The 144,179-nt window shown below is 40.7% G+C and overlaps 5 protein-coding genes across 6 annotated transcripts in view; 1 reads left to right on the plus strand and 4 right to left on the minus strand.

Annotated features, from left to right (window-relative positions):
* Positions 1-1,936: 1,936 nt before the first annotated feature.
* On the plus strand, positions 1,937-22,394 carry bmp8a (bone morphogenetic protein 8a; the record flags this gene model as incomplete). The annotated part of the gene is made up of 7 exons (XM_079259265.1): positions 1,937-2,384; positions 7,935-8,127; positions 8,656-8,804; positions 8,887-9,066; positions 9,145-9,224; positions 9,434-9,544; positions 22,222-22,394. The coding sequence occupies 7 exons, from the start codon at positions 1,937-1,939 to the stop codon at positions 22,369-22,371; spliced, it is 1,311 nt and encodes a 436-aa protein (XP_079115391.1). The 3' UTR covers positions 22,372-22,394.
* A 2,055-nt stretch (positions 22,395-24,449) lies between these two features.
* On the minus strand, positions 24,450-30,665 carry LOC306769787 (zinc finger protein 706). Of its 2 annotated transcripts, XR_013771712.1 has the most exons (5): positions 30,620-30,665; positions 28,579-28,729; positions 26,780-26,902; positions 25,176-25,243; positions 24,450-24,853 (listed from the first exon to the last, which is right to left on the minus strand). XR_013771712.1 is itself a non-coding variant. In XM_079258502.1 (4 exons), the coding sequence occupies exons 2-3, from the start codon at positions 28,711-28,713 to the stop codon at positions 26,807-26,809; spliced, it is 231 nt and encodes a 76-aa protein (XP_079114628.1). In that variant the 5' UTR covers positions 28,714-28,729; positions 30,620-30,665; the 3' UTR covers positions 24,451-25,243; positions 26,780-26,806. The 2 variants fall into 2 exon arrangements, 1 of the variants encoding a protein (XP_079114628.1); XM_079258502.1 differs by having other exon boundaries at positions 24,451-25,243.
* A 6,995-nt stretch (positions 30,666-37,660) lies between these two features.
* LOC306769785 (glycogen synthase kinase-3 beta-like) lies at positions 37,661-61,518 on the minus strand (the record flags this gene model as incomplete). Its single annotated transcript, XM_079258499.1, has 11 exons — positions 61,335-61,518; positions 51,298-51,383; positions 47,169-47,270; positions 46,965-47,048; positions 44,780-44,890; positions 44,532-44,662; positions 44,186-44,390; positions 41,902-41,997; positions 39,901-40,087; positions 39,636-39,713; positions 37,661-37,722 (listed from the first exon to the last, which is right to left on the minus strand). Exons 1-11 carry the CDS (start codon positions 61,507-61,509, stop codon positions 37,661-37,663), a joined length of 1,317 nt encoding a protein of 438 aa, XP_079114625.1. The 5' UTR covers positions 61,510-61,518.
* A 1,155-nt stretch (positions 61,519-62,673) lies between these two features.
* Positions 62,674-116,425, minus strand: cica (capicua transcriptional repressor a). Its single transcript, XM_079258496.1, has 22 exons — positions 116,289-116,425; positions 108,754-112,272; positions 108,401-108,665; positions 98,472-98,603; positions 94,449-94,602; positions 85,886-85,985; positions 85,626-85,808; positions 84,718-84,844; positions 84,368-84,534; positions 83,220-83,352; positions 82,855-82,937; positions 81,991-82,777; positions 80,975-81,117; positions 76,550-76,710; positions 76,147-76,390; positions 74,501-74,774; positions 74,024-74,199; positions 71,568-71,710; positions 67,075-67,226; positions 66,846-66,980; positions 66,643-66,768; positions 62,674-65,762 (listed from the first exon to the last, which is right to left on the minus strand). Exons 2-22 carry the CDS (start codon positions 112,075-112,077, stop codon positions 65,506-65,508), a joined length of 7,266 nt encoding a protein of 2,421 aa, XP_079114622.1. The 5' UTR covers positions 112,078-112,272; positions 116,289-116,425; the 3' UTR covers positions 62,674-65,505.
* Positions 116,426-140,499: 24,074 nt separating this feature from the next.
* Positions 140,500-144,179, minus strand: part of erf (Ets2 repressor factor) — a 59,268-nt gene continuing 55,588 nt past the window's right edge. The window contains exon 5 of the mRNA XM_079258498.1: positions 140,500-144,179. This exon is cut by the window's right edge and continues 7 nt beyond it. Coding sequence (XP_079114624.1) covers positions 143,593-144,179 — 587 coding nt within the window. The 3' untranslated portion in view covers positions 140,500-143,592.

The following is a 144,179-nucleotide window of genomic DNA, read 5'->3' on the forward strand; positions in this document are numbered from 1 at the left end:
CCTCACTAAACTAAATCAGTCAATGTGCAGAACTTCATAGGCTGTTGGAGCTGATTAATGTGAGCCGGATGTGTCAGAAAAGGGATCCATCGAAACCCTGCAGGACTTCGGCCGTCGAGGATGGACTTTGGACTCCCCTGGATCACACTGCTGCACACAGTAGATCTCTGCTAAAAACATAGCACTTTGGAGCATTTAGCCATTTTCAGACCCTCTAGCGACTCTATTTTAAAGATGCTTCTGTTTAGTGAAGAGTGTTGTTGAGTCATGTGGAAGCTCGTATTGTTGACTCTTCTCAGCTCGGTCCTCCTGCAGCATCCAGCTTCAGCGTAGCAGCTGATCGTCTCTGCTGCAGGATCCCGTCCTGCTTTACAGCCACATATTAATGAGTGTCAACGAAAACATTTTCAAAGTCCTGCAACATGGAGACATATGGAAGCGCATTGCATTCACTTGGGGAAAAAAGGGCTTTTGTTTGTGAATTAATGACATAAATTTACCCAACGACATAAACACTGTTGTCATTTTTAAGCCCGTTAGCATTAGCATTAGCATTATTAGCAGACTTGATCCAGAGAAGGTCCAACATGTTCCATTTTAGTTTAATTCACTTTTACTCTGTTTTGGGATCGAGACATTAGGAAATACTTTAATAAGTTATATTGATGGGATCGTTATTAGTTTGTCCACTTTACGAAGACGTAAAACCCATCTGATATTCTGGACGTGGCCACGTTGCTTGTAGATCAGTGAGATACAGTATTTTCCCTGGATATGATCTGATTCATATGAAATGTACGTACGGTAACTCAGACAAAGCTTCTTTTTTTTCTTCAAGTCAACGCAATGTGCTTCCGTCTAGATGTGAGTGGTTAGTTAGAGAATTAAAATGACACTTAAACTTTACATCTCTTCAGTTTCGGCCTGAGATATTTTCAGTTTTTTCTACTGTTTTGAACAGAAACTAAATTAAATGCCTTTTTTTTAGATATTAATAGAGTCTGAGTTTATTTGATTCAGTCATCCATCAAATCTATTTAAATAAAAAAAAGTTGCTTTTGTTTGGATAAATAATATGTGATTAAAATGTGATTAATCCAAATCTCATAATAAGATACTTTTTCTGTTTACTGGTGGCGGGATCGGGCTTCCATAAACCCTCTGGTTTGGACTGTCATTCATCAGGCCTGCAGCCTCACTCTGCCACAGACGTTTCAGGGACATCCCGGTTTTCTGTAAATAAGAAAACTTTTTGGTAAATTTGCTCTCAAAGCGAACATCAGGCTGCCAGACTCAACACCGACTCGCCATGAAAGGAAGCAGTCATGAGCAGATGAAGAGATAGATGGGTGGAGAAGAAGAGAGATGAGGACTCTCTAAAGAGACCGCTGGGATGGAAGCAGAGGGGGGGTGGAGGCTGGGAGGGGAACTGGGTGGAGAAACTGGCCATGATTCTTCCACAGGATCCAGTCGGAGCGCTGCAGTCGACAGAGTAGGAACCTCTTCAGGATCAGCAGTCAGGAAGTTTTACGTCTGGAGACATGCGGGAGGAGCCAGCCTTCTTCTGACGACGAGTAAAAAGCTTCCAGTCCTTCCCAGGAGACGTTTGACCGACTCGCTGCCCCAGTTCCTGCAGCACCTGCTCACCACTGAGACCAGTCCTCCCAGTTTGGGACTGCAGAGCGAGGAGCCAGCCTTCCAGAGGGGCATTGTTTGTCTGTTTCCAAAACACCGCTCAGAGAACTTGTAATTATGCTCTCATCGTCTGCGTGACTGAGTGGAGGAAGAGGTGGAGGACGGAAGCTTCTCCTGAAGTTTAGAGAAGGTGGAGGAGGGAGGGAGACGTAAACAGAGGGAGTAAACACGTCCTGTCCAGAGGCAGAGCTCTTCTAAGCACATCTGTGTTTGTTTGTGACTGAACTGCAGCAGAGAAGCGATGGCGACGGCTTCAGACGTCTCCTCCACGCAGGTCTGCCAGAGGAGGACCGGATCCACCGCCATCCTGCTCCTGCTCCTGCTGTCGCTGTGGAGCCAGCAGGCCGAGGCCGCGGTCCAGTCCAGCTTCCAGCGGCTCAGCGGCCGAGAGAAGAAGGAGATGCAGAAGGAGATCCTGAGCATCCTGGGCCTGCCGGTGCGGCCCCGACCCCACCCGCCGCTGCGCCCGCCCTCCTCCGCGCCGCTCTTCATGCTGGACTTGTACCACGCCATGTCGGCCGACGGCGGGGACGACGGGAACGAAATCATCATGAACGGAGCCGGGATGGGGAGGTTTGGAGGGCCTGCGCAGGTCCACCACGTGGCCTTGCCCATCCTCAGCACGCACACGCCGCCGCTGGGGACGGTGGTCAGCGAGGCCGACACCGTGATGAGCTTCGTCAACCTGGGTGAGTTCAGGCAGACTTCAGGTTGAAGTTTTCCCTCGGCCAGATGTGGCGAGGAGATAAAAACCTGCAGAATGAACTTGAACACATCATCAGATTTTACTTTCCAGCTGTTCCACAAACGCCTCGCTGAGTCCCGGCTTACCCCTTAAAACTGCACCACATCACAGTTTTATTCCCAACATCTTCTCAGCCTGTAATTCTGTGGGTACATGTGACCCTTTAGGTGGTCTACAGAGGTTTTCCAGGCTTTTCCAGGCTTTTCCAGGCCAGGAGGTTTACAGTCTAGCTGCAAAATGTAGCGTTTATTCAGAGACTCAGCTTGGTAAAACCTCAACGATCCACTGTAACACCATTATTTATCACTTCATCATGACTGTCGGAGCTCACAGCCCACTCAGGGACTGCGAGAAGTCCTGAACAGACCCCCCCGCCCCCCATCTGACTGTCCTGTCAAAACTTTTTACAGTTTAACCTGCTAACTGAGACCTGGACAGTCTGAGATACAGCTTTCTGCTCCTTCAGAGAGCCGTCTCATCGTGTCCTAGTTTGTTTCCTGACAGTCTGCTGCGTTTGGGAGGTGTGAATGCATCGATGCCTGTCACAGAACAGAGCTCTCGTCTGCCTGAAAACGTACATATTAGTTCGCTTCAAGTGATCCACATTAAGAAGCCAACTGCGGTAGAAACGCCCACCGCCCTGGATTTGCGATGAGATGAATTGTTGCGGGTGTCTTCTTCATGTAGCGCCACTTCAGGTGAGGAGGGAGACAATCAGGTGGTTTGTTTAAGCTCCACACAGAAGACGGACACACAGAGGAGGACATTTGTCTCATTTTTAAGACATCGGTCACTTAACGCAGAAAACGGAGCGATACCACCAGAAATCACAGGGGGCAGCGTTGAGTTGTTTACTGACATGCAGCCTGCGAATGTAAGACACCAGAGAAGAAGAGGATGCAAAAACAGTCAAATAAAAATCCACTTGAAGAAACCTCAGAAGAAGCTGAAAACAACAAAATCTTTCTAGTTTCCTCCTTCTTCCTCTGCTGTTTTCAGATGGTTGGAAACAACGTTACCATTCGCAACTCACCGCTGCCCACTAGTGGCTGACCTGATTCAACAACTATAGCGCCGTAAAAGATGCATGAAAGTATGAGGCTGGCAACAGAGTATGTGACAGTACGTAACTGTACCGAGTCCTGCAGACTGTCGGGTGTTTAGTGCAGAAATAAAAACGTGATTTTCTGTAAATAAGCCGGTTTTGTCAGAGGAGGAACTCCCAGAGTTTTGCTCCGATACGTAAAAGCTGCAGCAGGGTCGGGTTCAAAGGTCACCGATTCCAGGGCTTTCTGATGCTGGACCTCAGCAGGGACATTTTAACATCTAAACGGGGTTTGCACCTGACAAGGTGATGGTAAATCTGAACCCAGAGGTTGCTATGGTAACGGCAGACTTTGTTCTTGCTTTTCCAACTTTTACCGACGTAATAATTCCTCACTTTGTGTCCTGATAGATGACACAGCTTTCAGCTGGATCTGTCTTATCAGAGCCGGAGTTTATGTGACGATGCTGAACAGATAAACATTGTCACATGACTTAAATACTTCCACATACTTAGACATCAAACCAGTTAGCTACCTTTCAGTCTGTAGCTTCATGCCAGCTGGTTTTAATTAGTAAATTCTGTTCTTTGCATCTCTGGGCTCTGAGGTCTCACTGATAATCTGTTTTCTGACACTTTAGATGATGGAAATGATGAAAATGCTGGTGCATGTCTCGTCTCGGACCCCGTGAGTGTTTGTGCTTCAGAGCCACACAGCAGCCAGGCCGATGCTTATCAGAGCATGGAAATTAAACATCCTCCTCTTAATGTGTTCCTTCCTCCTGCTCTTCGGGACTTTGGACGGTGATCTTCGCATCGTGGGAATCTTCTCCCTCCGCTCTGAGCTCTAATAAAGTCCCATCAAATGAAGGGTTTCTTCTTTCAAAGATCTGCTCTGTTATGAAGACGAGGTTGTACCCTCAAATTTCGCTGCAACATGCCAGAACCTCGTCAGAACCTCGTCCTCTGAAGCTCAGAGGTTTTGTAAACAGAGGTGACCCTCCATGCAGATGTGTTTTTCCTTTCAGATAACAAAGCTTTTATGTTCTAAAAGTGCTGCTGAACACATGAAACAGCGCAACAGAAACCAGTTGCATCAAGCAGGAGATGGTGTGTGTGTTCCTACATGTGTCATGGGAAGACCCAGCTGGACAGAATTAAAGGCTCCACTGACACGACGCTCCGCAGCCAGATGAAAATACTGCTGTGGAGGAGCGTCTCTAAAAATACCAGGAAGGGCTGCAATTAGTGGTGTGTGTGCTGAGCAGCTGCTGCGGTTCAGAGCACTAAGTGTCTCTAATTACTGCACAGTGTGTGTGTGTGTGTGTGTGTGTGTGTGTGCGTGCGTGTGTGCGCGTGCTAATGTGAGCACACCCAACGTACCGGGGGTATCCTGTCCTCAGTATCTGTATTTACCACATATTTAATGAGTGTGTGATGGTGTGTGTGACGCCAAATCCCAACGTTAAAACTGTTTGATGTCCTGAAGGTTCATATGGACACACACACACACACACACACACGTAGGGCTCATGTGTGTCGGTTTCATGTGTGGATTCTGCTCGTCTCTTCATGCCGTCCTTTAAGAGTTTTCTGCTTGGATTGTCTTTCTGTTAGTTGGGATGAAAATGAGCCGTTCAGCGAGGCGCCACACCTTCACGCCGTTCGCTGGACGATGAAACGGGGTGCGGGTGACCACTAACATCATTTATACCTAGACGCTTCATTGGATGGATTGGATGGGTCTCCACTTTCAAGTCTTGCTGCAGAGTCGACGTAGTTTCCCCACATAACAGTTTTCTGTGGAACAACACATATATATTACACATAAAACACTTTTCTACATAACTGGTTTATAAATAATGTTAACACAGTGAATAATCTACTAAATGCAAATGATAAATTTTAGAAATTTTTAGGACTTGTTGGAAACGTTAAAAGGAAGAACTGATTTAATCTTGGTGTTGATCTGGATCCCCCTTTTTGATCCAGCAACTTTTTAAAGACCTTGGCGCAGGTTTACGCTCTCTGAGTGTTTTTCTGTGTAACTTTTTGATACAATAATACTTTATTTTCAGACTTTGTACAACTGTATCACTATATTGATAAATTAATCAATGTAAATAAAAGAAAGTCAACCGTAGTCAAGAGAAAGCAGCAACTATTCCCATATTTTGTTCAGCATACGGTTGCAATAACCAGCGAAATACTGAAAGCAGATTGTGTGGAATTACATTTCACATGGTGAAATAATAATTCATTTGACCAGATAAAAATAGATAAATCCAGATGCATCAATAAACAAACATGTTAGTAACAAATTCATTAATACATTTATTTATATCGTAGCTACCCTATATCTTAGCTAAATAGCATTATAAACATTTTAGCATAAAAGCACGTAGTTTTAATGTTTACAGTGATCTGTATCATAATATCTCTGCCCATTATAACAGACCAAACTGTGAGGAAAAACAGGTAAAAAATTCATGAAGTTATTGTTGTGGTGGGACCTACACCTTACAAAGAAATGCATTGGAGGCGCATGGGAGACCCATCCAAGATGGCGGCGCGATGAGACGTCAGCTCGTATAGGCAGCGTGATACGATGCAGCATCTATGTATATATGATGGCTATGAGGGTGACTCCCAGGTTTTATCTGATCTGACTGATCTAAATGATAAGTTTCATTCTTTTTATGGGACATAAAATGATTCAGTGTTCCCCTTTAAAAAAAAGGTCAGTTAAACCAAAGATGGTGGATTAAACCATGATATTTGGTTAAAAATATGGGAAACCGTTGTAAATGTTTGCCCCTCATGATTGAGAAGGTCATAGAAACTCCTTGAGGAGGAACATCCAGAATCTGGTTTGTCTAAACTACATTGGCAACGTTTTATTTAGCTAAATAAAAGGTGTAAATGTGAAAGTGTCTTTGCAATATACCTGTATATTAACACTAACGTATCAACTGTAAAACCTCCTGGTGAGAGCTTCTTAGTGATATTTGAGATGTTTTTCATGTTGTGTTTCTGTCACCAGTTTAACTTGTTGTGGTATTTTGCTTTTGCTCAGCTGAACGTTGATGGAAATGATCCAGAAGTCTTGTGGTTTGTTCAGATGGAGCTCAGCAGTGCAGCCATGTTGGCTTTCTCCTGCAAGCCTTCCAAACAAGTCATGCTTGTTCTGTCTTCCTCTTCCTGTCATGAACTTTAACATGTAACACCCTAACTGAGGCCTGGACAGTCTTTATGCAGGTTTTCTGATCAGCCTAACTGGACTGAACGTGCTGGGACGTCCCCTCTATGGAAGACTGTCTTCTGCTTTCCACTCGTGAATCATCTCTCTGTGGATTGATGAACTCCAGATAGTTTTTAGAAATAACCTTATAACCCTTCTCACAGTTGCTCTGCAGATGTCTTTCCTCCTTGGAATTGTGTTAACACACTTGAAAAGCTGCAAAAAACAACTTCTGCTTGACATTTATCTAATCATTGATAAGCAGCACTTAATCCTTATGTAGTTTTATGTTGTTTGTTTTTCCTTTTTTAGGAAATAATGACAAATATGTTGCCATCTTGTTACATTTAGGTTGTGTTGATTCTGGGAGCAGTACGTACCAGATGAAAGCTCATTAAAATCCCTTTTTTGTTACACTGCTAATTATTCTTAGGGCTCTATCCAAGCTGTGCTCTGTGGAACGTAAATAAAATAACGCCGGCAGTTTGTCCCAATAGTTTGAGCTCTTTCTTTGTAAATTAAAGGAACAGTGTGTGAGATTTACTGACATCTAGTGGTAAAGATGGGCATAGCATAGCTATCAATCTTCCAGACATAAAGATGTTTTCGTTTAATGGCATCACATGCAGCGACGACGACACGACTAGTAACTTCTACAACGTGTGTACTGTCTTCTTCTATGGTTTAAGGCTTTACTTATCCTAAACGCTGCTCTAGTTACGATATAAAAACAAAGCCGAAACTGCGGTTTTAAAGCTTAACACAGAGTTGTTACTGTGGTAAAAAAAAGTTTTTTTGGGGTCATTGATCTTTGATTTTGTTCCAGGCTGCACCTAAAAGAGAGGATTCATCTTTCTCCATTCTTCTTCTTCTGTGGTCTTTGACTCATCTCCCCCGGCTCTTATTACTTCCACACCTTCGCACCGCTGCTCCTCTTCCTCACTCTAGACCTGTGATGTGAACCAGTTTTTCCCTTCTGCTTCCAGACACTCATAAAAGTAGCTGCCTTTGAAGGTTTTTGTTGGTTTTGTTGATAAAAATGAAAACAAAAAGGTTTTTTTCTGTGAACAACGTGGCTGCTTTTATGCTCTGCATGTTTTTTTCCCCTTTAGTCTCAAATGACTGACTGGACCTTGTGATGCATTCAGTGTTTGTAAAAAGTGGTCATTCTGCTGTTTTCATGCTCAGAAATGTGTGTGTGTGCGCAGTGGAGCAGGAGCATGACCTCCTGCAGCCTCGGCCGTACTGGAAGGAGTTTCGTTTCGACCTGACCCCCCTCCCTCAGGGTGAGACGGTGACAGCGGCAGAGTTTCGGATCTACAAGACGCTGACGGGGGGCCAGAAGGTAAACCGAACTCTGCACATCTCCGTCTACGAGATCCAGCGAGACAACAGACGCAGGTTTCTGATGCCTTCTCTTTATTTTTCCTGTCATGTCTCTTTTGGTTCATGATGCATCTGGTTACGTTTCAGTCTTTAATCGTGCAGCTTTTTCTTCACTCGACCTTCATTTTAACTGAAATAGCTCAACAGCCAGTGAATTAATTTTTGCCTTTTTCTATTGAAAACGTCTACAAGCGAATATTTGCCGTTTTGATGGACTCACAAACTTGCCGTCCATCTTGCTATCACTGGGTTCGACCCTGTTTCTTTTACGTCTTGCTGCTGTGTGATTGTCCGATAAGATATTCGTGTTACAGTCTTGTTTACATCTGAAGAACTAAAACCAGTTTGAAGCTCTCCCTGCTGCTGTAGAAACATGTTATTTGTTCTTGTCTGAAACAATGTGAGCAAATTTTACAAGATTTTTTAGGTGTTTCAAAGTTTTTCATATATTTATGTTATATATATATATATATATATATATATATATATATATATATATATATATATATATATACAAATTTCCAAACTTCCTTTTTCCTCCAGAGAGCTGGAACTGGTGCTGCTGGACATGCAGTCAGTGCCTGCAGAACAGGAGGGCTGGCTGGCCTTTGACGTCACTTCGGCCTCCAACCACTGGCTCCTCCACCCTCGCAGCAACCTGGGCATACGTCTCTACGTGGAGACTGAGGAAGGTGAACGCGCTGCTGAACCACTGTAATGTGAAACTCAGTGTGTTCCATGTGATGTGAAATGAGTAACATTTGTTTTTGTCAGACCGCTCTTTATCCGCCAGCTGGATCGGGTTGGTGGGTCGCAGGGGTCCTCGTTCCAAGCAGCCCTTCATGGTGACCTTCTTCAGAGAGAGTCAGGTCCCGTGTCGGCCTCCGCGAGCTGTCAGGACAAATCCCAGAAAGAAGAAGCCCAAATACGACCTCCCTGTCCCCAACTTCCACAGTTAGGTTCCACAGAAGCACCAACACATCTTGAATTCCCTTCAAATATTACATTTATGCCAACGTTCCTTGTGTTCAGATCGGAAACCTGCAAACAGTGGAGGTCAGCCGTGTAAGAAGCACGAACTCTACGTCAGCTTCAGTGATCTGGGATGGAAGGTGAGATTTCAGACTTGTTTTTATCAGCTTCTGGTGAAGTCCGATTTATTATAAAACATGGTTTGTCTCCAGATGTTTTTCCCTCATTATGACACGTTCCAATAAAGCTCAGATGAATTTTCAGCAAACAGAGGATTTATTTTGCGGATTAAATAAAACATCAGACTGTAGCTAAGTGTTGTGGCCTGAAACTGTGTGGTGTTACGCAGGACTGGGTTTTGGCTCCTGCTGGATACTCTGCTTTTTACTGTGATGGAGAATGTTTTTACCCTCTGGGTTCCTGCATGAACGCCACCAACCATGCGCTCATCCAGCAAGTGGTAAGTGCAGCTACAAACACAACTAACTCATAATGAGTCTAGTTTACTTTCACATGTCTAACTTAGATACAGGCTTAAATACTAGGATGTAACTCTCAGTAACTTTACAATCAGCTCTGTTGATGAATATGTACTAAATATATTACATAATCATGAACGGTGTAGCTGCACCAGGTTACCTACACATTACTGTGTGAATGTGTTTAGTGGAATCGCTGTAAGTCGTCTTAGTTCAGATCTCAGATCGTGTGTTGATATTATTAAACTTATGAAGAAAATTGGATCAATTTTAGTCGTAATACGACTTGGTTGTTTAGCTTATATTGCTGGTTTGTTGTGATGGACATCAAGTTCTCAGTGTAGTACTGGAGCAGGAGAAATACTTCCTTCATCTCCCTGGGAGATTTTAAAAACTCATATTATCACATTTTTAGCAAGTTAGCTGATTGTTGTTAGTTGTTCTGTCATCTGATAGAAGTGTGATCTGTGTGTGCATGCATATCTAAGTGTGTGGTCTCAGAGAGCTGCTATTATATGCCATCATGTAAATCAGATATTGACATATCAGTCCATATCAGTTATTAAAAAAAATTAAGAAGATATGGCATGTACTGTACTATGACTTTTCATGACACATATTAACCCTCATGTCATGCCATACCTTTACGCATACAATACTGATATTTTCTGACACATACTACACTATGTAGTGACATATACTCTACTATGACATTTTTTGACATACTATACTATTGTAAAAAAATTTCATGATATAATATGTGTCACGACATAGTATTATATGTGCAAAAAAATGTGATAGTATAGTATGTGTCACCACATATGTGTCAAAAATGTCACAGTAGAGTATGTGTTACTATATAGTTTAGTATGTGTCATGGCAGTATAGTATGTGTCATGCTATAGTATAGTAATTGCCAAAAATTTTTTATAGTTTTATATGTGTCACGACATAGTATAGTGTGTGCCAGAAAAAGATGTCATGGTATAGTATGTCTCGGCATAGTATAGTATGTTCCAAAGAAATGTCATAGTATAGTATGTGTCACGACATAGTATAGTATGTTCCAAAAAAATGCCATAGTATAGTATGTGTCGCGACATAGTATAGTATGTGTCGCGACATAGTATAGTATGTGTTATGCTATAGTATAGTAATTGCCAAAAAATTTCACAGTTTTATATGTGTCACGACATAGTATAGTATGTTCCAAAGAAATGTCATAGTATAGTATGTGTCGCGACATAGCATAGTATGTTCCAAAGAAATGTCATAGTATAGTATGTGTCGCGACATAGCATAGTATGTGCCAAAAAATGCCATAGTATAGTATGTGTCGCGACATAGTATAGTATGTGTCACGACATAGTATAGTATGTGTTATGCTATAGTATAGTAATTGCCAAAAAATTTCACAGTTTTATATGTGTCACGACATAGTATAGTATGTTCCAAAGAAATGTCATAGTATAGTATGTGTCGCGACATAGCATAGTATGTGCCAAAAAATGCCATAGTATAGTATGTGTCGCGACATAGTATAGTATGTGTCGCGACATAGTATAGTATGTGTTATGCTATAGTATAGTAATTGCCAAAAAATTTCACAGTTTTATATGTGTCACGACATAGTATAGTATGTTCCAAAGAAATGTCATCGAATAGTATGTGTCGCGACATAGTATAGTATGTGCCAAAAAATACCATAGTATAGTATGTGTCGCGACATAGTATAGTATGTGTTATGCTATAGTATAGTAATTGCCAAAAAATTTCAGTTTTATATGTGTCATGACATAGTATAGTATGTTCCAAAAAAATGTCATAGTATAGTATGTGTCGCGACATAGCATAGTATGTGCCAAAAAATGCCATAGTATAGTATGTGTCGCGACATAGTATAGTATGTGTCGCGACATAGTATAGTATGTGTTATGCTATAGTATAGTAATTGCCAAAAAATTTCAGTTTTATGTGTCACGACATAGTATAGTATGTTCCAAAGAAATGTCATAGTATAGTATGTGTCACGACATAGTATAGGATGTTCCAAAAAAATGTCATCGTATAGTATGTGTCGCGACATAGCATAGTATGTGCCAAAAAATGCCATAGTATAGTATGTGTCGCGACATAGTATAGTATGTGTCGCGACATAGTATAGTATGTGTTATGCTATAGTATAGTAATTGCCAAAAAATTTCAGTTTTATATGTGTCACGACATAGTATAGTATGTTCCAAAGAAATGTCATAGTATAGTATGTGTCGCGACATAGCATAGTATGTGCCAAAAAATGCCATAGTATAGTATGTGTCGCGACATAGCATAGTATGTGCCAAAAAATGCCATAGTATAGTATGTGTCGCGACATAGTATAGTATGTGTCGCGACATAGTATAGTATGTGTTATGCTATAGTATAGTAATTGCCAAAAAATTTCAGTTTTATGTGTCACGACATAGTATAGTATGTTCCAAAGAAATGTCATCGAATAGTATGTGTCGCGACATAGTATAGTATGTTCCAAAAAAATGTCATCGTATAGTATTAATCGCGACATAGCATAGTATGTGCCAAAAAATGCCATAGTATAGTATGTGTCGCGACATAGTATAGTATGTGTCGAGACATAGTATAGTATGTGTTATGCTATAGTATAGTAATTGCCAATTTTTTTTAATAGTTTTATGTGTCACGACATAGTATAGTATGTTCCAAAGAAATGTCATAGTATAGTATGTGTCACGACATAGCATAGTATGTGCCAAAAAATGCCATAGTATAGTATGTGTTATGCTATAGTATAGTAATTGCCAAAATTTTTTTATAGTTTTATATGTGTCACGACATAGTATAGTATGTTCCAAAGAAATGTCATAGTATAGTATGTGTCGCGACATAGCATAGTATGTGCCAAAAAATGCCATAGTATAGTATGTGTCGCGACATAGTATAGTATGTGCCAAAAAATGCCATAGTATAGTATGTGTCGCGACATAGTATAGTATGTGTCGCGACATAGTATAGTATGTGTTATGCTATAGTATAGTAATTGCCAAAAAATTTCAGTTTTATATGTGTCACGACATAGTATAGTATGTTCCAAAGAAATGTCATAGTATAGTATGTGTCGCGACATAGCATAGTATGTGCCAAAAAAATGCCATAGTATAGTATGTGTCGCGACATAGTATAGTATGTGTCGCGACATAGTATAGTATGTGTTATGCTATAGTATAGTAATTGCCAAAAAATTTCACAGTTTTATATGTCACGACATAGTATAGTATGTTCCAAAGAAATGTCATCGAATAGTATGTGTCGCGACATAGTATAGTATGTGCCAAAAAATACCATAGTATAGTATGTGTCGCGACATAGTATAGTATGTGTTATGCTATAGTATAGTAATTGCCAAAAAATTTCAGTTTTATATGTGTCATGACATAGTATAGTATGTTCCAAAAAAATGTCATAGTATAGTATGTGTCGCGACATAGCATAGTATGTGCCAAAAAATGCCATAGTATAGTATGTGTCGCGACATAGTATAGTATGTGTCGCGACATAGTATAGTATGTGTTATGCTATAGTATAGTAATTGCCAAATTTTTTTAAATAGTTTTATATGTGTCATGACATAGTATAGTATGTGTTATGCTATAGTATAGTAATTGCCAAAATTTTTTATAGTTTTATATGTGTCACGACATAGTATAGTATGTTCCAAAGAAATGTCATAGTATAGTATGTGTCACGACATAGTATAGTATGTGTTATGCTATAGTATAGTAATTGCCAAAAAATGTCAGTTTTATATGTGTCACGACATAGTATAGTATGTTCCAAAGAAATGTCATAGTATAGTATGTGTCACGACATAGTATAGTATGTTCCAAAAAAATGCCATAGTATAGTATGTGTCGCGACATAGTATAGTATGTGTCGCGACATAGTATAGTATGTGTTATGCTATAGTATAGTAATTGCCAAAAAATTTCACAGTTTTATATGTGTCACGACATAGTATAGTATGTTCCAAAGAAATGTCATAGTATAGTATGTGTCGCGACATAGCATAGTATGTGCCAAAAAATGCCATAGTATAGTATGTGTCGCGACATAGTATAGTATGTGTCACGACATAGTATAGTATGTGTTATGCTATAGTATAGTAATTGCCAAAAAATTTCACAGTTTTATATGTGTCACGACATAGTATAGTATGTTCCAAAGAAATGTCATAGTATAGTATGTGTCGCGACATAGCATAGTATGTGCCAAAAAATGCCATAGTATAGTATGTGTCGCGACATAGTATAGTATGTGTCGCGACATAGTATAGTATGTGTTATGCTATAGTATAGTAATTGCCAAATTTTTTTTAATAGTTTTATATGTGTCATGACATAGTATAGTATGTGTTATGCTATAGTATAGTAATTGCCAAAATTTTTTATAGTTTTATATGTGTCACGACATAGTATAGTATGTTCCAAAGAAATGTCATAGTATAGTATGTGTCACGACATAGTATAGTATGTGTTATGCTATAGTATAGTAATTGCCAAAAAATTTCAGTTTTATATGTGTCACGACATAGTATAGTATGTTCCAAAGAAATGTCATAGTATAGTATGTGTCGCGACATAGCATAGTATGTGCCAAAAAATGCCATAGTATAGTATGTGTCGCGACATAGTATAGTATGTGTCGCGACATAGTATAGTATGTGTTATGCTATAGTATAGTAATTGCCAAAAAATTTCACAGTTTTATGTGTCACGACATAGTATAGTATGTTCCAAAGAAATGTCATAGTATAGTATGTGTCACGACATAGTATAGGATGTTCCAAAAAAATGTCATCGTATAGTATGTGTCGCGACATAGCATAGTATGTGCCAAAAAATGCCATAGTATAGTATGTGTCGCGACATAGTATAGTATGTGTCGCGACATAGTATAGTATGTGTTATGCTATAGTATAGTAATTGCCAAAAAATTTCAGTTTTATATGTGTCACGACATAGTATAGTATGTTCCAAAGAAATGTCATAGTATAGTATGTGTCGCGACATAGCATAGTATGTGCCAAAAAATGCCATAGTATAGTATGTGTCGCGACATAGTATAGTATGTGTCGCGACATAGTATAGTATGTGTTATGCTATAGTATAGTAATTGCCAAAAAATTTCAGTTTTATGTGTCACGACATAGTATAGTATGTTCCAAAGAAATGTCATCGAATAGTATGTGTCGCGACATAGTATAGTATGTGCCAAAAAATGCCATAGTATAGTATGTGTCGCGACATAGTATAGTATGTGTCGCGACATAGTATAGTATGTGTTATGCTATAGTATAGTAATTGCCAAAAAATTTCAGTTTTATATGTGTCACGACATAGTATAGTATGTTCCAAAGAAATGTCATAGTATAGTATGTGTCGCGACATAGCATAGTATGTGCCAAAAAAAGCCATAGTATAGTATTTGTCGCGACATAGTATAGTATGTGTCGCGACATAGTATAGTATGTGTTATGCTATAGTATAGTAATTGCCAAAAAATTTCAGTTTTATGTGTCACGACATAGTATAGTATGTTCCAAAGAAATGTCATCGAATAGTATGTGTCGCGACATAGTATAGTATGTGCCAAAAAATGCCATAGTATAGTATGTGTCGCGACATAGTATAGTATGTGTTATGCTATAGTATAGTAATTGCCAAAAAATTTCAGTTTTATGTGTCACGACATAGTATAGTATGTTCCAAAGAAATGTCATCGAATAGTATGTGTCGCGACATAGTATAGTATGTGCCAAAAAATGCCATAGTATAGTATGTGTCGCGACATAGTATAGTATGTGTTATGCTATAGTATAGTAATTGCCAAAAAATTTCACAGTTTTATATGTGTCATGACATAGTATAGTATGTTCCAAAGAAATGTCATAGTATAGTATGTGTCACGACATAGTATAGTATGTTCCAAAAAAATGTCATCGTATAGTATTAATCGCGACATAGCATAGTATGTGCCAAAAAATGCCATAGTATAGTATGTGTCGCGACATAGTATAGTATGTGTCGAGACATAGTATAGTATGTGTTATGCTATAGTATAGTAATTGCCAATTTTTTTAAATAGTTTTATGTGTCACGACATAGTATAGTATGTTCCAAAGAAATGTCATAGTATAGTATGTGTCACGACATAGCATAGTATGTGCCAAAAAATGCCATAGTATAGTATGTGTTATGCTATAGTATAGTAATTGCCAAATTTTTTTTTATAGTTTTATATGTGTCACGACATAGTATAGTATGTTCCAAAGAAATGTCATAGTATAGTATGTGTCGCGACATAGCATAGTATGTGCCAAAAAATGCCATAGTATAGTATGTGTCGCGACATAGTATAGTATGTGCCAAAAAATGCCATAGTATAGTATGTGTCGCGACATAGTATAGTATGTGTCGCGACATAGTATAGTATGTGTTATGCTATAGTATAGTAATTGCCAAAAAATTTCAGTTTTATATGTCACGACATAGTATAGTATGTTCCAAAGAAATGCCATAGTATAGTATGTGTCGCGACATAGTATAGTATGTGTCGCGACATAGTATAGTATGTGTTATGCTATAGTATAGTAATTGCCAAAAAATTTCACAGTTTTATATGTGTCACGACATAGTATAGTATGTTCCAAAGAAATGTCATCGAATAGTATGTGTCGCGACATAGTATAGTATGTGCCAAAAAATACCATAGTATAGTATGTGTCGCGACATAGTATAGTATGTGTTATGCTATAGTATAGTAATTGCCAAAAAATTTCAGTTTTATATGTGTCATGACATAGTATAGTATGTTCCAAAAAAATGTCATAGTATAGTATGTGTCGCGACATAGCATAGTATGTGCCAAAAAATGCCATAGTATAGTATGTGTCGCGACATAGTATAGTATGTGTCGCGACATAGTATAGTATGTTATGCTATAGTATAGTAATTGCCAAATTTTTTTTTATAGTTTTATATGTGTCATGACATAGTATAGTATGTGTTATGCTATAGTATAGTAATTGCCAAAATTTTTTATAGTTTTATATGTGTCACGACATAGTATAGTATGTTCCAAAGAAATGTCATAGTATAGTATGTGTCACGACATAGTATAGTATGTGTTATGCTATAGTATAGTAATTGCCAAAAAATTTCAGTTTTATATGTGTCACGACATAGTATAGTATGTTCCAAAGAAATGTCATAGTATAGTATGTGTCGCGACATAGCATAGTATGTGCCAAAAAATGCCATAGTATAGTATGTGTCGCGACATAGTATAGTATGTGTCGCGACATAGTATAGTATGTGTTATGCTATAGTATAGTAATTGCCAAAAAATTTCACAGTTTTATGTGTCACGACATAGTATAGTATGTTCCAAAGAAATGTCATAGTATAGTATGTGTCACGACATAGTATAGGATGTTCCAAAAAAATGTCATCGTATAGTATGTGTCGCGACATAGCATAGTATGTGCCAAAAAATGCCATAGTATAGTATGTGTCGCGACATAGTATAGTATGTGTCGCGACATAGTATAGTATGTGTTATGCTATAGTATAGTAATTGCCAAAAAATTTCAGTTTTATGTGTCACGACATAGTATAGTATGTTCCAAAGAAATGTCATCGAATAGTGTGTCGCGACATAGTATAGTATGTGCCAAAAAATGCCATAGTATAGTATGTGTCGCGACATAGTATAGTATGTGTCGAGACATAGTATAGTATGTGTTATGCTATAGTATAGTAATTGCCAATTTTTTTAAATAGTTTTATGTGTCACGACATAGTATAGTATGTTCCAAAGAAATGTCATAGTATAGTATGTGTCACGACATAGCATAGTATGTGCCAAAAAATGCCATAGTATAGTATGTGTTATGCTATAGTATAGTAATTGCCACATTTTTTTTAATAGTTTTATATGTGTCACGACATAGTATAGTATGTTCCAAAGAAATGTCATAGTATAGTATGTGTCGCGACATAGCATAGTATGTGCCAAAAAATGCCATAGTATAGTATGTGTCGCGACATAGTATAGTATGTGCCAAAAAATGCCATAGTATAGTATGTGTCGCGACATAGTATAGTATGTTATGCTATAGTATAGTAATTGCCAAAAAATTTCAGTTTTATATGTGTCACGACATAGTATAGTATGTTCCAAAGAAATGTCATAGTATAGTATGTGTCACGACATAGTATAGTATGTGCCAAAAAATGCCATAGTATAGTATGTTCCAAAGAAATGTCATAGTATAGCATGTGTCACGACATAGTATAGTATGTTCCAAAAAAATGTCATCGTATAGTATTAATCGCGACATAGCATAGTATGTGCCAAAAAATGCCATAGTATAGTATGTGTCGCGACATAGTATAGTATGTGTCGAGACATAGTATAGTATGTGTTATGCTATAGTATAGTAATTGCCAATTTTTTTAAATAGTTTTATGTGTCACGACATAGTATAGTATGTTCCAAAGAAATGTCATAGTATAGTATGTGTCACGACATAGCATAGTATGTGCCAAAAAATGCCATAGTATAGTATGTGTTATGCTATAGTATAGTAATTGCCAAATTTTTTTTTATAGTTTTATATGTGTCACGACATAGTATAGTATGTTCCAAAGAAATGTCATAGTATAGTATGTGTCGCGACATAGCATAGTATGTGCCAAAAAATGCCATAGTATAGTATGTGTCGCGACATAGTATAGTATGTGCCAAAAAATGCCATAGTATAGTATGTGTCGCGACATAGTATAGTATGTGTCGCGACATAGTATAGTATGTGTTATGCTATAGTATAGTAATTGCCAAAAAATTTCAGTTTTATATGTCACGACATAGTATAGTATGTTCCAAAGAAATGCCATAGTATAGTATGTGTCGCGACATAGTATAGTATGTGTCGCGACATAGTATAGTATGTGTTATGCTATAGTATAGTAATTGCCAAAAAATTTCACAGTTTTATATGTGTCACGACATAGTATAGTATGTTCCAAAGAAATGTCATCGAATAGTATGTGTCGCGACATAGTATAGTATGTGCCAAAAAATACCATAGTATAGTATGTGTCGCGACATAGTATAGTATGTGTTATGCTATAGTATAGTAATTGCCAAAAAATTTCAGTTTTATATGTGTCATGACATAGTATAGTATGTTCCAAAAAAATGTCATAGTATAGTATGTGTCGCGACATAGCATAGTATGTGCCAAAAAATGCCATAGTATAGTATGTGTCGCGACATAGTATAGTATGTGTTATGCTATAGTATAGTAATTGCCAAAATTTTTTTTATAGTTTTATGTGTCATGACATAGTATAGTATGTGTTATGCTATAGTATAGTAATTGCCAAAATTTTTTATAGTTTTATATGTGTCACGACATAGTATAGTATGTTCCAAAGAAATGTCATAGTATAGTATGTGTCACGACATAGTATAGTATGTGTTATGCTATAGTATAGTAATTGCCAAAAAATTTCAGTTTTATATGTGTCACGACATAGTATAGTATGTTCCAAAGAAATGTCATAGTATAGTATGTGTCGCGACATAGCATAGTATGTGCCAAAAAATGCCATAGTATAGTATGTGTCGCGACATAGTATAGTATGTGTCGCGACATAGTATAGTATGTGTTATGCTATAGTATAGTAATTGCCAAAAAATTTCACAGTTTTATGTGTCACGACATAGTATAGTATGTTCCAAAGAAATGTCATAGTATAGTATGTGTCACGACATAGTATAGGATGTTCCAAAAAAATGTCATCGTATAGTATGTGTCGCGACATAGCATAGTATGTGCCAAAAAATGCCATAGTATAGTATGTGTCGCGACATAGTATAGTATGTGTCGCGACATAGTATAGTATGTGTTATGCTATAGTATAGTAATTGCCAAAAAATTTCAGTTTTATGTGTCACGACATAGTATAGTATGTTCCAAAGAAATGTCATCGAATAGTGTGTCGCGACATAGTATAGTATGTGCCAAAAAATGCCATAGTATAGTATGTGTCGCGACATAGTATAGTATGTGTCGCGACATAGTATAGTATGTGTTATGCTATAGTATAGTAATTGCCAAAAAATTTCAGTTTTATATGTGTCATGACATAGTATAGTATGTTCCAAAGAAATGTCATAGTATAGTATGTGTCACGACATAGTATAGTATGTTCCAAAAAAATGTCATCGTATAGTATTAATCGCGACATAGCATAGTATGTGTCGCGACATAGTATAGTATGTGTTATGCTATAGTATAGTAATTGCCAATTTTTTTTAATAGTTTTATGTGTCACGACATAGTATAGTATGTTCCAAAGAAATGTCATAGTATAGTATGTGTCACGACATAGCATAGTATGTGCCAAAAAATGCCATAGTATAGTATGTGTTATGCTATAGTATAGTAATTGCCAAAAATTTTTTATAGTTTTATATGTGTCACGACATAGTATAGTATGTTCCAAAGAAATGTCATAGTATAGTATGTGTCGCGACATAGCATAGTATGTGCCAAAAAATGCCATAGTATAGTATGTGTCGCGACATAGTATAGTATGTGCCAAAAAATGCCATAGTATAGTATGTGTCGCGACATAGTATAGTATGTGTTATGCTATAGTATAGTAATTGCCAAAAAATTTCAGTTTTATATGTGTCATGACATAGTATAGTATGTTCCAAAGAAATGTCATAGTATAGTATGTGTCACGACATAGTATAGTATGTTCCAAAAAAATGTCATCGTATAGTATTAATCGCGACATAGCATAGTATGTGTCGCGACATAGTATAGTATGTGTTATGCTATAGTATAGTAATTGCCAATTTTTTTTAATAGTTTTATGTGTCACGACATAGTATAGTATGTTCCAAAGAAATGTCATAGTATAGTATGTGTCACGACATAGCATAGTATGTGCCAAAAAATGCCATAGTATAGTATGTGTTATGCTATAGTATAGTAATTGCCAAAAAATTTTTATAGTTTTATATGTGTCACGACATAGTATAGTATGTTCCAAAGAAATGTCATAGTATAGTATGTGTCGCGACATAGCATAGTATGTGCCAAAAAATGCCATAGTATAGTATGTGTCGCGACATAGTATAGTATGTGCCAAAAAATGCCATAGTATAGTATGTGTCGCGACATAGTATAGTATGTGTTATGCTATAGTATAGTAATTGCCAAAAAATTTCAGTTTTATATGTGTCATGACATAGTATAGTATGTTCCAAAGAAATGTCATAGTATAGTATGTGTCACGACATAGTATAGTATGTTCCAAAAAAATGTCATCGTATAGTATTAATCGCGACATAGCATAGTGTGTCGCGACATAGTATAGTATGTGTTATGCTATAGTATAGTAATTGCCAATTTTTTTAAATAGTTTTATGTGTCACGACATAGTATAGTATGTTCCAAAGAAATGTCATAGTATAGTATGTGTCACGACATAGCATAGTATGTGCCAAAAAATGCCATAGTATAGTATGTGTTATGCTATAGTATAGTAATTGCCACATTTTTTTTTATAGTTTTATATGTGTCACGACATAGTATAGTATGTTCCAAAGAAATGTCATAGTATAGTATGTGTCGCGACATAGCATAGTATGTGCCAAAAAATGCCATAGTATAGTATGTGTCGCGACATAGTATAGTATGTGCCAAAAAATGCCATAGTACAGTATGTGTCGCGACATAGTATAGTATGTTATGCTATAGTATAGTAATTGCCAAAAAATTTCAGTTTTATATGTGTCACGACATAGTATAGTATGTTCCAAAGAAATGTCATAGTATAGTATGTGTCACGACATAGCATAGTATGTTCCAAAAAATGCCATAGTTTAGTATGTGTCACGGCATAGTATAGAATGGGCAAAAAAAAATAAAAAAAATGTCATGGCATAGTATAGTATGTTCCAAAGAAATGTCATAGTATAGTATGTGTCGCGACATAGCATAGTATGTTCCAAAAAATGCCATAGTTTAGTATGTGTCACGGCATAGTATAGAATGGGCAAAAAAAATTCTGAAGTGAAAAAGATTACAAAGTTTATTGAACACAAAAAAAAGAAGGAACAGAGAATTACAAATTGCAAATTATGACAAATTACAAATTTTGAGACCAGTTTAGCAGTCTGACAAAGCAGAAGTGTGAAGAAGCTTTAAATGAGTCCTCGACTAAACCACCGGTGAGCCAAACATTAATTATAAACACTGAATACATACATACAGATATACATACGTGGATTCACAGGAAAATATACAAATCTGTGATCACGCATACATCTCATATGTATGCATTTACATATGATGCACTTCAACATGCACTAGTACTCACCTGTTTACGACTCAAATAATTCTGCTGTCCGACTATAAACATACATTTTTTTTGTCATGTTACTCATGAAAAATGTTGCTAAACAAGTTTTCCCTTTTTAACAATCTGTTATTCTGTTAGCGGACGAGTGTAAACAGTTTCCCTTCAGTGTAAATACGGAGGTCTTTTTGTCCGGGCAGGTCCACCTCTTGAAGCCTCAAGAGGTCCCCAAGGCCTGCTGCGCCCCCACGAAGCTCAGCCCCATCTCCGTCCTGTTTTACGATGACAACAACAACGTCATTCTCAAGAAGCATCGCAACATGGTGGTGAAAACTTGCGGGTGTCTATGAGATGAGCTCCTCCCATCCTGATGTCAGCGGATGATTTAGCCTTCAGGAAATGAACTTTGCTGTAAGTTGGAGGCTTTAAGCGTCACAAATCTGGCACATCATCAGAAAAGCCGTGAGTCATATTTGGTTTTAATCACCTTGGTTAAAGTGTACAAGTAACAGGGACTGTAGCATAAACACCAGGGGGAAAACAGACCTATAACCTCATCTGCTGCTTACACTTCATACCATTAAAAACTGGTCCCAGTGGTCTCAGCTACACAGCATCTGTTTCAGCAGTGTGAACAGAGCCAACGCTCCTTTCTGGAGCACAGTATTTATATTAATCATGTTCAAACAGCGTTACTAAACTTCCTGATAAAACATAACTTTGACATCTTTGTTATATATATATAAAAGTTAAATGATACAGAGTTCACCTAGATTTCTGTCATGACTCCTTGTTCTGAAAGGAAAACACGTTTGATTTATTCAGTAAATCTAAAGGCTTAAGTTGTATTTAAAATGACTTGTTAATGATTAAAGGCAGAGTATGTAAGATTTCAAGGCGATTCTTTCCACCACCAGGTGACAAACATCAGGTCGTGAGCAAAACCACAAAACTGCTACCTCCACAAACAACCACAGATTGGCAGTAATGAGCAAAACTCACCCCTCCTCTTTGCCAGCTCCAATGAGGGCAGGAATCGCTTGTGAGCTGTAGCTCAGAGCCGCTCTGCAATAAATGGGCTTATACTCCCCCTACTGGTGGAAAAAAGTACTTTTTTTTTTTTTTACTGGTCAGAAAACATTCAAGAAGGATCTTTGTCCATATTTGATGCGTTATTTAATGACAGACTGGAACCTACATGTTTAAAAAAAAAACTATCTGATTATGATTGTAGTTATTTTTTAGTTAATATTGAAAATCTTACATACTCTACCTTTAAATCTAGTTCGTGTACATTTTATTTTCTGAAGTGTCCCACTGCTTTCTTACATTTAACCTGTAAAAAATAATTAGGAAAAACTGACAAATGATTGTGATTTTTGTACAATTATTCTTACAGTGACAATAAAGCTCTATAAAGATTATCTATTTATATTTACTCAAAATGTAAAACTTAACTGCATTACCCTCTGAACAGGAGGTAGAAAATTATAAAGAACTGCTCATATATTTACTGTAAATCAATGTGCAGGTTGTCCATGTGATGGACAGTCGCCAACGTCACCGTCTGACATCACTTAGCTGAGAATTAGTTCCAGAGAGCAGGTTCAAGCTAAAAAGCCAGATTAACAGTCTGAGCTGAAACACCTGGATTCACCATGGCAACTGGTGACTAAGTGTGTGACTTGTTTCACGCCACTGGAGCAACAGAAAGAAACCAAAAATAAAGTCAAAACGATCCACTAAACTATTCACACTGCAGCATCGGGGTTAAACCAGCTGGATGGGATAAAACTTGCATTTAATTAGGTTTATTTGTAATCGTGCTGGATGCAAGGGAAATTTTCAGTAGCTGTTCCTACATCCAGAATGAAAAGCACACTTATGCTACATGACAAAGGGTTCTGACGACCAGTCAATGCTGAAAACAGCGAGGCGGCGTTGAGTCGTTTGGCTCTAACAGCCAGCGAAAGGAACAAACCAGAGGAGAACAGGAGGAAGACTATGCTAAAGATGCAAACAGACCTTCCCATGCACGAACACATCCTCTTAACTCGTATCGGGACGTCGGATGCGACTCAACACACCATCTTTCCAAACTGTTCTGAAGAAAGTCCAAGTAGCAAAGCACAAAACTGAAGTCGGCTCACGTCCACAGAAAACTGCACAACGGTGCCATCATACATCAACGGAGTGAGGTCGCTACGACAACCCATGTCTGACAGCTGCTTCCGGTGGGAGGAGACGGGTTCCCATGGTAACGGGTTCCAGGTCAGACTCAGCCCTCCCTGGTTTTTGTACAGCTACTCCCGAGTTTTGAACTGAACCTGCTTTCTGGAACGACAAAAACAAAGTTAAACGTCTGCGGAGGTGGACAAAGTCAGCCAAGAAGAGCCATCGCATTAAATACATGGTTCAATTTATTGAAAAAGGGTAGAAAAAAAATGACAGCGAAAGCAAATTTAGTTAATTTCTTGCCAGTTAATACAGAAGCAATCATTTTGTTAGTACTAAATGATTTAACTTTCAGTCCTTGGGCTTATTCATGTTGTTTCAAACTACAAATGGAATTACTGATGAAGACAAAGAAAAGAAAAACCCGTCGTCCCGGTTCATCTGAAGTCGACTGGGATTATTGCAGACGACACGGACATGAATGCGTGGAAGAACCGGAAGAACAGAAGGTAAAGTTGCTGTGTGGTGAGGTACGGTTGTAAAGGTGTAGCTGAGCGTGGACACCTGTGGAGCAGCAGCACAGAGGAGGCAAAGCTGTGGACTGTTGAAGGGGGGTGGGATCCGTTATAAGGTCGTATCTGGACAGCTGTGCCACATCTGTGTGCATGAATGAGGAAACCTGTTGTGAATGTGTCGTCTTTTCCTCCAGACAACCTGTTAGATTTTTTTAACACAATCTCTTCCCATCGCTTCTTTCAAGCCGACAACCTCGCTGGGTTTGCTTTCTAGGAACCCGCCCGCCCCTCAAAAACTCTTGGAAAGTAAGGGACATAATAAATATTTTTTTAAAAAAGGGGTGCTGGTGTTCTTCCGCCCCGTCATTACAGTTTTCTCTTATACAAACACACACATACAGACACAGCACATACACACATCCACCCCCGCCCGCCTTCCCAACCCGTTCTCCATGAATACCGACAGGTCCCGGTGATCGGCGAAGTCCTTCAGGCGCCGTGACGCAGCATTTAATCCGTGGTCATTGTGTATCTATAAGAAACATATAGAAAGTTTTAAAGATGAATTATTTCCACTGTTGAGGTTTTGCTACGAAGCAGGATCAGAGTCTCTGAGGTGAGTTCAGGCTCAACTTTGCTGGAGTTGAAGTTAACGTTTGCAGCGATGTTGCATCCTTCCCATAGACTGTATATAAAAGGTGGGCGGAACCTCTGTGACGTCACCCGTAGGTTTCTGAAGAGCTGAATTGAAGCTCGGTGGGCGGTTCCTACCATCACCATCTTGGCAGAGGCATGTGTGTCGTCTCGCCCGGAAAATACAGATATGGGCAAAGAGGTGGAGCTGAGAGGGGGGCTGTGAGCGTCATGGTGGATGATTGACATTGAGCGAACGCCGAGCTTTCTGTAGCTAAGAGCTAACCGAGCTAACCCAGGGATAACAGGAGCTAACCAGCTAACGTAGGTAAGAGGGCTAAAGCTAAGTCACGTTAACCGGCTAAAAACTGCGGTTGTTCTACATTCTTCTTACTTGAAGCCGGATATCGGGTACCTGTCAATCAAAGGACACGCCCCGAAATATGCCGAACTTCCAGATTAAATTACTTTTAAATGGGCGAGTTAGAAAAAAATTCACTCCCCCCCACAGTTGTCATGAAGGTAAACCTGACCTGTTAAACTGAAAATGGATTCTTGTACCAGGCTGTAAACATGTTTATTTCTACTGTGAAGTTGGTCTTTTTAACATGGGAGTCTATGGGGATTTGCTCTGTTTTGCAGCCCCTAGTGGATGAACATATACGGTCTATGATCCTTCCACATGAATCTGGAAAGCTGCCGTAAACTCACGATCAACCACACCTCATTCTTGCCATGAAAAACTAGCAAAAGAAACCGCCCTCTGCAGGGAAAGCATGTGCAGATGTGAGCCGCCTCACTTTGGATTTTAACTTCTCAATCGCAGGAATTTGCAATCGTGAAAATTGAAAAAGTATTATAAGGTTGACGGGCGTTACGCACCGCAAACACCAGAGATGGAAAATCCAAACTTTTGCCACTTGACATCAACCAATCAGAGCGATCAGCACGCAGCTTCTGGAGTAAATGATGAAACTCACCGAACTCAGAACACCTTTATCTATCTGGTGAACCCAGACACAGGGCTGAGATGCCATACGACGACGTTCTCTATTTAATAAATAAAGCCACGCCATTCTCTCTACTGCACTGCCATCCATGCGTCATGAATTACGTCTGGAACTTGGAGTTTTAAGGTCAATAAGTTACATAAAGCATCTTCAATGGTTAAAGAGTAAAACCGACTGGATTTTATGTCCATGTTTCTCATGCTGGAACAAACCATCACCCTGAGCAGTACGCATCATCTCTGGTGGATGTCCTGAGTCCCAGAACTGGGCGGATTTACCAGGTTAACATCCTGCATTATGCTCCATAAACATCCGATACTTTGTTAGGTCAGAAAATAAAAATTCATAAGCAAATAAAAACAGATGTGGATGTGCTGAAACCGCTTCATAGCAAAAACTCAAAGAGGAAATCAGCGGGTTCTCACCAAGCTTCAGGTGGAGTCGGTGCTCCTTTAGGCCTGGACGTCCGCCAGCTCGGGGGGCATGGGGGACTTGGGATGTTTGCTCTCAAAGTGCTGCTTGAAGGTTTTGGGGTCGGGCATCTGAGTCTGGAAGAGTCAGCACAAAGAACCGGTTCAGTCTAACGTCTGGAACAAGACGATAGCAGTCACGACCCAAACCTCCATTAAACCGAGACGTCGCCACAGTCAGATTTACTTGCAGGTTTCTGTCTGGATAAAATGATATAATAAAGAATAATTCACCAGCAGCAACTTGTTGGTGGTGAAATATTCACAAGAATATGTTGAGAACAGCCAAGAATGCACCTGATCCAAACCGCGTAGCACCGGGAAGACGACAGCGTTTCTCCCACACCGACTCGCCTGCACTGCCGCCTCCAGAGGCAGGATACTCTGCTGTCAGGCATCTGCTCTGCATGTGAATGCAGCATGCAGAAAGGGGCGGGGCCTAATTTAACTTCATCAGTCACGTCCAGTGCGAGGTGAAGTCCAAGAGCATCCGACAAAGTTACGGCGTGTGGAGTTCGGAGAGATGGAAGGTAGCTGCTGATGAGTTGCTTTCAGGCCCTCGTCCTCTTTTCTAGGTGTCCCTGCTCCAACACTACTGCCTCAAATTAATGATTCATCATGCAGAAATGTAAAGGCTGTTTGATCCATTTAGTTTTAATCAAGTGTGTTGGAGCAAAGACGCATGGAAAACGTCCAGGACCTCGAGGGCCACAGTTACCCATCACTGCTTTAGATTTTACAAACTGAATTCCAGTAAAGATATTGATGAACAGCGTTGTTTTACAACCTGCTGCTGCAGGCTAATGAAGCTGCCGCTTGTTAGCTTACAACATCAGCTACGACTGTCGCTGGTTAGCCTACAATATCAGCTACAACTGTCACTAGTTAGCTTACAACATCAGCTATAACTGTCACTAGTTAGCTTACAACATCAGCTATAACTGTCACTAGTTAGCTTACAACATCAGCTATAACTGTCACTAGTTAGCTTACAACATCAGCTACGACTGTCGCTGGTTAGCATACAACAACAGCTACAACTGTCGCTAGTTAGCATACAACAGGATCCAGATATGGTTATAAAGATATGGTTAAAGTGAGCGAATTTGTGTTGTGTGAAAACATCAACGTATCGTGTTTAAGAGAGCAAACGGACATCACAAGAGAAATTGAATTACTGTGACAAAAACCACTTTGCTTTTTTATTATTCATGCATGTTTTTCTACTTTATTCTTATTAATATATATTGAATATTTGACTGTAGTTTCTTTTATTTCAGTCTTTTGGTTCATTTTTCTGCATTTTTGTTTTATATAAATGTAAATAAAACCAGACCTCTTAGTTTAAAACTACGGTTGTCATGATTACATGTTTACTGCCAAGAAAATAATCCCAATTTTACCACCTAATCACTATAAATTAGCATTAATTTCCCAACACTATAAATCTGTAAAATCTAGCTTTAGGTTTTAACTAGAGCTGTCGAAAGGAATGCTAAGAGATGCCTCTGTGGAATTTGCATGTTATATTTTACATTCACACAAAATCACCGGTTAATCCTGCCATAATAAAAGGAAGAAGTTTGCATCATCTCAGTGATTTCATGTCACCGTGAACAGAATAAACCAAAAACCCTCCTTGTTTATAAAGATCCTGACAGTTTTTCAGGTTGCGCTGACGCTCCAGGAAGGATCTTCTATGGAAAGTGATGATATTGAGGCATATTTGGGATTAAATCGTGGCTCGTACTGACCCGGCAGACGGGGCAGGTGTGGACCAGTGCGGCCTTGGCTGCGGTCTTCTGGTCAGCGCCCTGAGATTTCTTCTTCTCTGCTGCTTTCTTGGCGTTTTTCTGCTGGGACTGAATCTTCTGCTGCCCACGAGCCATGGCCCTCAGCTTCCACCTGCAGGAGGAACCAACAACCAACACATGAAGCAAGATCTGTGGTGAATCAGATGCAAACTGTTGACCTTTGCTGCCATTTTTCCTCCTGATTAAATTAAACTCATCCAACTTTATCTGTTGTGGTTGAAATGTCAATAGTTTAAATAGTTCCCATCCTTTACCTAACAAGCAAACGGGCAAGTTAACGACACTTTCTACACAAGTGTACGAGAACTTGCTGGTTCAATGAGATCCTTCCTTGAAATAAATATTTACCAACTATAAACATGATTATGTATTTCAACCATTAAATGGAGGCAAATTTCCCACAATGGATATTAAAAGTGCTTCAGAAGTGTGGGTTTGATCAACAGCGTGTTCATTTAGCAGCATTTTGTGACTCACTTAATAATCAGTTTTGTTGTTTTTTTCAAATCTGAGCAAAGCATTTGAATTATTAAAATCAAACAGTGGGTTTTACAAATGGGAAAAAGCAGCAAATCCTTCAGACGTATGAAACTCAAGTCCTGAAAAGCAGCAGTCCTGCAATTTTTAGATGTTTCACTGTTTCTGGAAATTAACAAGACATTGTATGTTTCCATTTTATTTGAATAAGAAGTTATAGAGCAGAGAAACAACTAAACCTGAGGACTGTTGCTTTTAAGGGCTGCAGGTTTTTTTGGCTTTGGGTAAAGAAAAAAACAAAAGCTTTGTGTTTTTTATCTAAAAACTTTAATTTAAATCAGTTAACTTACCAAACGGTCTAATTAGTTTAGTTAAATTTTTGTTTGTTTGAAATTTACAGCAGGAAACTTATATGATCATGGTTCGGTTCTGCAACTACTTGCAGTTCACATGTTAGTTTATTTTGTTTTGTTTGTATCAGTCACAATCAGTTTGTCCATTTCCAAAAAAATACAATCAAATAAAACCAACACAAAATAGGCAGAAGCAAAGCTTCTATGCCTAATAATGTATACTCACAAGTAGATTTACCTTAAACTATACAAATAAAGCAGATGCATTACATACACAATGTGACTTTTATAAAGAACAATCATTGATAAAGTTGAAAATCTCTCAAAAATTTAAAAAAAAAAAAAAAAAGAAGTAAAGAATTACAATATCTTACGTCATTACTGAGTTTATTCCACAGTTTTTTCCCCCTTCTTTAATGCAAGGGTATGAATAAATATGAGCACAACTAAGTCAGTATCAAGCTGTTGGAAAACACAACAGTATGGTCAATAACAATAAAAAAAAAAAAAAAAAATAAAAAAAAAAAAAAAAAAAAAGAACCAAACAGCAGGCTTAAAAATGAGCAAACTGAATGTGGACTTGAAACATTGGACTTTAGGAAATTAAAATGATAATAATCTTGAAGAAATAATAATCTGCGTTTAACAGCGTAATAAACATTAGTGGCTGAACTCATCACATTATCCAATATTCTTGTTACGTTCAGTCTAAACAAAGCCAACAGATAACCATTAAAGGTATCTTTAGTCTACATTAATTAGAACAAATGAGACTAATTAAAAAACTTATGACCCATAACGCGTTACATAAAATGGACCATTAGGACAGGAATTATAGTCCATTTTAAAAACCTGTAGAATTAAACAGTAACAACTCAAACCGAAGTAATTTATAATGTCTGTAGGTAAAGTTTATTTATTTAAAACAGCAGAATTAAATTAAATTACTTTTAAAAGGCCTCTCCTCACCCGGCACCGCCTTGCTAACGCTCCTAGCTACCGATGCTAATGCTACACGTGATTTCACGTTGCTGTTTAAAACTAATATGTTGGAGTAAAATATGAATGTTTATTGTTGATATTAGTACTAAAAAGCACTAAAGTTTCAGCTGTTTGACTGAGAGAAATATTTTGTGGTGAGAGGGATTTACCTTCACGAATCGGCTCTTTTGTCGTTTGTTTTTTTTTTTTTTTTTTTAGTCTGAACAAACAAAGGTTCCGTTTTAATGGATTTAAAATCCGACAGAGACGCGAGCGGCGCCCCCTGACGGTCAGGAGTGGAACTGCAACAGCAACTCAACATGAACCCTGCACAAAGTTTCATGTGTTAAAAGTATTATTTTTAGTAGTTAGTTGTAGTTTTTAGAAGTATTTTATTTTTGTGGGAACTGTGTATGCAACGTATGTGAGGAATTTTAATTCTTCACAATAAATGACCTTATCTAACAAGATGGATGGTTACAATGATATCCCACATATTCATAAATCATGTGATTGATGTCAACAGGTAAATCAAAAGAAACACTTAATTTGGCTGCAGTTTGAAACAGATGTACTGTCTTCGATGCTCCTATTTATGGTACTTTTGCTCAAATATTTTTGGGCAGTTGACAGATGATTGTATAAAAGAAATTCTATTTAGCAAATACATTTGGATTTTTTTTTTTTTTTTTTTTAAAATCAGAGCTGTCAAATTTAAACCACTAATACAGAAATAAATCTGTAAAAATTAGCATCTGGATTTTCTTAAAAATTAACCTGAATTAATAAAAGTTTGGCATTATCTCCATGAGAGCAGCTAATTCTGGACATGTATGTGCCTTGTTACAGCGGTGAACCAAATCCACCTAAAAGCACTTTTTTCCTCTCCTTATTTGTGAAGTTTGACAGTTTTTCAGCCTTAAACTTAAAGGATGCTAAAAGATTACCCATTTTTAACTCTCTGATTGCAAGCCATTAATGTCTTTGGCAACCAGTGGGTAATATATTAATCATTCTGTCAGACTTCTGCTGGGGGTCATGAACACAAAACTATGTTATCTTGGGTGCAGCTGCTCAAAATGTATTGAGAACTACTCCTTTTGAACAAAACCAGTTTTGAAGCTCAGAGCAATCGAGAAGGCAAACGGAACATTTAGGAAACCAAATTGCTTTGAACAACCGTTCCAGATAAAAGAATTGATCTTTTGGAAGACAGAACCACAGGAACATCTGGTGGCGCTCAAGCAGGGATGTTTTCATGTGTCCTGAGCAGAGGTTTAAATTCCAGGCGCCATACAGTAAAAGTCCTGCCATGTTTTTGATCTACTAGTGTATTTAGAACATTTTCCACTAACACGTTTTAATTAATTTTGCTTTTATTTATTTTAACATTACTTTGGATTTTATTGTGATTTTGCCATTTGTGCTGTCTTTTGTTTTTACACTATCTGTAATGTGAAGCACTTTGTATTTTCTTGCACATGAAAGGCGCTGTAGAAATAAACTTAACAGACTCGTCTTCTGCAGCGGAGCTGAGCTAATTAAACTCATCTGGTTTAGTGACTGTTGGATCAGCCGTCGGACAGGATTTCTACTTTATAGCACCTGGATTATACACCTCTGATGGGGACCGACTCAGAAGGCTGAACAATTTACAAAAATAACAATTACAATTAATAACTGTATTTAATACAATAACAACAGATAAATAATTATAATAATTATAATAAAATAAGAAATAAATACAAATAGATTAATTAAATTATAATATAAATAAATAAATAATTCTAAATAAATCTTCATCTTCTGCCGCTTACCCGGGGTCGGGTCGCGGGGGCAGCAGCCTAAGCAGGGAAGCCCAGACTTCCCTCTCCCCAGCACATTTACAAACTCTGCGGGGGGATCCCGAGGCGTTCCCAGGCCAGCCGAGAGATATAATCCCTCCAGCGTGTCCTGGGTCTTCCCCGGGGTCTCCTCCCAGAGGGACGTGCCTGGAACACCTCACCAGGAGGTCCAGGAGGCATCCTGACCAGATGCCCGAGCCACCTCAACTAAATAAATCAATAATAAAAAAAAACATACTTAATAATTCACAATTAATATTTGTAAATAACAAAAAGTCTGAATTTCCCTTTTGGGGATTAAAGTATTTTTCATTTGGAGGCCCTCAGTGGACGAGGGGGGAACTTCAGCGTTGGCTTCACAGAGTTTGGTTCCATCCCACACGTATGACTTATTTATTCATTTACCTGCAGGTACAGAAGATAAATATAATTTTACAAGGTGTTAAAAGGATTCCGACACTCTGGGAACACAGTTTCATCACTTTATTACAGTAAATGAGTCCATATCATACACACTCAACAAAGACAAACAGGTTTGCGTTTCTTTCTCTCTCCTTCCCCTCCATCACCCGACACATCGGCTTTTCGGCTCAAGAAAACAAAACGAGACACATCAGTGGGGGAAGAGAGAGTAAAATAAAGAAGGAAAAATAACAAATCTGAGTTTCTGGGATTCAAACTCCTGGAAACTTTCCGTCATGGATGACGATTAGCAGCATTTCTGAGAAGCGTACAGCACGTACAAAGAAAAACACCGGCGATGACGGCTAGTCGGGGATTGTAACATTAAAATGAGATAAATGAGGCGCTCGCAGTAAAACCTGAAGCTCCTGTCTGACCAGCGCCACCTACAGGGTGGAGGTCTCTCTCTCTCTCTCTCTCACACACACACACACACACACACACACACACACACACACACACACACACACATTACAGTTGAACATAAAGGACAGAATGACAGCTGCAGACTCAGCTTCCGTCTACTCGGCGCTACAGAAACCCCCTCATCTGTCGGCTCTGTAAAGCCGACCAGCATCCAGATGCATTGTGGGTAATATTAGGTTCTTCTGCTGTAACTCTAAATACAAAGTCGTGTTCTGGAAGGGCAGAACTTCTAAAATGAAATGCAAAATTCTGCTAAGTGGATTTCTAGAAGCTTCCATTTCCAACACTGTGAGGACAAAAGACGAATAATTTCACCCTTAAACGCCGTTCTTTTTTTTTTTTTTTTTCTTTTTTTTTACCATAACTGAATATTTTCTGAGACCTTTATGGTAAAAACTTCCTTCAAACCCGGCTGTACGCTGCTGGACACATTTCACACGACATTAATTTTACTGTACAAATAATCAGAATATTTATTTTATATTGATATTGTTGCATGTCCAGATAAAGACTAAGATTCTTTTAAAAAGTCGTATTTTCTGTCCGTTAAATCGAGAATCAGGTTCAAAAGGTTAAAACTTACATCTCCAATTTTTGAGACGCTAAATCTGAATTTAGATAATTTTGACTCAGAATATCTTTATTTCCACCATCAGACAGCAATGAACTTCTGACAGTCTGACATTACGTCAGAGGTTCTCAAACTTTTTGAGCCAAGAAAACATACGTTTGTGTTTTATTTAACAAAATTTGTTGCAATGATTTTGATTTAATAGATTTTTCTGCAAATTTATAGTTTATTTTTGATAACCATGATTAAAATCCTTTTTTTTTTTTTTTAAACAAATGCAAGAAACTTTTTACAATTAACAGGCGACCCGTTAATATAATCTTGCGACCCATGTCGGGGTCACGACCCCCAGTTTGAGAACCATGACTTTGTCTCATTTTTTGCTCCCAGATCCTGTCTGCACATATAGAAATGAAATTATACTTGATGTTTTTTTGTTTTGTTTTTTTTTAAAATTAAATATAACAATAAAAAATGAAAAATGCTCCTGGCTGGTTTGATTATTGTTTATATTTACCCCCGAAGTGGAAGACGACATGGTTTATAGCTCTGAAAAGTCTTTTCCTAGACTGTCCAACAGGAAGAGAAAGAGAGAGAGATCATCAGCAAACATGAGGAGTGGCTCTTTTTTCTTTTTCTCTTGCTTATTTACATGTTGGAATGTGGAAAACAAACAAAAAAAAACTTATTTACAAAAATGCACAACCTAAGAATGCTTCATCGACTGAATGAGGGAGGTAAGATATAAACAACTCTGTAATAAAAAGTAAAAAGAAGAAAAATAAAAATCAGTGATATTTACATGTGCGGTAAAATACGGCGCGAGGAAATAAATGGCTTCTGAAACTCGGAGAAAAACCAGCCGGGACTGATTTTTTTTTTCTTTTCACACCTTTTCATTGCCGCAGAAACTCTGACAGCTCTGAGTGTGAACACGTGATCCCCCCGTAGAGACGCTCGAACACGCGGGTCGGACTCGGGGTGTGTGGCCCATCGGACTGGGAGGGTACCAGTAAGAAACAACGTTCTTCTCTGACTAACTCAACGTTTGCTGTGGTTAAACAAGACGGGAAGAAAGTCAAACATGGCTGAAGGTATTTGTTTGGTACAACAGTAGATAATATACAACTGTGCTCATATTTGTTCATATTTATTCATCCTCTTTCATTAAAGAAGGAAAAACACAGCTGCCTGTAAAATAAGCTGAAATTGGCGAAAGTAATAATAAATAAAAATTAATAAAAATTATTACATTATTTTCTAATTCTGGTTCAATAGAAATATTTTTTAAAAGCAAACAAATAAGATCATTTATTACATATTCCATCAGTCATAAAGTAATATTTAGTTGAAAAATCCTTTAATGTTTCCGCTCCAGTCAGGTGTTTTCTGTTCCTCTCAGACTTCTGCACCTGTTGACAGGTATTTTGTCCCACTGTTCAACAGAAAAGTCTCTAATTTGTCCAGGACACATTTGTTTGTTTGTTTTTTCTTTCTTCAACTCACTGAAATGAAAAAACAGTGTCTTATATTACCAAATTATAATTTTGCAAATTTTTAGTTATTGTTCCTTTTTCAAGTCTCCAGTTATTTGAGTGACTGTTGTAAATTCAGCCTTTTCTTTAATATGAATACATATGAGCACAACTGTACTAAACTACAAACTTTCCAGTGGTCTGAACTGCGAAATAAAATCAGTTGTGACACACACACATTCCCTGGGCTCATAAATGTAAATTATTTCCAAATTATCCTTCAGCTTTTTCGTCTCCCGTCCTCAAACGGCTTTCAGGAAGTAAAATCATCCTGATGGCCTCGACTAATAAAAATAAACCAGCAAAACAGACCAGTTCCAATCCTGAAATTTGATGGTGGAAACAGAATAAACTGGTTCTGATTGAATCATCTGCTCCGAACCAGAACTGGAACCACGTTGGTGGGAAAAACACGACTAAAAGGAGTTTCACTGCTCGAGATTCGCCCTCCGTTTCCGTTTCATGTTCTGCTGCTGTGTGCATCTTTTTCAACATTTCAGGTGAATAAATAAGCAACAACTCTGCAATTTAAAATCTTCTCAGCTTCATATAAATAAATGTAAACCGGTTGAAATAAATCTTTTAAAGAAGGAATCAGTCTAAATGTAAATCTGGGTTAAAACAAGTTTCCTTTCGATCTAACTGAGCCATAAAAGAAGCGGAGCACATAAAACCAGACTACTGTTGCAGAGCAGCAGGTGGGAAACCATCTGTAAATGCGTCTAATCATGTAATTATAGACCATTCTCAGCCTTCGTCGCTGATTACGCGACTTTCATGTCGGTGACGTTTCAGGTGCAGAAGAACATGGCGGTGCATAGGAGCCATGGGATGTTCCAGTCGGCTTCCTGATGCTGGGATTGCATTTTCCCGGCTGCCTACAGACCCTGAGCGACGGGATAAATGTGTTGCTGCCCTGAAACCAGACAACTGGTTGATGTGTGTCTCGGTGTAAACGCGACGGTTGGGTTTACGACCATTTCAGTCGTCACCGTGTTGTAAATGCAGACATGAAGACCAGTTTCAGCGTTAATAAGTTACTTTGTTTTTCTGTGGTAAAACCGCGACGTTTCCTCATCCTGATTATAAGACAGAAACATCCCATATTTTATTCACCACCTTAACGTTAGCGGCTGTTTCTATTTGTTGACATGGAGAGTAAATACTTCAGCTGGAGGTCTGATCTCCGTCCTGCCACCAGATTAATAAACCTCGACGGACTCGTAAGCTTTTCATTCTGTGAAACCGAGCAGGTCATTGGAAATGTGGTGAGGCAGTTTTGGACGTTTATAAACCAGGACTCCTGCAGTAAAATCCTGCAGTTTTTATTAACAGTCGCTGTCTGACTGGACCATGCATGCTGAGCTGGTTTGGAAAGCTGAAGTTGGCGAGCATCGTCCTTGTTTAGAAACAGTGTAGTTTTTACCAAAGCAACGCCACTGAGAATGGTCTATATTTACTATTCCTCAATGGTTTTACACTAAAATAATTTCAGGCTCCTGTTTTCCCCGAGCACCAGACCTGGAAAGGTCCCGTTTCCTCTGAAATGAAGATCCGGAGATAAGCGGAGACTCCTGACTGCCAACATCTTTCTTATTTTGGGCCGAAACATGATGCAAGAGGTAACCCCCCCCCCCCCCCCCCCCCCCCTTTCTGACACATCCACGCCTGTTCCTCACAGACGTGACTGAAATAAAACATAAAATCACAATTAAAGACTAAGAATTTAATTTAAAGCAGGTTTAACTTTCATTTTATAGTCATATCTGATAAGTCTGCAAGACAGGGAAGAGCCGACTGGATTATTTCCATCCTACGGTAAAAATAACAGACAGACGCTGAGAGGGGAAAAGTTCTGATCCACTGAGAGAACAACTAAGTTTAACCGCGACCAAAGACCTGCTGTGAAGCGGAGACGTAATGCGGCTCTGATCAGATCTGGAGCTGGTCAGGCGGTGACACAAACTGGGATTTAAAAACTCCAAACAGGTTAAAAAAAAGAAAGCAGCAGCTAATCTCACACGTGGAGGGGGGTAAAAAGCATTAAAACAAATAATCTGGGTGTTTACGTGATTATTTCAATTAGTTAAATAAATAAACACAAAAGACTGATTTAAAAATGAAAAAAAGGTACATTTCAGAGGACCAGCCCCCACCATCGGACCATCTCACACCACCTGACCTGTAACCATCTCCTGCTGTTTCCACTCAGGCAGCTAAAGAACTGTTTGTTCAATGTGTTTACTGGACACCAACAGATCACTGGGAGGACAACGGGTGTGTGGAGGAACGCTCAGGAGTTTGTGTGTGTGTGTGTCCGGAAAGAAAAAGGAAGGAGGAGGAAGCTTGCAGGCCGGTCGGCGAGATGCTGCTTCAGATGCTGTTAAGAGATCCTGGTACTGAGCTGTGTTGGGACGAGTCGGAACCGGTTCCATCTGACGGAGAGAGAGGGAAAACAGAGTGAGCATCGTCTGAAATCTGTTTTATTTCAGGGAGACGTTTTCTGATTTCTGCCTCGGCGCTGCCATCTACTGTGAAACTGCAGCCGTTGCCTGATTTAGCTGCAGCAGAAAAACATTCAGCCACAACACTAAAGCTGAGTTCTCACACGAGGCTTTTTATTTTATCTGGTAGAGGAAAAGCTGTTTTCATCGGATTTATGTGAGTCTCTCAGATGATCTCAGCACAAAAAATGTTTCTGTGTCACGTCACAGCCGAATCAGGTCCTGGTTTAACCAAAGAAGAAGAAACAGCAACAACCGTTAACCATGTAACCCAGGACGACTTGACAGACGTGAAACGTTCTCCGTCGTCCCTCAGCGCCACGACTTCTTCCTACATGTCTGAAGTCCACCTAAACTTACATAGTTATTAGGATTCGATTCAGATTTTTTTGGTGCCAATTCGATTTAAATTGAGATTCTCACAATTCTTTGATATTGCTAATATTTGTAGATTAAAGACAAAAAAAATGTTTTTTGTTTGTCATTTCTTGTTATCTAAATGAGGAAAAAACAACCCAGTAGACAGACCATCATTCTGCTGCTAAAATACACAAGAAGACAAGATGAAAGATCAACAAAAACAATAAAAAAATTTAAAAAAATTGTAATGGATTATTTTTAAGAAAAAAATCTTTTTTTTTTTTTTCAAAGATTCGATTTTAAAATTGTAAAGCAAAAAAAAAAAAAAAAAAAAAAAAAAAAAAAAAAAAAAAATCCAGATTTTCAATTTTTCAATTAGATTTTCCCACCCCTAATAATTATCTATAAATACACAAGTTCATTATACTCATAATTCGTAAACACGGCACCAGAAACGTTCCTCTGTGGATCTGTGGGATTCAGTCCTTCTATCCGTGTCAGAGGCAGACATCAGACTGGTCCAAACTCTAATTTCAACTAAAAAGAAAACAACCAGTCAGGAACCAGAGTTTATCCTTCATCAGTAAAGCTTGTTCCATCCTCCACGAGAAGCAAGAACTCAGTTGGAAATGTGAAAATGAAGAAGTGATTAAATTCTGGAGGTGATCCGGATCACCGTTTGGATCCAGGAACGTTTTAAAAGGATTCTTTAACATTGTGCTTTGTGAGGTTTCCGCTCTCCGAGTTTTTAGTTTCATATTTAACGAGCAACTTCGTCTGCGGTGGGGCGGGTCGTGCACGCGGCGGGGCGGGTCGTGCACGCGGCTAGGTCAGAGTGTTTTAATGCCACATGTAAAAATGTTCCTACTTTCTCTCCACCTCGATCAGCTGTTTTACCAAAACAATCCGTTTTACCTGCAGCAGTCAAAATGCGAAACAGCAACTCCGCTTCCTGCTTTCTCCGTGTTAACCACGCCCACCTCACATCTCCGACCAATCACACGATACTCCTCGGAGAACTGTGTCGAGAACTGTCTTCAAACACGTCGGCGAGAACAAAATGACGTCATTTTCTTCTTGGAGCCTCGAGAACAAGAAGAAAGTTCTGGCTCCTCGTGGAGGATGGAACAAGCTTAACTCTCTGATTAGCTGACAAACATCCTGACATCCACCTGATCGATACAAAAACAGGACGCTGCTTCTCCTGCTCGCTGTCGTCGTTACGACAGCTTCTCAATAAACGCTGCGTGGAGATTTTCAGTCGTTCTGAGTATCTTTTAGATCTGACTGTTTTTCAGCTTTAAAACCTTCCAACTCAACTGGATGTTCGATTTTCTGACTTGTATGTCCAAATGTACTGAGAAGTAACGCTAATTTCATGTCAGTGGTTTTAATGTTGTGGCTGATCAGTGCTCTTAGTGAGGCTGTAATAAAGGTGATTTTGTTTGTCTGGAGAAACAGTGACAGGAGGAAGAGTTTCCCACCGTGGACGGTAGCAGCTGTGTGTGAACGAGCGTGAGGAGGGATGAGTATCGAGTTCAGCTGAGGCTGGATCGACAGCTCTGCAGAGACAAAGAGCATTTTTTCCTCTTAAATGTGAGCGATTACCTGCACAACTTCTCAGGTTTGAGCTTAGAAAACATCGGCGAAGGGAACAGAGGGTTTGATCAGGAGGTTTCATCATGAACAAATGATTCAAATGGAAAATGAGCGGTGCTGAAACTGGTTCGGTTCCAGTTTGCGGCGTACCTGTGGTGCTGAAGTTGAAGAGCATGGGCAGGTCTCGTCCGCTGGGGAGTCGCGTGTTCGGCTGGCGCAGCTCATCGAAGAAGGCGTGTGCGCAGGCCTCTAACGGGGAGAGGCGTGAGGCCGGCGTGTACTCCAGCAGCCGAGAGCAAAGAGCGATGGCCTCCGGAGGGGTACGAGGTTTAAACACCTGGTGAGCAGGAAGAGTTTCATCCAGACGGTCAGGACAGCAACAGAAGAAAAGAATGAAGAGAAATAACAGGAACATCTCTGTAGGTCTGCGTAGAAATGTTATGAGAGATGTCTGCAGAAAAATACATAAACAGTAGCTCGGTTTACATGAAGCCCTGTTAATCTGTATAAAATAGTGCCGTGTAAACCCGCCAGCTGATCAGATGGAGAGGTGTCGTCTCTTTTCATTCCTGTTGTTAACTTTGTGTCTGGTTGACATAAACCGCGTAAATCAACGACAGAACTGCTGAAAAAATGTGAAAACTTTATGTTACAAGGCTAAAAGTCACAACAACCAGGCCAGGTTTTCATCTTACGACCAAGCAGATGATGGTTCACGCTGTTCCAGTCCAACTGTTTAAGTGCAAACTGGTCCGGGGACGGTTCAGCATTAACACTGGTTTAACTGATCATTTTCATTTGTATACAATAAGAAAACCAAATCCACTTGCAGTTTGACAAGCTGAAGGCTTGTCCTTAAGGACATGATGAAGAGACGTTTATATAATACATGTGTGTGAAACTGCACAATGAGACGCCCTTTAGGCTGATGGTTCATGAAAGAAAATCAGGCAAAAAGAAGACATTTATAAGCTGAAGTTGGGCTAATAAAACACAAATTAAACACAAAATCAACTCACTATAAGATACTACAGCGAAACAACTGTAAAATAGCGCTAATAAATTATTTAACATATTAAAAAGGTTCAAGTTAAATAAACAGAAGATAAAATGTACAGTTGTGTTTATATGTCTTCATCCCCTTTCATTAAAGAAAAAGCCGAATTTACAACAGTCACTAAAATAACTGGAGACTTAAAAAAGGAACAAATAAAAATTTGCAAAAATATAATTTAGTAAGACATTTTTTTTTTTCCTTTCTTCAACTCATTTAAATGAAAAAACAAACAAACAAATTGGTCCTGGACAAATTAGAGCACTTTTCTGTTGAACAGTGGGACAAAATACCCGTCAACGTGATAGTTTAACGTTTTTACAATAAACTATCATGTCATAACGTGATAAGGCCCAAACTTTTTTTTCATGAGGATGACAACTCTACGTTTCTGTAGAGAACGACCACTAGCAACAAAATCATTTTAAATACTTTCATCGTGTCAACACAGCTTATCGGATCATTTAATCCATTGTCCATGTAAATACAATTTACAGCTAATCTCTGTTCAGACTGGATCAATGTAAACGTAGCGATTGGAGAAGCTCTTTCTTTCTGTCACAAAGAACTTGGATGGAAGAATTTGCTGAGATTCTTCAGAACACCAGCTCAAAACAACTTTCCAGTGGAGAAAGTGCTGAAAATAACAATTCCTCCTATTCTGACATGTTGCATTTGAGTCTGTGGTCACACAATGTGAATGGGATTGCCAATAAATGTCTTATTGATAGCTAGTAATAAAAGAATTAAAGGATCTAAAATGATTATTTTGGGAAAAATAAGGTGCTGCAACATGTTAATCATGCTAACCGCAGCCAAGCTGTGAGTTCTTGTCTTCTTAGCCAGAGAGGTGTATTTCTGTAGTAAACATGTTATTTGGTTTGTAGTTTGTGTGTTGTGAGTATTTTCTGGTCTTTATAATTTTACTCTATTAGATTTGGACGTCTGGTTGGACGAACGACAGACCAGAGGCATGAAATCTGAGTAAAACTGGGAAACTGATGAATGAAATGAAATCACATGTGTAAGGACAGACTCCATTTCGCTCCACATGCTTCTCCAGACAGAAATCCAGGAAGACTCGGCTGTTTCGTTACCTTCGTCCAAGGATGAGCTTTAATCTGTGGGAACTTAAACTCTGTGTAGTTGGGATTCATCTCTCTGATTTGTTCCCTCGTTGGCGTTCCCAACACCTGAAGATAGAAGGAAGAGGAGTGTGAGGAGTTTTGTTTTGGACAAACTGGAATTAATACAATCGTCTTATTTAATTCTAATAAATCAGCGTTCTTGTAGGTTTCAGTCTGTTAAACTTGAGACCTTTTAAGACCACTCCAAATGAAATTTTACCCCGACAACGCTTTACCAGAAACATTCAAATGATCCAAAAAAACTTTTACTTTTATCCACTCAGTGATCGAAGAAGATTCGCTACGTCCTGTTTTTTCTACGACAAGCCGCCAACGTGACTCTGAACGTGCATTTCGTGCCAGCAGGTATGACAGGATGTCTCATCGCCATGTACGAACATGGTAGCTATCGGATTATACATTCCAGATGTCCTTGAAACTCAGAGTTTTGATATATTTTTGCTGGAAAATGACAAAGCAATTTTGGAATTCTGAGCTGGGAACTTGTAATCCGCAAAGAACCCAGTTTTAACGATGTCTGCGCTCGGTACATCTCAGTTCACTGTCTTCAATAAAATTCTTTGTTTTGTGTCCGTTAAATTTCTCGTGTAAACAGCAGCGAGTTGTTCCTATTAATAATTACGTTGTTACGGTGAGCCTGTTCGTAAAAATCAAGTCAAATCAGGTTTTTTTTTTTTTGTTTTTTTAACACAGGGCTCGAAATGCATTTTGGGGCAAAGATGCATGTGTCAAAAAAGTACTTAAAAATAATGTAGATGCTAAGGCTGTAACGACATGTTTTTGTGTCGATTCAATTCAGATTTTTTGGGTGCCGATTTGATTTGAATTGAGATTCTCACAATTCTTTGACATAGCTGATTTTTGTAGATAAAAAGAAAAAACATGTATAAAAAAAACAAAAAAAACAACCTTTTTTTTGCTCGTCATTTTTCTTGATTTCAGTGAGGAAAAAACAACACAGTATCCAGACCATCATTCTGCTGATATAATGCCCAAGAAGACAAGTAAAAAGATCAATAAAAAGAATAAAAAATTACAAAAATTTTATAGTGGATTATTTTTATTTAAGAAAAAAAAGAGAAAAAAAAGGCCTTTTTTTTTTTTTTAACAACGACAAAAAAAAATTTTATTTACAAAACTTTTAGACTAAAGCACAAATAAAATAGTGTTTTGTTTTCAATATATATTTAGTTTGTGAAGTCTGGTTTTCAATCAGTACTGGACATGATTGAAATCTTTCATCAGGATTGATCACATTGCTACACAATATTTAAAAATAATAAATACTAAAATTGATATTTTAAATAAATGTAAAAATGATATTATACATATATACATAGATATATATATATATATATATACATATATATATATATACACATATATATACATAGATATATATATATATATATATACATAGATATATATATATATATATATATACATATATATATATATACACATATATATACATAGATATATATATATATATATATACATATATATATATATACACATATATATATATATACACATATATATACATAGATATATATATATATATATATACATATATATATATATATACACATATATATATATATACACATATATATATACACACACATATATATATACACATATATATACACACACACACATATATACACACACACACATATATACACACACACACATATATACACACACACACATATATATATATATATATATATATATATATATATATATATATATATATATATATATATATATAAATAAAATAAAATATGAGTTCCTCAGAAAGACAAACAACACAGAATAAACCTCTGATTGCAGTGCTTTACTGTATTTCATGAGGCTGACTCATCTCAGGAATGTAAAAAACAAAACAAAACATGTTTTTATAAAAACTACTGGAGAGTTTTTACATTTGTATTGAACCGTGTTTCCAAACTGTAACATAGCAGAGGCGTTTAAAGTAGAAGAAGAGAGTAGAAGCCCTGTCCAGCATCTCTTTCCAACCAGTCACCAAACCAGGCTTGTTAATGAAAACACCTGCTCTAAATGCATCAGTCGATCCAAAAACATGGCAGGACTTCTATTTTATTTTTACTTCTACTTTATACACCTCTGTTTCTAAGTGAAAAAAGTAAGACTTCACGACATTAAACTGAAGAACTTGAATGCAACTCTGGGTGTTTTTAAGACTCGTGCAGAGGAACCGACTTGCCTTTATAATCTCTACGAGCTGGTCGACTCCGCTGTCACCGGGGAAAATGGGCTGTCCGAGCAGCAGCTCTGCCAGCACGCAGCCAGCAGACCAGATGTCGATGTTTGCCGTGTAGTCAGTGGCACCAAAAATGAGCTCGGGGGCGCGGTAGTACCGTGAGCAGATATACGATACGTTGGGTTCGCCACGGACCAACTGCTTGGCGCTGAGGGGAAACACAAGACATGAAATTAGGTGACGACAAAGCCAACACTGTACAGGCATCAAACACACAATGGAGGATATTAAGATGCTTCATTTTGCTGCTGATGATCGCTACGTTCCAGCTTGCACGTGTTCAGCTCACCTGCCGAAGTCGCACAGCTTCAGGACAGCAGTTTCTGGGTCAACAAGCAGGTTTTGGGGCTTGATGTCTCTGTGACACACACCCTGGGAATGGATATAAGCCAGACTGCGAAACAACTGGTACATGTACACCTGAGGAGGTCACAACACAACAGGCCAGTGTTAATGCTCCTTTAAAAGGGTTTACGGCTGCTGGAACAGATGTATGGATGGCTCACAATGTTCTGGTCGGATTAAATGGAAGGTTACCTTCACATATATGATGGGAATGATGGTCTTGGCCTTGTTGAAATGCCTGGCAACCCTGTAAACCGTCTCAGGGACAAAGTCCAACACCAGGTTGAGGTACACTTCATCTTTCTGAATGGGATAGAGACATACAAATACCAGCAGCTCAGTCATAAGAGTAAGAGACAAAAACAAACAAACAGAAAAATGGCCTCTAGGGACAAGTTAAAGGACACCATGTGATTTTTTTTTAGCCAAACATCAGCCTAATGTGGGTAATAATGGATTTCTGGTGTTTTTATACAGAGTTTGTTGTGTATCGGTGCTCCAAGAAACCTGACATCGTAACTTTGCAGGAGCGGATCCGTCTCTAATGGGATCATGTGACCTGGAGCGCTTTGCTTTATACCCCCCCACCCTTCTGTAAACACAGAGCTCTGCTTTGTGCTACTTTTTCCTCCTCTTCCAACCAAAGTTTGTCATGGCTGAGCAAAGTAAGAAGAAGAAAACAGTGTCTGAGGAGGCCAGAAAGAGGAAGCAGGACACGAGTCCACCTGCTGGTTGGAGTTGGACATAAAGCCCACACTGTTTGCCTTACGGTGTGTTCAGACTAAACATGTTTTGAGCATCAAGAGCGACAGGTTTACATGTAAAGTCTATGTGGAGGCGCGTCAAGGAGGTGTCGAGCTTTCTCGAGTCTCGTTTTGAGCGTCTGAACTTCTGTCACTTGACGCGGGGCGTCAACCAATCAGAGTGATCAGCTCGCAGCTCCTGGAGTACGTCTACGATTTATCTGGTGAACCCAGACAGGCGGCTGAGACGCCCTACCACCGTGTTCCTCATCACATGCGGCTCACTGACTCCTGCCTTGCGGCTCGTGAAGCAGCCTCTGGCTTTCTGTAAATGCGATCTAAACAAGTCATAATGATCCTCAACGCTGCAGTTCTCTCCACAAACAAAGAGCTGCAGGCTGCTTGCAGAAACTCTGCTGTCCTAACGGCCCTGACTGACCCTGTCAGAGTTGCCAGTTTCGGCTAATTTCAGCTGCACCGAACTCCACCAAAGAGCTGCTCCGTCGGTAGCTCCGTATATATAATGAAAAAGAAACGCCCACATTCTGGAGGCATTACTGTATTTTCACCATATACTGTTGCATAAGAACGCCATTACTCCGTGCAATATTTAGGAGAACCATTCCTTGCTAAAAAGCTGAGTGTTACTGATTTGGCAACGTAGCAACGCTTTTTTTTGGGGGGGTGGCGTCTCTCTGCTGAGTGCGGCTCTTGTTGCATTAACAGTGACTATCACTGCCCTACGACAACATTCTCTAGCTTTATTTATTAAATAAGCCACGCCACTCTCTCTACTGCGCCGCCATCATTCAAACTGACCGGAAGGAAAGATCCGCCTTTCCCCCCTCTCTTTTCCGCCGCGTTTGCCACTCGCTCCAGACAAGTGGCAAACACGTCAGGAGCGTTTTGGCCGTTGGACACAAAAGTGGCAGTTTAGTGACCAGCGGCGAGCGTTCAGCGTTTAAACTTGTTTGGTCTGAACACACCATCAATGTTCCCAAACTGCTAAGTTAGCTCTTTGCTTGTTGTGTTAACGTAGCAAAATATGACAAACTTTTTCACATCTTTCAGCAGTGTTTATTCAGAAAAGCAGCAATAAGCGCCTGATGAGCAGCAGAATGTTGTATATACATCTGTGTATTTATTTTGCTGTTTAGTTAAAGCTAAATGCGGCTAGTTGAAGCTAATCGATGAAAGACCAAAGCTAACGTGATTCCCTAAAGTTGAACTAGTTTGCATGTAATAAATGCATTTCCTATAATTCATGTTAATATAAAATAAAGTAACAGATCAGTTTTGCAACTTGCCTGGTTTAGTTTTATGGTTTTCATACGCTGCTCAGCAGGAAGCGGTACTACTGTAAGCTGAGGGCTAATCCTGATGTTTTCATAACAACAAGTTTCTGCTTCATTTGATACTCTACAATCATTTATTGTCATGTTTTTGGGGCAGTTTTTGCTTTGTGCGAGTGTTTTACAGTTTCATTTTGCGACAGTGTCCTGTGGGAAGTTAAAGGTTTAGCGCCCCTAGTGGCCAAAAGTTACACAGTATTTCTTTTAATTCCAGGAACTGTAACTCTAGTAAATATGGAACTACAAGGTTTCGGTGGTATTGGTCTGTGCAGGAACAGGTACCTTCTCGCCGCTGGAGTAGAAGAAATAACGTAGTCGGACAATGTTACAGTGGTCCAGTTTTCTCATTATCTGTAGCTCTCGATTCTGCACAGACAAGAAGACACAAGAAGACTGATTTGTGCCGCACAAAGAATTCATGGAAGATTAAAAAATAATTATTTTCTGAGCTGATGCTGCTGAGAAATATGAACCAGTCAGACTTACCTTGAACCTCTTATCCTGCAGAACCTTCTTAATGGCCACCATCTCTTGACTATCAATGAGACGAGCTTGGTACACCACACCAAATGACCCATTCCCAATAACCTGAAAGGAACAATGAAGAATAAAACAATTGCAGCTCAAATACAGCGTACATTTCTATAAACTGCTGCAGTTTTGTTTGTTTTTGCTTGCTTATTTTCATTTGTTGGGGACCAGCCACAAAAGCATGGATATGTTATGTTATAGATACGTCTTAAAAATAGAATGGATATAAAAGATGGGCGGAGCCTCAATGATGTCACCCATAGGTTTCTGAAAAGCTGAATTCTCAACTGTGACACAAATAAAGGCATCATTCATTCATTCAATTGAAGCTCGGAGGGCGGTTCCTACCATCGCCATCTTGGCAGCATCACGCGTGTCGTCTCGCCCAGAAAATACAAATATGGACATCTAGCGAATGCCGAGCTGCCTGTAGCTAAGCAGCTAACGGAGAAAAGCGGGCTAAAGCTAAGTCACGTTGTTAACCGGCTAAAAACCGTGGTTGTTCTACGTTCTTCTTACTTGAAGAGGGAGATTGGGTTCCTGTCAATCATAGGACACGCCCCTAAATGTGCCAAATTTTGAGATTAAATGACTTTTAAACAAGGGAGTTAGAAAAAAAAAAGGTAAACCTGACCTATTAAATCTAAAATGTATTTTTGTACCAGGCTGTAAACATGTTTATTTCTGCTGTAAACATGTTCCTTTCCGCTGTGAAGTTGGTCTTTTTAACATGGGAGTCTATGGGGATTCGTTCCATTTTTTGCTGTCGGCACGCGACAGCAAAAACTACTGACTGACACAAGAGGTGCAGCATTGCAAATGATTTAACTAACTGGTTGGCAGCCGTTGCTTTAGCAGAAAGCTTTTTGAAGTATCTTCCAGGACTGACAGAATATAGGACTACCGAAAACGCACAATCATAACAAGCGTCTTTGGCAGCAAATGTTTGGATTAGAAAAGAGCTCTCTGGTAGCCGATGAGATAAACCTGCGGAGAATGAAGAGTCTGCTCTGTCTGACACTGATGTTCAGTCAACCAAGGAGTTACTGCTGACACTTGTCTGTTTAGTTTAGATGATGCTTGTTGAATAATAAGAAAGCCACACTGATATTCAGGACAAATTTCCCCTCAGCGTTAATAAAGTTATTCCGATTTTGAAGGGAAGTTTGCAGCATAAACCATCAACACAGTCTACATAATGCAGCACTGATTTACTGAAAAAGTGTTCTTAATAGTGATTTTATTACTACTTTGGTGTTTAGAGGCAAACCAACAAATAAAAATATTAAATTATTTAAAGAAACATCTGTGTGAGGACTCTTATAATCCAAACCAACAGCAAGAACCAGAAAGAAAATTGCAGCTGACCTCCATCTGCCATATACAACATAAACCTCCGGCTGAACAAGAGGAAATCACTTTAATGTGCACAACAGAGCAGAACTCCATACATTATTGAATATATTATATATATATATATATATATATATATAAAAATATAAATAAAACATTAAAAATGTATATAAATCTGTAGGTCAATGTAACTCAATCTTTAGGACCCACCACAGTTTTTACTCAGTTTGGTTGAATTAAAACGGGTTTTTGAGACACTAAAACACACCTAGTATGGACTGTTTTCCACATTTATTCTTTTCAACTATGAGCTTTTTTCAAAATAATAAAAATTACAGTTAAATTCATATTAATATAATGTAAAGTTAATTTCATACACTAAACAGCCAATCAGATACAAGAATAAGTAAAAAAACAAAATATCTGGAAGACGTTGGTGTGGCCTTACACACCTAAAAAACAGGAGAAACAGACATTCACCTCCAGTCCAGGTGGATGGTTGTCAGCTTGGTGCAGGAGATTAAATGATTTGCTAATTACTGAGGAAATTTAATGCTCCATGAAGCAAACAAAAGAATGATTTTATACATCTTCACACAATAAAAGTCCAGTTTTCTCTGACCAACATTTCACATCAACTAAATATCCACACTTTTCACCACTATGCTGCTTAAATATTCCCACAACATGTAGACAGAACAGCAGAAACCTGCATTATAACACTATTTTAATCCGTTGCTGTTTAAATTGGCCCCATTAATAATAAACCAGAAAACTTTCACATGATTGAGGCAAAGAGTTGAACCTCAACAGTTCAGACGGCAACAAAACTTGATGTAATTACTGAAGACAACTTTGCAACGTGCGCTGATGGGTAAGGTGGGCTGCAGTATTAACTGCTGTGTAACTAATCTGCCAGAGATTTACAAGTCACACAATGATGTATTAGATTATTCTGTGTGCTCAATTTAGCTCTAGAGGTGCAAAGGCAAACCATTTCACTCTCAATGAATTAAATTTTAACAGCTGTGGTCTAATGTTAGCAGCACAGACGCTCGTCACCCACAGCACATATAGCAGCGAGCCTGCTTGTACTTGTTAACACTACAGGGTTGTCTTCGCTGACAGGTGTATAAAACGTCACAGTCGGGCTGCAGGGTTGAGTCATTCATTATGTTCTAAGAGCTGCTGGTAGGAGATCCTGACGGTGTCAAGGCAAAGTAAACAGACCAGTTGTTCTGCAGTCAGATTCAGCGTAAAATCTAGTTAGCATGTCGCCGTCCCTGCAGGATTTAGTTAAAGTTAAAGTTTAATCTTATTTGTGTCATTTGCTTTAATTAATCTGAGAAACTCTTGACATCAGAGTTAGGGATGCACCGATACCGATATCAGTATCGGCTCAATACCAAGCATGCATACTTGTACTTGGTATTAATAAAAGTATACCAATTACACACTAGTAAAGCTAGTGCAGATGTGTTTAATGATGTTTCTTCTTTTTTAAAAGAAATAAATGCCTTGAATTTTCAAATGTGACATTTGTTACACTGGAAGCGAGGTCTTTGTTTCAAAACCACACATTTATAGCTGTATTTAAGTAAAATGTGCCAAATCAAAATAAAACTTGTTAAAAATTGTTAGATTTGTAATGTTATTATATTTGTATTAGTGAGGTAACTTCAGAAAGGATGGGTCATTTATTACAACCTAATGAAATCTTACACAGTTATAACAGCAATAATAACCATAGTCACAATAATGTTCACCTAAACAGGTTTGGTATCGGCAGATATTCAAGTTTCAGATATTGGTACTGGATCGGAACTCCTGAAAGGTGGATCGGTGCATCCCTAATCAGAGTATCCTGGTTAAAAAAAAAAAGCAGAACAATCAGCAGTTGTTCCAGGTCACACATACATTTATATAAGTACGTAAATCACACAGCCGAGTGTGGGATGATTCATTTACACATTCACTTCTGACCTTTTTTTTTTTTTTTTTAAATCTGAATCTGAGTTTTGGGTTTCGCTTCGTATGGGGAAATGTGAACGTGCCAAACTTTTTCTGATTCTGACCAAAGAAGCAGACTCTACCACCTTGGCAGCGTCACCTTGGGAGCGTCTCTCCCGGAAAATACAAATATGGGCAAAGAGGTGGAGCTGAGAGGGGGGCTGTGAGGTCATGGTGGATGATTGACATCTAGCGAACTCCGAGCTGCCTGTAGCTAAGAGCTAACCCGGAGCCAACAGGAGCTAACCAGCTAACAGAGGTAAGCGGGCTAAAGCTAAGTCACGTTGTTAACCGGCTAGAAAACGGCGGTTCTACGCTCCTTCTTGAAGCGGGAGATTGGTATCTGTCAATCCAAAGGACATGCCCCTAAATATGCTGAAATTCGAGATTAAAATACTTTTAAACGGGCAAGTTAGAAAAAAATTCACTCCCCCCCACAGTTGTCATGAAGGTAAACCTGACCTATTGAACAAAAATGCATTTTTGAACCAAGCTGTAAACATGTTTATTTCTGCTGTAAACATGTTTATTTCTGCTGTGAAGTTGGTCTTTCTAACATGGGAATCTATGGGGATTTGTTGTGGAGCCCCTAGTGGATGAAGGGGGAACTGCAGTTTCTGTCACTTCCACATAGGCTTCACTTTTAGCCACCGGAGGTTGCCGCTTGCGTTAAACACGTTTACATGCACAGACGATGAACTGGTTTTGCATTCCTGCTCACCTTGATGTCCGTGTAGGACACTTCCTGCGGGCGGTCCGGTCCCTGACCCGGCGTGGCTACAACTGTTGTCACCTTCCCACTGTCTCCTAGGAAACAAGATAAACAGGATGAGGAAACTAAAACACATGGTTAGGATTCAGAAAATGTCTGTTTACAGTCGCTGGTTGTTTTTCCATTAGAAGCACGGACAGTAAAGTTTTCTCTTCAACTAAAGTCAATACTTGTGACGTTCAACCAGGACACCTGCTGCAACCAGCACATCTGGGCCACCTCTCTGCTGGCCGTTTCAATATTTAGGTTAAAGAAATCCCCGTGAATGGATGTCAACCTTATAAAAGCCCCAAAGGAAGGACAGAGTGGCAGAGTTCATGTTCAAAACTCTGTGACTAATTAAATTGGGAAAAAGCCCACAAATAGGCCAAACACTATCTTTGTCCTGGTGGAGTTTTAAGCGATTAGTCTTTTATAAGAGGATCATTTTAGCGCTCCATCCCGCAGCAATGCACAAAATTAACACACACACACAATGTGTTCCTGTTCAATTATCTTTTTACAAAGATAAAATATTTTTAATTAAAAAATACTTAATCAAATTTTAGGGTATTTTGCGTTTTTAAACTTTCTGGTTGATTTTACAAGTAGAACATGTCCAGACTGGGCAACGTCAACATTTTGTCATTACTGGCGGCACCGACAGCACGCCATCAGGTGAGAGAGGGGTCTTCGCACCGTGCACGACAAGACATTTATCTTGGATGTGGAACGCGGCAGCATTTTTTGTGTGGTTTATTTTTCACCTTAAAGCCCACCAACAATCATACGATGATGCAGTTCCAGGAATCCAACCACGACAGACACGTTCTGCTGTGAAACGCTCCTGGTGGAAAACGATGGCAGCAGGTAGACCTTGTCCACCACTGCCTCGTGGTTTAAAAACTAAATAAAACTACATCTTGTTTCTATCTATGTCTTCACACCTTCATCTCAGATGTCCACGTTTATAATAACTTCACATTTAAACAAGAGTTGTCAAGATGAACAGCTTCACAGGTCAATTAAAAAAAACTAGTATTAACATTTTAAGCAAGTTTATTTATAAATAAATAAATAAAGCAGGTATTTTATTTCTAGTAATTCAAGTTTTAAATTCCTTTTTTAATATACATTGTGATCCACCTTATTAAGTTCTTCTTGTTTTTATGTATTGTATGTATGAGGCTAAAATTATGTAAATGAATGTATTGATAGATATCGCAGAATAAAGACCAACCAGAAGAAAAAAACAGAATTACCAACAGTAATTTGTAGAAATAACACAGATCAGCAGTTACCAAATCCTCTTTTCTTCTGCACGTTATTCTCTCACATCTGAAACAGAAACTAAATATATATTTACACGTTTTTCCTCATTTCAACTCATTTATCTACAATTCTCACAAAACCAACTCCAACTCAGACGGACTGTGGCGCCACCGTAAATCAAAAACGTCTTTTTGGGTTTACCTGCCTCACTTGTTGATCTTTGGCTGCTCCTGATTGGACACTGATGTCAGTTTAAGTTCTCTGATTGGTGGAAAGTTTACAAATTAAAAGAACCGTGAGCTGCACGTTCCTAGTTTCATTTTTTTTAGCCTTTTAGCTCATTTAACTTTGTCTCACCAGGTGTTTTAATTACTCATTAAAATGACTCATGTCACAGCCTCCAGACTTAAATAAATCTGATCCCATGATGGGCCACCAACACCCGATACTGAGATGATCAGATGTCGGACTGAAGTGACTGATCCACATATAGATTCACACACTATAGTCAGATTTTTTATGGATTATTAATCAACTTCTATTATATCTCAAGTTGAAGCTTACAACCACAACGTTGTTGCAGAATTATTAAATAATTAATCATTCTTCAGTGAAATTCCATAAGCTGCAGAGAGCCGACCTGCTTGCTGCAGAGTCGGGCAGCTAAGCAGTTGTTTGGTGCTGAGAGAATCTGTCATGCAAAAGGCAAACATTCAGTCGCGTTGCTCAGTTTAATATTAACACCTGAGGAAAAACTCCAAGCAGCCGGTGCTGACGGATGCGTCCCAACAGACTATTATAATAAAAATCAGCAGACAACAGAAATAAAGAGGACAGGAAGACACAGAAGTTCATCATGTTGAACAATCAAGGCATCTCTGCAGGGTCCATATTCATCTCTGTCATTTTAGTTTTATTCCAGAAAGAGGTTAATGTTTAGAATACTAACATTCTGATTGTGAGTGTTAAACTTTAAAATGTTTGTTTCTACATTAAGACTAAAGGTACTCTCATAAGTCAGGGGCTTCTCATGTAATCATGCAGAGGTGTGATTCTGACAGAGAGGAGGTCAAACTGGTCACCGATGAAGAGGAGGATCTAGAAGACTAGATTCACACTGCAGATCCTAGTGCTCAAATCTGATTTTTTTTATTCATCTTCACATTATGATTTAATGTATGACCCTTCTTTGGCCCTGAAGTGACCTGTGTTTTCACAGAGGAAGATATAACTAACTTGTATTTGACAAAAACTACATTTATTAAAGTGTAATAAAAAGATCCAACATGGATGACATCTGAGGACTCTCCCGCCAAAGTTTAGCAGTGGCTAAGAGGCCAACCTAAACATGCAGTTTGTCCAAAAACACAAATAAATTCTTTGAAAGCCAACAAGGAATAAATCTTAAGCTGCATCTGTTTCAGGTGAAGCATCAGGTTTTGAAAATACTGGCTAATAAATGAGGAGCGTCGCCAGAAAACGAGCGCAGCTTCCATCAAACTCACTGGCTTTGTGTGTTTGAGCTGCAGCTGGAGGCGGTCCTGCAGAAGATCCAGAAAAAAACACAAACACACACTGACATGTATTTAAAAAGATATAGATTTTTAAAAAGTATGATGAAGACTTTTCATTAAAATAATAAAATAAAATAACCCTTTCACGCATTCAATAAAGTATTTTTCAATAAAACATTTTAATAAATATTTAATAATAACTCATAATAAATAATAGTATTTCAATAAATAATAATATATAATGTTACTACCAAATAATAATAATAATAATAATAATAATAATAAATAGTGATAATAAATAATGATGATAAATAATAGTATTTCAATAAAGTATTTTTCATTTCATTCAATGATAAAAAAAAGTGCCACTTTTTTTATTAACAGCATTTTACTACTATAGACACATGCGATAACTCTTTTTTTAATGATATTTTACTATTTTCCTATAAAATACTCTATAAATTAATATATTTTCATAATATGATGTAAATATTCCATAAAAATACAGCTGTTTCATTTTCTTTTCCTTCTTGTCAGCAAGGCAAACTGTGAGTTTATGTGAAATTGCATTACATAGTTATTTATTCTTCAGTGTATGGTAATATAGTGGATGACTCACTAATGTTCACTGAAGTGGCTTGTTGATAAATATACCATCACAAATATGCAAGAAAAGCTTGTAAACAGGTGTCCACTATGCATGAAAGACTTAGGATGCTTTCCTGCACACACATAAGAAGCAATCTCCTGATTAGAAAAATGAAGTCACTTAATAATTTTAAAAAAAACATTGAAAACACTCAATTAAGGAAAATAAAACTGATTTAATGGGGCCTTATGATTAAATAAGATCTTGTTCTCTTTTTTAGGGATATCTGGCATTGTCTTCTTTGGAAGTGAGGTTTGATTTCCAACTTTAATCTTTTAAAACATCTAACTGGGTTTGACATTAAAGCATTTTGAAGATCGGCTGAAAGATAAGCGTCAGATAAACGCTCTCAGCCAACCAGACGTGTCTCTGCGGCGCCGGAGCAAACACGGCACAGGCTTGTCTCATGATCTTCATTTATAAAAATAAAACACTTGGTGTAGCAGAAATGTATCTCATGTACTCAAGGTTTTCTGAACTGAAATGTGGATTCATTTCAACTACCATGGCGTACCAGTACATGTTAATGCTGCAGCGCTCATCTGTGCGGTTTAAATAATGAAGCTGTAACCGTGTTGCATCACCATCACCCCGTCCGTGTCCTCATACTTGATGCTTTGTTTACCAAACGGCACAATGCAGTTATTGACACAGTCCTCTCACAGACAGAACTGCACGTCCTGGTGTTCTTGTAAGTCCACAGTCACGTGGCGTAAACTGTCCATCATGGAAGTGTGATGGCTATCCAATAAGCACACGGGTGGTATCTGTTACAGCTGAAACTGCAAGGATTGCAGAGTGACCGGGTCACTGGGTTCTCTCCCTCAACGACTGGGTTCATCTCCTGGGCAGGAGTGGAGCCACTAACACAAACAGGGCTGCAGGTTAACAAGCAGCGTGCATTCACGCCGACTCTGTCCATGTTGAACTTCTTTTAACACTTAGCGTAATGTCAGCAGACTCCAGATTCTGATTTTTTTTCCCCTCCAACATAAAAACCATCAAGAGGTCAATCAGGTCATTGTATTTTAACATCAGTGCTCTCCTGTGTCACATTCATCAATTTAAACTCATCTCTCCAGTGGGAAATGATCCCCAAACACGTCATTTTTAACTGCAGCAACTCTACATCTGCACTCCTAAAACATCACGGCTGTTCGGCTTGTTGAAGGATGTCAGAACCAAACAAAGTTTACTCTAACCTGTACATGTGAACATCAGCGTAGCATCAACTTTCTACATTTCCTTCATTTTACACTCGAAAGTTAAATACCTCTCGCTTTTTGTAGGTAGTATGTATTTTCTTAAAGGGATATTGGGTACGGTCACATGGTGTTTTTTAATTCGGAATTTAATATTTCGGAGTTAACGTAGTCTCCTACGAGTTTACATGAAAATAATTCCAAAGGAAGGTTTACATGAAACACGTCCTCACTTAATTCCTCTCTAGCGCAAAGGGTTGGGAAGGGTTCTGATTTAAGGTTTACATGACAGAGGAATTAAATAGCTCGTAATTAAAATGAGAATAAACCAGCCACTTACATCGGAAGTTTAATTTTGAATAAAAATTTGCATTAGGAATTAAGTGTTTACATGGTCGTTTTTCATCAGTTTAAAGCAGAATTAACTTTTATTCGGCATTAAACAGGAATTAAAACTCCCGTGGAAACGCACGGATTGTGTAGCATTTTCTGTTATTTACAAGCCAAAATGTCTGCATTTATAAGCATGTTATCTTTGGTGTATCATGACTTAAGTTAGGGCTGGATGATACAGAAAAAGCATATCAATCACATTGATGACTATCAAAACATTTAAAAAGATGTCTTTCAAGTTCATCCCTGGAAATCGACGCTATTTCACAATAAGTCAATTCATCTTCGCTGGTCTCACAACTCAAATACGATAATCGTCTTCTTTTCAACGCAGTGATTGATCATTATGTGTTGCATCCTCAATTCCACTAAACATCACAACGTCTTCATCAACAAATTCAAGCAGACAAGCAGACAATTTTGAACTCCCTCTGTATTAATCTATTAATAATCAGGAATCAATCTTTATGTCCTAATGTTTACAAACATTATCACCATGTAAACAGTTATGCTATTTGCAACTTCATTATTTAATTTTATTGTTCAAATGCTGGAAAATCAAGAAGAGCTGTTCTCTAGTGGGGAGATTTCTTGCAGGGAAAAGTGTGTTTTGTTCATTCAGACTTTCCGTAGTCTGTTTAGTCAGAATATCAAGGAAGTTCAGATGTTTTTTAATGCTCTTTTATGGTCAGAAAATGTTGTCCTACAAGTATTCTAGTCTATTTGAACTGAAGACAGGGAACGTTGTCGAGGTAAACGTTTGTTCATGGACAAAGTTCCTTTAATCTCCTTAGTTTTTTCATGCACAGTAATTGCTAGCCTACCAATGGTATTTTCCATTTACATTAGCATTAAGCTAAAGTATAGCTTTTTAAGCATTTTGATGTGCAGCATTACGTGATTTTACAGAAACAATTAATGTATTTCTAACAAGATACTGAAGTGTTTTATGTATATCTGCTTAGTTTTTACTAATTAAATGTTTAAAAACTGATTCAGCCCATAATCTTTCTTAGGAAACTTATTTATCTATTATTTATTTGAATGCAATGTGCAATTTCAACGTTAGATGGGAGAAAGTCATGCACAATGTCCATTTTCCGATAATTGATTTGAGAGATAAACTAGTTAAGGATTACATATGGATGGTAAGTTCCTGTAAAATCAGGCTTTATAGATAAAAATATAAACAACCTGTTATTGTATCTGAACAAAACCCTAAATTTAACAATATAAACTGAAGGTTTATCCTATAAATCTTTTTAGTTTCTAATTTTGTGTTTATAGTTTCTCCAATGATTTGTGAAAATAAGGTTATATTATATGCTACTTTATTGTCCGTGCTATAAGGATAGTAACAGCTGTCTGGTTTTCAGAAAACATCAAGGTATTCAAGTTTTATTTTGTAAAGTGATGCCTACATTTCAGAAATCTTTTTAATAGGACAACCGAGCCCTTAATGGACATGCAATTTGATGAAGCAAGATCTTTTACAAGCTCGCCGGTCCATCTAGTCCGTTCGTAAATCCCCTGGTGCCATGTTTCCCTTGCTTTAGAGTTAATGCCCTGATCTGACTGTCAACAACTAAAACAGAAAATGAGCCCTGTGCTGTAAACTCCTCCCACAGCCGCTTTGCTTTCATTCAGACACTGTTGCCAACTTGGCGACTTTCTCGCTAAATATGGCAACTTTTTCTGTTAAAAGCAACTAGCAACAAATCTAGCAACTTTTACTGGAGTTATTAAAGACTTTTCTGGTGTTTTGGCGACTGACTTGAAGGCACATATTGTTCTGCAGTTACTGTAAGGAAGGAGCAGCGGGAGCCTCTCCCGTCCTAAAGCACTCCCAGGCGGCCAGTCTCATTCAGTAGAGTGATGGCATGGTTTTATTTAATAAATAAAGCTAGAGAACGCTGTCGTAGGGCAGTGATAGTCACTGTTAATGCAACAAGAGCCGTACTCAGCAGAGAGCCGCCACCCCCCAAACAAGGGTGGCGTTGCTAGGCAACGTATCCTGCTACATTGCTAAATCAGTAACATTCAGCTTTTTAGCAAGGAATGGTTATCCTACATATTGTACGGAGTAATGGCATCTCAGGCCCGTGTCTGGGTTCACCACAGAAATCCTCCAGGAGCTGCTAATCGCTCTGATTGGTTGATGCCCCGCGTCAAGCGGGAAAAGTTCAGATTTTCCATCTCTGGCTTTTGACGCTCGTTCCACGTTCTAAATAAAAGCATGCAGGGTCCTTTCCAAACCAAGGTGAGACACAATGGGACTCAGCTTGGCAGCATGTTAGCACACATAGTAACACCGAGGTTCCTAGGAAAAAAAAACTTTAGTTTTTGCATTATTAAGCTAAAGAACATTTTCAGCCATCTTGTTTCTGAAAGAGTCCAAGTACCATAAAACATCATGGGATGAAAAATAAATTTACAACCTAATATAATCAACACAACAATCACAACAGGTTATTAAAAGAGCTGAAATGTGCTGAGGAGGGAGAAGATATAAAAGAAACAAAGACCCCAAAACAAACCGTTGTGGGACACCATGGGTAAGGGATGAGGAAGAGGACCTGAATTTAGTTTAAACCAAATAAATCAGAAAGTTTAATGTTTTATACTGTTTGAACTAATAAGACACAGATATAGATCCCAAACCTTGATCCCATCAAACATTGTGTTAAAAAGTGATATCCTGAAAAGATTCCGTTCTCCTCCGAAACTGATCAAAGTCTTTTCAACAAGAATATCCGTCAAAACCAAATCTAAATATGATACTAGCATTATCCTACAGTACACGGCTAGAAACTAAACATCATGAGTTCAATAAAAGGAATCCAAATCAATAACTTATAATTCACAAAGGTCAGGTAGTAACATGTCACATCCCAGAGGACAAATAAACCTGTATGCTCAAAAACAGCAATGGATCGCTCACCCAGAGCGGTGAATTCACCCTCACTATAATCCTTTTTATTAAATCACCATCTCATACATATGTATTGATTATTTTCAAAGTTCTTCTCTAATGTCTTTTAATTCAACAGAACCTTGACCCAAACTTATGGTGTCTTATTAAAGTCATAATGAATGAAGTGCTGCTGTCCCTCCAGACTCCAGCTGAAGACATTACAAGCTGCCTTCGGTATGTTTTTCATGAAAACCGTCTTATTGCAGAGTTTTTGCCTCAACTTTTTATTGCAGACACTTTAGGGTGAAGCTGACAAACAAACCGTGTACATTAAATGGAAATAAAATAAGAGTTTCCCGTGTTTATACTGGAATATATCTGGTAGATGTGATTTTTATGGTCTTTGAGGAGTCTCACATGAGAGCAAAACCCAAAGTTCACAGTCGTTTTTAGACTTTACAGCTAACTTTAATGTCCTAAACTGGACAATGTCCTAAACTGGACATTGTGTCTAAGCAACTGCTTAGACACAGCGACATCAGCCATGGGTGTTGTACAACAACACTCGGTAACTTTAAAGGCCAACTTTTTTCCTTTTAGGATAAAAAAAAAAAAAAAAAGTAACATTTACCCGAACTCTGAGCTGCTAAATAATTTAACACCATCCCATTTGGTGCCTGATCAGTTTTTTATTAAGTTAATATTGTATAACTAATAGATGTAAAGCAATAAGTCAGACTTTTTCCCCTAAAAGAAATATTGTATTACAATATATGAGCAATAAATGAACATTAATAGACCATAAAGATTACTACAACTAAACCAGGTTGACATATTGAACTAATGTCATGGCAGTGCAATACATTTCATTACATTGCCATGTTTAATTGTAACTCTAATTCAAATCGTTAAATCACATTATTCTCTCACAAACATGTAGCTAAATAGCTTCTTTTACCTCTGAAAATACATCCCCCAGCCACATAAAATGCCTATCAATCACTCAAAAGCACATCTGTAACAACTAAAGGGGACATTGAGATGCAAAAAGCTTCAGGCTGTGTTGCCGAGGAAGAGAGAAGCCCATGGGGGTGACCATGGTCACCCCTCTTTGAACTAGAGATGACCTCCACTCCGGGCTCTAATATCAAGGAAGACAACCCTGTCTGCATTTGGATGATAAAGTTTGAATTTACACACACACACACACACATATACAGATCCTTGCTTACATCTGTCTCCACTGTGATAAAGGGGGAGAAACTACACTTCCATCTCAGACAGCGATAAACTCTTGGCACCTCGTCTGACAGCCGAGCTCTTGTGCAGGATGCGCATCATTTGCATCCTCCAACATCCCACCTGCTGCCAAGCCGTCGCCCCACAGGTGACCTTGGTAAATGGGCATCACTGCGCCTCGACCTTACCCCAGGCAAGTTACACTCACAACTGATGCTTTAAACAACACCCACAAAGAAGCCCTCCATGAAGAACCCAGTTTGGGGTATTTGAGCTTAGCTTTTCCACAAAGACAAACCCATCCATTTATCTCTGTTCACTACGGAATAAACAGAGCCTAAACTTGGGATTAAACATTTGTATTTCTGCTAACAGCTTGTTTTTACTCTGGTTTATAATGATGGCATATAAAAAATAAAAAAAAAAGCTGGAATAACACTGGCTGATATCATCCTTTGGGGAACTAGTACAAAATAAGTGGCTAACGTTAGCAGGGTAGCTGGTTAGCACGTTAGCAAGGGTTGTTAGCAGCTGCAGTAGAAAGGGAACTAGTACAAAACAAGTGGCTAACGTTAGCAGGCTAGCTGGTTAGCACGTTAGCAGGGGTTGTTAGCAGCTAAACGGTAGAAACGGGAACTAGGGTAAAGCAATTTGCTAACGTTAGCAGGCTAGCTGGTTAGCACTTTAGCAGCTAAACGGTAGAAATAACTTTCCACTGGGCTGCGACACGTAACGCTGTCGGGCATTTTAAAAATTAAAAGGAAGTAATATGATTAATCTGTCAGAGACATTTAAATATAGGTTTAGACGCTAAAACAACTTACTGGAAAGCTTGAGGTTGGAGCATCCCGATGAGCTGCTGCCGGAGGCCTGCGGGACCCCGGACTTTCCTGTGCTGCTCCCCACGGCAGCGACTGATCCGGTGGACCCTGCGACGGCTCCTGGAACACCTGGCGGCTCAGCAAACGAGCTGGTCCTGGGCCGCCCGCTGCCGCTCATATCTCTGAGCAGAGGTCAGGGTTATTTTTTTTCCACTGTTTACAGCTAGGCGGCTCTTAATTATGAATATTCGGCAGCAAAACCCGTGGAAAGACACTGGGAAAAAATAGCGCTCCCGTTGCCGCCGGCTGTCTGGGCTGAAAGCTGTTGCTAGACACCTAGAAACAGACCTCTCGCAAAGCCACCTGGGAAATGGAGTTTAAACGCCTGTTGATCAGATTTCTGGTGCTGGCTTTTGCAAATCAAAACAACTACAAGTTTAAAATCAATTAAAAGTGAACACGAGCCAGAACAGAGCAGAAGTCACATTTATTACAGTATAGAAAATTTTAAAAATGTTTAAATTAAGTAACCTGATAAAATCCAAGACAAGTCAAAGGATGCATTCTTGCAGGGACTCATTTTGTATCTTCCTACTTCCTTTTAGAGCAATTATAAACATTATATTACATATTGCATGTGTTATCCTCCTGTAATCCAGATTAGCAACATTCACACCTTAATTTACACATGTTCAAAGTACTTTCTGCTTCTATACTTGTATTTTTAATAAATTTTACTTCAACCATATGAAAACCTTGTATTACACTGACATGTTTTTATGCATTGTGAACTTTTCCATTCTAAAATGGATTAGCCTTAAAGCAAATACTAAAACTGTCACTTGATATTACCAGATGTGCCTCACTTGGTGGAAAACAGTAAACTTTAATATGAACTGATCAAGGCCATGAGGCTTTCCCTGTATTCAGAAGCGGACAGGGCGAGTTCACCTCAAACTTTCCACAAGGTGTGCTTACTGTACTGGAAGCTCTTTGACTGGGTCTCCTCACCTTATACCCAATATGACCTGAATCTGAAAGGCTGCTCTAATCCAATAAGTACTCCTAACACTGATATGCCAGATAAAGGCCAGCTGGAGGAGGACGCACTGTATGCTCCAGGGATTTATGGGACTCCTCTGTTGGGTCAAGGTGGCCAAATTTCAGTTAAGTGAAATAGGTTTTTTAATCATCTTGTCTCTCTCAGATCTTTCATTGTGATTTTGGTGAGCCTGCAAACAAACACAGAGCAGCAATAAGACATCCACTTTAGTCAAACACTCATTCAGACATTTATAAATATCAAATAAATTCAAGGACATTCAACATTGTGTTAGATCTTTAATATTTTCAATATTTTTTTTTTTTTTCTTTTTATGTTGTTTAGAAATATTGCACATGGTCAACATGCCTGCTTATGAGATAACACTCACATTGCTCATCCTGAAATTCCTTCTCCAAAGTAAGGACAGTTTTATTTTTAAGCACAATCATACAGTGTACACGCATACATGTGTGTATGCACATATGTCTGCGTGGGCGTGTGCAAGTGTGCATGTATTTGCACATGCATGCAGGTAGACACTTTCCAGCCCTAACTTACCCCAAAGTGATGTGTACTGATAGTCTTCTGTTACCTGTGTATATATATAACTCCTGAATTTCCATTTCATATATATCCTGAATCATCTGGGTTCAATAACAGTCAAGATAGCTGACAAAATAGTCATTGTGACTATAAAAATACTGTCTCTTGAGTAGAATATAGACTACAATCAAAAATAAACTATTGCTAATGTTGCTGCGTGGTGAAAGAAGAGGTCAGTTGTGTTAACACACTGCCTGCATGTGCCAAAACATACACACAACCCCCCCAAACACAGACCTAAATGCACAAATATGGAAATACCAGTATATATATTTTTCACACATCCAACTGTATACAGAGAAATAAAAGAGATACCCATAATACCTACCCCCACTCTTCACCACAGAAGCAAAGAGCCAAAAAAGTGCTATTCAAAAATTGTCTTTAACTTTTAGTAAGTTATACTCTATATCTCTTCAACAATGACAATAATTGTGATTCTTTTTTCTTTTTTAATAGTTTTTACCATAGTTAAAGATAGTATCACAACAGCTCATTTCCTCTCACTGACTGACTGCACTGAATATCTATGGCACAGAGCCTTGCCCCGAAAAAAATAACCCACCCACTTCCCCAAAAACAAAAAAAATGTCCTATTGCACCATTTGATGGGAAAGGATAAAGTGTCAAGAAGAGAGAGAGAGATAAAGAGAAAGAGAGAGAGAGAGGGGAGAAAGGGGAGGGCTCCAGAGACTGCCCTCCAGGGCTGGTCTAGGATCTGCTTTCCCTGAACTAACCCTAATCAGAACCATCCTGAGCTACATAGCGCTTGACCCGGGACCAGTGCTTAAGGGCACTTTCTAACAACACTTGAGGGGATGGGAGAGTCGAGGGAGGATTATTTAAGCGGAACAAATAAAAGAGAAGGTGGTTGATAACATACGGAACAAGGTTATTACTTAACGACTAAAACTAGCACTAAAAACAATACTTTCCTGATTGAACTTGTGGCGGCCCCTGACGAGAAGGGCCGCACAAATTGTGCAAACACCTGATTTCAACGTTTTACAAAACGACAAACGCTCCTGCTCCCCCACTTCTGTGTCCGGGGAGAGATTGTAGGGATGGGAGGAGAAGGGAAAGAAGGGGGGGGGGGGGGGGGGGGGGGGGGAGGCCCAGTTTACCATACAGACTGACTTCATCCACCTTCTATGTCCAGAGTCTTTGTTGTTGTTATTTTATATGCTGGAGAAGAAACACAATAGAGCCACGAGAGAGAGAAAAACAGGCCAAGGTAAAACTGGTTATTTCCACGGCAACGATAACGAGAGAAAGCAACGTCACGTCCATTCAGAGGAGATTCAGACAAGTTTGGTTCAAATTCCACTTGTCTCTTTGTTGGTGAGTGTTGTTGTTGTCCATATTCCCTACGATGCGGTCTGGCGTCCAGTTCCGTCCTCTCGTCTTTTCTCCGCTGGGAGCCGTTCGACTTTTAACGCTTCAAAGCCTCACAACCCCAAAAAAAGGAAAAATATAATCTCTTTACATAATCTCTTTACGGTGCCTGTTCTTTTACAGGTTTTTTCAAGGGGGACGTGACCCCCCCTCTCACCCGCCCCCCCCTCCCCCCAACAGACATACAACAGACATGTATGATCAGCTCCTGCCAGTTTAGGTCTCAGCCCGTCTCGTTGGCAATAACTGAAGGTGCAAAGATTGGTTGCGCTGCATCCCGTCTCTCACTACAATCACTAGTAACTGTGCAGGCCCATGGCTTCGTCAGACGACGGGGATTGGGTGGGGGGTGATTATTTTTGTGCACAAGTGCTCGCGCTGCACAGAAGTGTCCCATCCTGCATGTACAGTGTGTATGTGTGTGTGTGTGTGTGTGTGTGTGCTGTCTGATTTGCAGCATCCCGGGGCTGTGGAAAATCAGTGGAGGTTGTTGGGGTTGTGTTTGCGTCCCGACCACTGTGCTGAGGAGTGGAAGGAGCCTGAAAGAGGTCAAGTCAATGGCATCTGAGGGCTGGCTGGGAGGCTGGCTGGCAACAGCAAACTGCATCTGCACAAGAAGTGACAAAGTGCCTTTGTGTGTCATGGTCCTTGGTAGCGACTCCTGTCCTGGGGAAGGTCAACCAAGAGTAACAGTCTAATTTTGTAAGTGTGTGTGCATGCTGGAGAGAGATTACATATGCACCGAGGTTTTTCCATGTGTGTGTTTGTGTGTGTGCCAAAGAGATAGAGTGTGTACCACAGAGTTTGTGCATCCAACTACAATCTACTGTACAAATGTGCTGAGAGCAGACCTGGGCGAAGGTATTCGCTGAAACATTCAGGAAACCCGGGAAAAGAAAAGGGAAAACGATACTACAAGAAGCACTTGACTCATCATGACTTGCATGTGATTTCCCCACTTTGAGGCTTTTTTAAAAGTTCGGATTGGACAATCAAAGCAGGTCTTGAGTAGATTGAATATCTGAGACCATATTCTGTGTTTCTGCCCAGGTCTGTTGGAGATCGGTGCCAGTGGAGCCATCCTTCATACCGGTTCACTCTTCTGTTTTCTGCTTCGACGCCCTCTCTGGTTTACGATCCTTCACTTTTCGGCTCCTCTGGGCTCTGACCTTTGTCCCCTTGTGGCTCCGCCCCTCCGTCCTCCCGTGCTGATTGATTGAAGGAGGAGCAGTGGGACGGACCGGCTTCGACGGACCCTTCGGGCTCGAGGGTTCCAGGTGTGGCGGTCTGCATGATTTTCTGCCGAACTTCGCGGATCTTCAGCTGCAGACACACCTTGGTGGGGAAAGTGTCCGAGTAGCGAGCCTGAAAGGCAGCTGTGGCCTGAGCTGCAGCGACACAACAGAGGAGTCAGAGTGGATGTTAGAAAAACTACATCAGTTTTACAAATTATCCTGCAAAGTTTGTGCAATCATGAAAAACAAAATCATCATGTTTTTAATGTAAAGTACTTTGAGTTGGATTCTATGTATGATAAAGCACTCTACAAATAAAGTTTGATTTATGATTTAAAAGCAGGATTGCAGAAGTAGCATTAAAAAGTACAAAAAGAACAAGAATAGAAGCAAAATAATATTATTGTCAAACCAATATTATCAGCTGATATCGACATTGAAATGCAATACCAGAAATTGTTATCGGTTTTTACTTTTTTAATAACATAACTTTTACACAACCTGTAAATATTATATATCAAACTCTTCAGATAGATCTCCTCTAACTCCAAATGACAAAATATAAAAGATGTCATGTATAGTTAACCAGATATTTTCAGATTTTTGGCACAATTTGCTCCAAAAATATCAGTATCGGTTGATACCCGTATTGGAAAAATTTTGGTTGGATAATATTAGTAAAAAAAAAAAGTTAAAAAAAAAACAAAACAAAACAACAACAATATAAAAAATCACTAATATTAAGAAAACTATAAAGGATTAGCAGAAATCAGAATCAAATGTTTTCTGTTCTTCATTAGGCTGGTGAGCTGTCCAGGTGTACCTGCCTCACACCTGGTGTTTACTGGGATACACTCCAGCTGAACTGGACTAAGTGGTTGAGAAAATGGATCCATAGATAGATTTTCTTCATTATCTGAAGCTCAGATATTGACTGAGACTGTTTTTTATGTTCTGGAAGTTCTGTTCCTCTCTAACGCTGAGTAAAAAGATAAAATCTCCACTTCGTTGAGCAGCTTCACCGTTTCTCTACCTGAAGGAAAGAAGCCATGTTCCTGGAACAGCTGCATGACCAGAGCCCGACGCTGGTCCAGCGTTCTACGCAGGGACGAGTAAGGAACCCTGTCCAGGTCTCCCAGTGGAACCTCGCTCTCCGGCCCTGCTTGGACAGGAAGACGCATCACAGCTTGTCTTTGTGACCTGAATTTGCTGCTCCACCTGTCAAACCTGTCGTACCTGCTCTGTCGAAGGTGAAGATTTCTCCCTCACATTTGGCAGCGCTCTTTGGGGTGTTGGGCTCTGAGCTGCAGCTGGACAGACGACGGGTTTTTCTCCGAGGGGAGCTGGGGTCTTCCGCCGCCACCTCCAGATCTGGAAGGAGATGACGGATGGAAAAGGAGAGAGAGAAGCGGTAAAATGCAACAGATCTTAAACTAAAAGAGCGTCCTGTGTCACCCTGACTCACCCGTGGAGTTGCGCCTCTTCTTGCGGTAGCTTCCCAGGATGGCTCTCGGTGACGTGGCCAGACTCTGCAGCGTGGGCGATGGAAGGACCTCCTCTGGGTTAAACTCTGGGAGCTCAGCAAATCGCTCTTCGAAGTACGTCTCCGATAAGACCCTGCAAAGCAAACACAACGGCCACATGAGTCCCACCACACTGCTGTGTGGTGGTTGAAAATCAAAGCGTTTCCTCTGAGCGTTCTCGCATCTTGCTTTGCTTCAGGCCGAGTTCTGCCAAAGCTTTTCTTCTCAGTGGCTTCCCACCACTTTCCTACTGCCTAAATTAAGAACCCTCTGCCCACTCACATTCAGTAAACAGAGTTCCTCCACTGCAGAAATTATCTTAAAATGAATAAAAACCCTTCAACTGAGACGATTCTGACTATAATCAAGTGAAATAATCTACCAGTGAAGTGGTAAGATTTCCTAAGAGATGAAAAATGTCTAGACTTTAGACAGGTGAGAAATTTCTTAAATCAAATTGTGAAAAACTCATTTCAAGGCCCTTATGAAGTGGAAAAACCCTTCGAAAAAAACAGGTCCTTTTTAATGTTGATTTTTCTCCATTTGAAAGAGAGAAGAGATTAAAACAGGGGTGTCCAAAGTCGGCCTTAAAGTCTGCTGTCCTGCAGGTTGTCAGTGAGTTTTAACCACCACCAGAACTACGCAAAACCTTTAATATTGCAATAAAAAAACAGCAAATAAAAATGTAGAAAAACCTCTCAAATATGGCTGAAAAGGTTTCATCAGGTGGTTTTTCAGATGTGTTGATACAGAAGCGTACATGCATTTACGTGCCCAACGTCAGGGGTAAAGGCACCGGTTTGGTTCAGGTTAATACGGCGTGGTATGTAGGAGGAGATGGAAAGATTTTACAAATAAAGATTAAAAATAAAACCGCCATCATTCATCCATCATCCTAACCGCTTCGTCCGATGAAGGGTTGTTGGGGAGCTGGAGCCTATCCCAGCAGTCTTCAGGCGAAAGGCATCATAAGTGGTGAAATATTTTATAATGAATAAAAAAGAGAAACGAGGGAGAAGTGCTTCAAAAAGCCGTGGAATGAATGAAATAATAATGCAGCCATTGTTTCCCGACTACAACGCAAATGCATCCAACAGCCTATGAAGTTCTGAACTTCATAGGCTGTTGTAGACTCATTCGTTTGAAACAGCTATGTTGGAGCAGCGGCACATTGAAAACCTGCTTTATTGTGGCCTTATGAGGACCAGCGCTGAACGCCCCAGTCTTAAAACAAAAACAACGAAACAAGAGGATTCTTCTAAAACTAACAAAACCCAAAGACCTCTCCAAGCACCACCAAACCAGCTGAATGTTGGTGACATGTTGTTGTCCCGACAGTCAGGATAAAACCTTCCACCCAAGGCCCATTTATGTTTGACGCAGAAGACAGATACGCAGATGATAGCCAGTTTCTTCCATTTCCTGCTTTGGTTTTAATTTAGTCTGTTTTCAATTAACTTAAGGCACATCTATGCTCCCTTATGTACATGAATTACGTCAGTTTTAAACGTTGTCGTTGCAACCTCCGGCGGTGAGGAGTGAAGCCTATGCGGAAATGACTATGATTGCAGTTCTTTCCTCATCCACTAGGGGCTCCAAAACAGAGCGAATCCTCAGACTCCCATGCTAAAAAGACCAAATTCACAGCAGAAATAAACATGTTTTGAGCCTAGTAAAAAAAAAAAAAACTTTTTAGATTTAATAGGTCAGGTTTATCTTCATGACAACTGTGAAGGGAGATAATTTTTTTCTAAGTAATTTTTCTCAAAATTCGCCATAATTAGGGGCGTGTCCTTTTGATTGACAGGTACTCAATCTCCCGCTTCAAGAAGGAACAACCACGGTATTTAGCCGGTTAACAACGTGACTTAGCTTTAGCCTGCTTACATTCGTTAGCTGTTGTTAGCGCCGGGTTAGCTCAGTTAGCTCTTAGCTACAGAAAGCTCGGAGTTCGCTCGACGTCAATCATCAACCACGACGCTCACAGCCCCCCTCTCAGCTCCACCTCTTTGCCCATTTTTGTATTTTACCGGCGAGACGACACACATGCCCCCGCCAAGATGGCGATGGTAGGAACCGCCCACCGAGCGTCAATTCAGCTCTTCAGAAATCTACAGGTGACGTCACGGAGGCTTCGCCCATCTTTTATACAGTCTATGGCAGGGGTCGGCAACCAAAATGTTGAAAGAGCCATATTGGACCAAAAAAACAAAAAACAAATATGTCTGGAGCCGCAAAAAATTAAAAGCCTTATATAAGCCTTATAATGAAGGCAACACATGCTTTATGTATCTATATTAGCTATATTAGCCTACTATCAAAATGACTAAGTTGGCTACAAATACATAATGAGCCTGCAGTGTTTATTTTCCCTGCAGTGCATCCTGTAGAGAATGACGCACCTAGTGACTACTCTGTTGTACAAACCCGTCTCATGTTTAACTTCATTACAATTACGTTGCATTGATTAAATTAAAACAATGCAATAAAGAAATCAGATTTTTTTTTTTAAATGTCATTTTTAAGAATTCGAAAAAACAAAATGGAATGTGCATAACGCGCCCCTTATTTGGGTAACAAACAGAGCGCAATAAAACGCAGCCTGCATTTATAAAAAAAATAAACCAGCAGCCTTTTAAAAAAGGTGAAGTATATCAAATCAAATGAATACAGTTTGATTTCTGTCAAGCAAGTCAGTGCAAGGGTAAAACGCAGCAGCATCCTCTTCTTTTAGACAAGCGACCAACGCAGCTATCCTCCGACCTGAGCACCAAAACCCGATTATATTACCAAGTGTCATTTCAAATATATACTGACAGAAATCAGAAACAATTTTATAAAAACATCCACTTTGTTACTCATTATGCGTCTATGAAGGATGATGTTCTTACCCGTTTAATGTGACTTCTGTTTTCGGACATCACTGGTCAGCTTCTCAACATGTAAGATGTAACTTGTGCTGAATTATTGTCCTTAATTTGCTGATCGGTGATGTTGCTGCCATTTTAATGGCCCTTTTCCTTCATTTTCTTAGTGGAAAGGGGCATGTCTTTGATTTTCTGTATTGTTTCGGTTTTGTTTTTGAAGTTAGCAAATACGTGTTCTGATATGCTGATGACTGACTCCTTCATGTATCACCATCTGTGAACGGTTTTCCACAGTTTTCCACGCTTTATTATCTCCCGGGTTGGAAATGCAATCCACTTAAATCTATTTTTGCACTTCTCGAATTTCTCCAGAAGTAATGCAATCGCACATGCTTTCCCTCGAAATGTCTTTCCATGTTACTCTTTGTTATTTGACAACTTCTCGCTACAGAGCAAACATTCAGGCAATCCTTCCGCATTGGCAATGAATGTAAATGATTCGGTCCAACGTTGAATCCTCTGTTCTCCCCGGTTATTTTTCTCTTTTTTTTTCCTTGTCCCATCACACAGCCGCCAGTTTTGTTTACAACAAACACCTGCCTGGCATCCTGCGCTGCTGATAGGCTACGCGTGTCGCAGGCTATGACGCAAATCTTCCTTGACAGAAATGTTAAAATTTCATATTTATTCTACACATTTTTACAACACTGGAAAACGTTAAGAATGTTTGTGTCATGTTTGTCCTCCTACAGAACTATATCAAAACAAAAATATATATCCCTCCCCATCTTTTTCCATTTTTTAAACATTTTTGAAAAAGCTCCAGGGAGCCACTAGGGCAGCGCTAGAGCCGCGGGTTGCCGACACCTGGTCTATGGCCTTCACCGTCGTGCTTCCATGTGTCCTGTACGTTGCTATAGATGTTAAGTCAGTTCATCCACTAGTAGGCAGTGTTGAGTTCAGAGTTCACTTCCACATTTTGACCCCGGTTAGTAAAGTTTACGCACCAATACATGGTTGTTTACAAACGTCCAAAAAGACCAGAAGAAGAAGATTAAAGGCACAAAGTTTTTTTCTGTTCTTCAGGAGCTTCTTGTTTGGCGGTTTCTGCGTCTTCTTCTTGTTCTTCTTCTTTCCCTTGGGTTTGTTTCTTTCACCACTTTCATGTCTGCCAAAACTCAACACTGCCCTCTTGATTTACGGTGGTTTTGCTGCGTTTTCTGTGTCAAGTGATGGATAATTAAGCTTCTTGAAAAGAGACTAAATTACACACATAACCCAAAAGATGGATAAAACTGTCCATCTATCTGCGTATGTGTCATCCGCGTTGAGCATAAGGAGCCTTCAGCTATCCATACCAAAAATCATAGCAATCATTATATGAAAATAATAAATAAACAATAATATGAAAAGCTGAAAAAGAGTGACTGAAAGCAAATGAATTAATAAAATCAACTAAGTTGATAAAAAGAGGTAAAAAAAAAAAAAAACCCAGAAGCCTCAAGTTTCTGGATTTGAACTGGAAATAAAGGGGTGATATAAGGTTGTTCCTTTATTGGCCGACTTACTTTTCATGAGAGTCCGGTGTCTTTTTAAGTGGAGGGGGTCTAAACTTATTCTTCTTTGAGGAAGAGGGGGCTTCTCTCTCTGCTGGTGGAGGGGGAGGTAGGTCCAAACCCACGGGTGGTGGAGGTGAGGAATGAGGTCCAGCCTGGGGAGACAGGGAGGGGATGCTTCATGTAACCATCAATTCCAAACTTCACTGACAAATTTGAGTTATCTTAAAATCTTTTGTGTGTGTGTTTATCTGTTTTATTTTCTTTACTGCTCAGAGAAGAAATAATGAAACAGACATCTGCAACTTCAAACATGTGGATACATTTGGAGGAAACCAACAATCAGATGTTCATTCAGTAATTAAGCAAACCTGACTGCTGCATGGCATCCATCAGCTTGTTTTAAGTGAATAAAGTTGCACAGTGTCACCAGAAGGTGGCGGTTTTTAGCTGTTAGTGGGAGTAATTCAGTAGAAGAAGTAGTTCTTGTACTTAAAAAGGATGAAAAAGAACAGCTACAACATTCACATAAGGCACTTTATACGAAGTGATGTAGTATGATACAATGCGATATGTTGCAATGCGAAGTGATATAATGACATTCGATATTATGCAATGTGATATGATGCAACGTGATGGAAAATACATTGATACAATACATTGTGATGCGATACAAAGTAAAGTGATACAAGATGAAGTGATATGATGACATGGTTTTTGTGTCTTTAGTTCTGGTTCATTCATTTTCTGAACCGCTTGATCCAATTCAGGGTCACGGGGAAGCTGGAGCCTATCCCAGCTGGCTTTGGGCGACAGGCAGGCTTTGGACAGCTCTCCAGTCCATCACCACACAGAGACGAACAACCACTCACGCTCACACTCACTCCTATGGGCAATTTAGAGTAAAGTAGGGAGAATTTAGAGTAACCAATTAACCTAACATGCATGTTTTTGGATGATGGGAGGAAGCTGGAGAACCCACGCATACATGGGGAGAACATGCAAACTCCACACAGAAAGGCCACTGACCAAAGCCCTCCCCAGCCAAGGATCGAACCAGTGAACGACTTCTTGCTGTGAGGTCACAGTGCTAACTGTGCCACTGTGCAGCCCCAGTTCTGATCTCCAGTTTTTTTTTCAGGTTTTCCTTGTTTCATTTCCTTGTGTCCTGTTTCTTGTTTTGCCTGCTGTTCATTAACTCACCTGGTTTAATTTTGTTAAGTCATTCCACCTGAGTCTTGTTCTGTGAACACATACTGCTTGGTTTCTGTTCTTCGCTACTGGTTCATTGTGTTTGTCGTTCTCCGTGCCTGAGTTTAACCTTTCAGTTTTTCCGTTTAGCTAATTAAAACATTTGGATTCTGCATTCCTGCATCGTCATGACGAATTCAATGCAATGTGATGCAATACGATGCAATACGATGCAATGGGATGCAATACGATGCAATGTGATGCAATACGATGCAATGTGATGCAATATGATGCAATGTGATGCAATATGATGCAAAGTGATGCAATTCGATGCAATGTGATGCAATACGATGCAATGTGATGCAATACGATGCAAAGTGATGCAATACGATGCAATGTCATGCAATATGATGCAATGTGATGCAATACGATGCAATGTCATGCAATATGATGCAATGTGATGCAGTATGATGCAAAGTGATGTAATACGATGCAATGTCATGCAATATGATGCAATGTGATGCAATACGATGCAATGTCATGCAATACGATGCAAAGTGATGCAATATGATGCAAAGTGATGCAATACGATGCAATGTGATGCAATACGATGCAATACGATGCAATACGATGCAATGTCATGCAATATGATGCAATGTGATGCAATACAATGCAAAATTATACAATGCAATCCGAGTCAAAGTGATATGACGTGATACAACATAATGTGACATGATGCCACTGTCTACATTTCTCCACTCGAAGCAAAACTACACAAACAAGGTGTGATATGAAAGCAGAGACTCTGCTGAGGACAAAGACGTCTGTCTCATCGATACAACTCACACATAATGTCTCACTTTGGGTGTTTTGTGATGCAAAGTTTTAATGCAGCTCTAAAAAAACCTCTGCTGTGTCTCTAATGACTCTGCCTTTGTTTGAAATTTATCATGAAGGTCCTGCTAGTTGCCATGGAGATGAAGGGGATTTATAGTATTAAGTAGTATTAAGTATTTTCTCTTCTGGACCCTCATGGTGTTTCTAAGGTGAATGTGGGGTCTATTCCTAGATTCATCTGACTATTGCCGTTGACAAAGGTATTCATCATCATCTGCTGATGGCTTCCTCAGATATTTACGTGGTAAAACCTGAATTAAACACCTGGAAAACTGCTTTTAGCTTTTTAGTTCCTCATCTGATGTGATTTCATGAATTCCAGGATGAATTGGGAATAGGTTAATCCAACTAGTGAGGATGGAAATCCATCTTTATTTTACCTCTTTGTTGCTGATGCTGTGGTCCTCTTTGTCCATCTCTCTGGTTTTCTTCTTCTCGCTGCTTTCCTTCATCGCGCTTTCTCGCTCTTCATCCATCTCACTTTGTTTCTCTCTTACTGTTCCATCTCTCGCATTTTCTTCTTTGATGCTCATACAAACGTCTTCTTCTTTTTTTACTGGAAAAGAAGAAAAGGGATTTATTTGCAGCAACCTTGATATGATCACTCAAACTTTTCTTTCTTTTTTTTCTCAGATGATTTTTTTTTACTTTATCTGTTCTATGAATGAAGCTGGAATAGCTGCAAAGTTGCCATTGGATTAAACAGGAAACTATTCAGTGATTACTAATTTAAAATTAGAATCGAAAAACACACTAGAAATGCACAGAATACTCCTTTTTATGCCCCAAATACCAAGCCTGAACCTGCACTGATGAAGGACTTCATGACCAAACCAGTTAAACCCAGAAGCCATTACCTGCACAGGTGGTTAGCGGGGAGCTTCTGGCACCGCTCAGCAACTCTCCGTCTTCAACCGGAGCGTCCAGCTGGCTCTCCTGCTTCACCTCCACCTCCACCCTCATGGCAGGCTGGGGGGTCGCAGCTGCTGACCCCGGCCCCCCTTTGACCAGCGGAGAGGGGGGGTTTATCATGTCCTGGGCTGGAGCCGCCAGCGCGGGCGGCACAGCTGTCACAGAGACCACACCGGTCGCCAGGGCAACGGTTGCAGCAGGATAGATGGCGGTAAGGACCTGAAGAGGAAACCAAGCAAAGCTATTATTTCCTATCAAGTTCCTTTCATTCTTTCCTTCTCAATATAAATACTTTTTTAAAATATTTATTATCAAATAAATTATTTTTTATATTATATTTACATTTTATATATATATATATATATATATATATATTTTTTTTTTTTTTTTTTTTTTTTTTTTTTTTTTTTTTTTTGTATATTGAATTTAATTATTAAGCCTCTTTATTGCAGACAGATTGAGATAATTTTGTTATTAAAGCTTCCTATTAAAAAAAATGCCCATAATCACTGGCAAAACAAAAATGCAGTGGCTTAGAGGAGGTCAGCGCTTTCTGAGTGCTTCTAGTTTACAATCTAACATTAACTCGGTTAAAAACAACCAATTTGTTTGTCTTTATAGTTTTAACTGAAGTTCAGGCTTTTATCAACTCCTGCATACATGCTGGGTTGTTCTCATCTGCCGACAAACGTGACTCATCGTCACCAACGTTGCACAAAATTTATGGGTGGATTTTTGCGATTTATTTTCTGAGAATTTCTCTTAGAGTAACTGAGAGTTTAGTCAATTTAATTTTTACCACAGAGAAATAGCTTAATGTTATTTTAAATTAAATAATTTGCAGCGTCACTATACTCACATGTCCAAATGGTATGAAAAATATATGAAAGGTAGGTTAAAGTTCTGGTGGAGAATTTAATAATATGATGATGAATCCAGTTTTATGTAAATTAATATAGAGAATAAAAGTATCAGATTATTGTTTTATTGGCTTCTGGTGAGGATGGATGCTCGACATGCTGCTTCCTCACAGCAGCATCAAGTCAGAAGAGCATGTGTGTGTGTGTGTGTGTGTGTGTGTGTGTGTATCTGTGTGTGTATGAATGACAGTGTTTTTTATTTGGTTAGGTTTAACATATTATTATTATTATTATTATTATTATTATTATTATTATTATTATATGTAAATCCCTGTGTTGCTTTCCAATAGAAAACGGCTATAAAAATAGATTTGACTTGATCTGATATATAATGAGAACTATTGACAGAAACAAAGAACCAAATAGATGAAATATTTCTGTCTTTAAACGCCGTCTTTACGTCACAAATTAAGTTGCTCCTCCTCCAGCTTTCATCATTTAAAATGTGCATTTTGTACCATCTTTAAATGCTCAATTTGTATGTTAATTGTTATAATTCTACCCGATACTGAAACATCTGTCCTGATGTGACTGAATTTCTACATTTTGTATTATTTATCGATATGATGCCGCTTGTGTTTATTTTATTTAATTTAATCAACTTTTTCTATGTTTATGTTATCAGTGATTGGTTTCACTGCCTGGTATGGATGTAAGTAAAAGTCCTCTACCTGACGACCGGCGCTGGCCGCCGTCTGACCTGGGGGGGTCTGCGACTGAGAGCTGAGGGGCGGAGCCGGCGCCAGCAGCGGCTGCTGACCGACGATTGGCTGAACCAGGGTCTGTCCGGCCGGAGCGATGGCAGTGAAGCCCAAAGCCGCCAAGGGTGACGAGAGATAGGCGGGACCTGGAGGTTGCACGCTTTGTTGGGGCGTTGCCGTGGTAACTCCGGGGCTGGACCGGACGTGGGTGATCCTGAAGGAGAGAAACTTTGTGAGCATCTCTTCGGAGATGTTTGTGTAAAAACGCTCCAGACGTGGGCGTTGAACCGTATCTGTATCCAAACTTAAGAAACGTTCTGGTTAGCTCTCATCTTTGCTGCTGTCTCTTAGCTGTCGGGCCTACGTTGCTGACCTGGTGGGTGGGGATGTCAGAAGAACAGTCTGTGGGGGCGCAGCTCCAGGAGCCATCACTGTTGCCACGGAAACAGGAAAGGGGCTCCCAGGATGTACAGCTGCTGCGCCGCCAGGGTGAACGTTGGTCTGCACCACGGGCATGGGAGCAATCTGAATGATCTGAGGAGGAAACATGGTTTATTCATCTTCCATATGACAATCAGTGTTTAAATGACACAAAAGTGGAAACAATGAGGGACGGCGTCGGCATGCAGGGGCGGAGCTAGAGGGGCAGCGAAGGCAGCACGGGCCACCCCAGTTATTATGTATTTTTTTATATAAAATCTTGTACAATCTGTTAGCCGTGCATGAGGGATGAGCTGGTCCGTCAGCAGTATTGAAATATGGCATCAATGAAGATATCATTATTATATCAGCTTTTCTGATATAATAATGATGACATTTATTAGCCGTATGTGTTTATTATCCTCAAGGGCTGTGAGAGAACTCTCCTCTGGGACTTTTAAAGACACAAACAAAAGAAAAACCCTGTTTAGCACAAGGCATCATCCTCTTTGAAACGGCCCGGTGTCGGGCCGGTTGAAGTAGTTTCCTAATGGTTCATCTTTTCCAAACATTGACACATGGCTGCACATCTGAATCTTTAAAGTTACACCAACATGTCTGAGCTTATGCCTTCCTCAGGGTGTAAACGCAGTCATCACCTGTGATGAATCTCTTATATCTGGTTGTTTCTGTTACTAAACCCTGAAGACACGCGACTGATACGCGTTGTTGTAACTTAATGATTTTAGCCTATTTCAATAAACAAAAAAACAACATAAAATAGCATAATTTTTTTTTTTATCATTTTCATTTGACCAGCTGTAGGCAGAAGCCAAAGCTCATTATACCTTCCCTTCACTCTAAATCTAAAGAACAAAATGCGTTGGAGATTCGTTTACAATATATAATTAACATATAAAAAAAAAAAAAGTTTTAACAAAATTTAATCATGATCAAAACATTCCACTTAACAAGAAGAAAAATATTAACCTATAAATATTTTTCCATCACTGTCTTCTTAAAAATGTTTTTGAACTGTAATATGTACTATATGTACTGTAATATATATGAAAAAAAACCTGTAATATGGAAGTAGCTTTTTTTTAATCATCGCAACAGCTGTTCCACAAAAAAACCCTTTATCAGATAAACAGTCCTAACTTTTGGTCTTTTAAACATAAATGTTCTTCTTAAGTTATATTTTGTTTCCCTATCTGAAGACTTTACCTGCAGAAAGTTGGGAATTTTGTTTAACTAGATACATAAATTTAGTAGTGTACAAATCAACCAAGTCATCAAATATCACAATTTTGGATTGAATTAACAATTGATTACTAGGTGTATAATAAGGTGCAATATTAATTAATCAAACAGCCTTTTTTTGTAATATAAAAATTGGCTTAGTTTTAGTTTTGTATGTATTTCCCCACATTTTCGAGAGCATGTGTCGAGTATGGTGTGATGAGACCTGGACCTGGATTTTTTTATGCCACTTTTTTGGATTCAGATCTTCTGCTTCGGCTGAAAATCTGTTTGTGTTTGATGTGGACTGAGGAAAACACAGCTTGAGATTGATCGCTTTTAAAGCGCTCCATGGTCTTTGGACCTTTATCTGACCTTTTAACTCCTTGCACTCCTGCGTGCACCCTGCGAGCTTCGGCTAGAGGGTTTATTCATGTGCCGGTCGCTTGACATTTAATAAAAGATGACGAGCCTTTTCAGACCCAGAACCTCTGGAACCCCCAACCCGAGGAAATTAGTCCAGCATAATCGGGTGATCCTTTAAGAAGAATTTGAAAACATATTTTTTAATCAGAGTACGTTTTACCAACCTGCAGCAACACTGGTTTATACTGTATCTGTATCTTTTGTTGTTGTTAATTTTAATTGTTTTTTGTTTTGATTTTATCATTTATTTGAATAGTGTAAATAACAATAATAATAATAATTCTTCTTCTTCTTATTCTTCTTCTTATTATTTTCTATTATTAATATATTATTATTATAGATATGTGATTTGACTAATAATAATAATAATAATAATAATTTATATTTTATTATTATATTAATTTTATCATTATTATATTATTATTATAGATCTATGATTTGACTAATGATAATAATAATAATAATAATAACAATAATAATAATTATAATATTAATTCATTATTATTATTATTATTATTATTATTATTATTAATAATAATAATAATAATAATAATATTATTATTATTATATTATTTCAAATTTATTATTTTTATTTTAATTTTAATATTATTTATTATTATTATTTTTATTATTTATTTATTTTTTTAAAATCATTATAGATCTGTGACCGGACTACCACTGGAGCAGGCGTTTCGTTTCTAAACTTTTCCCGATTCAGCGACTTCACACAACGTAACATTGTTCTAATTTTCCTGGTAAAGACGATTCTGCAGTATTCAGCGAACATCTAAGCTTTCTGACCTTCCCGCGACGATGTGCGCGTGACACATGCATAAAAGACACAAATCATCTATTGGTGGATCGGTGAGTGGGAGGAGCCACACAGCAACCCTCATCCAATAAGCAGCCAGAATGAGAGAAGAGAGCGCTTTAAACACTCAAATCACTTGTTTATTCGTCCATTTTCATGTTTCTAATCACAAACTGGATATTTAAACATTTGGATACTTTTCCTCTGTGTGTGATCTGACAGACTGGAGAAGCAGCTGCATATTCATCTGAAAGGCAACACTTTAAATAGACGGAGCAGCCCTTTAAAGTTTTCCAGCTCGTGAGTGAAAATCCTGAATGCTGCTGGGAAAGTTCCCATGATACAACTTTAACAAACAGCATCATGGGAACTTGTCGGATTGTTAAGCTTATAATAAAAGTCAATAAAAACACATTTTTCACAATTTTACTGACGTTAAAAAGATGCACAGTTTTGCATTTTGATGTAAAAAGGTTTGAACGACAATATTAAGCTCCACAACCAGAACAACCACTTTAACTTTCCATGTACCTTTAATGGAAAATTCAGCTCTAGTTTAGGAGACACAGCTGAATTCTCATTAAAATATGGTTCTGATTCTTCTCTGAGACGACTGAAGTTTGAAAAAGTGGCTTATTCAGACAACATGTCAGCGTGAGTTTGATGTCCTCTGCTTTTAAGCTGGTTATTCCTCCTGTTGTTGTTTTTAGGAACGCATGTTTAGTTTTCCACCTGATTTTCTGCACATGCCTGCTGCTGCTCCCTGATGTGTTGTAGTGCTTAATCATCTGATAAAATCATCACCCGAATAAATTCGACTTCACACCTCTGCTGTGGTTTAGGTTATTTTTATTATAACTTAGAAGCTGCTGAGTGTCTTCGATGTTTTCTCCATCAGCCTGCGGCCTCCTGATGGAGCCGGAGGACAACACTGAGCATGTGCAGCAACTGAGGAAAAGGTGTGTCTGCATCAGGAGAGAGGCCTCGCTCTCCTGACGTTTGTCCTAAAAATAGTCAGATATGTTGATAGTTGCTCTTACAGTTGTGCTCATATGTCTTCATCCCCTTTCATTAAAGAAAAGGCTGAATTTACAACAGTCGCTCAAATAACTGGAGACTTAAAAAAGGAACAATAACTAAAAATTTGCAAAATTATAATTGAGTAATATAAGACACTGTTTTTTCATTTAATTGTGTTGAAGAAAGAAAAACAAACAAATAAATTGGTCCTGCACAAATGAGAGACTTTTCTGTTGAACAGTGGGACAAAATACCTGTTAACAGGTGCAGAAGTCTGACTGAGAGGAACAGAAAACACCTTTTTACATCAAAATGCAAAACTGTGCATCCGACAAAGGATTGTTCAACTAAATATTACTTTATGACTGATGGAATATGTAATAAATTATCTTATTTGTTTGCTTTTTAAAAAAAATATTTCTATTGAACCAGAATTAGAAAATAATGTAACGATTTTCATAAAATTTTTTATTTATTATTACTTTAGTCAATTTCAGCTTGTTTTACAGGCAGCAGTTTTTTTCCTTCTTTAATGAAAGGGGATGAATAAATATGAGCACAGCTGTACATGTGGCGTGACAGCGTGTGAATTGTGTGTGACATTGTGTATTTTCCTCCAGTAAAAGGCCAGAAAAACCACAGCAGACTGGATCGTGACGGCTACTTTTTCTTGGATTCCTCCTCGTTTGTTTTCATTGCTGAGCACAAAATGGTTTTAAATAAACTGGATTTGCTACACTGGTGCCGCATTAGTGGCTTTTAGTCGCTGTTTTTCCCAGTAATTCGTTGCAGGAAGCAGACGGTGATGAGGTCATACAGACTATCCTGGAGGTAAATTTACTCTGCAAGCCTTCGAAGAGGGATGACGAATATCCTCACCTTGTTTCCCGTCACAGGGCCGTTCTGCACAGGAAGAGGCGGAGCCACCAGGGAGATGGAAGGCTGAGGAGGAGTCGATCCTGTTCTCACCGTTGCCCTGGGAACCAGCATCTTGCTCTGCAAGACTGGCGACTGGGTTTGGACTAACGCGTGAGAAGGAAAAGAGAGAGACGGAGAGTTAGACGGCTGGACGTGAGGAGCAGATGGGAGTCAGAAGGAGAGGTGGAAGCAGAAAAGGAGCAATGGTGGGTGGGCCACACAGGTGTCAATCATTTATCTCCAGTTTCTGTCAGCCAATCAGATCTACTTCAGCAGAGAACTACAGCAAGAAGAACCAAGATGTTTAACCCTTAAAACTCTGCCTGCTTGTTAAGTTACGTAAAACTGCATCAACTGGTTTAATCCCAGTCAGGACCATTTGTCATCTTTTCAGACACACAAAGAACTTTCTGCTGACTTTTAGCTGCTTCTGATTGGACATCATCGTCAGTTTCAGCTCTCTGATTGGTGGGATGTTTGGCTTAATCATAACTTCCAGATCAATATAGAAGTTTCTTAGCAACAAAGTCGTGTTTTTGTGATGAAAAGGTAGAAATAATGGTGTTACCATTCTCTGAATAAACAACACATTTTGCAGCTGGTCTGTAAACCTCCTGGACGTGAAACAAACCTATGTAGTTCACTTAAAGCAGACCAAACTTTTCAAAATGTAAATGTATCTTTTTTTTTTAATTCTTTATTCATTTTGACTGATTTCTTTGACCTTACTTTATGTACTGGCTCTGATCTTTTTTTCTTTTTTTTTTTTTTAAATCTGGTCCACCTAAATATCTAGCAGCCTCAGATTTCATCACAATTCACGCCACGGAGTTACACGCCACCGTTCCTGAGAAGACGGCGGTGAGACCAGTGATGTCACTCGGCGGCGCCAGAGCTCCAGCAGAGTTTTAAGGGTTAAACTGGTGAGCGGAGAAACTGCGTTGCTTCTGTCTGCCAGTCGTCTGTCTCTATCTCACCTCGAGTCCCGGGGCTGACTCTGATTCCCGCCCCAGCCTGCACGCCGTTGGCGGGCAGGGAGAAGACGTGCTGCTGAGTGAGCTGGGGGGAGGATGGGCTGTCGGTGGGCAGGACGTACTGGACCTGCGCCAGCGGCTTGGGGCAGGTGGGAGGTGTGAGGGAGGAGGTGGCGGCGGAGGGGTGGAGCTGGGGCTGGAGGGTGGGTGGGTGAGTTTGGATGTGTGGGGTGATGAGCTGCAGCGGCTGAGCAGCGGGGAAGGACCCTCCCAGAACTAGGCTAGTGACCAGGCTGCTGCCGCCTGCGGGGGTGACACTGACGGGACCGTGAGAGGAGGATGGCGATGGGTACCCACCGCCTGCTGCCACCGGCAGCTGCGCCGCTCCACCTCCTCCAATCAGAAGAGTGGCTTTCTTGTCCGGCGGGAGGGAGCTGAGGGCGATGGCTCCTTCCACCGGCTTGCTGGCGATGGGGACGGGGGTGCTGGCGACGGGGCGGACCACATTCGTCACCATGGTGGGAGCCAAGCGGACGCCGCCGAGGACCTGGGAGAAACCCTGCTGCGTCACGGCGAGCGGAGGCTGGACGATAGACTCGCCTCCCTCCCCTCCACCTGCTGAGCCTTCCTCTACTTTAGGTCCTCCCTCACTCCCCTCCTCGCCTCTCTTTCTCTTCTTCTCAGCCCCGTCTTCAGCACCTCCTCCTCCTCCTCCTTCATGCCCTTTCGTCGAGGTGGAGTCGGAGTGATGAGGGGCGGGAGAGGAGGGAGAAACTGGCTGGAAGCCATGCTGGAGGGAAGAAAGACGCACTGAGATCAAAGCTTTTCCGACTAAAACTAAATAAAAGATGCTAAATAGGATCTTACCTGTCCATCTGGTTCATCTTCATCGCTGTCTGTAACTCTCTCCTTACACTTGAGGTCGATGGAGCCTTCTGGACAGGAATCCTCTGAGGGTGAGATGCAAAAAGTTTCTGTTTTAACAACAAGCAGACCTGCAAACGTCCCCCAATTAGCAAACCCAAGCAGCTCAGGATGGAAAGAAACTGCCTCCAAACAGCCAGGAGCTTCGTCATCAGAGCGTTCACGTTACGGGCACCGATGCCACACTTCTGCTTTTTGCTTCTTTATTTAAGAGGCTGACATAATCCCGCCGTGTCTTACGGAGAAACGCTGACTGTAATGGAAACAGAAACTATGACTGTGTGGTTGCGAAGCAGCCTCTCGCTCACCCATAACGTCGTCGTCCCCCTCTTCCTCGCAGATGACCATGCGCTCTTCATCGCTGGTCATGTCCTCACTGGCTCCGCCTTCGCACAGCGACTGAGGCGGCGGGCGGCTGCGAAACAAACCCGCTCCATCGTCCTGATGAGACATGAAGGAAAGAATATCCATCTACAGTCGTCCACAGATGTATTCATCATCTTTCATTAAAGAAAAGGCTGAATTTACAACAGTCACTCAAATAACTGGAGACTTAAAAAAGGAACAATAACTAAAAATTTGCAAAAATATAACTTAGTAATAAAAGACACGGTTTTTTTATTTAATTGAGTTGAAGAAAGAAAAAAAAACCAAACAAACAAAAGTGTCCTGGATGAATTGGAGACTTTTCTGTTGAACAGTGGGACAAAATACCTGTCAACAGGTGCAGAAGTCTGACTGAGAGGAACAGAAAACACCTGACTGGAGCGGAAACATTACAGGATTCTTCAACTAAACATTACTTTATGACTGATGGAATATGTAATAAATTATCTTATTATAATATAATTATAATATTATAATAATGATAATCTATAATAATTATAATATTATAATAATTATCTTATTATAATTAATATTATATTAATATTATATTATTGAGTGAAGTTGAATAAATTCAAAGCGATGAAACAATTAAAAGCCTAATTTTGCTTCATTTGCTGTGTTTACATTCATGTTTGGGAATTCTTTCCAGGAAATCTGTAAAGAAATGAGGACTGGATGGAGACGCTACAGAACCGCAGACTCAAACTCCCCCAAAACTCTCGTTGTTTTGCTTTTTATTTTCATTTCAGCTGCAGTTTATTTGATCTGTTTATGTTGTGTAAAAGCCACATGTGGTGTGTGAACACACACATTCTGGTGCAGACACGCCAACATGCACACCAACAGGCATTTTCACGTCTACTCCTGAATGTACGAAACTAGTTTTTCCAGATGAAAACGTCTGAAAATGATCATCAAAGCATTTTCACTAAAATGATCGTGTTGTTGTCGTTTCTGGAGCGAACGCCGATGAGCAAGGCATCTAGTGGTTGTCGGTTTTCCTGTGGAAAGGTTTTTTTCTTTGCGCTCTCGAGAGGCTTTTCTTTTTTACAGTTTAACAACCTCCTACCTTCTCCAGGTCTCGCTCCCTTTTCTCCAGAGTGTGCACGGCGCTTTGGGAAAATGCTCGGGGACGGGGGTGCGGCGGTCCAACCGGCACGCCTCGACGCTCCAGTCCCCCCAGCCACCCCGAGCCCCCTCCCTTCCCTTCCAGCACCGGGACCTCCGACAGGACATCTGTGGACCAAAGAAGAAAGACTCATCATGGAGTGGATCAATACAGCTTCAGATCAATAAAGTCCTTTATAATCTTGAATAACCGGGGGGGGGGGGGGGGGGTTTATTCCATCTCATGTTTGTAGTCAACAAAAAGGCGAAACTAGTTTACATTCTTGTGCATCATAACCAGTCATCACATACCGATGCTCTCCGACATGCTTCTTTCTCGAGGCTCTTTCAGAGTCCCGCGGCCTTCAGATAGAGACTTTCTGCGGTCCTTGTTGCACCACTTCCAGTCTGGGTGGGCTCTGAAATGGGCCTCTTTCACCTGAAGGAGGAGGAAAAGCAGGACGGACTTTAAGGTTCTGTAAAAAAGCTCCTTCTGTTCTGGGAAAAAGATATGTGACTCAGGCAGATTTTCAACCGCTGTTGTAAACCTTAACCTGACTGGACAAAAAAATGATAAAACTAAATAAATACAGTGAAAAAAATTTCTTTGGGATAAAATTAGAAAAAAAGAATATTAAACATTTGTTCTACATTATACTAATAAATACAGTAAAAAAAAAAAAAATACAGCAAAAAATAAGAAAAAACATAAAAGTAAAAAGGCTGGAATAAAATAAAAACAGTTATATGGAAACAAAATACATGCAGTAAAAAACGAGGAACAAACAAAAAAGAAAAAGACAAAGAAAATAATTTTAAATTGCATAAAATAAACCAAGAAGAAAAAACTGGGAAAAAAAAAAATCAAATTAAACATAAAACAATAATCATAAAAAATTAATAAAATATTGTAAAAAGTAAGAAAAATATAAGACTGGAATAAAGCATAATCACATAAAAAATAAAAAAAAGTAAGAAAATTATAAATAAAAAAGAAAAGATTGGAAAAAAATAAAATACTGTTAAAAAGTAAATATATTAATTACAAATATTTTTTTAAAAATTAATAATGTAAAAATTAAATAACTAAAATGAAGTTAAATTTAAAAAAAAAAAAATTAAATGAAAAAAGACTGGAAACATTTTGTTGCAAATTTGCGGTGTGAAAGGATTAAATCTGATTCAATCAGCTGATTTGTGGAAAGGACCTTCAAGCCCACCTGAAAGGCCAGATCATGGTACTGCTGCTTCTCATTGGGCCCCAGAGCGTACCACCACTCCCCCAGGATCTTACTGACTGTCCGGTTGTCCTGGTTGGGGTGTCGCTGGTGCACCAGGGCCCGGTGGCGTTTACTGAAGATCATGAAGGCATTCATGGGACGGCGAATGTGGTCCTTTTCTCTCTGGTTGCAGACGGAGAGCAGACATTAGGGGACAGCAGTGTGGCGTGATCTACTGACCGTCGGCGACGTGGACTGACCTTCCTGTCTCCGTCCTTTGGGAGGGCGCTGAGAGACTGCGTGCGTCTCTTCATGGCTCCAGTGGAAGGCGACGGATCGTTGGCTACGCCGGGGGAAAACCTGCATTACAAGCAAAGCAAAGTGAAACTGAGAGTTCAGCTGGGAGGGAGTTTCAGCAGTCCGAGGGACTTTCAGGAAGTTTTCAGGAGTTTTGAAGGAATTTACCCAGAATGTCCTCAGATTCTAAGGAAGCCATGTGGAACATTTATTTCCTCTTAAATTCTGCTCATTTTCTTAAACTTAACACAGATTTATCTCCAAGAATAAACCATGAAAGAGTTGTTTTTTTTAATGATTATTTTTATGTTTTAGCTCGAGCTAAAGCTCTGCTATGTAACCAGGCTGCTGATGAACGTTCAGGGCAGCTGGTTGTGCAGAACAGCTTTCATTTGGGATTTTTGTGACTTGCTGGTTTGTTTTTTGAAGCTGGATGGTAGATAGTCCTTGTAGTGGACTTTGTTTGTGTGGACGGTCTTGTGGTGTTGTTTGGTAGTGTGAACTGCTTCTGACCTTAAGAATTGCTTTGTCAATGATGTTGTTTAGTTTAGATAATAAGCCATTTTTTTATGCTATTTCATTTTGTCTTTAACCTTGTGCTCATCTGTATTCATCCCCTTTCATTAGAAAAAAAAGGCTGAATTTACAACAGTCTGGAAACTTAAAAAAGGAACAATAACTAAAAGTTTGCAAAAATATAATTTAGTAATATAAGACACTGTTTTTTCATTTAATATAGTTGAAGAAAGAAAAATAAACAAACAAACAAATGTGTCCTGGACAAATGAGAGGCTTTTCTGTTGAACAGTGGGACAAAATACCTGTCAACAGGTGCAGAAGTCTGACTGAGAGGAACAGAAAACACCTGACTGGAGCGGAAACATTACAGGATTCTTCAACTAAATATTAGTTTATGACTGATGGAATATGTAATAAATTATCTTATTTGTTTGCTTTTTTAAAAAAAAATATTTCTGTTGAACCAGAATTAGAAAATGTCATGATTTTCATAAAATTTTTATTTATTATTACTTTAGTCAATTTCAGCTTGTTTTACAGGCAGCTGTTTTTTTCCCTCTTCAATGAAAGGGGATGAATAAATATGAGCACAGCTGTATGTGGACTTGTGGGCAAAAGAGGTAAAAAGAGGTTGCTTCGTCTTTCCCCTAGCAGAGTTGGGGTTGTGACAAAAACAGAATATGGAAACAGATATTTTGAAAAGTCTCTCAAATATCGCAAAAAAGTTTTTGCACTCTCATAAGGTGGTTTTTCAGATGTTTCAAGACGGCAGTATATCGTGGAATGGAAACACTTTTTCTGCCTCTACCCGTCTCTGGATGTGACATAGAGGATCACGTGAAAGATGGCACCAAACAACAATAAAACAATGAAGAAAGGCATCAAAAAGCCGAGCCAAATCCTCCGCAGCAAGTAGAAAACCCCAAATTAACGCCGCGTGGATTCCTTGCATATGTCGCAATCTCGCTGATCTGGATAAAACTGCGTCCTGGGTAAGCTCACATTTGGCTGTCAGAGCATATCAACATGACAGTTAACTGTCCCAACCTGCACCGCAGGGCCGGATAAAAAGCGAACAGGCTCCTGGGCCCAGAGTGTCACAGGGGCCCCCTTCCCCACCGCAACATTGTAAAAATTGTGAATGATACATTGTAAAACGACATTTCTAACATCTCTCAGGCAGTGGTACAACACACTAGACACTGTGGTGTAACTATCTGGCTTTTATGTACATTTTGTTTCATGTCCAAACTGTTGGTGTTTTCCCTACGTGGACCCCACATGGGCCCATGATGCCTATTTACTAACCCAACCAGAGGTGTATAAAGTAGAAGTAGAAGTAAAAAAAAAAAAAAAAAAAAAAAAAGAATTCCTGCCATGTTTTTGGATCTACCGATGCATTTAGAACAGATGTTTTCACTAACAGGCTCGTCTACCTGTAGTGGAGCTGAGCAAATTAAATTCACCTGGCTCAGTGACTGGTTGGAAAGAGCTGCCAGAAAGGACTTCTACTTTCTACTTTATAGACCTCTGAACCCAACACAGCGGACTTGAGCTAGCAGACATTCAGGTGATCAAAGTAAAACCTCTCAATCAAAGCTCTGCGGTGAACAGAGAAGAAGCTAATAAAACCGGTCGCAGCTGGAATGGAAAGTGGTTTTGCAAAGTGAAGCATATTCATTAATGTAACATCAGAACTGGTTGATATTCAGCACCAAAAAGGATGAGATTAACAGATGATGGAGGCTGATCTCTTCTGTGTTCTGGATATTCTGGATAAGAATTTATCAAAATTTATTCATGAAGCACTTTTCAGCACTGAAAAGTTTGTCGTAGTTTTTTATTTTAAGAAAAAGGATTTTTTACACAGATGACTTTTTTATGTTAAAAAGTTGGAAACATTTCCACGAAGGAATTTTTATAAAAAATAAACCTGGTGTTATAAAGCAGTGCTTCCCAACCTGGGGTCCCACAAAGAGCTCAGGGGTCCCTGAGGCTTTAACTTCAGAGCCAATGTGATTAAAATTAAAGCCATGTCCACACAGAGGTGTAGTTGCTTAAATTATTTATCGTTTGAGTGTTTTATTCACATGGAAACAAGGGTTTAGGGACCTGAGAAAAGCCTGATTGCAGATGATTCCTCTTTCTTTTGAATCTTCTTTTTAAAAAGGTAAGACTATGTGTTGCTAATGACCTTAACTTTGGTTTTATCAAAGGAAAGGAGTCAGCCAGAATGTATTATTTATGGTGAGAAGTTGCTAATGAAAGCATAAAACCATGCATGGTTTCAATACAAAGTGGGCGAGGGGATGTTGCATGAAGGCGGTCCTCAGGGAAAATAGGTTGTTACTGACTGAAATACTGTAAAACTGTTCAGTTATTTCTCATAATGTGTCTTTACTCTGGCATTTCATGAAAAATAAGTGACAAAAACAATGAGACATTTTCTCTTTAAAGGGACAATAAGTACCGTTTTCTGCTGTTTACAGGCTATAATCCATACCTGCATTTATATGTATGTTATCACTGGTGTATTATGACCTCTGCTAATAATCTGACACATTCTCGTGAGCTAAGAATTTTAGATTAGTTCATACATATGACGGGTAAACTGGTAGGGAAGTGCCATGATCATCTGGCATCTTTAAACAACAGCTGACCGTAAGGGATAAATGGCACCAATGTGGAATAAGAAGGCGTTTTTCCTGCGAGGCAGCGAGCAGTGATCGAGACGCTAGAGGAGAAGATTAGAGAGAGGCTTACTACCCCAGCAAGTTGGATAATCTGTTCAGTTGTCATGCAGGACAATGCAGCAGCTGTTTTACCACCACAATGGAAGAGAAAAAGGAAACTTAACAGTGTCAACACGGAGCTAGCCATCCTCAGGTGGAAGGAATTCAACAAGGAGAAAGATTTTTAAAAGCAACGCTGAAGTTGCAGCTTTTCTTTCCACAAGTTAGTCAATTAGGCTACCTAAATTAGCCTGAAGCTAACTGTTTCAATTGGGTTTTGCTCAAGTGGCAACCTCCGGCGGTTACAAGTGAAGCATATGCGGAAGCGCTAAAAGCTGCAGTTCCCCCCTCATCCACTAGGGGCTGCAAAACACAGCAAATCCCCATAGACTCCCATGTTAAAAAGACCAACTTCACAGCAGAAATAAACATGTTTACGCCAGAAATAAACACATTTACAGCCTGGTAAAAAAAACATTTTAGGTTTAATAGCTCAGGTTTACCTTCATGACAACTATGGGGAGAGTGAATTTTTTTTCTTTTCATCTTGAAATTTGTCATATTTAGGGGCGTGTCCTTTTGATTGACAGGTACCCAAAATCCCCGCTGCAAGAAGGCAGAGTGTAGGCCAACCGTGGTTTTCAGCCAGTTAACAGTGTGACTTAGCTTTACCTCCATTAGCTGGTTAGCTCCAGGTTAGCTCGGTTAGCTCTTAGCTGCAGGCAGGTCAGAGTTCACTAGATCTCAATCATCCACCATGACGCTCACAGCCCCCCTCTCAGCTCCACCTCTTTGCCCATATTTGTATTTTCCGGGTGAGACGACACACATGACGCTGCCAAGATGGTGATGGTTGGAACCACCCACCGAGCTTCAATTCAGCTCTTCAGAAACCTGCAGGTGACGTAACGGAGGCTCCGCCCATCTTTTATATACAGTCTATAGTTTTGCTTGACAGTGTTGTTCGTTACCATGGCAGCATAACAGTAGATCCTGCAAACATGTTTATGTAGCCTGGCAAGCCAGACTCTCTTGCTGCACCAGCGCAGAGTCTGGGGACTCGTTTCGCATCAACGGATTTCAAGGGCGGGACAAACCAATCAAAAAAATGGGGGACGTGACGTCAGTAAAGTGGCGGCCTACAATGTCATGAAGTGTTCAGTAGAGCGAACGCAACAGAAGAAAATAAACATGGCGTGCAGAACAGAAGACATAAATGACCTGTGTCGTTTTGGCTGTAAAAACCTGAGGCTACATGGCGTTGTTGGCAACTCACTGTTGTTGCTTTTTTTCAACCTAATCGAAAGTCAGAAACTAATATTTTGCAACAACAACAAGAAAAAGAAATGAACTCCCGCTACATCCGTGCGCCATTTTGAATGTTTTAAAGAATACGTGATGACGCAAGGCAAGAGACAAGAGTCTCCTCAGATCAACCAATCAGAGTGCCCGGTTTGTTTCAGACCGATGCAAATATTCGTGAAGGGGAGGGACTCCAGACTGAGTTGCTCTGTATTGAACATATGGAGCACTCCGGTCTGGTGTGCCAGGCTAATGTTTATGTAGCTTTCATTGTTGTTTTTTGCTGCAGTAAATGCAGCTTATAAAAGCTTCCCACCAGCTTTTAATTCGTGGCTTTACCACCGCTTAAAGCTGGTGTTTATGATGACTTGGAAAGGTAAGTTTGTCTGTACAGAACATATAATGAACAAGACAATTCAAAGTGCCTCACATAAACCATAAAACCATTAAAAGGCAGCAAAAAAAAAAGGCAAAAATCACAATAAAATCATGCATTTCAAGCTACTGGAACATGCAGCTCTACCAGAGGAGCATGTGTCTTGTTATTATTGCATAGCAAAGGTTCGAATGATGTTTTCAACAAGTCATCTCAACACCTTAAATTAGTTCTGCTCATGCACTAAACCAGTCCATCATGAACTTAACGTCTGGCTGTGGGAACAAAACAAGGAGTTTAAGCAAACAAAGAAAGGACACAGCAAATATGACAGCAAATAGAAGGAACCGTAACATATACGGTGATGCAGACTGCAAGCAGGCCTTAGGAAGTAAGAAAAAAACTAAAGCCTCAATTACCAGGGCAACCGCGCCGTGTCAGTTTGGCGGCGGGGAATTCAGATGTGCAGCTTGTATGTGTGAATGTCATCAAGCAAAGGCGAAGACTCAGTTAAGCTCTGAAATAAAGCCTGAAGCTGGTGGAAAACATCAACTTTGTGATTATTCATGCCGCCGGTCACTCGGCAGAGCAACAGGTGTGACCTCCTGTTACGTGACATTATTGCTTAAGCATTTCTTAAGCGTCTGCAGCCTCCGAGAGCCCAGTGACCCTGAAACATGCATAACCACACTACCATCCAGACAGCCTGTCTGAGTCACTCCGAGAGAGCAACAACCCCGCCAGATGCAGAGACACGATCTGCAAGGAATGAACGAGAACACGCTGCAAAGTTGCTGCCACACACTCGCAATTAAAAACATTTTTTCTCCTTTAAATTCTCCAGGAGAAGGTTGGATTTTAGTGCACTTGTTCAATCCTGGTGTTTTAAAGCTTCAAACATCATCCACTCACAGTTACTACCTACTTTACACTGAATCATACCCAGAGTTGTGGAGAGGAAGCATAATGTATGAGGTGTGTGCTCAGAATGAGTTGACACCGTTTAAATGAAGCACAAGAATATGCATGATGTTTGTAAAAGGGCAAGAAGGTTGACAACACTTGTGTTGTTTCTCTGTATTTATGTACAGTTCTTTTTCAAAGAATATGGAAATTGTATTATACAGGAGAGGATAATGTTTTCCAGCCTTTAGGACAAATTTTTCATGTCTGCACCATCATTTCAGCACAGCTGGCCCTGAGAGGAGCTCAGAAGAGAAGAAGATGAAAGTGGGTGAATTTGTGGTTGTGGGTCTTTTGTAGAAGTTTCAAGGTAAATATTTGAGAAATGAAGAACCATGCTAATTATAAAATCCAACAGCAGGCAACAGCATGAGAATCAGTCATGTGAAAGAAGAAACCTTGACATGAAGCAACATTACGGTAGGCGAGGAAAGTTAAATATCTTTGAACTGGCATCACAGGTACAGTTTGCTAAATACCCAGTGGGAAACATAGACAATATCCCGCTTCATGCAGGAACGGCGACGCCATATTGGTCATGGCAAGTTCGCAATTTTTAACAGGATGCAACAGAGGGAATCATCTGCAGTTTGGGGCTGAACAAACTCTTTGAATATCATCACCAGGAATTGCTTGTAATGGTAAGGACAGAGCATAGAGTGTATCTAAAAAGGTGGGCGGAGCCTCCGTGATGTCACCAGTAGGTTTATGAAGAGCAGGGCAGTTCCTGCTGTTGCCATCTAGGTGCGTCACAGCCCTTCATCTATTAAACCTTTTTTGTAAACAAGTAAACATGCATATATAGGCAACAATACAAACTTTATAATGCAAACAATTACGTCAAATAAATAGAAAAATAAAATAAGAATATCAAGGGGAGCATTATATCTATAATGCTTCCCTTGGCAAAGTAAATTTGCCCAGCAGAACACAGCATCCAGAAAATCATTTAGCTTGCTTAAATGCTTAACAAGACAAAACAGGAGAGAGAGAGAAAAAAACCATGTAAACACGTTCATTTCTGCTGTAAAGTTAGTGTTTTCAACATGTCACTCTGTGGGGATTTGATCCCTTTTAAAGCCCCTAGTGGATGAGGGGGGGACTGCAATTTTTATTGTTATTATTCTAGCACATATTATTGATTAGGGTGCATGCCAGAGCTTATAATAGCACTTTAGACATAATCAGACAGCATCTGAATAATCCTGTAAGCCTATAAACCTATGGGGTTGACTAAAATAATTTGTGTTGGGATGGTTTTCATTGGTGGATTTCTTAAAGTGGTGCTATGATGGTATTTCCAGTTTTCTGAGCTTTCTACAGTGTTACAGTGTTGAATCCTCATCAGACATGTGAATGGCACTGTTTTTTATCACCTAAACGCATGTTTGAGTTTGAGTTTGAGTTCCAGCACTCTCTCCGTTCGGTTTCCATGGCGACGAAAAACGTGTCGTTTCAGAGAGTTTTTTCTACTTGGAAATCCTTGTGACGTCCCGGGGGATAAGGTTCGGTGATTGGTTACCTTCTACTGGTTAACAAGGGCATGTACAAATACATCAGGCGGGTGGAAAACGTGGGATAAAGTTATTTCCAACGATGGCTGGTAAGTTTACCAAAGAGAGACATCCTGCTGCATTCGTTGCTGTGGGTTGCTGTTTTCCACTTCGTTTTCAGGCTCTGATTCAGGTTCCAACATGTAGGGCTGTATGCTATGTGTTGACATTGTAGTTTGTTTTTTTATTGAGTTCATATGAGCCTAATCCTTCTGTTTATGAGATGTTACGGTGAAAGCAGGTGCGGTGCGCGCTCCCGATGTAGTGCAGTGGCGGGAGGCGGGGCTTAATGCGGAAGAGTCTCAATCCACTCGTTTTGCCCGCAGGCTGATCTGACAGCCTACGGAGAGGGTCGGTCTGAAGTAAATAAAGTGATTTGTGACAATACCTCGATCAATCCCAGCCCTTCTGGGCTCAGAAATAAAAATAAATTAGCCTGAAATGCACATAATAGTTCCACTTTAAAAACCTGCAATAAGGCTGTTTGCTCATTTTCATAGTATGATGTTTAAAAATGCATTAAATGTATCATGATAAAACAGATCATAATATGAATGCATGTAGCTACAGCTTGGCTAAATAGGCTTCACTAAATTGTATAAGCGTAATATCTACTGTGTTAAACAGGAAAAAATCTGCCACATCTACTCCTGAAAACCCCTTAGTCTTACCTTTCACTTTGACAATCATTTTCCCCATTTATTATCTATGTGAATTACTTTAATGCCAATAAATACTCAGTCATCCGTCAGTGATGATCAACTAATAGTTACGTTGAAGTTTCAAACTTCTTTTCACTCTAAATATAATATAAAACGTTACAAACGGTTACCAATTAATTAAACAATCGTTCACCTGTGTAAAGCTTACTTCATCTCATCTTGCAAGGATGAAGATGGTGGACGTGTTGATAATGTTGCAGCAGCGGGTCGAGGCAGTTGATGCAGCGTCTACGTATGCGTGTCTATGGGTGTCATCACCAACTTTACCACTAGATGTCAGTAATGCTTACGTACTGTTCATATATAGCCTAATAAAACATCTCTAACAGTTAAGAGTTTAGGGACCAGTCTGTACTTACGGGTCATCTATATCGCTCTCGGTCTCGCTGTCTGCCCCACCCCTGTCTGTAGGAGGATTGTCATTGGTCGAAGGAGGGCATGACGGCGACGCTCTCTCCTGATCTAGAGGGCCTGTCCGTCCGTCGCTCAGCAGGGCAACAGCACAGCGAGGCTCTGAAAAAGAAAAGCCCATCTGTTATGGTTTAAAGTTGAAAGTGAGCACTTACAGCCTAATCCCAAACCTCCATCTGGACCTATAACTCCATTTTGTCGACGCGTGACGTCCTTTTTCTTCTAGAAGTTACAAAATATGCACCTACCCTTCCAAAAGGCTCAACAAGGGAAGGGCTTGAATGAGAAGGTGGCAACATAGAGTGTGTATGACATTGCAGTGGGCTATAGTCTATTGATCTGTGCAATTTATTGGATGCTGCTGGGAAGGTCCAATCTAAAAACCCAAGCTTGGTTGAACCACTTCGCCATGTTTGTCATGTGGCCTTTCATCCAGAGCACAAGGGGGCCTAAAGGGCAGTTTATCCTCGGAAAAGGAGCCTTTCTTCTGTCTTCTGTGCCCATTACGTGAGTAAATTGCAGATGCATCTCCATACACAGCAAATGGAGTAGTACCACCAGAAACTGTGAGGGCAGCGTTAAGCAGTGTAGATGATGTGTGAAGAAGAATCCACAATATCTTGACTGTCCGCACAGACCACCATCGCCTACTACAATCTCCTGCATCGTCACCATTCTTTGTTGTTGTCGTCTGAAACGGACGTCAAAACTCAGAGGTAAACTGAACTCTCCACTGCCCTCTGGTGGATGTCTTGTCTAACAACCATACCAATGTAAAGCCTATTACATGATCTGTTGGTGTTTTTTTCTTTTGTTTTTTTTGCAAGATGCAATCCCCTGGTGCATCTTTCGACCGTGGAAGAAAAACGGTTGCAGGTTGGGGACATATTGCTGTTTTTTCTTGATGGATCACCCGGCCAAAGGTTTGTTGTCATGGGGCTTTGAGAAGTATTGTGTGATTGTTCAGATATTTGAGGTAAAAAGCGTAAAGTAACTTCCACATTTTTGCTGATGCGAAGTTCAACCAATATTTTTCACAAAACAGCTGATCAAGGTTTGGATAATTAATCAAAAATTAATCAAAACCGACATTCAGAAGCATTAATTAATGTAATTGTACTATTATCAATTATTTAACTTGTTAAAAAAATTAAATTACTCTTTGTATATTCTCTTCAATATATATATACATATATACATATATATATATATATATATATATATATATATATATATATATATATATATATATATATATATATATATATATAAAAATAAAATGTATGTTTCCTTTCAATAATTGTCAATATCTGCTCTTCTATTATCAAAATATTTACAACAAAATCAATTCAGGTACATATGAAGCTAAAAATAAAATATTGAAATAATTGCTAATTAATCATGATCAAAGTCCAGTAACTGTGATGTTCCAGGTTATTTATTTTTTTATTGTACATATTTAGATACCTTATCACTTCATTAATTTTTAAAAAAATTTTTTTAACTGTATACTGTATTTGTTTGTTACATACGCACAATTGTACATGGATGCTGCAACAACAAAATTTCCCAACTTGGGATGAGTTTTATCTATCTATCTATCTATCTATCTATCTATCTATCTATCTATCTATGGTCATACCTTCCAGCATTAGAGTGAGGTGGTGAGAAAGTACACAAATGTATACAACAAGAGTCATTTAAAGACACAGACACAGCTGCGTGCATAACCCGACTGTTGCAGATTAAGGTTTTCATGGAGCGTCACTAGAGCGATCTAAAACAAACTTTGTTCTTGTTCTTGCATCCTTGAGAACAAGAACAAAGTTGTCATTTGTTGTAGAGTATTAAAAAAAGCCTTGACATACTTGCTTGTGTGCCTGGAGGATTCCACTAGGGGGCGAACTTGAGAATTTGGTCCAGAAAGAGAAATTTGTAGGGATTAACCAAAACAATCAACATAGTAACAAAAGAAAAGGTTAGTTTTTGGCTGATTTGAAGATCATGGAAGGAAAAATGGTAGCAGTGGTATTCTAGTATACCAAACAGTGTAAAAGGGTACCTTGGCTGACAAAAGGTTGAAAAACAACTGTGGTAGATGGTGTGTAAGGTTTCTTAAGCAAACATCTCGTGTCCACTGTCCACCGTGTGACATTAAACTTCTTCCATTCTCCACAAGAAACGAGAACTCTGTTCTTGCTTTCGAGGTCGCAAGAACAAGAAAAAAAGTACTTTTTATCAGGTCCATTCATCCTCCATGAGAAGCTTCGTCTGCAGCGGGGAGGAGGTCACTGCGGGCGGCGATGTCTGCTTTTATGTGCAATGAAGCCGGTTATTTCATATTTAACAAGAAACTTCGTCCGCAGCAGGGCCGGTTGTACACTCGGCTGCGTCCGTTTGTTTTAATGCCACACGTTGTAAAAATGTTCGTACTTTTTTTTTTGTTTTTTACCACGTCAATCAGCTGTTTCATCAAAACAATCCGTTTTCCCCGCAACAGGAAAAATGCAGAAGCAGCAACTTTCCGCTTCATGCATATGCGTGTTAACCACGCCCGCTTCAAAGGTCCGACCAATCACGCGATACTTCTCAGAGTCCCACAAGAAAAAACTTCTTCCAGCCTGATGTGTGGAGGACTGGCTCCAATCACATCCACAAGAACAAAATGACGTAATTTTCTTCTCGAGGCCTCGAGAGCAAGAAAAAACATGTCACTTCTCCTGGGGGATGTAACAAACTTTACAACTGACTGGATGCAAAACCACTTACTCATATAAGATGTTAAATTCTGAGGTGGATAACACCTCAAACATACAAAATAATCACACATACACATAACTAACCATTTGATGCAACAGTGGAAGTATATTCAAAGGATGTTTTCTGTTATATCCATGGGGGAGGACAGTACATATCCAATCCAATACACTTACACACTAAAGAATAAATAAAGACATCATTAAAAATGTATATAACTCTTCACACATTGAAATTTGTAGTGATAAACATGGCAAGAAAATGAAATGGCTATATTTATGTAGAATATTTATGTTATAAAAATGAGACAACATATAATTCAGTAAACATTTTTACTGAATAAAAAAATAACCTTAAAAAAAGTCAAATAAGATAAAATACATAAATAAATAAATGCATCAGTTAACATATCTGCAGAAGTAAAACATTGTCTGAGATAAAAATGTGGCGCCATTTCACCCTCCCCTTGCATTTCCCAGGAAGTGGATTGATTAAATTATAATTAAAAAGACAGAAAATTAATAATAAACTGCTTTAATAATAATTATTTCAACAAATTTACAAGCAAACCATCTTAATCTGTGATAGTTTTTGCTGATCTCCATGTTAAGACAAAGTGGATGTTTACTTGTCAACATGTTTCTTTCAATTTTTTTTTACTAAATGACTATAAAATGATCAAGTTGAACTTAATAAAACTTACTGAAGAGTTGGAACATAAACCCCAAAACAAAAAAAGATCCAATTATAATTGAGGCTTGTTTCACATTTGTTTAAACTGAAAAAAAGGCATTATCAATACTTTTTCTCTGGTGATTTACAAATCGAACAAAGCTTTCATTTTATAAAATGATCAAAAATAAGTGGAGAAAAGTTCATTTAAAGTTCAGTAGAAAAGGAAAATTCAGGCTTTTAAATGACTGCTGACAGACTCTAAAAGCCATCTTTTGGCTCTGGAGGCAGGAAACAGTGTTAACAACATCGCTGGAATAATAAAGTGTGAACACCAACTGTGCTGATCTGCAGTTCTGTGGCAGCTGATTTGGGAAACAGACTCGGATGCTCGTTACTCGACTGTTTTGGCTGTCGTTATTTCAGAACACAACCCCGCATGCTGAGAAATATGTCTTCATAAAACAGATATTTGGGGTATTGATCAGTCCTCTGCATCCCTGCGTCATGCCCTGAAGAAAGGTACAAGGTCATGTCACTACCTTTGCTCTGGCTGACAAGCTGTTGGCCATCGGCAGGCTGGGCGGCTGCTCCTGATTGGCTGGGCTCCAGGAAAGGGACGAGCGAATGCCAAGGGAACACTGGCACAGACCGAGGCTCCACGTTGGTCCAAACTGTGGGAAGAGAGGAGAATCAGAGTGAGAAAGTGAAATGTCATCATGCTGATCTGCCTCGGTGTCAGTGGACTGCACGCTAGCGCTGCTAAAACTACACTTTCCCAGAACGTCCCCGAGTCTGAAGACCATGAATGGAGCTGTGTATTCAGACACATATTCTGCCCCGTCGTGCAGCACACACACAGATGCCGACCAGCTCTTGGGAAAATGAGGGTAGTGGGGTCATGTGGCGTGTGATATCATGAGGGAACTTGTTGTTTTATCCACAGAGAGTCCAGACTACTGCCTGTCTAGACTGCTGCTGAGCTTTAGACCCTGAACTGCTTCTGAAGTGGGAAATGTTTCAAACCAGAAATGATCATGTAGATTGAATCATGAAGGGATTTGGTCAAAAATCACCACTGCTACTTCTTTGTCAACATATTTAACAAAATTACATTTCTGGTTGGACGTAGTCTCACTGTGGACAATAATGTTACAGCATACATATTGAACAGTTTAAATATGGATGCATGGTGGTGTGGAGTTTGCATGCATGTTTTTTCCTGTGTACATCAGCTTCCTTCCACAGTCCAAATTCATGCATGTTGGTCTAAATCAGGGGTGTCAAACTCCAGTCCTTGAGGGCCAGGTTTATGTTTCCCTGCACAAACACATCAGATTCTAATCAAATGGATCCAACAGCTCAACCTATTTATTCATTTTAGCCAGGTGTGTTGGAGCATGGAGATTACAAAAATTTGCAGGATATCGGCCCTTGAGGATTGGAGTTTGACACATTTGGTCTAAATTCTCTCTTGGAATAAATATGATTGGTTGTTTGTCTCTTTGTGTTGGATCTGAAATGGCTTTGAGAACCTTTTAACCAATTATCACCACTGTCCAAAGTTTTCCAAAAGCCGATGGCGTTTTCATGAGGATCAGTGGTTCTGCTTACTTTAGCCCACTGATTTATGATGAAGCTGTGTGAAAACATCAGTAGTTACCAACACATGGCCATTGATGGGATGAAACATGCATGAACTGTGACCATCTCATTAATCTGAGGCTATAAAGCAAATAATCGTTTGGAGAGATGGATGGATGGATGGATGGATAGATGGATAGATGTATGTATGGATGGATGGATGGATGGATGTATGATGGATAGATGGATAGATGTATGGATGGATGGATGGATGGATGTATGATGGATAGATGGATAGATGTATGTATGTATGTATGTATGTATGTATGGATGGATGGATGGATGGATGGATGGATGGATGGATGGATGGATGGATAGATGTATGGATGGATAGATGTATGGATGGATGATGGATGGATGGATGGATAGATGGATGGATGGATAGACGTATGTATGTATGTATGTATGGATGGATGATGGATAGATGGATAGATGTATGTATGTATGTATGTATGTATGTATGTATGGATAGATGGATGGATGGATGATGTATGATGGATAGATGGATAGATGTATGTATGTATGTATGTATGTATGGATGGATGGATGGATGGATGGATGGATGGATGGATGGATAGATGGATGGATGGATAGATGGATGGATGGATAGATGTATGGATGGATGATGGATGGATGGATGGATAGATGGATGGATGGATAGACGTATGTATGTATGTATGTATGGATGGATGGATAGATGTATGTATGGATGGATGGATAGATGTATGTATGGATGTATATGTATGTATGTATGTATGTATGTATGTATGTATGTATGGATGGATGGATAGATGTATGGATGGATGGATGGATAGATGTATGTATGTATGTATGTATGTATGTATGTATGGATGGATGGATGGATGGATGGATGGATGGATAGATGTATGTATGTATGTATGGATGGATGGATGGATGGATGGATGGATGGATAGATGTATGTATGTATGTATGGATGGATGGATGGATGGATGGATGGATGTATGTATGTATGGATGTATGGATGTATGGATAGATGGATAGATGTATGTATGTATGTATGTATGGATAGATGGATGAATGGATAGATGTATGGATGGATAGATGTATGGATGGATGGATGGATAGATGGATGGATGGATAGATGTATGTATGGATGTATGTATGTATAGATGGATGGATGGATAGATGTATGTATGGATGTATGTATGTATGGATGGATAGATGTATGGATGGATAGATGTATGGATGGATGGATGTATGGATGGATGGATAGATGGATGGATGGATAGACGTATGTATGTATGGATGGATGTATGTATGTATGGATGGATGTATGGATGTATGGATAGATGTATGTATGTATGTATGGATGGATGGATGGATAGATGTATGGATGTATGTATGGATAGATGTATGTATGGATGGATAGACGTATGTATGTATGTATGTATGGATGGATGGATGGACGGATGGATGGATGGACGGACGGCTTAGCGGACTGATTTGGTGGAGAGCTGAGGACTACCACCAACATCCGCCTCATTTTTCCTCATAGCTTGAAAAACTATTTAACTGAGACTGTTTGAATCAAAATCAAACCTAATACTAACTTAAAATTCAGTCAAAAAGTGACATAAACATTTAATATAAGAAGAGTGTTTTCTTAATTTACCATCTGTTCATCTTAAGTTAGTTAAAACAAGAGCAAGTCTTCTTTTCTAATTGTTTTTTATTACTAATTTGCACAATCTGTAAGATTAAACTAGGTTATTCTCAATGTAAATAACACAAAAGCTTTGGGAATCAGTTCAGTCTGTTTCTGAGTGTGCTGTTCATATTCATACTAGTAGATCTCAGCTGAAGTACTCTAACTGGAGTACTCCACATACGAGTTTGTTACCGGTGGAGCTATATTAGCTATGAACCCCCAATCCGGCTCTGCAATGTCCATTTCCATTAATAATTTGCTGATAAAGTATTAAAATGTTCTATATATATAGCCTAGCAAACCATTTGCCAGCTGTGGCTCATGGAAAATGGAGATCCCGATTCTGCTCAGCTGCACCACAAGGGAAATGCAAATAACTACGAGGTGTTTGCTGCTGGTTCCACACACTTCTTATGAGCTCTTTTTTAAATGCTGATTCTGATGTCACATGCTGATAATCACTGCAAGGGGACCTTTGCACTCCTTACTACCCACTGGCAGTTTTATGTTGCAGTTTGCATGAGGAACTTCAGCTAAGGAAGTGGAGTTTTTTGCAGTGGTTGATTTAGGGCGAGCAGTTAGTACTGCTGACATACTTTTATTATGGAAAAAATGACTACATGCATCATGTTGTTTTCAACTTATGTGAGCACGTAAGTCAGAGGTCAAATTCAACTACAGAGCAACAGCTCTTAAACTTGGAGGTATTATTGACTGGTCAAGGACGTACACACATAGAAGCACAGCAGATACGATGTTTTACGACAGAATTTATAGATCTGATAACTGTAGAAATGTATTTTTACATAACATAAACAAACAAATTGATACAGATAGTGTTAGGTAGCTATGACTAAGATGCACATCAAGTGCAATATAAACTGAAGGTACACACAGATTGCACTTTTTTGGGATAATTTAGATTGTTGGGTAGTCTTAGCTGCTGATTTCACTTCTCTTTCTCTGTAAAAATTAAAACAGAAAAAAATACATACAAATATTTCAGAAACTTTTCTGCATTTTCAGAATCACGCATGAATGAATAACTTCCTGTTACTCTCACGATATTAATCATGCTGGCCATCAAAAACACCAACAACAAGGAACATCTAGAAATGTTAAAGAATTGACTTTTTGGTCCCAAATCATAGAATGGCGCTGGCTTCCATCAGCTTGTATAGAAACACAACACCCGGCTGACACAGTGTTTAGGTCTAAGAGAGTCAACAAAAGTCTAATTTTCTTTAGAGAAATGCACTTTTTCTGACTGTAAAGTCCCACCATGGGGATCTAAAACTGTTGAACCACTGGACAGATTCTCGGTAGGCCTATTTTTAACCCTTTAATGCATAGTGGCCATGTTGTAGACACCTATTTACAAGCTTTTTTCTTTCATAAACATTAATGAGGATTATATTTTTGTAAATAAACCCCTTCAGTGGATGTTAGTGAGTCATCCAACATGTTTCCACTCACTGGAGAATAAATAAATATATGATATAATTGAACATAATGTAATTACACAAGTTTGCCTTTACAATTAATAAGAAAAGAAAATGATAGAGCTTTACTTTATAGAAGATTTATATAATTATGATCATATATTATTGTCTAAATATGTTATATAATAAATTAAAATAAATCATAAGTCATGGTTAATTCTAAAGGTCACTAATAAACAAAAAATAGTATAATTGCATATGTCTGTAGAGGTAAAGTACTGTATTTAAAAAATGTTGCATTGTTTTTTTTTTTTTATTAATTTATGCATGAAAGGGTTAAATCACAAGTATCCAGTAATATGTCATATATCAAGATATTTGCTATCACACATTTGATATTACAAATTCTGCCACAATACGATTTATTTCTGATTTGATTCCGGATCAAGCTTTTAATACGAAACTGACAGTGACAGTGACACAACACAGTATAATACAATATGATATGAGACAATGTGATATGAAACTATACGATGCGATGCAACACAATGCAATAGGATGTGAGACAATATGATACGATACATGTGATGTGATACGATGCAATGCCATGTGGTGCAATATGACGCAATACGAGGTGATACGAAGCAATACGATGCACTACAAAACGATGCACTACAAAACGATGCACTACAAAACGATGCAATACAAAGCGATGCAATTCGATGCAATAGGATATGATGCGCTACGATACGATGCAATATGATACTGTATGATACTATAATATACGATACTATGCGATGCAATACGATGCGATACAATATGATACTATACGATACTATATGATACATTACGATGCGATACGATGCGATATGATGCAATACGATGCGATACGATGCGATACAATGCAATATGATACTATACGATACTATATGATACATTACGATGCGATACGATGCGATACGATGCGATACGATGCAATATGATACTATACGATACTATAATATACGCTACTATGCGATGCAATACGATACAATGTGATACAATACTATATGATACTTGGAAACAGCCCAGATCAGAAGCAAACTAAGTGGTTTCCATTCAAATTCTGCTTGGAACCCCATAGAGGCTCAGGTTGGTTGATATTATACAATTTGATATGATACTATTTTCAATATATTTGCACATAACTCCACCATAAATGGTCATAAAATCCGGGAGAAGTTCCCAACAGGTTTTACAAAATATTAAAGACAGATATGGATCCTGGCAACATTTTGGATGCTACCATCCGAAATAGGAGAAAATGTGGATCTTACAAATTTTCATCACAGGATATAAAGATACAACAAACACCATGATATTGCCAGGACACTATGGATTTACTATGAATCTAATGAATGAATGTTGGGTCATAAGAGGGTGGAAATCACAATATGGGTGGAAATTTGCTGGTTTGGAGCAATCTACGCCCTGCGATGGACTGGCGAGCTGTCCAGGGTGTACCCTGCCTGTCGCCCAAAAAGCCAGCTGGGATAGGCTCCAGCTTCCCCACAACCCTGAATTGGATTAAGCGGTTCAGAGAATGAATGAATGAATGGAGCGATCTGCGCTCTACGACTGTTTCTCTAGTTCGTAAAAGGCATCGCTTTTAAAGGAATACACCTTTAAATATGACCTTTAAGAACAAAACAATCCAACACAACAGTAAAAGTCCATCTCTCTAATCACTGCTAATTAGTGACACTTGAAAATCTTGCTCATAATCTGAACTCTGGTGTCCTCCCCTTCGCCACAGAGGGCTGCAGACACACTTACAGAGAGCAGTAATGAAACTTGTGATGCTAATGCAGCTGTGCTGGAGCAGGGTTATATTTAGGAGAGATCACACTGCCTTCCGCATGCGTTCGTTTCTCCTGCTTTAGGTGTTTTTTAAAAATGCATGGCGGAGGAAATGTTTTGCTACAGAGGCAGGTGGCCGTCAGCAAGCAGTGCGAGGGATGTGACACACAGAGGGGGAAAGAAAATAAGCGCACACACCAATAATCAGCTCAAGCCCCAACACTTTACTGCACTAATTCTACCAGAGGAACAGTGTATCCATGACAACACGCCAGCAATACGATTACTCCTTTTTCTGCTGAGAGCAATGAAACACATTCACATCACGCTGGAGCTGCCCTTAATGCCCCGTCTGAGGTTGTTGATTGTCTGGAACACCCACATGAGTGTGTGTTTGTGTGTGTGTGGAGGAGGTGCGAGTGTCCTTGTTGCTCTCTCTGTGATCTTGCTTGTCTAGACGTGTCAATACTCGCAGCTTTTTAAGTTTCAGTGATACAGTTATCTCCTGCAAACACACACTCACATGTACGCACATAAGAAACGGGGCGACACCTCCCCACACGAACGCTCGCACACTTTCTGACACTACACACACTGACTCACAAATTACACTCAGAGAGGAGCAGCAGGTTTGTGTGGTTGCCTCAGCAACTCGTATATAAACGTGGCTGATATTCACACCTCAGGGAGAAAAAGGTTTTATTCTAAAGTCGTATTCATCGCTGGAACGTAGGAGCTCCGAATGCAGCAACGTGGCTCGTCAACGGTGAAGCCAGACAACCTCAAAGTGTCAACCCTCCCTGCGTTTCTGCAATTCATACATTCAAAGTAACATTTCAAAGCTTGCCCATATCGCCCCATCATAAAGTTGGCATGGAAACAAGCACAGAGCGCACGATGAACCCAACCACCTCCATCTTTCATAGACTATTTTCTTTCATTCCACCATCTGATTGCTGTCTGGACTATTTATATGTACACAGATCTTTAGCTTGAGATGGAAAAACAGGGTCATCAATTCAATGAATCACCTGCTGAACCGATGGCCACTAACAGGAACCCAGCTCTGTTTGGATCGCTGCTGCCTCGCTGGTTTCTAACTCAGCCGGGTCTTCGCTCTGTCAGCGTTTCTTACTAAAAATTAGTTTGAGGAAATGATCAACGCTTCTTGTATGATATTAATCATCAGTTACTGGATGCAAATACTTTCCAAAGACATCTACAGTGATACAACCTCAATTCAAGTTGGGATGTAAAAACATAAAAATATTTTTTTTTAACCTTTATTCAACTAAATACACTAAAAATAACAAGATATTGAATGTTTGCACATAGCATTTATTGAATTTTGAGTTCGATACCTGCAACATGTGTAAAAAGAAAAAAACCTTGAACAGGAGCAACAAAAGACTGGTACACTTGAGGAATGCTCAAAAACACTTGTGTGGATCATTCCACAGGTGAACAGGTTCATTGGAAACAGGTGGGTGTCATGGTTGGGTATAAAAGGAGCATCAAAATACACCATTCGTTGAAAAGTAAGGATGAGGTGAAATTCACCACTGTTTTTACATTTTACAAGCGTTCCAATGTCATTGGAATTGTGGTTAAATGTAAATATAAACAGGGTTAGCAGGACGCAGGAGATAGGTGCAAATGTGAATGTAAACACAGTAAGAAGGGTAAAAATTGACTTTGTTAAGTTCTAAGAAACTTCAAAGTTAGTATTTAATCTGAACAGGTTTATTTTTTATCTTTAAGTAGTCTCCAGGAATAATTTTCCAGGATCCTTGAAGGACTTTCAAAAGTTCTTCTTGGATGTTTCTCTCCAGATGAACCCACACTGCTTCGGTCCAGGTTCTGGGGAAGATCCATCCCCCCATCAGACATGCTGCGCCTGATTTTAAGTCCCGTTCTTGTGTCATGTGACCTCAGCCTTTTCTGTGTAACTTCCTTATGAATGACTTCGAGCCTGATGAGGGTTCATCTATCAGCAAGTGGATCGACTGAAGGTCCAGATGCATCTTTAGGGTCCTGTGTCTGGAACTGTTTCTGTTTCAGATCCGGTTCATAGTTTTTAGTTCTGACGTTATTTTCTTTTTTCCTCCACATGTGCAGTATTCTTCGACGTTTTTAAGGACACAGAGCAGATTAGGCTAAGATAAACCAGTTTTCAGCCAACAGCTCTTTGGGAATCACGTTTAGCTGCTAAAATCCTATTTTCTGTTGTCAAAGTATTATATCGGTTTGCATTTTTAAATATTCCTTCACAATTCTTATCAATCAATCTCTCAATAGTTGAATTTATTTATTTTTAGATAAAAGCAAAAATAATTTACATAAGGAAAAACTTCCAAGAAAAAGACTAAAATAAAATAAACCACAATAAGTGAAAAAAATAAAGAATGATTATATCAAATAAATAAATAAAAAACATTTTTAAAAAAATAAACTATGAAAAAATCAGATTAAGTAAATGAAATGAAAAAAATAAAATATTAGGAAATATTTATTTTACAAATTAACAAAAATATTTCTGATCATTTTATCATATATTTAAATATGTTCTTTTAATTTCTAATAATATAGATTTTTCTAGATTTATAAAATTTGACAAACTGTTACATTTTGTTTATATATATTTTTTTAAATTATATGATTTTATATCTATAAAACTGCATATTTTATGTTTTTAAATATGGCAGCTTACAAGTAACAATGTAGGCAAAGATACAAAGAAAAAAATCCCTCATTGCTACTGTTTGTTATGAGTTACGTGTTGACACAACACTGGCTCATCCTTTGAGCTTCCTTTTTGAGGTTTGAGTGATTCATAGATCAAATAAGTAAAAACAAAATGATCCCTTTGATAATGTTCAAGAACAAGAACTGAACTGAAAATTACTTTTTTTTAAAAAAGCAGCTAAAACCTTAAAATGACCTTCAGAAAGTCTGGAAAACCTGAGCTCAAAATGTCTTTAAAATATTCCAAGAAGCCACTAGGAAGGAAAATATAAAGAAATGGACAGTACATTATCCTGACTGATTTGTAACTGACTTTTTCTTTCAGTAAATAATAGACTAAAGACAAAAATGTACATAAAATTTTTTTGTAATTTATAGATGACATACAACCCTTGGAGTAGCAACGGGTACACCACCTCCTTTTAAACCTCCTCATGCCCTGGTAGATGTAAGAAACCACCAACCGCTACTTTCCAAACGTCACTATTTTTATCTATATTAGAAAGACCCCGTAGTATTTCGTAGTCCTACAGCAGCTTTCCGTCCTCTCCAACGCCGCTGCACCTGCTGACATTTACTCTGCAGCTGCTATTTTAAAAGTGTTTGCTGATGGAACAAATTCTGCATTAAAGACCTGAAAGCAACACGAGTGTGGGTCGTAATTGCCTCAGAATATTCATAAAACACTAGCAACTTCATCTATATTTTATATGCATCTGTGCTTCTTCATCTTTCCAGTGTAATAAGTATGAATGCAACCCCCTCCTCTCTCTCTGCTCACTGCAGCTAGTTGGATGGAAGCTGCAGACAAAGCAGCGTCTCAGTGCTTTTCTTAGAGAACAACTGAGTTCTCTTTGCAGCCCAAAGCAGTGGATAATGTCTCCTCTCAACTCAGAAAGCACAGAGGCCATCTGAATCTTTCTTATGCTACAAGTAAGCAGTAGTAAAATATACATTAGTCATAGCTGAAGCACTCTGATGACACAGCTGTAACCTGAGAGACATAATGAAAGTGAAGCGTACAAGATGCAGCCTTTCTGCTTTACAGTCCACAAGCGTGGCTCAGCAGACTGGGTTCCACACAAATAAAGGTCAAAACCTCCATCCTTACCAGTGCCTGGCCGCCCCATGATGATTTGCTTGCGTGGCACAGGGTGAGGCGACTCAGCTGGCAGTATTAGCGGCAGCAGGGCAGTCGGCGTGGGATGGCAGGCCACCGGCTGAGGCAGCGCCCCTCCTGAGGCGTCCTGGTGGCCCTCAGGTTTCCTCTCCCTGCCTCCAGAACCAGAGGAGGACAAGGCCGAACCTGATGTGGCAGACATTGACCCGGAGGTGCTGGAGAGGGTGGCGTGGCCGGCTGTGGCTGGAGTCAAAGACTGGGAAGAAACAGTGCAGAGACATTTATGGTACTGGCAGCTGGGAGGGTGATCTGATGAATAAAGGTAAATGGGTAAAGTTCCTTACCGAACTGGAGGTCACTAGGACAAGAGAGGATGTGGGGTTTCGCAGGAGAACCGCCCCGTTGGTGGTGGCTCCGTTGATGGGGACAGGGGCCTGCAGGCCAGGGGGGGCAGAATGCTGGGGCTGGCTGTGCTCCCTCGATCTGCTGCGCTCTCTTCTCGCTAAGGGGCCATCAGAGAACTTAGCCAGAGGGACATCAGGGTTGCGGACGATGACTGGGGAGTCACGGAGGGGCACAATGCGGCGTGGGGAGGGCTCCTGAGGCAGTGGAGAGGGAGGAGTGGGGGAGACCAGCATGGGTGGAGGTGTGGAGGCAGCAGAGGATGGTGGCCGACTGGTGGCGCTGCGAGGACGGGAGAAGGAAAGCGAGGAAGGGGTTGTGGGCTGACTCTGAAGGGGTGAAAGGACTCTGAAAGAAGCAGGACCGTGGCCTAAGGCTGGGTCTCCCACCCCACCTCCTACACCCATCAGCTGTTGCTCTGGTTTGGTCTGGTAGTCCTGGACTGCAGGTAACGGAGGGGGCAGGTGGGTGTCAAGCTTTCTCTTGCTGGGGCTCATGGGGACCGTAAAGGTGAGGTTGGTCTGGAAAGAGGGTACAATTCCTGATAGGTGGCGCTCTCTCTCAGCACCTGGCGTTCCCATCTTAGTTCCGCTAAGCTGCCGATGGCGGAGCGGCGTAAGTGAGGATGGAGCTGTGATGGGGCTGAAATTGGCAGGCCGGAAGAGGGGAGAGGGGGAGGGCGACGGGGTTGGAGAGAAAGGAGACTGGTTTGAAATGGGTGAGAACGAGGGTGTGCCAGAGCGGGAACCCCCCAGGGAGACCAGCATGGTCGCTGCCTCGCACTCGTCAAAGTCAAAACGAGAGAGGTCCTGGGGTAGCATAGAGGAAAGGACTAAGCGGGGACGAGAGTCTCCTCCGCGGCTGCTGGCTTCGCTGCTTTCCCGCGACGTCTCGTCCCAGTCAAACTCCGAGCTGGCCCTGCCACTCAGCCGCAGGTCCGATGGCGTCAGGGTTCCTGTGCTGCTAGCTCCGCTCCGTTCCCGACCGCCTCCGCTGGCCTCCATCTCCTTGGTCCTCATTGAAAGGTGCCTGGAGCAGTATCCTCGTCGCTGGGACTCTTTCGAGCAGCCCTCCCGGGAGCATAGACGTCTCCACTGCTTCCCGTTGAACTTCTTCCGGATCCCCGTCGGCGTACACACCACGTCTCCCTTCTTGTACTTTTGCTGGGCTGCTGTGAGCGGAGTGCGGGAGCGCGAGGATGAGGAGGCTGAACCGGATCCTCCACTGCTGGCAGAACCTGCCCCAGAGGCCTTCTCTACTCTGGAGGAAGGTGTGTTGGAGGAAGAGATGGGAGGGAGAGGAGGGAGCTGGGGGGTGGCAATTACAGCACCAGCTGCTGCACTTGTTGGATCAAGGCTTAAGATTGATGGAGGAGGGTGGGGGTTCAGGGCGAGATGGGTGGAGGGAATCCCGATACCCCGCACCACAGACAAGTGAGAATTGAGGTAGCCGGGCTTAGAGACAATGTGGCGGTGTTGGGGAACCGCAATGGGTTTGACCCCAGACATGATGGCCCCCACTGGGACCATGTTAAAGTGGGATACCTCCATGTCTTCCTCAGGGGTGAGGGGCATGTATGGGTGGTGCTGCTGCTGCTGTGGTTGCTGCAGCTGCTGCTTTGCACTGTTCTCCCTTTCTCTGTCCCTTCCCTGTTTTCTCAGGAGGTCTCTCTCCCTCTCCAAGTCTTTTTCAATTTCCCACTCCCTTCCCGGAGCCAGGCTGAGCACCGATGCTGGAGTCACTGGGGAAGCAATGTTATGGCCCGTTGAAGAGGAAACCGGGACAATACCTGGGTAAGATATCCCCCTCCCTACCATCGATGCTATGCCAGAGGTCATTCCATGGCTCAGGCGGCACACCTCCTGCTCCACGTCGACCTCTTCCCTTTCTTCTCGCTTGTCTTCCTTATCTCTAACGCCCTCTTCCCCTTCACGCCACCCACCAGATGGTAAATCCAGGTCCCATGGTGGCACCAGAAGCCGGAGTGTTTGCCGGGAGAACCATACTGCCTGGGTGGCACCTCTGCTGTCTTCTTCATCAACAGAGTGAGGTCTTTCCTCGGACAGCAGGACTCTGTAACAGTTGGCCACCGCAGGGTGGGTGTCCACCTGGCTCACAACGCCCTCTCTGTACCACTGGCCGCTGTCGTTTTTGTTACCAAACGGCACGCAGACTGGAGTGCCAATAGGTATTGTGTGGACGCCAGGGGGTGGAGCGTCAAGGATGATGTCCACCACCCCTGGTGGGCTGTCGTGTCGATAAGGGTAACGGCACAGCGTCTTCTCCCCATTCAGCTGCACCTCCAGGCTTCCGGTTTCACCACTGACCTTGCGGACAACCCCAGCTCGGAACACCAAGTCCGAACCCGTTTTACCCCCTCCTTCTTCGTTGCTTCGTCTCCTGCGTTGGCGGGCGAGGACACGCTGATTTTTTAACCCTTTGGCCAAGGTGTCCGACAGGGAATCGGAGAGATTGGGAGCGGAGCGGGACAACATCTGGCTGATGGTGTCACCAACCACTTCCAGGTCAGCTGAGTGCTCGCTGGCTGTGTCTGTAGAAGAACAGCGGGGCAGAGGGGTGGGTGACACCCGATCTGCATCTGTCACCCCTTCACCTCCTCCGGGCCTCTCCCTCTCCCCTCCTGGCAACAGGGTGGGTGGTCCTGGAGAGTCCCGGGACTCCTCCCTAACAGTTGTCCTGCCGTGGAAGTCATCCATCAGGCTCCTGCTCTGACTGTTGCCATCAGAATGCGAGACGCTGACATCGACTCCTGGACCCGATGACCCCTGGTTGAGGTTTAAAGCAGGAGGAGGGGGTGTAGAGGATGCTGAGTTGCTATGGTTACCAGTAGAGGTGGACGAACAGTGCTCAGAGGTGTACTTCTTCTTGGGAACGCGGGCCTTGAAGGTGGCGGTTTTCCGGCTGGAGGCAGGGTTGGGGCTGTTGTTGGCGCTCGGCGTGCTGCTGTTACTACAACTGCTGTCACCACTGCCGCCGCTAGTCAGCAACTTCCCAGAGTCCATCGCTGCCGACGCCGTTGCCTCTGACGACGGCCCCTCCGCCTCTGGTGTGTCCCGCGCTCTCATGGGGTCCACCTGGGGTGACTCCGAGTGCGGATGGGAGGGAGGGGATCTGCTTCGGTCTCTGTTCTCGTCCGAGTCTCTTTTCTCTCCTCCTTCGGAGGCGTCCCCAGCTCCACGCCGCTTCCCCCCTTTGGCCCGAGTGGAAGGAGGAGAGCGCCGGCCTTGCTTTTTTATCGGCTTCATCTTTTCATCTAGTTTGCCTTTTTCTCCAAACACTCTTTATTTATTTATTTATTTATCCCAGAGATCCTCCTTGCTCTTTTTTTTCCCCCCAGTTTCCACCTTTTTTCCTCTTATTTCTCTCCTCTGCCGGGGCCTCTCTCTCTCATCTTGTCCTGTCTTTTGTTGCACGACTTCTTCCACCTTCCACCAGAGACTCTAAAATAAAAGCAGCAAACACGGCGGGTTAAAGAAATCAATTTCAACATTCATTTTCTGTTGAGTATCGTCCAAATATTTACTCCGTTACATAACAGGCTGTATTCACATTACACAAGGCCTGCATCCATAGCAGGTACACAGAGAAAATAGGAGGCCATATTGTCGGGTAAACACGATAAAGGCTTTCAACACAGCATGGAAATAGTGAGGAGTGCTTTGCAATTTGCCCAGACAAGCCTCGCTGCATGCACTCCTTACTCACACACTCTCACGCACACACACTACTTCTTGGCCGAGGCGGTAGAGGCGGGGGAATTCCTTCTTCGCTTGCATACTGAAACCCTCCCTTTCTCTCTCTGTCGACCTTTATCTGTGTATTTCAAAGCGAAGTCAATCCGCCCCTACGAACTCCATTTCCTGTGGAAGACCATTACCTAACTTCCCCCTACTTTATTCCTCCCTCTCTCTTTGCTACGATTACACTTTCCCTCGCATCCCCTCGCTGCCATCTCTCCTTCTCGTATTGATTTTTACCTCTCATCTCTCCTTCCTCTTAGTCTCCACGCTCATTTTGTGTTGCAATCATCCAGAAAAGCAGAATAAATGTTGCTCCACGCCATTCACATTATCTCTTATTCACAGATCTGCCTCCAGCTGGAGTGAAACAGGTTGGTTTTAAAGACTTGTTGAACTGTTATTTAGCTTGTTCGCAGGACTCGCCTCAGGTCAAAGCTGCTCTCAGTTCTGCCTCATTTCTCCAAAGAACCAGAAAGATGTAAACATATACATAAGGGAGGGGGATCAAAACAAGCCTGTATGCTCTGCTGTCTTTCTCCTACTGTCAAAATGTTCTGCTGTGATGTCGATCAGCCACCAATCAGCATGTCTGTCCCTGTTTCTCCATCCGTCCATCCGTCCTCCCACCAGTTTTCTCGTCTTTTTCCCTTTAAACTGTCTTCCTCTTTGTCTGTGAATGCTCGCCTTCATTCAGGTCCTTTTCATATCTACCACATCAGATCGCTGAAACAGAAATCCACATTCAGAGACGAGTGCCGCCCGTCTCAAGGCCATACACTCAGCAAACATCTATGTGATGATAGCTGACGGTGCACACGGTGAGCTCACAGCCATCACTGTGCTCTATGTAAATCCCTGTTTAGGACAGACACCCGTAGAGCAGCCACCATCAAATAATTTGGCAGCTGGCCTTACTTGGTCATGATAGAGGTATGCTACATGTGTTTAGTCAGTACAGCAGCTGGTGTCGGAGCCAAGGGCCTTCTGATAACAGCTTAAAGGCAAACTGATGCAACGTGTGCTCCTCTGAGTGAAATGTGGAGCAGGACTCTCTGTGCATGTTCAGCAATAATCTGTCAAGGTGGAGCATAACAAGTTCAAACAGATTTTAGTTGCACTGATGAAGCGGACATCGCAGCGTAGTAAACATGAGTGTGGGCAGCTGACAGGAGTCACATGAGGTGAAGAAGTGGGTCCATAATGCAGTTTAGGGAGGTGATAGTCCAACTTTTTACTCCATAAAGCTGCCCGTAACTTATTTCTTAAAATAACGAAAGTTTAAAACGTTTTGGGTGTGAATATTTATACATTAATGTGGAAAAATACTGAGCCACCCCCTCATTTATTTATGTAACGCAAGAGATTTGTTAAAATATGCAAACAGAAATGGGAATAGAGTTTATATACTTTTAATTAGCTTGATTTTGAGTAGATTTATTCTTCAAGGACTTTCCAAAGCTTTTCTGTTTGTTCCCACACCAACACTGCTTCAATAATTAGGATTAATGGCTCCATCAGACCTGTTGCTGCGTATTTTTACTTCAGTTCTTCTGTCTTTTAGCTTTAAAAATGGCTTCTTATTTATAATACGGTCGCTAATAAACACGAAGATGTAAGATTATTATGGGAAAGAGATCCACACTGCCTGCAAGGTGGTCCATTAGGGACATCCAGGGCAAATCAGATGTATTATTATACGCCTGTAAGGGTCTGAAGAGTGGGTTTGATGCAGAACATATGCTGGAAGTGTGTGGGGATGATTTTTGTTGAAAAGCTCTGCCAGAAACCCCCCCCCCCGGACTCTGCCTACTGGGAGACAGGCGGGGATCCACTTGGTACAGAGAAGCTGGAAGAGTCAGACTCGGCCGGGGTTAAGCTGATGACATGAACTGATGATAACAAACCTGAATGATTAAAATAAAGTTGAATTTGACCGAGTCTGGGCTCATTTCATGAATTGTGCAAGAAGAGAATAGAGCGCTGAAGTTTATTATATGTATTTTATATATTTAAACATCTTCTTGACAACCATTAGACCATTTCTGATGACGCTTCAAACATGAGTCTCGAGTCCTGCATCTCGTCTTTGCAGGATTTGATTTCATCTCTTCAGGATGTCACTTTCACATCCTGATCATCTGATGTGGATACTTGTTTTTAAGCCCTAAAACTTCCTCTTTTGTCCTCCTCTTGAGGGACAGCTGGTTAGGAATCCCTCTGTTGCTAGAGAAATACGGTTTTCTGTCCGTCAAGCTGATATTTTGGGGGATTTCTCATATTTATTGACAAGCTGCTGTTCACAAAAGTACTATTTAAATAGCTAATAGCTAAATTATTTTTCATGTGTTGGCACAATATTGATTAATATTCTCAATTAAGTGTCTTTTGTTTTTTTTTTATTCTTGAAGGATTAATAGATTGATTTCAGAGAAACATACACTGAAAATGATCAGGCACGAGGACTGGACCTGAGTAAGCCCGAGGAACTTTTACTCAAGATAATAAAATCTGTAAAAGAAATAATAATAATAAAAAAGACTTTTTGCACAATATTATTTGTGCTTTATGCATCGAAAACTGCATGACCTCTAGATATTCTCATTAACCCATCCATTAATTAGCAATAAAAGGGACAAAAACTCAATCAAGTTGCATTTTTTGTTAATTTTACCCTTCAATATAAGTCTGGATTATGTTTAAAAGTTGTCCTATTTGTTGATCTCCTCTTTAAAGTTTATTACAGGATTACTACGAGCTGTGCACAGCAGGTTGGAGAGTTTAATGCATACATAATCATAAACCCGAGATAACAGCTGTTAACCTCATCTAGAAAAAGCCCAAAGCGTGCAAACAACAAGCCCTGATGTCGTCACCTCTGGTTTAGCTGGATAGTACCGTGTCAAGCAGTCGTAGTACAGCGATTACTACCAGTTTTACTCCAAAACACTACAGGCCGTGGCACGAGCGACCAGGCCGCGAATGCACGCGCAAGGCCTCTTGGAAATCCTCTCCTTATACAATAACTGGGAAATAACCAGTTTGACGAGCAAGCTGGCTCTTAAATGCCTCCTATGTGGGACATGTATCCTAACAGCATGACGGTGGTAAATGTCCCATACAGAATAATCCCTTCAATGGGAAACAGAAAGAGGAAACAGCCGCTGAAAGTCGCTGCTGGGGCCGATTCACACTGACAGTCGTAGGAAAATGTAGCTAAAGCTGTAACTTTGTATTGACCCTGCTGGTTTTTACATGACAGCAAACAGGAGGGAGAAAGTGTCAATAAGCTGCTAGAAACTAGGCCCGCAAACAAGCCTTGTATGAAACCCCAGCAGCCGCAGAAATACATGGAAATATTCAGAAAAATGTGCGGATGAGGAGCTGGAAGTGCTGCCAGAAAGACCACTTTCCCAGCTTTCAGGCAAGGAAAGAAAACAGATGCATAGAGGGAAGTCCAGAGGCTGTTAATGGCGTTCAATTTATTTCTAGTGGAAAAGTTTCTAGCTCTCTACGTCTCGCCGCACCGCTCCCTTTTTCACCCCCCACATTCCGCCCCTCTTCGTCCGCAAACCCTGATGTAGGAAACTACGCTGATCAGATCAGCTGCTAAGTGTTTATAGCCACGGTAAACACCAACAAGGTTAGCAGCTCGGTAAAAGCACAACAAGCCCCACCGCAGTGCTGCAGGAGGAGATCTGTAGGCAGCTCGGACTCACCCCTCCGTCGGTTCCTCTGCTGACTCCGCCGGGTAAAATAGGGCACGGTGGCCAGTCGTCCGCAGCTGCCAGCTAGCGACCAGTCATGTTTCTCCCGCAAAGCAACTTAAAAGGAGGAAAAACTACTGCCCTGTACATTCTACACTACAGTCGCAAAATGGTGAATGAAGCCCCACAGCCTTGACAACCAGCCCGAGCGGCCAATAGCGGAGCACGAACGCGTACAGTAGCCAATAGGATAGCGCAGAAAGGCAGCGGGGGCGGAGCTTATGGGCAAAGTAAATTTGATTGACGAGCCTCAGTGGCCAATCACAGTGTGGGAAAACACAGAACAGCTGTTGGAAGAGCGAGGCTGCGGCGACCAATAGGAGTCCTGTGTGGGTATGTCTGCGACTTTATACAGACACGCAGGGCAGGAATGAAGCTTTCCACTCCTCTGTCTGCCTTTCTCTCCTCTCTTCATCCCTTCTTCATTTGTCTACAAACATTAAAACAACAACAACAACGGTCTGTCATTTCACAACGTGTTAGATTTACATAAGTGCGCGAGAAAACGTTTGTGTAATACTATAAAAGACGAGTCAGGAGCCAGACAGCTTTATAAAACAGCTTCAGGAAGGATGATAAATAAAAACTCTTGGGGATATTTGTGTGTGTTTTTGTTCTCATGTGACCCGTGTCAGCCACAGGTTGAGTGTAGTTTCAACAGGGGCCACAGAAAAACCCACCAACTCCCAAATTCTCATGCTCTTTCTCACTTCATCCTTTTTACACACTCACTCTCCATTTCTCAACCAATCAGAGAAGCCCAGCGTCCCTTTGTCCCGCCCTCCAGCCAATCACAGCCGCAGCTGGTGGCTATACGTCACCAGAGCAGCGTGCGATTGGTTGAAAGGCTTAAGGTCTGCAGGCCAATGACCGTGTGCTGCGGTGAGGTCATTATGCTTGTTGCCATCAGCTTGGCCAAACAGGAAGAGTTAAACCCCTGTGAGTAAGTTGAACGTGGGATTATTGTTCCTAAGAGAGTGACCCACATACACCACAGGTCACACACAGGAGCAGGTACAGGGTGTAACAGAGCAAGGAAGACAAAACAGCATGCATTAACAGTCCTAAACACACACACACACACACAAGCAACAGAGTGGCATCCTGCTGGGATTGGATCAGGCAGTGATGGTGTGGGGATTGTGCAGCAGTGCGACACACTGTTTCTATAGCTTCCAGGCACAGATGGCGAGTTTGGTCAATGATGACACAGAGCTGACTGGTTGCAGCGTTGCAGTACGCTTGGTGGTGCACACAACGGGCATACCAGCAAGCACCTACACACACACACACACACACACACACACGGCTGTGAAGTTAGAACATGCCTGGGTGTTATGTAAGCTGTAGTGGAGCACACACACACACAGCCTTTTGTGTACACTGTGCAGCCTGTTAAGACTGTGCAAACACAAAAAAGTACAGGCTCATATTGGTGCTACTTTGTGCACTCATGCCATAAAATGTGCAACATGTGATGGGTAAATCTGCGAATTCCCCCTCCACCAGTGGGAGTGGGATCTCCAGACAGAAGCACTGCAGTCCCCGTCTCTCTCTAACTGCTCATTCACTGAAAACAAGTGTGTCTTCTTCAGGAATGTAGGGCGAGTACAGCAGCACGCAACTTTTAGGGGAGGCAGGTTTCATAAGACCCAGAGATGCAGAATGAGGATGGAAATGAAAGCGTGGAGGGCATTTTTGGTGCTAAAAGGTGGAAGTGAGACAAAGTTTGATGCAGGGACACGAGGAGGAAGCCGATAGAGAGCTAAATGGAAGCCGATAGAGAGCTAAATGGAAGCCGATAGAGAGCTAAATGGGAAGATAAGCATGCAGAAGCGAACCAAATGGGACTCTGCTGCAGAAGTCGAGCTGTTTGTGAATGAGCTGCACAAATCCAGCTGGTATTAGCACCTCTGAGCACTTTCTAAGAATGAGGCGAAGAGCTGCGGTTAAGCCCCCACATCCCAGTCACTTTACTCTAAATGCATTACAGCCACTTAACTGCTAAACAGCTTCAGGGACCCTGCTCTGCGCCTGACCCAGCACTCCAACACGCTCTTTTTCAAGAGTGTGCGTATTTAAAAAAGATCCAGCCACTCCTCTCCAAGCTGACCGATGTTTTCAAGTTGAATAGACGTGCAGTGGATTCAACAGCACGCACCTGGTGTGAATAATTCAGTCTGAGATGAGAGAGCAGTCACCTAGAGACAATGCTGCCATAATTATCTACAAGAGCCTGTCAAACATTTAAAAAGCATGATGTGTGAGCTAAAGAGATGAGCAAGAATTACAGGAATACTGACAGTGTTGAGCTCAGAAGAAATACTCTTGGAAAAAGTTTATTAATATAAATATAAAGAGGGAAAGTGTTGTCTATAACTGTACCAGAATTAATGTGTCTACACTGTGCAATGATAATGCTACAACTGGAAAGATTATCCCCAAGTGGAACATATTTAAGTCAGATACATCTCAGACTCTCCAGGCCTCAGTTAGTGTGTTAAATATTTAAGTTGCATTTGTACAAGCCACAGCATTTCTAACTCGATGTCCTGTGGATAAACCAGCTCCAAGTGGAGAAAGCCAAACACCCGATGTCAACTGTCAAGCATGGTGGTGGAGGGATGATGATCTGGAGCCACAGGATCTGGAGAACTTGCAGTCACTGAGTGGACCATGACGTTCTCTGGGCACCAAAGCACTGAAGATGTGAGTTAATCTGTCTGACGGCTAAAGGCCCATTCCTGCTCCCTTACGTACGTAAATATTCCTGCTCCCTTACGTACGTAAATATTCCTGTACCCTTAAGTCCGTAAATATTCCTGTACCCTTACGTACGTAAATATTCCTGCTCTTTTACGTACGTGAATATTTCTGCTCCCTTACAAACGTAAATATTCCTGTTCCCTTACGTACGTAAGTATTCCTGCTCCCTTACGTACGTAAATATTCCTGCTCCCTTACGTACGTGAATATTTCTGCTCCCTTACAAACGTAAATATTCCTGTTCCCTTACGTACGTAAATATTCCTGTTCCCTTATGTACATAAATATTCCTGTTCCCTTACGAACATAAATATTCCTGTTCCCTTACGTACGTAAATATTCCTGCTCCCTTATGTACATAAATATTCCTGTTCCCTTACATACGTAAATATTCCTGCTCCCTTATGTACATAAATATTCCTGCTCTTTTACGTACGTAAATATTCCTGCTCCCTTATGTACGTATATAATCCTGTTCCCTTACGTACTTAAATATTCCTGCTCCCTTACGTACTTAAATATTCCTGTTCCCTTACGAACATAAATATTCCTGTTCCCTTACATACGTAAATATTCCTGCTCCCTTATGTACATAAATATTCCTGCTCTTTTACGTACGTAAATATTCCTGCTCCCTTATGTACGTATATAATCCTGTTCCCTTACGTACTTAAATATTCCTGCTCCCTTACGTACTTAAATATTCCTGTTCCCTTACGTATGTGATTATTTCTGCTCCCTTACGAATGTAAATATTCCTGCTCCTTTACGTACGTAAATATTCCTGCTCCCTTACGTACGTAAATACGTAAATCGTACGTAAATCGGCCATTTAATTTGTTGTCATATGTTCGTGGATCATTTCTGTCGCAATAGCTGATATGCCAGTTTATCCACTAGTGGGCAGCGCTGAGTTCATAGTTCACTTTTGTGTTTTGACGCCAGTTAGTTGCACCAGTGCACCATTATAAAGTTGTTTACAGCTGTCCAAAAAACACCATAAGAAGAAGAATAACACAACAAAGTATTTTTACTGTTCTCAACTTCTTCAGGTGCTTTTTATTTGGCAGTTTTGGCGTTGTCCTCTTTCTGTTCCCCTTCTTCTTCTATGGTTCGCTCCGTTTGCTGGTTGCATGTCAGCTAAACAACTCAACACTGCCTCTGTGATTTCTGGTGTTATTACTGTTTTCTGAGTCAGGTGACGGATAGTTAAGTCCACTGAAAACAGACCAAATTACCTATGCAGGAGATGGGCGAGACTGTCTGACATGTATGCATATCTGTCTTCAACATTGAGCATAAATGGGCTTTGAGACTTGGCTGAAATTTCCTCATGCAGCAGGATGATGATCCAATCAGCAGCTAATAAATCTTTTTTTCCACTGAGGTGGAAAAATGTCCTTTGGTTACAAACATAAAAAACACACAGGCACAAATAAAAACCACAAATAAGATAAAAAGTATTTATGAAAGAGGTAAAAACTGAAAGCTCAGTAGTTTAAATCAACCTCTGTGGACTGGTCACTCGATTCATGGTGTCTGGAATAAAGGACATTTTAAAGGCACCGTTAGACAGAGGAACTCTGAATTAACGTCAGGACTTAAGGAGCTTAAAGGCTGAAGAAAAAATTAATCAGTTGATAGAAATGCTTTTGTGATTACAAATTACAATAAATATAATTCCATAAAAAAAAGAAAAAAGAACCAAACTAAGGAGAAAATAAATAGTTAAATAAATTAACCATGTCCAGCATTGTCAAACGTCTCTCCCCTTCTCATTAGCATGGTTGGTAACGTAGCCTGATGTAACTTTCTGACCTTAAAAATATGCATCTCTGACATTAACACAGTAACATTATTGACTTTTCTTAAGATGCTGTTGCCCTGCAGCATCCTGAGGATGAGAAACTAGATTTTACAACTTAGTGTTCCAGCCTGGAGCATCACATGACTGCTTTATGCACCGCATCACATGCTAGCAACTGGATATCAACACAGTGACCCGTTTTGAACGAATCATGGCTGATTCGTTAAAGAAACATCTGTAGTGATCTTGGCCTTCCAGGATTGAAAGACATTCGAACTGGATTAAACAATAGTTGTCATTTCTTTCTCTGCAGTAAGACTGGTCCACACAGGACAGGAGGGTGACCATTTGACCCAAAGGAGGACGACACTCAGAGATTTACACCCTCCTCCCCTCTCTACAGAATACAGCTGCATCAACAAAGGGAGGTTCTTAAGTGGAAAATCTAACGCAATTTATAGTTGCAGGTCGGGGTGATGCCGAGAGTCGCATCTGACCAAACCCTGGTTCTTGTCAAAAATGACACCTTTCATCTTTCAAAAATGACTTCATGGCGCCAGAACAACCCCCTCCCCTGACTGAGAAGGAGACTGGAAAGAAATTCAAACTTCTTCCCCCAATTTAAGGAAACTTTAGATGCTTAACCTCAATGATCTTATTTTACAAGTTTTCTAACTGATTTAACTTAGTCTAAATGACTGTGGTTAATTGTTTTGATTGAATTTCTTCTTTTTCATTATTTTATCTTGACATGTGATTTAATTCTTTGAACTGATCACACACGTGAAGTAATCATAAAACACTGCATTAAATAATCTTGATTATGTTTTCTAAGCTCCAGACCTCTCTGAAGCCACTAATGTGAATGAATAAAATGTGAGTTTTCCTTTTTAGGATTTATTGCCCGATGAGGACGAGTCATGATAATTAATTAATCCACCTTTAATAAAAATACATGTAGCCAATCTTGTCATGTGTGAAAGTAATACTATAAGTTAATGCTTTTCTTCCCAGCAAACGAGGAGTCTGCATAACTCTTAAGAATGTGATTTGATGTGTATTGGAGTCAAACAAAGTAAAGAACTTTGAGTATCATGTTCACATTAATGAGATGCAGAGGGAAGGAACTAGAGCTGACCTGATTGGATAAGGTTTGTCAGCCTCTGATAGAAGAAACTCATGATTGGCTGGAAGTTCGAAAGGCGGGTCTGTTTAAATTAGACTGGCAACCTGACTTCCTCAGTGTCTTTTTAGTCTTCTTTGTGCTTTTTGTCTTCTTTTAGCTTTCTGTCTTCTTTTCCTCATCATCACGCTGCTCTGGAACTCCGCTGAACGGACCCAGAAGCCCAGAGTAGCTGCATAGACCTACTCTTCCTGACGCTCCAGGGATCCAATCCCCGGGCCGAATAGGGAACCATCCACCCGCTTCAACCCACACTCCGGACATCCAGCGTCCAAGTAGGATCTGATAGCGCTCTGACATTTGTGATGTCCCAAACCAGTACATCAAATTCTAACTAAATAATTAAATTTGAATTCTTATCCAAATTTAGAATTATTGAACACGTTCTTATCAAAGATTTAATCATCCCGATTGATTTGCTTAATTCCAACCAGTTTCTTCCTGCTCCATCTCATTTAATTAATTTCAGCGTTCCTTATTAATGTCAGAATTGAAAACCCATGCAGACATATGCATTAAACCAGTCCATTAATAACCTCTTTTTAACTGTTTGGTTTCTTCTACTGTGTTGTTTATCATCATTGTCAATAAATATGTAATCAATTCATCCGTTCCTGTCATAATTTCTGAATGCACAATTTCTGGTTCGCTCGTACTTAGGATTTACTCCTTTAAATTGAGACTGTTTATTGAATTGAGAGTATTTCAGGTGTCTCATCCGCCTGAATCTTAAGTTAATTAAAAGTGATGAGTGGTGCTCCGAGGTCCATCCATCCATCCATCTTCTGCCGCTTATCCGGGGTCGGGTCGCAGGGGCAGCAGCCTAAGCAGGGAAGCCCAGATTTCCCTCTCCCCAGCCACATTTGCCAACTCTGCGGGGGATCCCGAGGCGTTCCCAGGCCAGCCGAGAGATATAATCCCTCCAGCGTGTCCTGGGTCTTCCCCGGGGTCTCCTCCCAGAGGGACGTGCCTGGAACACCTCACCAAGGAGGTCCAGGAGGCATCCTGACCAGATGCCCGAGCCACCTCAACTGGTTCCTCTTGATGCGGAGGAGCAGCGGCTCTACTCTGATCTCCTCCCGGATGACCGAGCTCCTCACCCTATCTCTAAGGGAGAGCCCGGCCACCCTACGGAGGAAACCCATTTTAGCCGCCTGTATACGAGATCTCGTTCTTTCGATCACGACCCACAGCTCATGACCATAGGTGAGGGTAGGAACGTAGATCGACTGGTAAATCGAGAGCTTCGCCTTCTGGCTCAGCTCCTTCTTCACCACGACAGACCGGCGCAGAGCCCGCATTACTGCAGACGCCGCACCGATCCGTCTGTCGATCTCGCGCTCCATCCTTCCCTCACTCGTGAACAAGACCCTGAGATATTTAAACTCCTCCACTTGAGGCAGGACCTGACTCCCGACCCGGAGAGGGCAATCCACCCTATTCCGGCTGAGGACCATGATCTCAGATTTGGAGGTACTGATTCTCATCCCAGCTGCTTCACACTCGGCCGCGAATCGCTCAAGCGAGAGCTAGAGATCACGACCAGACGAAGCCAACAGGACCACGTTATCTGCAAAAAGCAGGGACCCAATCCTGAGGCCACCAAGTCGGATCCCCTCAACACCTCGGCTGTGCCTAGAAATTCTGTCCATATAAGTTATGAACAGAATCGGTGATAAAGGGCAGCCTTGGCGAAGTCCAACCCTCACCGGAAACAAATCCGACTTACTACCGGCAATGCGGACCAAGCTCTGACACCTGTCGTACAGGGACCGGACAGCTCGTACAAGGGGGTCCGGTACCCCATACTCCCGGAGTACCCCCCACAGGAGCCCCCGGGGGACACGGTTGAATGCCTTCTCCAGGTCCACAAAGCACATGTAGACTGGTTGGGCAAACTCCCATGCCCCCTCCAGGACCCCAAAGAGGGTGTAGAGCTGGTCCACTGTTCCGCGACCACGTTCCACGTCCCTAGAGCCAGCTTCTGCAGCCGGGGATCGGTCCGCCAGGGTCCCCGCCCCTTGCTGCCGCCCAGCTCACATTGCACCCAACCCCTACGGCTCCTCCCGCAGATGGTGAGCCCACAGGAGGTGGGACCCATGTAACCCTTTCGGGCTGAGCCCGACCGGGCCCCATGGGCAAAGGCCTGGCCACCAGACGCTCGCTCTCATACCCCACCTCCAGGCCTGGCTCCAGAGGGGGGTCCCAGTAACCTGCATCCGGGCAAGGGAACATTCATGCCCAGGTTGGTCGTCATCGTAGAGGTCGATGAGCCGTGCTTGGTCTGGTCCCTCCCCTAGACACCTGTTTGCCATGGGTGACCCTACCAGGGGCATAAAGCCCCCGACAACATAGCTGCTAGGATCTTCGGGACGCACAAACCCCTCCACCACGGCTCAGGGAGGGGGGTGCTCCGAGGTAATTTATAAATTAAGAATTAGTAGAGGCATATTCCGCTACACATCGGAGGACATTATCGGAGAAGGTGACAAAAAGAAACGGACAGAACAAAAGAAAAGGGTTAAAGAATTGACTTTTACCTGCTGAACAGAGCTCAGAGTAGAAACTGGAAGCAACATGGATGTCAAATTAGTCGTCTTTGGGGGGGAGCCTCACTAAGAAAGTCAGCCAAATTTCAGTAGGGTTTCTTTAAAGAACGTATCCACCACATGGCCAAGTTTTCTTTCAGGCTCCATAAGCATCGCAACGTAGTTGGCAACAGTCTGCGTGACTGTTAACAGCATCACAGCTTCTTGTTTGTTACTTTTATTGGTGTCATACTAGCATCATTGCTCAACACCTGCCCCCTGGTGGATTCTGGTGGAACTAAATCTAAATATGAATCTGCAACCTTTCCAAACATAGACTGAAAAATGCACGAAAAGAAAGATATACAGTTAGTGTAGATCAAAGGTGTCCAAAGTCGGTCCTCAAGGGCTGCGGTCCTGCAAGTTTTCCATGTATCACTCATAGACTATATAAAAGATGGGCGGAGTCTCCATTACGTCACCTGTAGGTTTCTGAAGAGCTGATTTGAAGCTCATTGGGCGGTTCCTACCATCGCCATCTTGGCAGCATCATGCATGTCGTCTCTCCAAGAAAATACAAAAGTGGGCAAAGAGGTGGAGCTGAGAGGGGGGGTTGTGAACGTCATGGTGGATGATTGACATCTAGGGAACCCCGACCTGCCTGTAGCTAAGAGCTATCTGAGCTAACCTGTAGCTAACAGGAGCTAACCAGCTAATGAAGGTAAACTGGCTAAAGCTAAGTCACACTAAAATCTGCTAAAAGTCGTGGTTGTTCTATATTCTGCCTTCTTGAAGCGGGAGATCAGGTATCTGTCAATCAAAAGCACACGCCCATAATTAGCCACATTTTGAGATGAAAATATTCTAAATAGAGGAGTTATAAAAAATTCACTTCCCACAAAAACCGCAGTTGTTCTACATTTTTCTTTCTTGAAGCGGGAGATTGTATACCTGTCAATAAAAAGGACACGCCCCTGAATATGTTAAATTTCGAATTAAATTACTTTTAAATGGAGGAGTTATATAAAAAAAAAATCACTCCCCCCACAATTGTCATGAAGGTACACCTGACCTATTAAAGCGAAAATGGATTTTTGAACCAGGCTGTAAATATGTTTATTTCTGCTGTGAAGATGGTCTTTTTAACATGGGAGTCTATGGGGATTTGCTCTGTTTTGGAGCCCCTAGTGGGTGAAGGGGGAACTGCTGGTTTTGTCACTTCTTCATAGGCTTCACTTTTAACCGCCGGATGTTGCTGCTTGTTATCACTGCTTCAACACACCTGGCTCACATTAAATGGATCCAACAGCTAATGAAGTTCTTCTCAATGACAGATTAAAATGAGTCAGGTGTGTTGGAGCGGGATACATGGAAAAACTGCAGGACCACAGCTGAACACTCCTGGTGTGGAGGATAAATTAGGCTTTAGAAACATGACAAACTTTAATGAACTGCTGTAAAGAAAAATGAACCACAAGTTCTCCACAACCATGTGACTGATTACATCATTCAGAAAACTACTACTTCAACTTATTAACGGTGGTTTTACAAGCTGCTGAATTATGAGGACAAAGCTGTTTTTTACTTGCTACTTCTGTATTTTGTCTGAGTTTTTGTTAATAAATAATGAAAATGTAACATGACACTTATTGTTGCTCATTATATTTTATTTAACTAATAAAAAAGCCTTATTAGGACCAAATAATATTTTCTATTAGATTCTGATAAGAAAAAGCCTTGAAACTGAAAATAATTTTTCTGTGCAGAACTGCTGCACGGTTTCATGAAAGGTGTCATCATGCTGTAATAAGTCAGTACTTGGTGCTACTTCATAGATCACATATTTAATGTTTTATAACTGATTAGCAGAACAGAGTCCAGGAGAGGAAATAAAGGAGTGCAAACTGAAAACTGAAAAGGGGATTTTATTCACTTCAGAGCTGCTTTTTCAAACTTTTATCAGTCAAATCCGACCAGACTGCATCATGTAAGGACTGTTTGGTGCAGCATACTGCTGAATTTCACTGTTCCTAACAGTAACACACATTCATGACAGCACATATTTATTTTAATTTAATTTATGATGTGTGATGCTGTCTGGCTGCCTTCAGCCAAGACGTTTGGACAGCTTGGACAGTTGGAAGATCATCCTGCATGCATGAAATGGAGTGCATGCATGAAAGGATTAAAACATCATCAAGTCATTTTTTAAAGTAGTAAATATTGACAAAAAGCCTCAATATGGAGTAAAACTTAAGGATGTGTGTGTGGAGGCGATGAAGAAGCAAACAGATATGCTGGACTGAAAACATCTGCAGCACTGGCGGCTGCAGCTCAGTAGGTGGCGCCATTTCCTCCGTTTGGTTGCTAAACCAGGATGTTTCTCTCTTTTCTGATCATTTATCACATTTTATTTACAGCATTTAGAATCCGATCACTGATACATTGTGCTGATTGATCATTTTTCATATATTTTTGGACAACCAGAGCCTTAGCTGCTTGTTTGCATTTAGACCAGAACATTTAAGGTTTTTAATCTAATCTTAGTGTGTTTCTGTGCACTCAGCTTTGGATTGATGATCAGGTTTATTGTCAAATGAACAAACGGAAGCAGCAGCAGCAGCAGATCTGAGCTGCAGTCGGTGGACTTTCTCTTCTCGTGACGCTCACAGATAATGAGTCCTCATTACAGAGGAAGCTGTCCTGCCGGCTCAGCGAGCCACAGGGACAATCTGCCTCCAGAAATACACTCCGAACTTCTTCTCCAAGCTCTAATCCTCCACACAAGCTCTGCCTACCTGAACTGACTCAACTCTTCTCCACTGACTTCACAACTCAAATCCCTTCATAAAAAACAGCAGATAAGACATTTTTATTTACATTTGTACAAACACACACGTTCAGAGGAATATTTCTGTTTGTTAACTTCTAGAAATCCTGAAACTACACCTAGAACTGGTTTTATTGATCAAAACAAGCTTTAGATCAACAATATCTCAATTTGAACTGATCAGCTGATCAACTGATGTAAAAGGATTGTTTATGTTGCAGCAGATCTGAAATGAGTGTTTACCGGATCTGCAGCTGTGATTGGGAGGATATATACATCATTCACATCGCAAGAATCGCAGCTTTTCATTGGCTGTGACGTGTGTTGGTACACAGTGAACTACATGTTTATTTATCACGTCCTGCTCGCAGGATGTCTGGTACAAACAGGTTAAGACACTTAACCGATCATAACGAGCTATGATAATTTAATAGAAAGAAAATAAACTTGGATGTTATTTATTAATTATGATAGATTCTCAAGTATATTTCTGTCTTTAGTTTATTATTTAGTGAAAGAAAAATGTCTTGTAACCTGATTTCTTGCAATATTTTCCCCGTTTTCAGCTTTCTCCGAACTTTCTGTAGTTCTTTCAAAAAGTTTTTAACAAACAATGAATAAATATATAAATAAAAGTAATATATAAACTAATAAATAAATAACAGTAATTTCAGTCCTTCTTACTGAAGGATGAACCGGTAAACCCATAACACACAGCAGCAACGGGGACATTTTCATCATTATTTTGCAACTTGTCTCAGAAAAAAATAAGTTTTATTGACAGAAAAACAGATTTTAGCAGCAAGGTGATCAGCTGTTGGCTGAAAAGAGGCAGAAACTGGACAAGTGGAGGATAAACAAATCTGCAGGAGAGGAACCGGATCTGAAAGACGTCCAGGAGACACAGAAACAAACCGGATAAAGAACCCTAAAGAACCAGACCTGCAGCTGATCCGCCAACCGATGAAGCCTCAAAGAAGCTTTATCAATACAGTAAAACGGGCAGAAGGACGTCACAGGACCCAAGAACTGGACTACAAAATCACGAAGAACTGGTCTGACGGGGGGATGGTTCCTACCCAGAACCCGGACCTCGACTGGTCTGACGGGGGGACGGTTCCTACCCAGAACCCGGACCTCGACTGGTCTGAGAGAGAAACAAATCGTTCCAAAACCAGGACCTCGACTGACCTGATGGGAGGATTTGGATCCTGTGCAGACCCCGGACCTTGACCTTACTGAAGCAGTTTGAGATCATCTGGAGAGAAAATGAGACAAAGGAAAAGGTTTGGAAAGTCCTTCAAGGATCCTGGAGAAACCTGAAGATTCATCACAACAATATTCAGTCTTAATTTGCTGTTAGTAATGAATCCTTTTTCCCTCCTGCTGGAAGAAAAATCTGTTGGTTATTTATATAAATATATTGATCCTTCCAGACTGTAAAACATGATGAAACATGAATCCCAGAAAAGCTGCTTCCATTACAGCTTATAAGGTTTTGGTTTGGAAAAGTCTTGATTTAATTACTTTTAATGTGGAGAAAAAACAAAAGTAATTTTTGAACATTTTTCAAGGGAATCCATCTTTATTAACTTTCATCATCTCGATAAAGTCTATTAATAATAATTCTAATGACATTTTAATAATAATAATAATAATAACAATAACAACAACAACAACAATAATAATAATAATAATAATAATAATAATAATAATAATAATAATAATAATAATAATAATAATAAAATTATAATGAATTATAAAATAATATAAATATAAGAATAATAAAACACTGTTAATGCAATAATAATAAAGCCATGGGAAATCAAGCTCTAATTAAAATTATGTAGAATAATTGAAGGTATGTATATTATTTCTCATTTGTAAGCTGGGTTTTCATGTAGCCTGTTATCTCCACTCACTCTAAATTTCTGATTTTATATAATATTTTCTGGTTTTAAATGATTCATAATCAGGAATCTATTTAAGTTGTTCCAGTTTTAGTTGTTTTACGGTTTATCATTTAATCTTCATCCTCCTCCACAGTGTTTCTGTTTCCTGACTTAACGTCACCTACTTAAATTCCTCTATTCAGATTTCTTTAAATACTCTGTCTGATTTAACATCGTTTCACTCCCTAAATGAATCCTGTTCAAGCCAATAGTTTTTGTGTAAATTAAGTAATTTTTGTCTACATAAATCTGAGCAGACTTTTAATCGCCACTTTAACTAAGAAAGGTCTTACCCTTTTTCTCCTCCCATGTAGAAATATATCAAATTAAAAGAAGTAACTTACATAGCAGATTCCTCATGTATGTTATCCGGTTATCTTTGCTGGAGACCCTGAAGTTCCTGTTGGTGAAAGTGGGAAGGGAGGGGGCACAACGTCGCATGATAATTAGCCTTCTGCTGTGATCTGGTTTCTGTCCCAGACTGTCCAGATCGTGACCTCTGACCTCGGTGTCCGGCCAGACAACAATAGCTCCCCGCTGGAGACCAAACAGCCCGTCAATCAGCTTCCTTTTTTATTTGACCCGTCTCCTGCTGAGATCAGCAGCCGCCAAAGGCCTCGAACCGTCACAGAAGAAGAGGAGGAGGAGGAGAGCAGGGGGCGAAACACATGATGAGATGATTAGCAGGATCCAGAAAACAGGAAAATTTAAGTCAGACAGAAATCTGAAAAAGTCTGAAAAAAACATTGAGATGAAGAAAATTATTCTCACGTGTAAAACTCTTATTCTCACCAAACATTTTGCCACATTAATGGTACCGTGTTGGACCCCTTTTTCCCACAAAATCTGGTTTAACTCTTGTCATGAATTCAACAAGAAAAACATTCAGAGATTTTGCTTCATATTGACATGAAGCATCACACAGTTTCTGATGACCCCATGATGAGAATCTCATGTTCCACCACATAACCATGAGACTCTCCCGTTCCACCTCATCATGATGAGAATGTCCCGTTCCACCACATCACCATGAGAATTTCCCGTTCCACCACATCACCATGAGAATCTCCCGTTCAACCACATCACCATGAGAATCTCCCGTTCCACAACATCATGATGAGAATCTCCCGTTCCACCACATCACCATGAGAATCTCCCGTTCCACCTCATCATGATGAGAATCTCCCGTTCCACCTCATCATGATGAGAATCTCCCGTTCCACCTCATCACCATGAGAATCTCCTGTTCCACCTCATCATGATGAGAATCTCTCGTTCCACCTCATCATGATGAGAATCTCCCGTTCCACCACATCATGATGAGAATCTCCCTTTCCACCTCATCACCATGAGAATCTCCCGTTCCTACACATCATGATGAGAATCTCTCGTTCCACCTCATCACCATGAGAATCTCCCGTTCCACCTCATCATGATGAGAATCTCCTGTTCCACCTCATCATGATGAGAATCTCCCGTTCCACCGCATCACCATGAGAATCTCCTGTTCCACCTCATCATGATGAGAATCTCCCGTTCCACCTCATCATGATGAGAATCTCCCGTTCCACCTCATCACCATGAGAATCTCCTGTTCCACCTCATCATGATGAGAATCTCTCGTTCCACCTCATCATGATGAGAATCTCCCGTTCCACCGCATCACCATGAGAATCTCCCGTTCCACCTCATCATGATGAGAATCTCCCGTTCCACCTCATCATGATGAGAATCTCCCGTTCCACCTCATCATGATGAGAATCTCCCGTTCCACCTCATCACCATGAGAATCTCCTGTTCCACCTCATCATGATGAGAATCTCTCGTTCCACCTCATCATGATGAGAATCTCCCGTTCCACCGCATCACCATGAGAATCTCCCGTTCCACCTCATCATGATGAGAATCTCCCGTTCCACCGCATCACCATGAGAATCTCCCGTTCCACCTCATCATGATGAGAATCTCCTGTTCCACCTCATCACCATGAGAATCTCCCGTTCCACCTCATCATGATGAGAATCTCCCGTTCCACCTCATCACCATGAGAATCTCCCGTTCCCCCTCATCATGATGAGACTCTCCCGTTCCACCTCATCATGATGAGAATCTCCCATTCCACCTCATCATGATGAGAATCTCCCGTTCCACCTCATCATGATGAGAATCTCCCGTTCCCCCTCATCATGATGAGACTCTCCCGTTCCACCTCATCATGATGAGAATCTCATGTTCCACCACATCACCATGAGACTCTCCCGTTCCACCTCATCATGATGAGAATGTCCCGTTCCACCACATCACCATGAGAATTTCCCGTTCCACCACATCACCATGAGAATCTCCCGTTCAACCACATCACCATGAGAATCTCCCGTTCCACAACATCATGATGAGAATCTCCCGTTCCACCACATCACCATGAGAATCTCCCGTTCCACCTCATCATGATGAGAATCTCCCGTTCCACCTCATCACCATGAGAATCTCCCGTTCCCCCTCATCATGATGAGACTCTCCCGTTCCACCTCATCATGATGAGAATCTCCCATTCCACCTCATCATGATGAGAATCTCCCGTTCCACCTCATCATGATGAGAATCTCCCGTTCCACCTCATCACCATGAGAATCTCCTGTTCCACCTCATCATGATGAGAATCTCTCGTTCCACCTCATCATGATGAGAATCTCCTGTTCCACCTCATCACCATGAGAATCTCCCGTTCCACCTCATCATGATGAGAATCTCCCGTTCCACCTCATCACCATGAGAATCTCCCGTTCCCCCTCATCATGATGAGACTCTCCCGTTCCACCTCATCATGATGAGAATCTCCCATTCCACCTCATCATGATGAGAATCTCCCGTTCCACCTCATCATGATGAGAATCTCCCGTTCCCCCTCATCATGATGAGACTCTCCCGTTCCACCTCATCATGATGAGAATCTCCCGTTCCACAACATCACCATGAGAATCTCCCGTTCCACCTCATCATGATGAGAATCTCCCGTTCCACCACATCACCATGAGAATTTCCCGTTCCACCACATCACCATGAGAATCTCCCGTTCAACCACATCACCATGAGAATCTCCCGTTCCACCTCATCACCATGAGAATCTCCCGTTCCACCACATCATGATGAGAATCTCCCGTTCCACCACATCACCATGAGAATCTCCCGTTCCACCTCATCATGATGAGAATCTCCCGTTCCACCTCATCATGATGAGAATCTCCCGTTCCCCCTCATCATGATGAGACTCTCCCGTTCCACCTCATCATGATGAGAATCTCCCGTTCCACAACATCACCATGAGAATCTCCCGTTCCACCTCATCATGATGAGAATCTCCCGTTCCACCACATCACCATGAGAATTTCCCGTTCCACCACATCACCATGAGAATCTCCCGTTCAACCACATCACCATGAGAATCTCCCGTTCCACCTCATCACCATGAGAATCTCCCGTTCCACCACATCATGATGAGAATCTCCCGTTCCACCACATCACCATGAGAATCTCCCGTTCCACCTCATCATGATGAGAATCTCCCGTTCCACCTCATCACCATGAGAATCTCCCGTTCCCCCTCATCATGATGAGACTCTCCCGTTCCACCTCATCATGATGAGAATCTCCCATTCCACCTCATCATGATGAGAATCTCCCGTTCCACCTCATCATGATGAGAATCTCCCGTTCCACCTCATCACCATGAGAATCTCCTGTTCCACCTCATCATGATGAGAATCTCTCGTTCCACCTCATCATGATGAGAATCTCCTGTTCCACCTCATTACCATGAGAATCACCCGTTCCACCTCATCATGATGAGAATCTGCCGTTCCACCTCATCACCATGAGAATCTCCCGTTCCACCACATCATGATGAGAATCTCTCGTTTCACCTCATCACCATGAGAATCACCCGTTCCACCTCATCACCATGAGAATCTCCTGTTCCACCTCATCATGATGAGAATCTCCCGTTCCACCTCATCATGATGAGAATCTCTCGTTCCACCTCATCATGATGAGAATCTCCCGTTCCACCTCATCACCATGAGGATCTCCTGTTCCACCTCATCATGATGAGAATCTCCTGTTCCACCTCATCACCATGAGAATCACCCGTTCCACCTCATCATGATGAGAATCTCCCGTTCCTCCACATAATGATGAGAATCTCCCGTTCCACCTCATCACCATGAGAATCTCCCATTCCACCACATCATGATGAGAATCTCCTGTTCCACCTCATCATGATGAGAATCTCTCGTTCCACCTCATCATGATGAGAATCTCTCGTTCCACCACATCACCATGAGAATCTCCCGTTCCACCACATCACGATGAGATTCTCCCGTTCCACCTCATCATGATGAGAATCTCCCGTTCCACCTCATCACCATGAGAATCACCCGTTCCACCTCATCACCATGAGAATCTCCCGTTCCACCACATCATGATGAGAATCTCCCATTCCACAACATCACCATGAGAATCTCCCGTTCCACCACATCATGATGAGAATCTCTCATTTCACCTCATCACCATGAGAATCACCCGTTCCACATCATCACCATGAGAATCTCCTGTTCCACCTCATCATGATGAGAATCTCCCGTTCCACCTCATCATGATGAGAATCTCTCGTTCCACCTCATCATGATGAGAATCTCCGGTTCCACCTCATCACCATGAGAATCACCCGTTCCACCTCATCATGATGAGAATCTCCCGTTCCACCTCATCACCATGAGAATCTCCCGTTCCACCACATCATGATGAGAATGTCCCGTTCCACAACATCACCATGAGAATCTCCCGTTCCACCACATCATGATGAGAATCTCTCATTTCACCTCATCACCATGAGAATCACCCGTTCCACATCATCACCATGAGAATCTCCTGTTCCACCTCATCATGATGAGAATCTCCCGTTCCACCTCATCATGATGAGAATCTCCCGTTCCACCTCATCATGATGAGAATCTCCCGTTCCACCTCATCATGATGAGAATCTCTCGTTCCACCTCATCACCATGACAATCTCCCGTTCCACCTCATCATCATGATGAGAATCTCCCGTTCCACCACATCATGATGAGAATCTCCCGTTCCACCTCATCACCATGAGAATCTCCCATTCCACCTCATCACCGTGAGAATCTCCCGTTCCACCTCATCATGATGAGAATCTCTCGTTCCACCTCATCACCATGAGAATCTCCCGTTCCACCTCATCACCATGAGAATCTCCCTTTCCACCTCATCACCATGAGAATCTCCTGTTCCACCACATCATGATGAGAATCTCCCGTTCCACCTCATCACCATGAGAATCTCCCGTTCCACCTCATCATGATGAGAATCTCTCGTTCCACCTCATCATGATGAGAATCTCCCGTTCCACCTCATCACCATGAGAATCACCCATTCCACCACATCACCATGAGAATCTCCCGTTCCACCACATCATGATGAGAATCTCCCGTTCCACCTCATCACCATGAGAATCACACATTCCACCACATCACCATGAGAATCTCCCGTTCCACCACATCATGATGAGAATCTCCCGTTCCACCTCATCACCATGAGAATCACCCATTCCACCACATCACCATGAGAATCTCCCGTTCCTCCACATCATGATGAGAATCTCCCGTTCCACCTCATCACCATGAGAATCTCCAGTTCCACCTTATCATGATGAGAATCTCCCATTCCACAACATCACCATGAGAATCTCCCGTTCCACCTCATGATGAGAATCTCCAGTTCCACCACATCATGATGAGAATCTCCCATTCCACCTCATCACCATGAGAATCTCCCGTTCCACTTCATCATGATGAGAATCTCTCGTTCCACCTAATCATGATGAGAATCTTCCGTTCCACCACATCATGATGAGAATCTCCCGTTCCACCTCATCATGATGAGAATCTCCCGTTCCACCACATCATGATGAGAAACTCCCGTTCCACCTCATCACCATGAGAATCTCCCGTTCCACCTCATGATGATGAGAATCTCCCGTTCCACCTCATCACCATGAGAATCTCCCGTTCCACCTCATGATGAGAATCTCCAGTTCCACCACATCATGATGAGAATCTCCCATTCCACCTCATCACCATGAGAATCTCCCGTTCCACTTCATCATGGTGAGAATCTCTCGTTCCACCTCATCATGATGAGAATCTTCCGTTCCACCACATCATGATGAGAATCTCCCGTTCCACCTCATCATGATGAGAATCTCCCGTTCCACCTCATCACCATGAGAATCTCCGTTCCACCTCATCACCATGAGAATCTCCCGTTCCACCTCATCATGATGAGAATCTCCCGTTCCATCTCATCACCATGAGAATCTCCCGTCCCACCACATCATGATGAGAATCTCTCGTTGGTGAACGTCTACGTTAGCTGTTTACCTTTGTGTCGGGTCTCAGTGCTCGGACCTTTCTAAGGTTATGTTACTCAGTTTAACTAGTTACATAAAAGTAACCATCTAGCTAACATACACTATTCACAAAAAGTTAGGGATATTCAGCTTTTGGGTGAAATTTCACAACAAGCCTAAAATTCATTCAAACCTGTACAGGTGAACTTAATGTGATCTTCTCTAAGCTTTTAAATGCACATGTCCAACTGTTAAATGTTTCAATAAATTTTGCACAAGTTCCTGTTCTCTAACAAGGAGCTTAACGGCAAAATCACGGCAGGTGTGTGATCCTTGAATTGACCAATAAATGTCCTGGTTCAATTAGAGCTGGTGTTTAAACAGTTGTCCTCATCATGCTGTTCACATTTTGACATCATGAGACCAAGACGACACCTAACAATGGAACAACAGTCCCTTGCCATTGCGATGCTTCAAACAGGACGTTCTCAGACAGAAGTGGCCACTGAGCTTGGAGTGTCACAGAGTGTCATCAGCAGGTTGCAACAGAGATATGGAGAGACTGGAAGAGTCACAGAAAGGCCTAGAAGTGGACGTCCTTTGGCCACATCCCGTGCTGATGACCGCTACATTGTGAACACTGCCCTGAGAAACCGGATGATGAATGCCACTCAACTCCAGGCACGTTTAAGAGAGGTGAGAGGCACCCAAGTGTCACGTCAGACCATTCCAAACTGTTTCCATCAGCGTGGTCTGCGTGCTAGACGACCTGCACAGGTACCTGACCACACCACCAGGCACAGGCATCATCGTCTTGCATGGGCCAGGGAGCATTTACGCTGGACGAGGAACCAGTGGGCCTCAGTGCTGTTCTCTGATGAAAGTCGATTCACACTGAGCAGAAATGATGGCCGGCAACGATGTTGGAGACGTCAGGGAGAGCGCTATGCATCAGCCACTGTTGTCACCAGGCCAGCTTTTGGTGGTGGCGGTGTTACAGTGTGGGCAGGGGTGTCCACTTGGTACAGAACTGCCCTACACTTTGTGAATGGTACAGTGACAAGCCCATACTACCTGAATAACATCATTAATCCAGTGATTGTGCCCCTACATGAACAGCACAGGCCTAATTTCATCTTCATGGACGACAATGCTCCTGCTCATCGAGGCCGCATCATCAGGGAACGGCTGTTGGAGACTGGTGTACCTCAAATGGAACGGCCTGCACTCTCTCCAGACCTGAATCCCATTGAAAACCTGTGGGATCAGCTGAGCCGTCGTGTAGAGGCTCGAGACCCTGCACCCCAGAACCTCAATGACCTGAGGGCTGCCCTTCAAGAAGAGTGGGATGCCATGCCTCAGCAGGCAATAAGTTGCCTTGTGAACAGCATGAGACGTCGTTGTCAAGCTGTAATTGATGCTCAAGGGCACATGACCAGATATTGAGACGTTCACATTTTTTGTTGTGGTGTAACTACCATTGTTGTTACCTTTTGTGTTGAATGAATTTTTTGAGATGAGGAAATCAGTAGTGCATCCTTCTACTTAAATGTCTTACTTTTATGATATTATATCACTGTAGCATGAACATATTGTATTTTCCATAAATTTCACCTGAAAGCCAAATATCCCTAACTTTTTGTGAGTAGTGTATAACATTAGCCACATAACAAGCAATTCAAGCTAATTTTGTTTTCATCTTTCATTCAGGTTTTTGTGAATGAAAAAGCCACCTTTGAATTTCCCAGACGTTCCTTTATTATCCTTACTTTTGCCTCCATCTGAAGGATGTCGTGCTGCTTCTGCTCCAAAACAAGTTACTAATATGGACTGGTGAACAAGTTTCCCTATCATGATATTTCCTAACACTCCATTACCTAAAAATATCTTGTTAGACGTAGAAAATGTAACAAAGGCTTGGGGCTTTTATTAATTTTTACAAGTGCTTACTTCAATCCCTCATATGAAAGCCCAGATGAAGATTATCCCTCAACTTTTCCCTCTTGGAAGAGCTGAAATATCTTATTCTGCAGTTTTTCAGGGTCTTTTGTGGTTCTCTGAATCTCGATTTCTAGAAGAATCACTGATGATTTTTGAGCTGTGTATGTATTTCTGTGCTGTTTTTTAGATATAATTTCTGCAAAATTTAACAGTAAATGGTCTTTTTATAGCACAGAAAGCTGAGAGGAGGTAGTGCAATAACTTCCTGTTGTTGTACGCGGTTGCCTGGCAACAGCTGAGTTTCTTAATGCCTTATTTTGGTTTCAAACTCATGAAGCAAAGCAGATATTAAGTGTTAAATGGTGAGATTTAAGGGGGGGTTAGTTGGTGTCTTTTGTTAGCATCAGTGTTTATCCTGGAAACCAAGAAGAAATTTGATCAGAAACTAAAAACTTGCGTCTGGTTTCTTCTTAAACCCACTAAACCAACATCAATCTAAATGCCTCTGGAAAGTTGCTCCAACATTTCCATCTCAGGCTTCCAGCTTCAGATGGGAAGCAGATGTCCAAAAACATATGAATTTATGTAAATTACACAGCTAAAGTTCACACAGACAAAAATATTAAAGTCTTTCATTCCCCCCCATTAGCCTCCTCACTGGGACTTTCCTCCAGTCCAAGTTTCCAGACCGGTGGTTGACTGGTCTAGACTTAAGTGTGTGTTTACATTTTAACGTAAACAATCTTCAGGCAAACACTAAATTATAAAGCTGTCTCAGTCCAAAGTCTCGCGAGATTTCATCAGAGTGGAAACGTGAAACTGCAGTACTGAGAGTGGACAGCAGGGGGAGCCAAAGGTTTAAGAAAAGACCTGAATTGTCGAGGACGGAGTGAGGAAAAATTCATGTTGAGATTTATATCAATCATAGAGCTCCTACGTTCACAAATTCTAACATAGGAATAAATAAGTAAATAAAAAAGACCAAAAAAGATGGAAAAAGTACTTGTCATCTTTCTGAATGCATCTTGTAATTCCTTCTCCTTCTGCGATTTAGTTACACGATAATGGAGCAACCAAAATGTCATTTTAAGTATTTATTTTGGAGCATTTGTTACATTTATCCAAGAGCTGGTAGAAAATCTTATTTTATTTTCATCCAACAAGTTAATACAAGTTCAGTATTAACTTGTCTCATCAGTGTGTTGAAAACAGAACACTTCTGTTTAAGAAAAGACAAAATGTTGAGAATCAAATCCTAAAAATCATGACACCAAAGACAGAAATCTTCATGTTTAACATCAGTAAAAGAATCAGAGATGTTGGAACCATCACAGCTGTAAACTACGTATCCTGGATGAAAAAGGTTTTCCAGCGTGATGAGTAAACAAAACCTTCACACTGGCAGAGGTGAAGATGTGATTATCGGTTCGTCATCTGGGAGAATCAACACAGCAGCTGTTGGAGGGATGTTATCAGAGAAGTCGTGACTGATTCAGGTCACGACTGCGCTGATGAAGCTGTGCTCGAGAAGAAATTACAAATGCAGACTGGATGTTGGGCTACTGGTTGCGTCTCATTGCAGCGAAACAAGCAAAAATCTGAAGTCTGAAGCTTTCTCTATGCCAACACGCCATTCTCCGAGAACATTCTGGATGATGCTTCTAATCTAAAAGCTAAAACGTGAACTCATCTAACGATGTTTCTCCAAAACGGACCCACATCTTTCCGGTCTAATCCAGTTTCAGGGTACAGTTCCAGATGTTGTGGACGATGAGTGAAAATGTGTCTCCCAAGGTCTTTTGCAGTTTCGGTGGCTTGATTGATCAAGGCGTCATGAGGGTTCCTCTTGTCCTTTGGTCTTTATACAGAGATTTCTTCAGAATCCCTGAATCCTAAAGTGCTCCGCTCTACATTTACTAAAACACCAAAGTTCACATTTATTTGACCTTAAAGTCGATTCTCTGATGAGAGTTTGGCATGAAATCCATCTAGTGGATGTTTCATTAGGTAGGTGTTTTTTATACCCAATGTTGGCACCCTCACCAGTTTCTATGATTATTCTTTCAGAATAGTTATTACGCATCTTAATTTTTTTTTTGTCTCATACCTTTGAGCTTTGTATCATTATCATTTTTTCATTCACCCAATATATTCATCTGGTCAAAGAAGACACCAAAAAGTTTAATAATTTTACATAAAGTTAATTTAATCTGTTATTTTGTTGCTTTTTAGAAAATCAAATTTTTCTGGAAATGAGATTTGAATAAAACAAGGAGCATAAAACAGATAACATTTCAATAATTAAAAAAAAGGGGCCTAAAAGCTTTTACCATCAGAAAAATCATCCATTATTCTGTTGATTTAGTAAATTACAAGCAAACTTTCTCATAACAGGCAAACTCTGGTCTTTAAGGGCCAAAGTCCTGCGGGTTTTAGATGTTTCCTGCTTCAACACACCTGATTGTGCAGAACATGACAAGCACCAGTTGAATCAAGCATACTGAAATGGGGAAACATCTCAATTCTGCAGGAAAAGCGCCCTCATAAGAGAAAAACTTTAACTATTAATCACTTAAACGCTCAAATATTCAGTTAAATATCAGAAAATCAGCAAACTCTGATAATCAGACCAACCTCTATGCATGCAGAACAAGCTTCCCCAATTAATCCCCTGAAATGAAGACGAGGAAAATGACCATTTTCACCTTTTTTTAATGAACCCTGATTATTGTTTAATTACAAATGAAGATGAACAGAAGTAGAAGGAAACAGAAGCATGATAAAAACTCGGTCTCTCTGGAGTGAAAACTCACCGCTGAGGTGGACGAGAAAGGAGACGACCAGAGACAGGGACAGGTGGGGAGAAACGCATGTCAAATAATGCAAGTGTTCTTCTTTTTCTTACAGAATCTTCCATAATGGAAAAAATATATACACAAACTTAAAAAAAAAAAAAATGAAAACAACACTTTTATTCCCCCGCTGTATATCATGTGAGTACTATGCGACCCGCCTCTTGTCCAAAGAAACGATTACAAAATAGAAAAAGAAAAGAAAAAACAAAAGAGAGAGAACGCACTGAAGCGACGAGTTCACGTGAAAGAGTGCAAACTGGTACAAGAACTCGTAGAAAACTAGGAATTCATGGAGAAGAGGCCGGGCCTTGGCAAGAGGTTCAACGTAATAATAAAAAAAACTCATGTTAATAATAATATAATTACAAGAGTAACAGTAATACGTCTGGGAGAAAAAAAAGAAAAGAAAAGAGGGAACGGCACCGATGAAATCAGCCTGGAAACATTTTTTTTTAAATGTTTCCTCTGAAGCTGCAACAGGTAAGGCAGCACAGGTTTAACATCTTCCTCCAGCAGACACGTCGACGGCTTCATCTGCCCGAAAAAACACCGTGAAAATCCAATACTCTGTCTGCGAGGAGCCAATCGGGACAGACTTCCTGTCTGGTGAGGAAGAATGAAGCTGGTTGCACAAACTGGACGAGATAAATGTGGCTTAAAAAGGCCGAGGCCGTCGGCGGGGTGTGTAGAAGGCCTAACACACTCTGACTGGAATCAGGTGACGGGAAGTCCTGGTGATGTCGCTTCCTCGCTGTGTGTCAAGTTTCTTTAGTTCAGCACCTACTCCAGAGGTGGAGGCGGCAACTGATGTCGCATTTCCCTTCGTTGTAGCCGCAGAAAAGCCTCGCTTTAACCAGGACAGCGTGTACGTGTGTGTGTGTGTGTGTGTGTGTGTGTGTGTTAAGCCTGAACCCTGCACACACATTAACAACACGCTGTTCACGCTCAAACCAAAGTCCAACCTTTTCAGAGCCGCTGGCCGGCTGCAACCTCCACATCTGGGTTAAAAGGCTGCTGCAAACAACTGAGGAGTTTAGATTTGAGGTGGGCGGCGTTCCCGAAGCGGGTCCGAGTGATTTAGCTCCACCCGGCCCAGCTGCCTTTCCCCGGACGTTAAAACAAACACGCCAGAGAAGAAGGTAAATTCGCTGGTTAATCCTCCGTCACCTGAACGCACCAGAGCGTCTCTTCTATCTTACATTATAAATATAAACTCTGACGCCGTCGTTGTCGCAGCTCGACGGTCCAGAGAAGGCAAGAGTGAGAAGGCAGAGGCTGAATTATACTGCTGATAATATGCCCATTAGAATATATACACATCTTTACCAATAAAAATAGGTTTTTCCTTATTCGTATCAAATGACCATATTGAAATATAAGATTTGAATTTAATATATATTTGAATAAAATATATATGTGTAGATCTGATACTCTGTGTCTCTTACAAAAGCAGAAGGCAATATGTGTGTGTGTGTGTGTGTGTATTAATACATTTTGCTGGGGGTACTTGATAAAAAGGCACAATCTTCTTTAGAGATGTTCAATAAAACGGGCACATTTTTTTTTTCAAATTCATCAATAAAATGTCATAAAAAGTTTTTTTCAGTGACAGTGAAGCTTTTGCCTGAGTTAGGATCATTTCCCGTAGTCTCCTAAACAAATGGGTTGGTTTGATCGTCGCTTCTGAAAACATCACGAGATTTTGTTTTTTTTTCTTTAAAACACAGACGGGCCTCAGATCCCTGCAAATGCCCTGAAATACTGTCCTGGGAGGCGAAACTTGTCCTTTAACAGAAAGAAAAGGGTCTTTTCATGACAAATGAAACAAGGGAATGCAGAGACGGCAGCTGATGATCTTTGTGTTTGAGGGTAAAAACACGACAAATGCCCCCAAAAGCTTTGAAACCCCCCACAAAGATTGTGCTAAGTCACAAAAAAGCCAAAGCGGCCCCCATTTCCTCGAGGCCTGATGCCTCCACGCACTCCCCTCCCCTCACAAATAAGCGTGTGGGTAATTACAGGCTATGCCGGGAGCTGCTTCCTCATCTCTACGACATGCGTGGAGAAAGGGCGGCGTTGAGGGGGGGGGGCACACGGATATTTGCTGGTTCTGCTGTACATGAGAGTCAAGTTCACTTGCTGGTTAGCAAATGTTAAAGAAGAAAATGCCACAAACGGGTCGGGTCATCCATCTTCAGCTCGTCCTCCTCGGTTCTCAAGTCTCTGTAGTGAAGGAGGTGAGGATGAGGAGGAAGCTCCGTCTGGCCTCGTAGTGTCCCACTTGTTTCCCAGAAGAAAATAAAAAATAAAACAGGACTTGTTTTCTTCTTTAAAGTTAAAATAAAAATGAAAATCCCTCTTCAGAGCGAAACATCCTCCACGGTTCCGCGTCTTTGTTTTGTTGAACTGGCTGTAAACATCTACGCGGCGACGATGGCTGCAGACGGAGGCACTTCTATAATCTCTATCAGGGCTGAGAAAAGTCTTCAGTAACGTCAGGACACGTGCGTCCTGGTGAAACAAACGAGTCGGAAACAGCGACAAGGCCTCGTCATCTACGACTGGAATCTCATTATAGACATGATGATGGTAGAACTGGCGCTACGGAGACGAAGAGGCGCGCTGAAATCTCACAAACTGGGCTGAACGTCTTAGTGTTAAAGCGCCAGCAGGGATACGCGCCGCCGGGGCACGAAGGTGTTCGGTAGAGGCCTGGCGTCCACGCTCGGCGTCCACGCTCGGCGTCTGGCTGACGGTACTGACCACGATCAAAGTCCAAGGCGTCCGCCACCAGTGAACATGCAGATATATCATTTGGAGGAAAATATTTTGTTCTGTTGAGTAATTTAAGGAGCTCCTTTAATTATTGCACAAAAAAGTAGATTCCTGCGTATGAAATACCTCCATGTTCACAAAGCGGAAACGCTCCGAGTCCGAGCTCACGCGTGTGTTTTGTGTCTGCGCTCAACAGCCGGTGTTTTCCAGAGACAGCTGTGCCGTTGCGATCTGCAGCTCCGAGCTCGCCCTGCGTTGGGTCGGCGCCGGCGGCAGCATCAGCCCCAGAATGACACCCCCTCCTCTTCCTCCGTTTTCCACCTGGCTCCCTCGTCTTCCCGCCTCCTCCTCCTCTCCCTCAGCTCTCACTTTCTTGTCTTCTGCTTCATCCCTTTCTCCGTCCGCCTCCATCCTCTGGTCTTCGCTCCAGCGGCGTTTGAAGCGAAGCTTGAGCGGGATGCAGCGCGTGCCTCCGGGGCTGATGGGAGCCGCCGCCGCGCCCGGCTCGCTCTTCAGGCTGATCAGAGGGAACACCGGGCCGCTGCTGAGAGGAGGAGTGGCGGGAGTTTTAAAGACCTCTTCATCGTCGTCATCATCGGGGTTGATGTGAGGAGGATGAGGAGCCGAGGGGCTGCCGCTGCTTCCGTTCGCCTGGTGATGGCGGCGAGCTGCCGGGGCGAAGATGCCACTTTCATCATCATCATCGTCGTGATTCAGCTCATCTTCCTCGCTGATGTCGGTTACCTCCACATCTTCTTCTGACATGTCTGAGATGG

Source organism: Telmatherina bonti (genome assembly GCF_933228915.1).
Source record: "Telmatherina bonti genome assembly, chromosome: 19".
In the NCBI taxonomy this organism is placed as follows: domain Eukaryota; kingdom Metazoa; phylum Chordata; class Actinopteri; order Atheriniformes; family Telmatherinidae; genus Telmatherina; species Telmatherina bonti.

Excerpts from the sequence above, each read along its gene's own strand:
- LOC306769787 (XM_079258502.1), bottom strand. The coding sequence starts at position 28,713 with ATGGCTCGTGGGCAGCAGAAGATTCAGTCCCAGCAGAAAAACGCCAAG. Across the intron at positions 26,903-28,578 it reads ACACCTGCCCCGTCTGCCGG|ACTCAGATGCCCGACCCCAA; the intron begins GTCAGTACGAGC and ends TGACTCTTCCAG.
- cica (XM_079258496.1), bottom strand. The coding sequence starts at position 112,077 with ATGAAGCCGATAAAAAAGCAAGGCCGGCGCTCTCCTCCTTCCACTCGG. Across the intron at positions 82,938-83,219 it reads GGGGGACGACGACGTTATGG|AGGATTCCTGTCCAGAAGGC; the intron begins GTGAGCGAGAGG and ends TCTCACCCTCAG. Across the intron at positions 76,711-80,974 it reads GCCCTGTGACGGGAAACAAG|ATCATTCAGATTGCTCCCAT; the intron begins GTGAGGATATTC and ends TTTCCTCCTCAG.